The sequence below is a fragment of the Coturnix japonica genome, chromosome 5 (assembly GCF_001577835.2).
Source record: "Coturnix japonica isolate 7356 chromosome 5, Coturnix japonica 2.1, whole genome shotgun sequence".
Taxonomy (NCBI): domain Eukaryota; kingdom Metazoa; phylum Chordata; class Aves; order Galliformes; family Phasianidae; genus Coturnix; species Coturnix japonica.
Window position 1 is genome coordinate 19,842,148 of NC_029520.1, and position 124,799 is coordinate 19,966,946.

Below are 124,799 nucleotides of genomic sequence, written 5' to 3' on the forward strand. Positions count from 1 at the left end.
GAAGTGGCGCTGTTCAGGGCCATGTTAATTTTGAGGAATCTGGCACTGTGACAGGAATGACACTTGTACAAGCTCTCAGAAGTTGCTTTTGCATAGTTTCTTTCCTGGTTGTCACTAGGTGAGGTTCCCAGCCTACACAGAGGGAAAGGCGTTCTCATGACAGCCTCACATTGCCAGCAGGAAGGTCCTAAGGACAGCTCGTGGCATGGCAGACCACCTGGCCACGTTGTAATCTGGCTGAATTGCACAGGATGTGAGCTGCCCTACATCACATCTGACCCCAGCAGAGATGGGCACCAAGAAGGGCCTATGCATCCTCATGGCCCCAAGGAGAGGGAAGGGAAAGGGTGGACAAAACTGTGGCCCAAAGGAAAAACTGAGGAGCCTTGCTGTAAATGCCAAACTGCATTTTGAAATGTTTCATTTCCACTCCAGACTTGCACCCCTGTGCTGTTCAGAAAAGATTCCCAGTTTTGTGTAGCTACTGAAATTCTGTCTGTAAGCATGTGCTCGTTTGAGGAGACAAATGCATTACCACCATAACCGAGTTCTGTACATTTCTCTGGCTTATGGGCTCAGATCTGTCATTTCATTTGAGATTCAAGTGAGTGTGCTTTTGGGTGAAGGCTTCAAAACAAAACTGGCTTTTTCCTCCAGGTGCCCTTAAGATTCTGATCCTGGAACAGAAATCTCAGGTTGTGCTCAGTCACTTCTATATCAAATATAAATAACATTGCCCACCTAATGAATCAGAAAGAGCAAAGATCCTAACTCTGACTCACCCATGCCTGGGATGAATCTAAGCACTGAGCTTCTGGATATTTCTCCAGGATTTACAGTTCCTGCCTATGGGTTGTGTGTTAGCAGGAGACACTGTTGTTAGGAATTCTATCACTTTTCTTCTTTTTCATTCATTCTTTCATTCATTCATTCATTTATAGCCTTTAAGCAGCTCAGTTCTTGATCTCGTGTGAGATAAATAGATTTCAAAATGACAAAAATATGCTTTATGTGCAAAAGTGGGTCTAGTGGGTAAGTCAGATTTCTTCACTATTGTATCACAGGAAAACTGAAAAAATGAATGAATCAAAGGAAAGGGAAAGTGAGCAGTGATGCTTTTAAAAGAGAAAACAGATCACTTATGTCAGTGGATTGGGAAGTTTGGTGACTTTTATTTGCCTGGAGGTTAGGAACCTAACTTTAAGTGCCTATGTTCAAGCATTTTGCCCGGGGTGCTTTGGGAATATTCATGGCTCTTTTGGCTCCATATGGTGTCAGAGGACTAATTTACGTTGGATTGCACCTCTGGAGAATGCCCGGAGGTTAGGTCCGGTTTCTTGACCTTTGTCAGCCTCACAGCTCTGAGGAGCACAATCCATCTGGGAACAGAAAGTAATCCTTGACTTTTTTTTCTGTGCTTTGAACTTCCATGAGTTTCTAAACTGAGTCTGCTTTCCAGTTGGAACTGGATGAATTTAATGTTATTTCCAACTCAACCCATTCTACAATTCTATGACTTTGGAGCATCCTAGCGTCCTCTGTTAATGAAGAGAGAAATGCAACCACTCCTGTATGTGTAGTTACTGCCATACAGCCTTGCATGTGAGTCCTGGAGAGGCAAATTTGGAATCATTTTAAAATGATTTTTGGTTTTGCCTTAGAATTACTTTTACATTTTAGTCTATCCATATGGTGTGTGATATGTCTCGAGGCTTTTTTGCATGCCAGCACAGGTAGGCTTTGTGTTGCTTTCCAGGCCTAAGAAATGGCCAAGAGGTTGTGTAGAAGCAGCCAGTGAAATTTCTCCAGGCAGGATCTACAGTGGATTTTCCAGTGCTATTTGTGAGCGTGGATGATTGCCCTCCTCTCAGAACAGCTGCAATTTCAGATGGAGGGAAATACTTTCTAATAATTTAACTCGGTAAATACAGCTTTTATAATTGAAAGCTATGGCGTAGATATCTACCTGAAAATTATGTTCACCATGGGTCCACCATTATATAGGCCAATTCATCATTAAAGGAAGGAACTAAAGAAAAGCAAGCATCAGTGGTTGGTGACTGTGAGCAGTCAGAGCATAGTGTAAGAAAGCAATGTTTGTAATTAAGGTGCCAGCCCCCACAGCTGGGGAAAGACTCCAAATAGCATTAGTAAAATCTCATTTCACACAACGCAGAGAAAACTGCTGGTGATGGAGAAGAAAATACAGTTGAAGCCTAGGCTCACTTTGTCCTTTTCAAGCTATCAATAACACAAGTCCTGGTCCTCACTGGGTCAGTATAACTTACACTGGATATATTGACCATGTCAGACAACCAGATTTACTCCTGGCTAAAATTAACAATTTGGATCCACTCATTTCATTGAGTGTACCTGGCTTTGGAAGTGACCGAGATTTCATATCACATCTCTAAATCCTTCATACACATCCCTGTATGTGCTCATTGCAGTGGATCTGCCTTTCAGAAATTCCAGTGATTCAGTTCATCCAGTCCTCTCGCAAGACCAAAATACCTTAACCTTGTCAGACATGGAAGGGGGGAATGCAAAGCTTGTAGTAAATCTCATGGCAGTAAGTGAAAGGCAGCTGTGCCATAGCCTCTGCTTCCTCCAGTCTCCATCCTAAAGAACAGCATAAGATCACACTTCATGCTGAAGTGACAGTTTGCTGAGCAATTTGTTTTAGCTGTGGCAAGTCCTTGGTTAGGATGGTGGTGGAAATTAGAACTGGTGGGAACAGTCACCAGTCAGGGAAAACCTAAATTCTATCAAACCTGGAAAAGCCCAGAGTCTGACAACAGTTTGAAAATGCTTTCATCTGTACCTGAGTGCTGGTAGAGCTTTTGCAATGAGCTCTGAGGACACAAAGGAGAAAAATCAGAAGCACTGGATCTGAAATAGATGTTTGCTGATTGGAAACTGAAACTGTTGGCTAAGACAGTCTGGTCAGCCTGCTTAAATAGGTGGTCAGGCTGAATTGCCATGTACCTTCTGGCTTTAAAATCTTGGAGTCTATAAACATGGAATAGAAAATGGTGTATGAATTATTTCAAAAACGCATCATAAAATTAATTATCCTTGAAGCAGAGTGATACTCTGCATATCTTATCTGCCACAGTCTAATTAGATTACTTGCATAAGAAACTGAGCAGTAAAATGGCACAGGCAAGCAGGGCCTAGCATTTCACAGAACTAGATGCATTCAGAAGGATTCTACAGCTAGAGTCAAGCACTCAGATTATAATGCTGGTGTAACTTTTGCTGAGCTTAAGAACAACTCCAGCTCCAACAAAATCCAGCATGTTGGCTTTTGTTTGCAACAACGAAAGAGACTGCTTTGAGCCCACTAGTCCATTTTCTGTAACAAGTGCCAGCTGGCTCCAGTCAGATTTCCCTTGCCTGGGATTGGTTCTGTTTTCTCTGATTACCTTCATGCCCTTAAAGAAATCACTCTGGGGAGGTATTTTCTGCTTTGTCTCCCAAAGCAGATTCTCATGCCGTAGTTCTCCCTTCACCTCTTGTGCCCTTCTGGTCAGTGTGCTCTCCCTCCTCCTTCCTTACACTCTGTGAACTCGTCATGGTGTATTCCCCCCTCTTCTGTCCTTGAAGTCAGTTAGTCCAGGTAAAGTATTATGTTTCAGCTTGCCCACTGTTCTCTGACATACTGTTATGAGCTGCTGTGAGGTCTATTCTCTTTTTAAAACCATGAAATAATTTTCCTGATGAAAAATGTTTGATTTAAGAGACTTCCAAAATCCAGACCCAGGCACAACATTTACTTCATTTCCTGGGCAGGTTTCAAGGTAAAGATCAGGTATTAAATCTTAATCTAAATCTTAATCTCTCTAAGAGTTGATGAGAAAATAATGCTAAGAAAACACTGCTCCTTAGTGGTAACATAGAGGAAAGGTGCAGGGAGTCCTTTCTTTTTAACTTCTGCAAATGCAATACCTCTAATTATTTTATCCAAAATAAATACAGTACTTGCTGACCATCAAGCCTATCTACAGGCTGCAGTCATTGCCCAGCCCTGAGGCCCTTCTGAGCTCCCCAGCTGAAGCAAGGCCATTGTTGAACTCCTCCAGGTCAATGGGCTCCTACCTGGCCAATATCAGTCAGCTCATGGCCATAAAGGCCCCAAAAACCATGCATGTGTGAGGAAGGGGGTGAACGAGGAGCAGCCTCTGCTGGCATTCCCTCACTGATTCCAAAGCTACCAGAGCAGGGCACACTGACTGCCTGTTCATGGCTCATGCTTTGCTCTGCATAGATGAAGTACGCCTTCAGTGCTTCTGAAATCTCCTGGGGCTAAGCCAGACAGCATCAAGGATCTCCACCATGCAGCATGTAAAAAGCAGCCCTAAGCCTCTCTGATAAATTGCCCCTGAGAGGACACAGGAGAGCTGAGCCATAAAACATGGTTAACTTCTTTCTTTTCAAGGAGGTACTGGCTCACATTTGTCAGTGGGAAGGCAGCCTCCCAAAGCCCAGCTGGGTGGTTTCCCTTTTCTGCAGATTTCTTTAGCACATGAGTATTTTTTAACCACTATCATCAGTGTTGAGCAAATGACAGATCTGCTGGAGTACTTTGCAGACAGCTTTGATTCACTCAGGTCCCAGCTCGGTTTCCCTGAGTCATAATTGCTGGGGACAGAAAACACCATTTCCTCCATCTGTCAGGCACAGAAGGGCCTCTTTTCCACTCAAGGATATATTTTTCCAACATTTTATTCCCCTGTCTTATAAGCCCTAAGTGAGGAGGCTGTCCCTGTTTCGCTGTGCTGTGCTACCAGCACTTTGGACATGTTTAGTTTGGACCAACCCTAACATATCTTACTTGGGAGAAGTTCCTGAACCACATGTACCCCTTCAGCCAATGCTTCCCTCACCAGCTAAAGTGCTAGCACCTCTAAGTGGTATCTCATCAATTCTTTTGCACCAAGTACGCTTTCAAGATGACTGCTGACTCTGGTATAAAAAGGCCAGGAGAGTAATATCCTTCACCTCTTCCAGAAAATGTTTCTTCTGTGTCCCACGTCTATTCCAGGGAAGATGAGGATCAGCAGACTTATTCTGTAGGTGAGAAAGCTGTTGCGTAAGGACAGACAGCAGAATAATTTTTGTGAAAGCACACAGCCACGGCCAAAAGCAGACCTTGCAGTTCTTTGGCTGTGCTCTGTCCTTCCAGTTCCTCCCCAGTCCTCATGGACCTGCTCATCCCTTGTGCTAGGCCACAATACTCTTCTATTAGCTTGGACTGTGATGAATGGTGCTGATCTCTGGTGCTAACTTTGCCCATGTCACACACAAATTTGTCCCAGTACCAAGCCTGCTGTTTGCACAGGCCATTCATTAGGGATAAGTAGAGCTGGGAGCAATGAATGCGACTAATTGCATATAATTATAGATCCCAATTCTCTTCTTATGCTGTATGAGTGTATCTGTTTATAGGGCAATTACACAGTAAATAGGATGCAATTAGAGTGATCTATGCTGAAGGGCTGTACTTGTGTCTCTGAGTGCTGAACTGGATGGTCTCCAAATGGGAATGCCATTGCCCTTCACTGGATTTCCTCCAGAATCAAGATCTTGTCATGTTCTTCAGCTTCAGCCTGGACCTTTCAAGGTGATTTTCACAACTTTTTGTTGTTTTGCCACCCCTGCCCCAAACAGGTGTATCAGTAAAGCACTGTCTCCACTAAGTTTTCTCATCTCCCAGTTTTACTTTTCCTGATCTTTCTTTTCTTTAGGTTTAGCACACATTCTGCTTGGAAATGTGTCATGGCTTGAAGTCAGGGTCCTGCTAATACAGGATTTTTATGTAAACCTGCCTAGGTGCTGAGTGACTTGCTGATGCCAGGTTTTCATGCTCTTCCCTGTGCAAAATTAGTTTGCAGATCTTGGTATGGACAGAAAAATCTGTTGCATGCAGCTGCAATTACAGCAACACTCTGAGAAGATTAGAAGATGCTTTGCTCTCCTGTTCCTGCTTGCTAGAATGGAAGAGGTCATCTATTTTTAAAGTACTTGGCAGAGGGTATGTAAACTGGTTGGAGCTCCTGAACTTCACTATGAATGCCAGGTAATAAGCATAGAGCTGGCAGAGAGTACTGAGGATGAAGCATTCCCTGTGCTGTGTTTTGTCTCTGTTCAGTGCAAAAACAAATCTTCAGTTCCCTTAGTTGTCAATCCAGAACTTTTTACCAAAACTAATATCTGAAGTAGTACAGTTGATGGTAGGACAATAAAAGTCTCTGTTAATAATAGCTGCACAAACATTGCTTCAGGCCCTCTACATCATTTACCTACAAGTTTCTCACATCCGATCTACAGAGGTTACTCAGGCACGATGTTTAATACAACCTTATCTTTGTTTAGGGAAAAAGGGAAAACCTGAATTCAGGCTGGACCTTGGATGCATTGGAATAATTTGTCAAGTGAAGTCAGTGAAGACACCCTGGCTGTAGCTGAGATTGGAGCAGCTGTTGTGCAGTCAGATGCATTTTTGTTTTCTACCTTGATGTTTTAACGTACGAATCAGTGCCTCCATTTTAGTTTCTACCACAGAAGAAAAACTGCTGACAAATCAGCAACACTGAGATTTGGAAAACCACCCAAGAGAGAAAATTTTTAGAGATAGATTTCAGTATTTCTCTGCCACAGGCCACTTGTTTCACAGAGAGGTTTCAGAATTGCTCAGTGCAGTCTGTTTGGGGCCTACTTGGCATAGGCAGTTATGTCATAGCCCACAGGAAGTGGCTGTGCAGTACCCTGTAAGAACCCTTGAATCAAATGAGCCCAGGAGGTTGCTCAAAGGAAAAATCAGAAGCTAAAAGGCCTTCAAGCAGACCCATCCTTCACCTTCAAGCAGCTCTCATGTCTTCTCACTGGAATAGGCACCGGGGCTGTGCCATGCGCACCTCTCCATGTTGAACTTGTGAAGACTTCCATCTTTCCATCTCTCCCAGCTGGAACTTGGGAAGAAGAGAAGCCTTGAGGTTGCTTGCCTTGGCAATGCTGTCAGACTGGTCTGCTTTTGCTCTGGTGATAAAGTAAAACAAAAATGCTTAGTGGGACACCAACAGTCACAGGAAAATTCAGGACTGAGAGAAAAGAGTTTTTCTGTGGGATGTGTAAGCGGTCTCCATGTCCACTAGAAAATGTATCTGAGAGATGGATCTCTGTCCAAGCCCACTTAAAACTCAGAGATCAGTTTCTAACTTAGGTCACAGCTGGGGACATCAGCCACTTCACCTCTGGAAAAGGGCAGTAATGATGCATAACACCTAGCAGGCAAAAATTCAACATTTGATCATGTATGTGTAGGAGCTTGAGCTGGACAAGACCATGTAGTTTAATTGGCTCAAGCAATTCCACTCAGCTTCTGGGGATGAAAAATAGATGTTTTCTTTCAGTAGGCTTCAGCTCTGTGCATAGATAATTGCTTAACAGTAATGTGCCCTGTTTAGGGATGTTTCTCTGCCTCCCCAGTGATTGCGTTCTGATGGAGCAGTAAAAGAGCCTGGCTTGCATAGGCAGATGGGAAAAATAACCCTGATGTATTAAGAGAATCACAGCAGCTTGATGTACTGTGTAGCCCTGCCACAGAGCCTACAGGGGGGAAGACTTGATTTGTTTACTGTGGGGGAACAAACAGAACAAAAGGATGTGAAATTAAGAGGTCACTAGGGCATCAGAATGGTACTTACAAAAGGCCTTGTCAGACTAGCTAGAGACTGAAGTGTTAAAAACAAACTGTAACTCACACTGAACTGCATAGCCTCTGCATTAAACACCCCAAATCTCTTTGACTTCAGAGAGGTCAGAATGTTACTCTTCATATGTCAGGACTGATTTTTTTGGAATTGCTTCAAAGCAACTTCTGAAATGAAAGTATTACACAATCAGAGGCTTTATAGTAGCTGTACATACTTGTACAGAATCCTTCATGAGTTTGTTCCTACCACATTCACAGCCATGAGATGGGCTGCTCCCTATGTACCTGTCATTTCTAAATTGAGGGGATCAAAACGCATTAGTGACTCTAGATGCAATGTAAGCCTGATATTTGAACATTTGAAAACCCAGCACTACTTCGAAATTCTATGAGCTCTGAACCACTGTGCTGTAGTGACCTCGGTATGTGCACAAGCCCAACCTGAGTCAAGTCTGGCACAGCAGATTGTCATCTTAATTGATGACCTTCTCAGCCTGTTCTGTCCCGTTCCCCTTTGAGACAGGCTTGTTGATATCTATCCACCTACTTCAGATGGCTCAGCATGTCTGGAAACTTCTACCACAAAACCTGCCATCTCAATCGAAACTGCCTGACATAAAGAGATTACCTGTGAAACTGCTTTTTTTGGCAACTAAATGGCAAACCACTTCTTGCCTGACTGAAAGATGACGCCTCACTTTCCTCGGGGAAGATGTCTTTCTTTTATAAGCTCTTGATAATCCTTCACAGATTTGCATAGATGGAGAGGGGAAGAAAAGTCATGAAATACTGTCTTAGCCAAGAAAATGAGTAAACCTTACAAAAGAGAGTAAGATAGGGTTCAAAGATGGACATTAATGGGGGGTCCTGTGCAGCTTTTGTCAATGTGTATTCAAGAATAGAGAATGCATTACTGCTACAAGTTATACCATTTTTTCCTTGAAGCTCTCTTGACTGGATTTTTTCTACCCCCAATTCTGTAGAACTTTTTCTCCTCGAGGAATTTTTTCAATCACCATAAAGGGACCCTGAAGAAACCAGCCTTCTTGTCCCATCTGTTGTGTCCATCCTGTCACAATTTTAGTGTTCCAAGCACTCATCCTCTATCGCAGCAATGCCTTCTCTCTTGCTTCAGAGACAGCAAACCATTATCTGATCAAAACAAATGTCACATCTCATCAGGACTGTGAACAGCAACCTAGAAATGAAAGGATTTATTGCTTGTGCCTGGCAGCAATACTTTCAGTCCTGGTGTGTATTTCAAATGTGCCCAGATACGTAAGTGAGCAGGGCAGGCCACAGCAGACAAGAGCAGTGAAAAGCTGCAGTCTCTCTGAGATGACTTTTTCCTCTGAGTGAATTCCCTACCCTGGCTTTCCAGATCACTTTTATTTCCCATGAATATTTGAAGAAAGCACATGAAGAAAAGCATCCATAAAGAAAATGTCAGGCCTTGTTTTTTCCAGGGCACATTCTCACAGCTATCCCAAAATATTGGAGGGCGGGGGGGGGGGGGGGCAAAGCCATGTTGAGAGATGTGGGTATCATGCTTTCCTGGGAAGAAAAACAGTTGTATACCCACATTCCCACAGTGCAAGTATTTGAAAGTCATGAGTCTGCACAGTTACAGACTGTCTGTGGTGGGATTGTCCATGCTGATGTGTTCACAGGACCCATTTGGAGAGCATTTAAAAAAAAAAGGAAAAAATAAATATATGATCTTTGGTGTTTCATAGGTTCAAAAGGAAATAAAATCCTGCTAGAAAATGGCTCTCTTAGAGATGAGTTTGGGTTTTTTGTGCTAAGAGGTCAGAAAAATACATAAGAATATCTCGGTTTTGGATAGATCTTTCAGTTGGCCTAAAAACAGCAGACTGTAAACCAATATTATAGTGGAAAATGCTTATAACCACGAGATACGGAAGAATATTGCATGAATATAATGAGTAGCCTAGCGTGAATGAGGAACAGCGACAGGCATTTTATATCACCTTTGCTTTGTTAAGCTAAGTGGAATCTAGGTGATGGACAAACACTGGAGGTGAGAGACAGAGATGAGTCAGGACTTTCCATGAGAAAAAGGTCAAACAAGCCAGATTGCTGGCAAGTATCAGTAGACATACTTTTTACATTACTTAGGCTAAGGTAAGAAGGTAGGAACATTTTCAGCTCATCTGAGGTTCAGTATTTTGTATTATTGATTAAGATTATAAAAACTGTGTCTTGCATCAAGTCTGAGTTCCTCTGATATTGCACCCACCTTCCTGAACAGGTCCTTGTCTGTAGTAGCTGAACCCTTCCTACAACCTAACCTCTGATCTAAAATGAGGGAAGGATTGCTTCTTACCAAGCAAACCATACTACTCCCCTGAATTTATATTTACTTTTAATTACTTTTACATTTCCTTCTTGTTTTCATTCTGTAGCCATAACATCTCCATGAACAGCACATGCACTGCCAGTATGATACACCAAGTTCATCACTGTCTGCTCCTAATGGCATGGCCAGATCAGCAGGTTATCTTCTACTTGCCTGTTCCTGTGAAAGTCAGCCCTTTTGGGGATGGTTTACTTCAGCAGCTTTCCAGACCACATCTGCAGGTTAACACACCACTCCCATTGAGTGTCACCTTCTTGGAGGTAGGTGTTTCTAGACCCTTGAGCCTGTGATGAGCAAATCTATAATTGTGCAAATGTGGCTGCCTGTCAGACACAGATAATGAGATTTTTATTTCTATGTCTGCATGAGGAACCATAGGAAACTTCTACATAAGAAATATCCTGCATTTTGTGGGCTAGCTTGTGTTCCTACTGCCTTCAAAATGTTTGTGGTAGCTTCCCAAAGGGTGATTCTGTACCCAGAGCAGTTATGTCTGCAGATTAGAGCTGAAAGTTAATTACGCATAATAAAGTTGTTGGAGGGAAGAACTCTGTACTCTGTCCTTTTGGCATTAGGCAGTTACCACCCAGCTCATTTCAGAGCTTTATGTTTCTTTCATTTAGCACTGCCTGGCTGATTTCTCCTCACATGGAGCATCACATACCACCCAGCATTCACCTTTAGCTCCTTTTGATCCCTACCTTCAATAAATATTTAGATTCTGGAAGAACTTTATACTCTGTGCACTTAATCTTTTAAAATCATGTCACTGTTAGAATGCCCCTCCCATGAAGTGCTGGTGGCAAAGTGCCTTATCTCCTCTGAAAGCTTTTTTGACTCCCAGCTGTACTCTCTCTTGTGTTTTTAGCCAGGCTTTCAAAATGAAATACAAACAACCAGCTGCTAGATATTTATGTGGAACATTAGCCTTGCAATTAAAGGGAGAGAAAAAGAAAGCTCTACTTCGGGGTCCTTCAGAGTTTCATTATAGCCTGTTCTGCTCCATTACTACATTTCTTTGGAAAGTGAGCTGCATTAGGGGGCCCAGCTGCAAGCAGGTCCTATTGATCACCATCTGCCTAAGGAATTATCCACACTTAGCCGAATGAATAAAATCACAGCGAAGGTTACAAGTGACATCCCAGCCCCATCTTCTCTTTGGCCACATAAGTGTGTGAAAAGAGGTCCCTGGCTAGAGGTGCAGCAGAGCAATTACCTTGTGATAAGTGTATTTGCTGTGGTGCTGCAGCAGCAGCTGAGGGATCAGGAATGAACATGTCCCCATGGTGTGTATTCTGATTTCAGAGAGAGCAACTGGGACAGAGAACTAATGCCTTGCTCTACACTTGGTCAGGGAGAGCTGGGGAGGAAAGAGGGGTAGCAGAAAGGCTCAGCCTGGTGCTGTGCATCTGGTGTGCAGAAGGGATTCTCCTATCTCTCACCAAAGGATGCTTGGGCAGCCCTGAGGCTGGCAGGAGTTCCTGGCATCCAGCTAGTCAGAAATGAAAATATCATGTTTCCTTGGGACAGAAGATCTGAGAGCCTGTTGTGAGTGGAGAAGGGGAGCCAATGCAAAGCTGAGAGTGAGGAGGGAAATGTTTTCTTTGCAGCCTTTCAAAGCATTCCATCACCAAAAACCTGTGTTGCTCCTGCAGTAGCTTTTATTTTTCCCATTTCACAGAGAAGGAAAATCATTAAGATTGGAAAAGATCTCTAAGATAATCTAGTACAACCATTCAGCTACTATCAGTACTGTCCACTAAATCCTGTCCCTAAGTACCACATGTACACGTTTCTTAAACACCTCCAGGGATGGTGGGTGACTTCGCCGCCACCTCCTCGGGCAGCCCATTCCAATGCCTCATCACTGTTTCTGAGAAGAAATTTTCCTAATATCCAACCTGAACCCCCATGGTGCAACTTGAGGCCATTACCTCTCATCCTATTAAAATGAATGACAAAAGAAATGGCATAGAAGCAGGCAGGGTGAAAAAGAAGTTTCCTGGTTTCTATTTCAAGTGCTACTTCTGGCCATTTGTGTGACCTCCAGACTAGACACTTATACTAATCAATAGTACTTCTGTCCAAAACAGGAGCTAATAAAGAGATGCACTTGAAGGGAAATCATGAATATTCCCTTCACTCTGTTTAAGGCATTGCTTTTTTAGTTTTGTACAGCTCTGTATATATAAAAATAATTTGATTATTACAAATTTATGCTTTGTAAGCAGAGTTCACTAGGCAAATCAATGCAGCTGGCAGTTCCTCACCTGCTGTCAGGGACTGAGATCCTGAATGGGCTGCTATCTGCCCACACAAAAGCATAGAGGGTGTCAGGATTCCGAGAGCTTTGCTACCTGCCAGATTTAATTAAAATCAGCTTCCACACATTGTGATGCTTCCATGCCCATGGTCTACCAGTCACTTAGCTGGGGCACAAGTGCAAAGGCCCCAAAGCAGACTTCAGGGGAAAGCTGAGTTTTTAGCAAGTGTGTTTCAGGGCAGAAATTGTTCAGTTTGGATTCCTTTTGCTTTCTTTCAGAGCCATTATCTCCAATTTGTGTGTGGAAAGCAAGGCTTCTAATTATACACTGCAGCAAGTGCATTTTTTATAAATAGCACCAATTGTTCTGCAGGGACATTTGAATCTGAATCAGCTCCTCTTCATTTTTGCAGTCTCTGTCTCCCATGTGCAAAGATACTTTTTACTAAGGAAACTCAAGTGGATCATGTGTGACACAAAGGCTGAGGAACTAGAATGGAATTTGGAAGTCTGGAATCTGCTACAGGACGTGATGGTTTCATCTGCTGTGTGAGCAGAAGCCACCTCTCTTCTCTGTCATCCCCTTGTCCCTGGTGCAAAGCTCTCTGAGTGAGAGTTATTCTTGCTACAGCATCCAGCCTCACTATACATGGAAACATCACTGTAATAAGGGGTAGAAGGATAAGAGGTAGAAGCATAAGGGAAAACAGGTCTAGCCAGGTCTAGTCTGTGAGATATTTCAAGGCTGGATGAGGAAAATCTTCAAACTTATATTTTGTGTTAGCATCTTCCCTGACTGCTATCTTCATCTGTTTTATCTTACTACATACTCAGCTCTCCTGTGCTTTCTGTAGAAAAGCCTCATGGCCTCACACAGGGAAGAGGGGTTCTGAACAGCCACCAGATTGCACATAGATTGTTAGCAGAGATCTTAATGTCCTCATAGGTCCCTCTTAGCCACTGCCTATAGGCAAACAGCCTGACTGCATCCTGTTGCTACATGAAGGTACTGTGTTGTGGAAAGAAAATGATGTCTCAGCTATGTTTGAAGGAGCCATAGACATATGGTTTCACAGCATGGACTGCTGTCATCCTGACAGAAGGCTTTCCTTCTTCTCTCATCTTCTTTGTCCACTACAGCCCTCTGACCAGCAACTGGCTGTCAGGTAGTGCCCATCCCTACAGCTGGTGGCACAGGTGGGACTTGCTGATACCTAGCTATGTGTTTACAGAAGAGGCACATGTTTGGAGCCAGGAGTTGGACATAATGACCCTTATAGGTTCCTTCCAATTCAGGATATTTGATGATTCTATGTCAGAGAGAGTACTCGCCTGGGCAAAGGTCATGCCACTTCACTCCAGAAGGTCCCCTGCCATGGCTCTCCAGAGCACTGTCATTGCCATAAAGCCAACCCATCTCTGGTGCTGCCTGGAGTTTAATCATGTTGGAGGCTGTGTTTATATGGCAGTGAATATGTCAGGGAGATGAAATCTCAAGTGTGCTCTATGAGAGCGATTCACAGGCTGCTCAGTTTATAAACACATCTCAGCCAGGAGCATGTGTTTAACTGCTTGCTGTACTGTAATACCCAGGGCTTCCTGCATTATCCACTTGCCCTAGCATTAGATCTGCCACCTTCTCAAAACACTCATCTCATGAAGTGAATTTCCTTTCTACGTTTATCTTTTTATGCAATTAATATTTCCTCAGCAAATCACAAATCAGTCTGCTCCTCAATATCTAAAGCAATTAATGAGCCCCAGCTGGCAGCCACGGCTGAATGAGTCACTCTGCTGGAGGAAAAGATATTGCTGTTGCATATTGTCTCCTGTCATCTGCTGATTAAAAGTACTTGTCTGTTGTTCCCAGGACAAAGCTGGATCCCCAGACCTGGCTGACCCTATGTCACTTGATTAGTATGTCACAGGTTTGTTTCAGTGCATTACTCCATTCTCCTCCTCTTGTGCCCTGCCACAGCCAGCTTTTCTGAATGAGGTCAAAAAGTCCTCTTTTGAACTGTCTGCAATGATGCCTTGCTATTTTCCCTAGCTGACAGAGGTAATATGTAAGTTTTTATACTGTACGAACAGTTGAAGAGCCTTTCTGCATTAGGCCTTTAAAAAAATGAATTGAAAAACATTGAATTTCTTTTGTTGCCATTTACCAGGTGGATCCTACATGAAGTTGCTTTGAGTTCCCTTTGATCTTTCTAACTTAAAGAGACAGCTTTGTCATCAGCGTATTGTTTGGTATTCCTGTTCATTTACTGTCTTTCCAAACAGCAGGAATATGATTTGTAATGAGACATCTGAAGGAAGTGAAGGCTCCTGGATTAGCTCAGGAGAGCAGCTGTGTATATAATTCAGAAGATCTGCAAGAAGCAGACCAGCAGAGTTTATGCTGGTATCAAGAGCAAGGAGGACAGACAGGCCAATACATTATGGTTGCTGATGTGTGGAACAGATAGAAGTCCTGGAGATAAAGATGGAGATGGGAACTTTAACTGACACAAAAAGCATCCACAGCAGGGAGCATGCGGCACGGTCAGGGACCAAGAGAGGAGACTAAGCGTGGTTGGAGAACTTGTGGAGAAACACTGTGTAGGTATTAGGAAAGCTGGGAGAAGGAAAGCCAGACAAAAGAATAGATTTCTTGGATGATAATTTTGTTGGGAAACAGAGGAATATCTAGAACTAGGGAATTTAACAAGGAAGTAACAAAAATAAACCAAAATCCTGACTCAGTTTCATCTGATTTTTACAAGGATCTCCAAAATAAAAGTGGAAGAAAAAATGCACATAAGAAGAGTAAGAAGAGGTAGCAGTGAACAGGTGTAGTGGAAATGCTAAGTCATGGCCTGATTGAGCACCTGGTGGGAAGGCAGGGCCAACCCAGGGGAGCTTAGGTGAATGCAGTGCATTAGAGCAACTGAAAAGGGTAGAGAGGATCCACCCCTTCCCAGATCTCATTTAAGTGTTTGCAGTGGAGGTGAAGGTATCTTGCTGGAGGTCTCTGCATTCCTGAGGTCTTCTAAGTGTAAGCAGTTGTTTTTTTTGTTTTGTTTTGTGTTTTTGGTTTTTTTTCCCTTTGTTTTTGTGTCCACGGCTACTGCTTTTGGGCTTATTCTCACTTGGTGTAGACTAGGATTTTGCTGCCCTGCTATTATTGCTGTGTTTTCTGTTGCATTATAGCAATGTATCCTCATGGTCTTCTGAGTAAAACCATTACCAGATGGAGCTTTGGTTTCAGTCATGGGAAAATCTAAGTCTACTTGTGTTGCTTTTAGTCCAAAACTGTTAGCCATGCTTTCAGGCAGCAAGTGAAAAAATTCCCCTGGATAGTTTATAGATTATTTTTCCACATGGAATTAGTGGTGAACCTGGTGATATATGGTTCCTTTCATTGTGGAAATTTGGTGGGTCATCTCCTTTGCTATACCAAGGCGGGGTGCTCATGAGGCCTTGTAGTACCATTCCCCAGCTGTATTTATGAATGCATTTGTGTTGGTGAGACTCAGCCCGTGCATTAACTTCCTGATTTCCTCAGCTCTGAAGAAGATCCAGCAGAATAATACAGGCTTCTATTTCCCATGTGGCCCTTCCAGTTAATGTTTCTTCTGAGAGGGGTGGGTCAGCCCGCCATTATTATTTATTAACATCATCTTCATGCTAGATCTGCATTTTTGACCTACATTTTGCTCAAGTAAAACCTTCATGGAAGGAGAATTTTGCCTGGAGTAAGGGCTTTAAGTTTAGGTCTATTAATTATTAATTGCTGTATTTATTTATTAAAAGCCACCGGTGAAATGGGAATATGGGAATATCCTTCCTCATGAACTCATTCTCTCTCCTGGTTTCATCTGGCTTTGCACTCATTCTTCCTCAAAGAAACAAGTCAAGAAATGTGTGTATTTGTGGAGGGAGAGGGTCAGATTTTTTGGCAGGCAGGTCAGGATACAGCCACATTTATTTTCTCACATGCTGCTTTGTAGAACAACAAGCTGGCAGATAGAATGAAATATTAGCTTCATTTCCTGCGGATTTGAGGGGGGAAAAAAACATCCAGGGATGGAAGAGGGTGGGCTTAGAACAACAAAGACCAAAGCTACAGAGGCTCTGCCAAGGAAAACTTTTCACTGCAATGATTTAATCATTTGGAAGATGCTGTAGAAGACAGCTTTCCATTGAGTGCTCACTCCTATGTTCATCTGATTATTTAAGATTTGGAGGATACCTGTGCCAGTCAGTGATATTCTTGGGTCTTCTCAGTAGCTGCTGCCTCCAGTGTGCTTTGTTTCCTGTTAACCCAGAAAAGTGGGAGTTGAAAACCTGGTGTTCTGATACAGGTCTTTGCCACCATGTTTTAACTCAAAGGCAGATGGTTAAAACATGGACGTTGCACACAGCTCTCATCTCTGAGAGTAACAGCACTCTGGCTGAATTTTCTTTTCAGACTGTTTTGCCTCTATGCGTCACAGTTTGTGCCTGTGGATATGTAGCTGGTCAGTACACATTTGTTTCTTTCTCTGATTGTAGTCTTGAAACTTCAAAACTGGAGAATAATAACTAGCAGAAAGTGAGCACTGTATCTCATGCCTCTGGTGACAACTTCCAGGTGAATAATAACTCATCCTTGGTATAATGGCTCTTTAAGAGCTTCTGGATACTTCCACCACATCATGCTTGAAGATAGAATGGCTTGTGTTTGTATTTTTTTTTGTGGCTGGTTTTGGGTTTAGTTATTTTTTTCCTTGTTTAGTTGGTTTTGCTTCTCTTTTCTCTTTTGGTCTCCAGGGACTAGGAAGAAGACAAAGTTATCAGTGCCCATGAGGTAAGTGCCCTGTTTCCTAGCCTGCCCTTCAGAAAGAGAGGCAGATTGCTGGGTTAAGGGCCAACACAGACTAACATCTATTAAATTGCAATTGTTGGAAGCCAATGGAAAAATTATCTATCTGCCCCAGGGAAAGCCTACTGCATTGATGTACAATCTTCCTATTTCAGGGAGTGAGAATTAAACATCCCTAGTAGGGCCCTTCTGGGCCATTTCCCTGAGAAAAGACAAGATACAGATTCTCTCTTCTAGTATGTTGTTGTTTTTGTATATATACTTTTTCAGTCTTACTGAAATTTGGCTTCCCAACTTATCCCTGTGATTCTATCTCAGCACATGCTCAGAGTCCATATGCTGGTTCCTGAATCTTTCTTGCCTGTACTTCCCAGCTGGAGTGCTGTTGATGTCAGCCAGAGATTCTCTGGACCTGCTTGCTTGTGTGCAATACCATAAGATCCCACAGAAGAAGCAAGAAATTTCCCTGTAGCTGGAGGAAGGTGCATTCTGTTATTTCTTGGATGAACCAAGGCTGCAGTTCTCAGTGTTAGCTAGGAACATAGCCATGTCTCTCTTGTGTAACAGCTTAAATATAGATGAATCTCCTGTGCTTCTTTGAACCCCTCAAGACAGATCTCAAAACAATGAGTCATCAAAAGGCTGTCCATATTTCCAACAAGATCTGTTGTCCCGAGACTGTTCCAGGTTAGGAAAAGATGCTTTGTTTCTACCTCTTGTTTCAGCTGCATAAGAGATCTAACACACGGTGTTAAGTGCAGCTTTCTAGTCTGTCTGGGCTGCTTCCATATATCCTTACTGCCCTTGAAAGCAGGTCTCACCATATAAAGGCAGATTTCCCTCTGCTGCTGAGAAGGGGCCACCCAACAGTCTGGCTCCCCCTCGTGTTCCTTTAAAGCCTTCAAGAAGGGCCCATTTCCCCCTGTTTTCAATGCAGTGCTTCGTAGCTTTCCACCAATATTCTGCTGAGGACTCCAAATTTTTTCAGCCACCTGGGCAGGCAGGTAGCATCGCAGAAAATTTAGGCAAAGCCTTGGCTCAGTTTTCCTGTTCTTCCTTCCCTGGGTCCCATGGAAGCAGCCTGTGGACTTTCCTGGGTCTCTAAACCAGAGGCAGAATGCTAAGCTAGCAGATGCTGCTCTGCTCCTATTTTAGCAAAGCTTATCAAAAAAGCTTCTCTAAGCCTCTGTTCCTCAGAGAGCAGAGAACTGTAAAGGCCAAAACTTGTTTCCATTTTAATCAGATCATAATTCCAGTAGGTGCCTGTGAAGCAGAAAAGAGCGGCTCTCTTCTTATTATAGTGAGCTGAATAATTCAGATACCTTCTCTAGGCTTCCTCCTCTCTTCCAAGGTAATAATCGTCCCACATTCTAGTGCTGCAACAAAACCAGCCACCCAGGACTTCAGTGTGCTCACTAGGCTTCGTACTGACAGGAGGAGAAAATGCAGGAAAGATATTTTTTTTATTTAATTGCTGGAACATGAGTCCTGGGACATCACTGCATGTCTCTGGTTCCCTCATAGGCTGAGCAGCACCGATCCTACATGTATGGGTATGTGCTTGTAGGGAAGCACAGGGGGAGGACGTTTATGCAGCCCAAGCCTGGGGATCTGGCCTAAATGTGAGAAATCTTGCTGCTGTTTCCCTGTGGTTTTGGTCATATCAGTTTTTCAATGATATGGTTGTGACTTATTCCTCCACATTCCCATCTTGTGCCGATAGGCATGGCTGGGTGGTTCAGCCAAGCAAGCAGAAGTTCCTGTGCCATCAGATTATACCATTTATATATTAGATACAAGCAGAACCAGAGTAAATTTGTAGTGGGCATACACACTGCAGTCCTTACCCAACAGTGTAAAACCAGGCAGTGCCTACAAGTTAAAGTAATTATGAGGAAAGTTTCCCACAAACAAACCTTCCCTACAGATTACAAAAGCTACCATAGTTTTTCAGTAGCTAAAAATATTTGCTCTTTGAAAAATATCTAAATTGAGGAGAGCTCTGCAGACATACAGTTAGAATAATGAGTGTACAGGCTGCCTGTGAGTGCTTCTGCAAGGGAGCCCCAAAGGGAAGAAGAGGAGGCTGTACTGGGAGCTGGAAGGAGCACTGGCATATCTATGACTCAACACTATTGAGACGGATAATGTGATAAAAATGTTCTGAGAACAAAGGAAATCCTGAAATTGTTATATATCTTTTATCATACGGAGTTATCTTCCAAAATATCTAATATTGCTGCAGTGGGGGAAAAAAAAAAGTCAGCAGTACCCACTAAATCTCTATCCTCAGTTTTCTTACAGAAACTAGGTGGCATATTAGATCCTATGAGATTAATGAATGATTTTATTTTATGTTAACAAGAAAAGTTGCTGAATATCATTTCCTAGCATTAAATATTCCTAAGTTAGGATAATCAGATAATGCACAAGAGGTTTCTAAAAGCTCCCTGAAGATTTCTCTGGAGAGTTAATGCCAATTTTGAATAAGATTTGGGAAAGAGGGCTGTAAACTTTGTTAGCACCTGTAAAGCATGAACAGGACAACAAAAGCACCTGTAAATCTGCTAACCAAAAACAAATTCTAAGCAAAGCAATGAGCAATACAACACAGGATGTGGTGACTACAAAATTAACTAGTGGGATTTTCAGAACATGCACTCAGAATAATGCTGATACCAAAACAAGCACCACCAGGGTGCAGGTGATGGGGAATATTTGCACAGGTGAACTTTGTTACAGTGGTAGAGGGAAGGCTGCACTCAGGAAAATGTTATTCTGAGCAGTACTGTGGGAACACAGACTCTGACAGGGCAACAGTTATGGGCTGCCGAGGGCAGCTAAGGCCAGAGGGAAAATGTAGACTTTGATACACAGATGTGGTCCTGCCTAGCAGGTGCCCTGGTTGGATCATCCTACACACAACTGTGCGACATGCTGGCCAGGCATGTACTCAGTGGGCAATACAGACAAATAAAAAGCCAACAAGTTTTCTGCAAGGGCAGATGTTCCAAAAAGCTCTCCTAGTTTTTGAGTTGTGCCTGGGTGCTGGATTTCAGTAAGGCAGATCTTCCCAAATGCTGTACGACTGAGCACTGGGAGGGCAGGCTGCGTCCCAGGAAGGGCACAGGTATGGTGAACATATGGGCCTTGTTTTCTCTATCAACTGGCAAAGCTTGCACTTTGTGTTTCTGGGTAACAGGGATTCTGGCACTGGGGTCATGCATGAGGACATGAGAAGGAAGATGATCCTTCTATTTTTTCCATGATTCTGGGAGCAGCTTCAGCTAATGGAGGAGGACCTGGGCACTTGAAAAGGGTGCACGTAGTGGTGCAATAATGCATTTGTGCAGAGGAGAGGAAACCCCAAGTTACTCAGACATGGGGAATTGTGTGAGGAAATCGTCTGTGAGCATTTGTGTGTGGGGAACTGGGAAAGACATATTGCTCTCCTTCGGGTGTTTGAACACCTGCTATTTCTTTCAGTACTTGCTCATTTAGAGCTTTTTCCCTGCTTCCTCCTGGGCATGAAGGCTGACTTATCTACTCACTGCATCGTTTTCTCCAGGCAGGCAGGTAAACAGAGGCCCCGGGAAAAAGCTTTGTCAGCTTTTGACAGGAAGATGAAATGCAGGCAGTTACCAAACCTAAAGCAGCAGTGGTGCCCAATGAATCTCAGCAAAAAACACAAGACCTTTGCTACCAGGGACTGTAGGAGAGCGAGAAATGCTTCCCACTTAGCTGTGACAGCTGATCTGAGTCCCAGGGAGCTGCAGCTCAGTAAGCCATGCTGTTCCTTATTCTCTTGTCCAACACACCTGCTGCAGCAGCTGAAGATTCTGATAGTGCAGTGGGGACATACTTGGACTGTGCAGTTCCTCCATGAACTTGCAATTATAATCAGGCTTATGCTGTGCTCACATGTGAAGGGCACTAAGAAGGGGAAGACATCACTCAGGGCTTTCATGGTGTTCATTGGTAGCCCTTAGGGTCAGATCACGGCTCCTTTGAGCGTGCAAAGGTCAGCTGGTTGCTCAGAAAGTGAGTGTGAATGATACCATGGGGATAGTGCCAGAACAGCCTGCATCTTGAGTATTTATTTGATTCAGCCTTTCTAGGTGGCCCAGACACACAAAAACCTGTAGAACCTGGATTTCCAAGAAGTAGCTTTGCAAGAAAGCCCCTGCAGTAGTTTCAGTATTCAGATGAAGATCTCCCCTGCCCCTTGCTGGAGAAACTGTGTAACAACAGAACTCTGAACAAAGTCTGGTCGTGCAGAAAATCATAGAACCATAGAAAGGTTTGGGTTGGAAGGGACCTTAAAGCCAATCCAGTTCCAAACCCCTGTCGTGGGCAGTGCTGCCACCCATCTTATGAGTCTGCCCAGGAACCCAGCCTACCTGTCCTTGTATGCCTACAGGGATGGGGGACTCACAGCTTTATGGGCAATTGTGTCTCACTGCTCTCTCAGAGAAAAATTTGCACCTGACATGTAATGTAAATCTCTCCTCCTTTAGCTTAAAGAGTATTATGGATGGTAGATAATCATAATAGTAATAATAATCATAATATTAATAATAATCATAATAGTAGAGCCAAGACCATTATATACGGATCAGTATCTCCGTATATAAAGGGATCTTCGGAAACTCATTTCCTGGAGTAAAAAATATCAAAGAAAACCATACAACTTAAAATGTAAGCTAACACAGACCTACCCCATCTGGGCTGATGAAACACAATGCAAATTCTCATATTTTTAAAATGAGAAGAAGCACTTCAGAAACCCATGATATACAGGAAGTCACAGGAAATGATCGTAAGAGTTTTGGCATAGAAATTATTGTGTTGTGATGTAAAAGTACAGTATGTAAAAGCTGAGGGCTCTCTGCTTGGCTGGTGGCTGGTCCTAGTGCTGTGACTGCAGCATGGGTGCATCCATGCTGAGGCTGCCTGCTTGAAGATAGCTCTATTTGCTCTGAAATATCCTAATATCCTTTAATATTCATCTTTAAAAACTATATATTTAGCAAACATGATTGTGGTTGCTTGCTATTTAATGTGTTCCTAATGGAGAATAAAGTGAGTGGACTCATCTTTTAACATTTCATTTCCTCCTTTCTGCTTTGCCTCTCGGTAGTGATAGTAACCAAGCAGCCCAGAGGGAATTGGTAATGAAATTGCTAAAGCAGCCCTAAACAAAATCATTTTTAATCTCGGTCTGTAAAAACAAATGCCTAATTTTCTGACGTCCTTTGTTTTAATTTTTAATCTTCCAAATTAAGAAATGTATGTAGCCTCAAATTTCTGACAACCAAAAGGGAGGAACTTTACTCTCAAAAGGAATCTCTGTGTTCCATGAGAAACTCTCATATTCTCTAGTTCTATCTAATAATAATAATAATAAATCAATAAAGAAATACAGAATGAAAAACTGTCTGGAAGATGTCTGTCAAGCAGGAAACTGGAAAGGAGAAAACATGGTTGGAAATGGCTCTGCAAACCAGCCAGAAACAAAGGAAATAAACAAGAAGGAAATGCTTGGGAATGGACAGAAATGTTTCCCACAGGGGTTGTCCTATGCTCAGCATATTATCCACAAGAGAGGGAGATACTTTTCTGAACTGCAGTGTAACACACTCTAGAGCTTCCTCTGGCAGCACATGACTGAATCTCACCTACAGACCCCGAGTTCTTCACCAACTCCATCCCAGGCACATAGCAATGGAAACTACAAGATGACTACATCTACCTTTTGCAGAAGCCAAAACTAGGCTGGACATTTTGTTTTTAAACTCTCAAACCAGTCCTCCCAATCCAGTTTGAAACACACCTGAAAGATGAAGCTCGTGCTCTGAGAAAAGGAGTGTTAAGAAAACAAGATAAATCTTCAAGTGTTTTCTGAAAGTTCTTGCAGTGCAGCTCCTAGAGGTCTATGGAAATATGATTTTCAGCTCAGTGGGACATTAATGGAGCTCTACCTCTTAAAAAGGATCTGTACTGTCAGTGCTCTTGCTTCAGAGAAAGTCAGTTTTGTGCTTTAAAACACCAGTTGTCATAGTCATTAATATTACCAGTACTAATGTACAATATATAGACTGTAAGAAGCTCCCAGTGCTGCACCTGCAAATAACAAATAGAAGATGGTTCTCGCCCCAATCTCACTGCAGGAGTTCTGGGAGCATGGAGGGATCAGACAAAACACAACCAACAGCCACTCAGACAGAACCAGCTTTAAAGCAACAGCACTTGAAGTACAAAAAGGCAGTTGCCTTTTAGTTACTTCTGGCTTGGGAATCTTGAAATATTTTGTGTATCAGCTCGGGCTTTCTGCCACCTCCCAGTCAGAGGACAAGAAAGCACTATTTTTAAAATGAAAGCTGAGAAAGCTGTGTCATCAGATGCTTTAAGGAAAATACCAAGTGTCACGCGTGCGGGTAAAAGCATAGTTCTGTGCCACTGTTGTTTTTGTGGTTTTCAGATCCAGAGCTTAATAGAAAATCAAAGCTGTTTTCCCTTTCCATTCTTCAGTGCCTTAGATAAGGGCAACGCGCTGCCCTTTAAGCAAACGCGCTTTAAAAAGCAATTTGATTATCTTCATTGTGCAATTATCAGCAGCTGAGTTCAGCAAAAATCAGAGGTTTATAATTATATCCAATTTTCCACTCATTACAGACAATAAGATCTGGACGGTCATTTTCCTTTTTGTTTGTAATTAGTTTCTACTTACAATTATCTTCAGACTGTAAAGCATTAGAACTGTATGAAATAGTTGGAAATTACTTATTCATATACATATTTTTTTTTCTCGAGGACTTCACACCAAAGGATTTATTTGACGTAGACAAATGCTTCCTTTAAATAAAACTTTAATTCAAAGCTAAATTTGATCTACACATCTCCTGTTTGGACGAGAGAATCCTGAGGTTTATAGATCATGTTCTCATGATGTAGTGCCAGTAACATAATACACTCGGGCAGCAGTGAGAGGTGGAGGCTCTGCCTGCAAAAGTTTGCTGGAACAATTTGCATTAGTACTCTGGTCATCCAGTGAATTAATTCCTTTCATAAAGTAGCTCGTTAGTGATAACATACAATAGATAACTGTGGCATAGACTGCCTATAACATGCTGTCTTAATAATGGGAGTGCAACACTCCTGCCACCTCCCAGTAAAATGAGGTATTAATAAATGCTGTGTGCAGGAAGCATTGGATGGCTGCATGTCTCACCTGTGAGAGCTTCTTGAGCAGTGCTGTTCTCTTCCAATACAGTTAGAGCAGAGTTCTCAGCCTCTGCTGTAAAGAATGCATAGGGGACGCAGAGAAGTTGATGTAGATGTAGAACACAATGTGAGATGTATGACAAGAGCAATGACAGCATCACACAAACTGTGCCCCTTGGTTAATAAAGGTACCGCGACAGATAAAATCCTGGTGATGAACTGCTAAATATCCCAAGGAGAGAATGCAGCAGTGCATGGAGTTACTCTGTACCACAGAAGGTGCCATGGAGCTGAAAGCATTTGCAGATCTCCTCTCAATGGTGTGTTGGTTCCATGGCAGGAGTACTCATGTCCCACCACTTGGCATGCAGCTCAAGGGAAGCCAGTGCAGATTCTGCAAAAAGAAACCCCCTGGAGCAGGAATAAACTGCACATCACCATTACAGAAACCTGGTAACAGTGCCAGTGACACACAATAGTATGATTTATATTGAAAATGCACCCATTAGGTGGATGAAGAGCTGGTTTTCTTTCAGCTCTTAAAATGTAATTGCCAGTGGAGAACCCCCAGCAAATAGAGATGGACTTTCAAAGAGGAGTATTTATATCTAACATATTCAGCATTTTAACCAGCGACCAGAAAGTTAAATATGAAATTACTGCTGTTAAAATTCACAAGTGTCACAGAGATTAGCAAGCTGGGAAGAGGCAGTGTCATGCTATCTGATCTGGGAGCGCTTGATTTAACAAGCACGGGCCCATTCACAAAAAGGGGTCTTGAGGGAAATGGCAATGCCACGGGTGTGGGGAGAGCCCATCCCCATGGGGTAGTGGCCAGCCCTTGGGCAATGGGCTCTGAAGAGTATGAAAGGATAGATAGTTCATTGGGAGCACGCAGAGTAATGACATGACACAATGCTGAGCTGATCTGAAAGCAAAGAATAAACAAGCCATTCGTACCCATATGTATTTCAGGGTAGGTAGACCCTAACTGTACTTCAAAGGGGGCGCTGGAAAACTGAGGAGAGTTCATAGCAACTCAGTAGTTCACAGCTCTGGGGCTGGGCAGAGCAGGAAGTCCTACAGCCAACACTGCCCATGGTGGGCATGCAAATACGAGGCCAATCTCAGGTTCCAGCTGTGTGGCAGAAGTCCTGCAGGGACCAGATTAGAGAAAAAGTTGGATAGGTCACATTCCCCAGACTGGACTCTTGCCCACCAGCCTCTTGCTTTGCTACTGAACTCAGAAGTGTTTTGTGGCCTTCTAGTGGCCTGTTCATCAGGCTTAACCCAGTGACATCCATGCAACCTTGGAGAGCACTGCATTGCCAACACATCTGCCTGTAATGGTGAAAGGCTTGTACATCAAGATGAGAAAAAGTACGAAGTTCCTTCAGCCCACAGCATCACTAGCTCTGACAGCCACTAGAGCACAGTTGTTGGCAAGCTGGATTCCGTGTCATCCACTTCTGCACACGGTATTTTTAATGCCATTGGCCAAAAGCTCAGTGTTGGTAAAGGAACCCTTTTGTCTCTCTGGGAGAGCATCCAGCAGTTCATGGAGGAACAGATCTGACAGTCTAACACTGGAAAATCGACACCTTGTTACCTCATTCCTAACTGGCAGTTCCTTCTTTAACATTATTTTCTGCAAGTGCAGCAACAGCTGAAGGGGGATGGCTGTGCTGGTGGACTGAGGCTGAATATGATCAATGGCAGCAAGGAGTGCCCAAGCACCCGAAGGAAAGATTAATCCTCCAGCTTCTAAATGAGGGAGGAGGTGATTTGCTGAAGAAGGGGTGCCTTTCTGAGCCAAAAGGGTGATACTTTTGTAAAGATATGGCAAGTTTGCACTACATTCCTTGTGTGATGAGCTTCTCAAAGGAAAAGGCACAAAAACACCTCTACTGGGTTTTTATTGCCTGACTATTAAACATATGGGGCTCACATTAAGACAACGGGTCTCCCTCCCAATTGCCCATGTTTGCAAAGAGACATAATAGCTGTTATTTATATTATACTTAAATATTTCTTTGTAAATGAAAGCTTTATGCCTACCCTTGAGCCTGCTCTTACAGCCCCAGACTGCAGCAGCTACAACAAAACTATTACTTCAAATTAACTTGGCGTTCAGCACGCGTTTGTATTACTTCCACAATTTTTATTGTGTTTTTAATTATTACTTTTTCTCACAGTTCATTCATCAATCATATTTACAAGCCCATTGTCGGACCGGCTGCCAGCGGAGTGAAGTTCTCACACATTTCAGCACACAGAAACTGCAAACCAGGGCAGCTCTGCTCGGATCTCTAATATTTCTGAGGAGCCGGAAGGTGCTGACAGCTCATGGTACGCCTGTCCCAGGCAAGTGCAAGTGCCTTGACGTCCATCTATCTGCGGTTACTGCTGAGGGGTACAATTACAGAGCAGATTTACCCTCTGCGAAGGAATCCTCCCTGGAGAGGTTAGAAACGGGGAATAAACAGCACGCTGCAGCTGGGGGTCTGGAAAACAAGCTTCAGAATAATCACCCAAGCAGTCTTTTTAAGAGAGCTTCTGCCACCACTGAGCCTCCCGTGACAGCAGCAGGAGCAGCTCAGGGGTAGCAGACGTGGGCCTCGGTTTTGCTTTGTGCATTGCTGTTCCATACCCTCACTTATTTTTTCCTTCAAGCGTGAACCTCAGGATGGAGGATATTAGGAAAGAATGTTACTCCTTGGGATTTCGGAGGAGGGTGTTTCTCAGGGCTGCAGAAGGAAGCAGCTCCGAGCACCCAAGCCGGCACATTGTCACCGCAGCCCTGCTTGCATCCAAGCCCATTGTCAACCAAAGGAACTTGAAAATTACGGCCATTTATCTACCCCCTTCCTTACCCCCCACCGTGCCTCTCTTGGCAGGGCAGCTAAGCAGTTCGCATTGTTTCAAACTTAATACTTGCAGATGGTTTTATTTAGAATTTGTTTTATTGGTGAGACATGCTTCCTCTGTTGATTAAATTACGCCTACTTTTTGTCAGTCAGCACGCTGCCCCCGGCCTCATGGCAGAGCTGGGGGCAGAGCTCGAGGCACGGCTCGGTGTGGCATTGCCGTCTGATGGGCTGCTTTATGGGGCGGTGGGCTGAAAGCAGCGAAGCTCTGCGAGCACGGAACCTCGCGTTCCCCACGGGACGCGACGACACCGGGGCTCGGGGGCACCCACCGCCCGCCGGGGGCCGCTCAGACTCGGCTCCCCGCGGCTCCCGCAGCCCGGCCCGGCGGCAGGTGCTAGAGGTGGCCGCTGCGGGAGGGCGGCGCGGGGCCAGCGCGGGGCAGCCCCTCCGAGCCGGGCCGGGCCAAGTCCCTGAGCCGCGGGCTCCCCCCGCGCCCTGCCCGGGAGCCGCTTCAGTCCTTAAAAGCCCCCCCCCCCCTCCCGAGCCCCTGCCCGCCCGGGGCGGCTACAGATCGCCGCCGGCTCCGCACGGGACTCGCAGGCTCCGGAGCAGGAGGTGGGAAGCGGGGACGGTCTGGATTTCGCTGGTGTTGTTTTTCTGCTTTGTGCGGGTTTTGTGGCCGTTTTTGTTTTTTTCCCTCCCTCCTCCCGCTTCCCCGCGGGCGCCAGCACCGGGCGGGCAGCTGCAGGAAGGCGGGAGCGCGGCGGCCCCGGGGAGCCCCAGCGGGCCGGGCCGGGCGGGCCGGCGGCGCCTCCCCCCGGTTCGGGGGGTCCCCGGGCTCGGCCCCCGAACGCCCCTCTCTTCCGTTCTCCATGTCATTTCCTGTGCTAATAAGATGGTGGTCACGGCCGGGAGGGAGGGAGCCGCCGCCGCCTCCGCCGAGCCCGGCCCGGCCCCGGGACCCGTCCTCGCCTGCGACTAGCGAGCGGGGCCGGCGGGGCGGCGGGGAGGCAGCGCGCAGCCAGCCGGGCCCCCCCAGGGCGGAGCGGGCCCCCGGACGCCGAGGCGGGCCCCCCGCGCCCGCAGCGCCGAGGTGAGTCAGCCCCGCTGGTAGCCAAGGTGGCCACGAAAATGGCTGCGGAGAACGGGCGGGGGAGGTGGGGGGGAAGGAAGGAGGCGGCGAAGGGGCCGGGCGGCACGAGGGCCCCGCCCGGGGGTCGCGCCGGAGGGCTGCGGGAACGGGGTGCCCGCGGCGCCCCGCCGTCCGGTTGCGCCCCTCTCCCCCTCGCCCTTCCCCGGCGGGAGGCGCCCGGCCCTGCCCCGCCACTCCCCGCCGCTCCGCTCCGCTCCCACCCGCACCGCGGCGGCTGCTGCGCCCGCCCTCCCCCCGCGGCGGAGAGCGGGGCCCGCGAGTGACGGAGCCGGCGGCCAATGGACGGCGGGGGCGGGGCGGGGCGGCGCGGGGCGCTCCCCGGGGGCGCGGGAGCCGGGGCCCGGCTGGGTCGGGCGGAGCGACCCGCGGGTGGGGCTGGAAGTTGTTCGCGGCTCGACTCGGCTCGGCGCGGGGCAGGGGCAGGGCTGGAAGTTTGAGGACCGCTTCCAGCCCCGGTCGTGCGCGTCGGGCGCGGGAGTGCTGCATGCGGCCAGCTCCTGCCGCACGCCCTGGCTGCGTTCTGTGCTTGCGGAAAATCCGTCTGCCCTGTCTTTAACAGCGCGCTTGTTTGCCCGGATCCCGCGCGGTGGGAAGTGGAAAAGTTGACATTGCGCTGCCCGCCCCAACTAGTGTGTTTAGTCGCGTGAAAAACCTGGTCGGAGCCGCGCCGGTGTTTCAAGCACTCTGTTTCAGCTGATAAGTGTTTTTTACATCTCCGTGAACGCTCCATAAGCAGCCGATGTTTGGAGCCACAAGGAAACCCACGTCTCCTCCTCCGCGAGTCCCTGAGGGGATTCCAGCTCTGCTCCCCCTTGCAGATCCCCAGCTGTGTACACACAGCCTTGCTGGTGCCCGTGGGCAAAGCTGTTGGCTTGGCACTGCTTCCTCTTCCCCACAATTAATGTCTTTCTGTAGCACCAGGAAATACAGAGCACGCAAGGCCAGCCCAGGCGTTGCTTTTTGTGCTGCAGGTAGCAAGGCATAGCTTCAGGTGCACTGTGCTGAGCAGCCTGTTTGTTATCCCTGGGACTCAGCTCCCAGCAAGGCCACCTGGGCAAGGTTTCAAACCCCTAAATTTCCCCTTGTGCAATGGCAAGTTCTATAAGCAATGAAAGTGGAAAGGGAAATGACTATTTAAGCTTTCTAAAGCCTTGTGTATAAACCTGACAATAGAAATGCATCCCTGATGAGGACAGTGCATTCTTATTGTTGAGTGCAGATTGTAATCAGAGAGGGAAGTACTGAGATGGTGTGTGTCTGCTCCTTGCAGGGAATGCTGCAATCAGAGATACCGCATCGGGGCAGCCCATCTTGCTGCAGAAGGGCTGTGCTGGCCGAGCAGGCTGGGGCTGGCTGGGCTTGCAGGCAGGGGATTCGAGGTAGAAGCAGGAGATGCTGGAGTTCAACCTGGCACACCAAGTGCAAAGCACAGCACTTTACTGAGCCAGCTTGTGAGGAATTCCTTCTCATTGTGAGCTTTGCTGGTTGCTGGTAGGAATAACTTGCTCTTAAAATGCTTCCTTGGCCACTGGAACATGCCTTCGGTTCGTGGCATCTGAACTACATCTTTGAAGTGGCTGTTGCTGATGTGATGCTGGCGTTGGTGTGAAGGTTTGCATGAAGAAACTAAAAGTTGTTCTGAAGACAAAATGATTGGGGTTTTTGGTTGATAACTGAGTAATAACACTGACATTCAAAGTGAAGAGAGAGGCTGCTAGAGCTTGGTTTGGGGATTCAGGGCTGAGTAACTGAGAGGCAATGACTTGTTCTCTACGGTGAGAAAGTTGGTGGATGTTTCTGACACTTCCTTAGCCTTGAGAATGCATATCTGTGACCTACAAAGAACAAATTTTCATTAGAAAGCCAAAACAAGTGAAGAATTGTCTTTATTCCTCAATTTGGGTTGCAGCTTTCTGCCGTTCTAAGAGATGTGCAGTCAGTTTTCTTCTTTTTGGCCCACACCTGGGTAGGCTGGAAGTGCATCCTTACTGCAGTTTGGAGCTCTCTGAGCACGGGTCCCTCTGTTCCCAGGGCTGAGGTGAGGCAGGGCCATACTGGTGGGGGGCAGCCAGCACGTGCTGCTGCTGAGTGAAGCCTGGGGCTCTTTGAGGAGTCCCTCCTGTCCTTTCTCTGACTTCTGCACTATTTCACGAAGTCAGATGCCTCTTAAGCCTTTGCAGTTATATTTCCTGGTTGGTGCTGTGCTTGTGAGAGGAATAGTCCACATCCCCGGGAGCTGTTGTTCAAAGGGCTCCTCTGCCCACAGCACAGGGAGGCAGCGCTCCAGCCTTTCACGCTCGGAACAGCTTCTCTGTAGTCAGAAGGTAAAAACATTATACGTATAATTTAAGGTTTAAGGTGCAGTCTGCAGGAACTGGCAGCCTCCAGAGAGGGATCAGTAATGCATACTGCAGAGCAGCATTTCAGCGCAATCCCTTGGTCACAAACAGCCATCAATAAGGGGCCCATCAGAAGGGTATTACAAGCAAAGTCATCCCATTTGAGCACACTGACAGACATTTTCATTTCTCTGCCCCCTTCCTTCTCTCCTCCATAGGCTTTGGCTCTTCAGCCAGGGTAGTTCTACATCTATCATTTGCACAGGAAAAGCTAGTTTGTTAGTGGACAAAGCTCACCATGTCTTGTGCATTGGTAGTTGTTTTTCCCCTGAGAAATACATTTTAGGAACTTGCATGATACTAAGAGTTGTTGGTGAAGGAGTTCAGGCTGGTGCAATGTTAGCATAGAGGATCAATTTCAGAAGAGATATAGGTGTCTTGGGCTGAGGCTGATGGAGAATGGATTTCCAGACTTTGGTGCATCTGTCAGAAGCCAGGTCCTATGGTGCTGCAGGAAGGGTTCACCAATGGAGGGACAAAAATAAGCAGTGATAAGGCTGAGCTCCTCTATGCTGCCAGCAGCATCCTGCCTTGCTCCAGGAGCCCACGTGCATGCAGGTCCCAGGTGAGCCCTGCCCAACCCTCCTGAGTGCAAGCTGGAGTGCTGTGGGTGTGTGGCGTGTGCTGGCACCCAGTGACCTCTGTTTTAATATGTATCATATTGAAGGCCAGTAATTGGAGCCAGTGTTGGTCAGGGACATCAGCTGTTTCCAGGCTTGAAACATTGTCCAGTGCATTCCCTCTCAGTACAATGAGGCTTTATTTTGAAAATGTGTTGTATAAACTATGTATTAATAAGCTGGGTGGACTTATATGCAGCCCTGCAACTGGAAAGCTGAACAGATGGGTTGTATGTACCGTCATCCTTGAAGGGCATCCTGATTTTGCCTGGCGTTACCTTTTCTCTCCTGGCACAATGCTCTTTACACTTTTCATTCAGATAACCCTTGGCATCCCCGTGTCGCTGTACTTCAGGGTCTCTGGTAGGTTTTTGTTCCTGTGTTTCTTCCTTCCAAAACTGCTGGAGATGACTTCATGTGGTCTGCTGTTTTCCTTAAATTGGAGACATGTTGTTTGGAAAGACTAACACAGATGTTAAAAATGCCGCAGTTTGCAGGGTCCAGTCTTCTCATCCATCCAGTGGAAATTAATGAAAACACTTGGAAACCATCTGAAGGAAAAACCAGTACTGATGACAAACTTTTGTGAACAATAAAATACATTCTGGAGTTGTCATGTACTCGTCTAGGCATGCAGTGTTTGTTTTTGGGTTTTCTGAGCCCATAATGAGGTCAGTCAGTTTCTGAAGAATAGGAACTTCTTGGTTACTGATTTTTATTATTTTTTTTTTTTTTTAAATTCCCTTTATGATTGCACAGAAAGGTTTCATATGTATGGCATATAGGTAAATGGCTCTGTTCTTCAACAAATCTCTTCTAAGCCAAGCAGAGAAGGACTGTTTGATGGGGTACGGCAGGACCTGGCTTCTTGCAGAGCCTTGCCAGCCAGCACTGCATTGCCATTGCAATGACGGCACCTCCAGAAAGGTGGATCCGCTTACTGCATGCATCCCCTAGATGTGTTGAGAGCTGGCACCAACTAAATCAGATGCTAACGTGCTCCTCAGCTCTGATGGACTTAGCTGTCAGTTCTGTTTCTCTTTAACCATAGTCTCATTCTGCAGTCCGGTGTTGAAATGTTGCCCTTGAGCTCTCTTGAGGTAGTCAGTGAATTTTTGTAGCCTCCTTGACTTGCATGCACAAAGTCACTGCAGTGTGCTCCCTCTTCTTCTTGGCCTGGAATTGAACGACTTCTTCTGTGCTTCCACTAAACCAGCGTTTTAGAAATGCCTTCAGTGTAAAGGATTAGCTGTTTCTGTGCAACCCAACACCTTTACGTCGAAGACGCACTTGATGGGGGTGTTGAAGGGGTGGACCAGAGGTACTTAGCCCCTACTGGAAAGTTTTTTGCTGCATTAGGATGTGTGGGGGCTGAACACCCCTCTCTGTATGGAAGGGAATGTGCGGATCGAGTGATGGTGGTGGTGAATTCAGCACACGGATATCTGATTTCTTGGCAGATCTGACACTGGGAGTATCTGGACTGCTGCCTGCACCAAGGAAAGGGGTCGGGGTGACCCATGCTTGGCCAGTGCTTGTCCAAGCCGTGTAATATGAGCCCCTAACCTGCAGACAGATTTACCAGCCCTGAATAATGTCTGTTGTGCTGTGAGATCTTATCTCCCTAATAGCCTGCGAGAGGGTACAAACGAGAAGAAATAAATATGGCTCTTGCTTTTGCTTTCCCTGCCTTTGTAGAACAGTTGATTTGCTCTCATTCTGCCTGCTGTGTTCCTTAGTGCTTTTCAGAGGCTGAGCTAGTTTGTTGGAATTTTAGGAACAGTTGAAAGTATGATTTACTCTGACTTTTACATTTTCCACCCACATAACTTGGGGTGTAGGAGGAGGAAGGTAGAATCTGTAGGAAGAAAGGAGCCACTTGCTGTGTCCTGTAACTCAGGTGGTGCAAAAGTCCGATGACAGACACAGAGGAGCTACTGTGTGATGTCGTTCAACAGAAATGAACAGGTACCAACTGAACAAACAATACCAAGTTTCTGTGTTGTTGCATCTGTACCCATAGGTCCCAGAGAATGGCCATTCTCATTGCAGTCAGGACTGCTTGCCTAGAAGGGTTGACGTGCTCTGCTGCAGAGGCTTTGACAGCTGATACCTGAAGCCTGAAGTTGGGGTGCTGGGATGGGGCCAGCCTGAAAGCCCTGGGGCCTGATGGGAGGCTGAGGGTGTCTCACCTGCCTTCAGGTTATTTAACTGAGGGTGTGTTTTGTAGGTAATGCCAGCTGCTCAAAAAACCCAATATCATGTGGCCATATTAAAGATGAAATTGTGGTTTGTGCTTTCATGTGACAAAATTCGGAAGCAGTTTCTTTAAAATCAGTAGTCTATACAAAGACAGAGCTGTTGTTGGTATCGCTGCTGTGTCTGTTCCTGGCTTTGTGCAGGGAAAGGGCACTCTGGTGAAGCGCGCTGAACTTTTGGACTTGGTCGGGCGGTTTGAATTTCGTGCATTGCTTGGCCACGTGTGTGCAAGCCTTTCTGTGCTGCCTGTCTGCCCCATCCACCACCACAAAACATTCACCAGCAGGAGGAAAAAAAAGAAAAAGCAGTACTGCAGGTAGCAGGGGAAAAAGAAACCCTTGAACTAAAAGTGTTGAGTGAAGGTCTGTGTGACTGTAAGGTGCATACACTCTACAGAGGGGATAGTTCAGACACTAAGGAAATATATGTGAGGCTGATCGCTGGCCTGATGCCAGCCACTGAAGGGCACCGGAGGCTAAAATGCCAGGCAGTGCTGGTAGTGCTGGCACTTCAGCCCGTGACGGTTGGGTTGCACGAATTATCTCTCTGCCTTCCAGCTAATTTTATCCTGTTGATTTTTCATGAATCATTTCCCATCTCTGTGGGTTAGAAATTAAAGTGGAAGTATGCTAGCCAGAATAGCCACATCTGCTATTTAGAAAGCAGCGTCTGGGGTTTGCTTCCTGCCCGCCCCCACACCTTCCCTTCCCTTTCCCTGTTTACCTCCACCAATGTTAAATGCATTGAGGCCAGTGTTAGCTGGCCCATGTAGGGCATGGGCTAGCTGGAGCAGCTGGCCTCCAGTGGGGCCCCAGGCTGGCAGGGCCTGGCAGAGTGGCTTAGGTTTCCTCTGTGTGCCTTGTGGAATGTTATGGACCTCTTCTAAGGGTCTATTCCCTCTCCCAGCCTAGAGCTGTGGCCTCACTTCAAACTTCCTATCTTTCCGCAGGCAAGAATAGTAGAAGATATCTGAGCACGTTCCTCTGAAGCAAAGAAAGTACTAGATTAATGAGAGGGTCTTTGGAGCTTGTTGATGTTCATTTTTTGTCTCTCTTCACATATCACAGAAAGTCCAAGAGGCTGAAAGAGTGATCTTGTTGAGACAGTCCTGAAAATAGCCACGTGGATGGGCAAGGAAATGATGGCTTGGATGGTATGCCATCGGGCCAGGGTAAGCGTAGAGCGATATGTGCTTGAGACTCAGTGTTATGGAAAGTGTTTTATACTCCTCAAACGGAATTTTGTTCTTTATGAAGCTTACTGTTGGTTTAAAGAAATTTACGTGGATGTGATATACTTAGATTTTACATAAGGCAGTTAACTCAGTGCATGAAAACCCAAGTAATAGCTAACGTTGGAGTAAGCCAGTGAAATACAAGTGGCTTAGGAGCTAAAGGTAGTGACTGATAGGGAGTCAGCATCCAATATGTAAACTGAAGTGGCAGTATAAACAGTGAGGAGGGTGAAGGATGCTCTGAGGATGCTTTGAGCTAAAGGACAGAATTAGAGTGCAAATAAATCAGCTGTGTGTGGATTAAGATGAGTGTAGAAAGTGGTTTTTCACCTCTGAAAGATCAAGTCTCTGGCATTGCCGTGCTAGATGAGGGGAGCATATAATCGAGCTATTTTAAGCTGGGGCTTGATCACTACAGAAGAGTCTCTGCATTATGATATGCAGAGCTGCATTTTTAAAGAAGTAGGCTTGGTGACCCTTTCCCTTCAAATGAGGGCAAGAGAGAAGCCAGTTCTGTTTGACACCTATTCCATGATGTAGAAGAAAGTGTGACTCACCACTGGTGAAATGTGTAGCTGAAATATGTTTGGTGATCTGGAACTATTTACAGGGGCAGAACAGCTATGCAATTAGTTTTGGTAGGTGGCCTTGCTGAGATAACTCCACTTGTCTGTTTGAAAATGGTTTTATGAACTTGGAGAGGGGTGACCTGAACCTGATCTGTGAATCTGTCACTTACAAGAATGGGTCAGAACGGGCAGGCAGCTCACCAAAGCTTTCTGTACCAGGTTCTAGCAGAAAAAGACTGCCATGAGTGTGGACATGCTGATAGGGATGTAATAATGAGTAGGGTCAAGGAGAAGGTTTTATGTCTGTAGTCTTCCTGTTTATTTCAGATTCAGCCTTACATCAGTGTGGCTTTCTGATGCCAGCATCTTAAAATAATGTAGGGCAAATTGGAACAGTGACACAGAAGATCACCTTGCTGGAAAGCTGCGAAGGTTCTGAACAGGGATATATCCAAGGCTCAGTTCTGTATGTTTTTGTTCAACACCACTATCACCATCAAAACACCTTTAAGTAGTGCCTTAAGGAACAACACTTATGTCTGTCACTTGATGGAGTTCTTGTTCTGCCCTCGGGTAGAAAAATGCTGGTGGAATGGCATCTTGTTTTAGTACTGAATTTTTGTTCCTGTTTAACTTCGTGCATGTAGGTGTGTATTTATGTTGGGGAAGCCAAAGGCAAAGGAGTGCAACTGGCAGTCCTGACCAAAGATGGTGAGGTTTCTTACAGCCATTAACTCCAAAAGTAATTCTGTCCATTTGCTTAAAGCAGCCCCTTGTTTCACTGAGTGCTTCAGTCAATTCCAGAAGGCTGCAGGGCACTTTAAAATAACTGCTGACTGGTGCCCAAAACTAAAGAGATTCATGCATAACTTGTCAGCGACAGCAATTAGCAATTGAAATGAAATGCTCTTGGCTTCACTTCCCCTTCCTTGCTAGACTGGGAGATTTTTGTATAGGCTTTATAGGCTAAAGGTAAGGGCATGTGACTTGCAAGGGATCAGTCAGGTTGACCTAATTCTCTCTTCTGCCTTTAAACTATGAATCTGGGCGATCTGTGCTGAGATCCAAATACCAAAAATGATAAGTTTCCAGTTTAAGAGAATTGTTTTCAATGTCTTTTAAAAACCGCAAGTCTCTTGCAAATTCTTCCAGTTGCAGTAGCAGCTGTCTTTGCTCCACAGCACACTGAGCTGTTTCAGAGGCTTGGTTTGCATGGGAGCTTTACTTCGTCAAGCATCCTGCTGTGCAAATATATCCTTACTCAACACTTAATGTATAGAAATTGCACCAAGTCATCCAGTTTGCAGAGCCTTCTGTTGATCCATAATGCTTCGTGCTCCTGGATCAGCAGAGGGCAAATGCTGTGGACTGACTGGAATATAGAATTTGATGTCAAATCCTTTAAATTCAGCAGTGTGTTTTCCACCTTGACTAGAAGTCACCATGAGTTCAATAAGACAAACTAATTTATCCTAATTTGGGGATTAGCTCAGAAGTACTTTTCTGTCTTCCTCCTCTGAAACAGGTCTATCCTGAGGAAGATGGTGACAGGTTTCAATGGTGTGTTTTGCTAACAGACCATGGAAAAACAAGAGTGATAAATTATCTTGCATCTATTTGAAACAAATGAAGGAGATAGAAATTTCCATGTTCTTTGGCTTCCTGCAATGGGAACGACACTGGGAAATCGATGTCATGGCACCCAAATGCTGTTATCTCATTTGCTGGTCTTGAGCTGGTCATTGAAACCTCTGACAACTCACAGCATTCCCTGCTGTAAAACAGATTAAGTCCCATGGTTTTAAAGGTTGTTCTCAAAACTTCTTCAGAAAACTCTAGCAAAATTGGTGGTGCTTCCAGTATTCTTGTAGTCCTTGTCTTATTCTGTGTTTTGACAATTCAAAACTGAAAGAAAATGTCTTATGCTTTTGTTGAGTTCACGGCTACTGATTGTAGTGGAATAATTGGTAACGATTAAGCCATGTCCTGTTTGCAGGCCACACTGCTCAAGTCCAGCATTGCCTGTGCCCTGTAATTTGTATTAGTGAAGTTTGAATTTGTGAGTGCCCCAGCCTACATCCCACCACACAAGGATGCATTCAGCCGTGCTTTGCAGCTGTTATGGAAGAGCCCAGTACTCATCAGCTGACATTGTAGCAAGCAGGGGGCAGGCCACTAGTGTGTCACTGTTTGGGACGCAGGGCAGCTTCACCCAGAGGAGCATTGTACTTTGACAGAGGGATGTTAAGCCAAGGCATCATAGTGCAGGGTTAGGCTCTCTGTGGAAGGTCCTCTTCCGAACAGTCTGCTTCTCACAGTTACTCAGTGGGATCTCCTGAGGTGTGTTGGCGGTGCCATGGGCTGTATGGCCAGCTGATACTTTATTAAGTGGCCTGAAAGGGTTGGCATGGCCAAGGACCTCGGTAAGTGAGTGCATCTTGAGGAAAACTGTCTCCACAGGTTGTTGGTGGCTGTTGGGGGGCAGCTCAGAGCCTTGAATGTGGCGCTTTATTCCCCGCCTTGGCTTATCAGTAGCTGAGTGTTCTGGATTACTATTTCTGGTAATAATATGCAACTAGAGAAAAAAGTGTGAAATAAAGTTCATCTTAATGCATGGGCCTGCACTTTGAAATATTATACAAGCTGTGCAAAATGTTAGAAGAAGAGGCAATGACCTCTAGAAGGCCGGCAGTGAGAAATAGAAGGAATGAGCTGTGCAGTGAGGAGGGGATGGATTCCTATATGGCTATTTCACATGCAAGAATGTCCAAATCTGGGAAACGTGCCAGTAAAATGTAAAATTAAAGCTCTGTTTTGGAGCCTGATCCAGGCAGATAAGAGTCTGTGGCTGTTAACTAATAACTACAAGAGGGGCAGTGATAAAGACGGCATTCTTGAGGACAGGAATTTACAGGTTTGTTCATGCCAGAACCCATTTGGATTTTTTTTCTTTCTTTTTTTTTTTTTTTTCCACGCATTTCACATCTCAGATGGGCTGGTGTTTACTGTTTCCTTTATTGTTGGGGAGATGATAATGCCCAGGCAGATCTTTAAGTGTGTTGTGTAACAATGTTACAGGTTGTTGTTTACTTAGTAATAAGAATGGGAGAGGCAGTGTGACACTGTAGGTGCGTTACAACATTACAGGCTGTTGTATACTTTGTAATGAGAATGGGAGACTGTGTGGCACTGTCTGCGCCCATTGGGATTTGCAGCAGCCACGCTGGTGTCCGGGGCCTTCAGATGGTTGTTGTGCCTCCTACCATGATTGCCTTTCTTGTCCAGAGGAGCTGCTGTTGTGTGCAGACAGCACCTGAATCCTCACAGCATCCCTCTGACTTAGGGACTGACTTCCCTAACACACTGCTGGGACGTTGCAGTAGGCTGTGTGCATGCTGGCATCGGGAGGGCTGAGTGTCTTGGTAGCTGCAGGGACATGTGTGTCCTGGGAATGCCTTCAGCAGCTAACCAAAGCAGTCCACTCTGCTTGTGCTTACATGCTGCTTCTCTGTTATCTGAAGTCTCCAAAGGAACTTCATCTTTAAGTATAAAAACATAGCTAAAAAATAAATAATCAGTGCTCAAATAATGAAGTACAGGAAGGATGTGAAATGTGTGGAGTGTGCCTTAGAAACTTGTAGTTGTGGAAAACTAGGGGGAAAGGGCAAGCAAGAAGAAACAGTGGGCAGTAAAATTAAGAAAAATTAACAACAGTTTTACATGCACCAGGAACTAGAAGAGTCCTAAATGCAGGGTCGTCTACAGGCACCTGGAACTGAAGAAATGGGGAATATTTTTTCCCTCGAGGAATAGTATTGTCATCCGATTAAGTCAGCCAGTTACAGCAGCAGTGCAGTGCTCTCTGTTGTAACAGTAGCTTGGGAAATAACTAAACAACAGCTACTAAAGCAGAACATTTTTAAGTTATCTGTTTTGTCTAGCTTGAATTAAGAGATGTTAAAATGCTGGCTGAGCAGCTCTCTGTGGGCCAGAAATACTGAAAACATTTTCTTTTAAATATATATATTCATAATGAGTTAGACTGAAAAAAATGTTCTGTGCGAGCGATGAAGTCATAAATAGGTAAGCTAATACTAAGTTTACTCTGGCCAAACTGGGATATTAGGTTACCTTCTATCTGATGCGGGCTTCCTGTTGTTGGAGTGAGGCACCTGTAAAACAATATAATAATGCTAGGGATTTGGTTTGGTTGAAGGGCACATCAATTATAATGCTTTATCTGTACAGAAAATAAGTATTTTCAGATGTAGTGGGATTTTTTTTTTTTAATTTATTTTTTGGTGACATTGCTGTGGTTTGGATTGATAAAGGTAAACATGTTGGTATGCCTTAAGTCTTTAGTGCATGGGAATTGTACCACAATAAGCAGCCAGGATGATGTAATGTGTCACACTGCATGAGTGAAAACCTGACCAAATGAAAGGTTGCAGGATGACAATGAGAACCACGCTTGTCCAGGTGTATCTCTATCAGTGACTACTAGGATTCATTTATCAACAAGTTTATCAGTGTCCTGGAGAAAAACACAGAGTTAATTTTGATGATCTTTGTGGTCAACACAAAGTCTGGGAGAATCACAGGTGATGAAAACAAACAAGTTAGCAACAGGCCTGGGATCTTACATTTGCTGGATAAGAAAACAGCAGGCTAGGTGAACCTATGTTTAGTGGGACACCCAGGAAAGGGGTTGTTGCCTGGCAGCTTTGCAGGATCAAGGACTCCTGGAGCTGTGAGGTGTTTTGCCAGATATAAAATCCCAGCTGTGCACAATGGTCAGAAAGTAAATGCAGAACTTGGATGCAAATGTGTAGATCTTGATCAGGGGGTGGTGTCTCAGTGCAAGGTACTGCTTCAGCCTGTGCAGGAACATGGCTGTCAGGAATGTAACTGATAAGTTGGAGTGACTTCAGGGAGGACCATGAGAATGAAGGGCTGGGAAGTATGCTGTACAGTGGAATGGGAACCTGCGTTTATGAAACCAAGACTAGATATTTTATTTCTTTTTTCCTCCTGCTCATCTTGGAGGTGTGCTGTAGTTGAACCAGGAACTGTCTCCAGGAAGTGCCCCAGCCTGCGTTGCACAGGAGGTCAGCCTGCACAGCCCTGGTGTCCCTCTTGCTTCATAAAGCAGGAATCCCTCAAGGAAGAGGAAGCCATTGTCTGCTCACAGGGACATATGTCTGCAGCTCTTCCTACTGAAGAGCCTTGGGCTTTGTGAGCATTTAAGTTCCAGATGCCCTGTCCTCCAAGCTTTTATTTCGGCAGCATTCTCTGCAGATTGTCTGCACCACTGCCAGCATATTCCTCTCCTGTGCCAGCACAGGCCCCACAGCTACCAGCTGTGGGGCAGCATCCATTTCTTTTTGTTCTTTAAGCAGCACCCCACACACATACATGCAGCTGCTGCCCTTTTTTTTTCTCCTGAGCTGCTTTTCTGCAGACTTCTCAGGAAGTTTGTTGCTTCTCTTAGAGGAAAGCCAGTAGCCTCTGCATGTAGCTCCAGTAGAGACAGGACCAGAAGGCTTTGTTCTTGCTCTGGGGAACGCAGGTGAGGGGCTTACCCTTCTGAAATGCTGAGACACCCCACCACTTTTCCTCTGACTGTGTATAGTAATTTGAAAAGAAAATGTTATCTTGTGTTGGACATCATGAAACACAGTCTCTTAAAGCGTGCATGTTTGTATCTATTTGCTTGCACTTACCTTGAGGCTCTGCTTTCAGAGTGCTGTATGAACATTAACTGGTGCTTCCTAAGTATGCATGTGATAAAGGTCTTTCAGACAGTGGGTTGGCATGTGAGAAGTTGGGCTGGAAAAATTAATCATTTATTCCCCTAGCACAAAGAAGGGCTGCAAAGGCTGGGAGTAGACTTCCTTCTTCTTGTAAACAGTGTGCAAGTGCAAACCAGATTTCCACAGTACTCAGTCCTCCACAAGCGTGTGCAGCATAAGAGAATTCCTATCTTCAAGGATTTGTGGCCTGTGAACATGATTTTTAAGGGTATCCAGTCAAGTCATAATGAAGATGAGCTCTTCCACTGATTTTCTTGACAGAAGCTGGCAGCTCAGCTGCTGCAGCCTCTCTTTCAGGTGCTGTGAATGTGCAGCAAAAGGGGAAAAAGGGGGTCATGGGGTCTGGGGAGCAGCTGCAAAGCTGTTCAATTTGGTATTAGGCCTCAGAACAGCCAGCTTATGTGCTTTGGATAAGATCTTAAGATGAATGGAATGAAGAGACAAGCAGCTCTTACTCAGCCTCGTTTCTTGTCTTGAGCTGTGATGCTCTGATTTGTACAATAAAATCTTAGCTAAACTAATTCTGAGTTATTATCGCTTTCCACATCAATATTTTCTTCTCAGTAGCACCCTGTAGTAAGAAGTGTGGGGTGTTAACAATTTGAAGCTTTCTGCCTTACGTAATTAAGAGGTTCCTGGCTCTTGTGGAGGGTTAAGGGAAAAGCATTTTCACTGCAGCACCCTGTGCTCTACAAGAGTGATGGTGATCACTCAGCTTTATTCATTGCAAGGGATGGGAAGGCTGAGAACGTGACCTGTGCAGTCACTTTAGGGTCTTGCAGTAGGCTGTTACCTACCTGTCAGAGGTATCCGGAGCACACTGAAAGCTCCATCTTCATATGTGAAAACTTGGTCTGCTCACAAAAGAAGACCGGCATATGTTAGATTTGCAGACAGGGTCTGGTTCACGTTGCCGTTTGTATTTCTCCTTGGCAATCTGTCTGCAAAGGCTTGTTCTGAAATAATCATGCTCAGTGTTTCAGTAACACAACCTATCCATAAGTCTTAAATTCCACATGTACCTTTTCTGTGGAGCATACTTTGCATTCCCTGTGCCTCAGGTTCCTCTGTAGTGTTTCACGTTCTTTGCCTGATGTGCAACTGATCTGCTGTTTTCTTCTCATGGTAGAAAGGAGTTTACACCTACTTTTGTGTGATGATGCCCTGGCATTGTCCTGATGGCTGTTCTTGGTGCTGTGGGGAGGCCTGCTGGTTGGATCCTCATCTGAAGGGGGAGGGTTGTGATTTCCTGGATGCTCACGTTTCTCCTTCCTTTCTTCCTTTTTCAGAACATGAGTGAAAACTTGAAGGACTGTTTGAACCAGACCCAGGCTTCCTTAGGAGAGATGGTGACAATAAAAACAGAGGCCTGCTCTCCACACCGGGACCAGGAGTATGGACAACCTTGGTAGGCAGCTGAGCTTTAGTCAGATGCACTCTTTCCTCTTCTCTCATCATCCATACTTGAACCTCACAGAGTTGCTAAAACTCTCACTAGTGAGATTTTCCTTGAGGTATTTGGCAGAGATGACACCCTTTCATGTGCTAGGCATGTCTGCTGCATGCTCTAGTTCACATCCAGCCTTGTAGTGCTGGCTTGTGTGGAGAACCATGCCTTGCCTTTGGCCAACACATTCCGGGGCTTTAGTAGAGCAAAGCAACCTTTCTGCTGGTGGGAATTTTCTCTGCATGTATCTAATGGGTGGGTGGGCTAGCTGCATGTTATGCATGGAGGTGTTCTAGCTGAAGCCACAAAATCCTGTAGGCTCTAGCCAGAAGGTATCTCAAATATTGTCTTTTGGCAGCGTGGGTTACAATTTGAATCATTTCTCTGCTGCAGGTATGAGGACTGAGTTGTTCAGCCCCCATGGCCCCATTTTCTCTGTTCTTCTGTTTGTTTTCCCAGGTTTTAGTTGGTTAAAGTTGTCTTTCTGTTGTTTTCCTCCCCAGCTCTGGAAGGCCTGATCCACAGTCCATGGATGTGGAGCCCAAGAAACTGAAAGGGAAACGGGATTTGATCATGACCAAGAGTTTCCAGCAAGTGGATTTCTGGTGTAAGTGTACTGTTAGTGAGAGAACAGTAGTACCTCTGTTTGTATGGAGCTCAGGCTTCCCTAACTGGCAGCCTGTTGTCCTGGGGCAGGAAGCAGGGAAAGTAAAAGCCGGGGACAAATGTGCCTACTCTCTGAAGAAGATGCATTTGATTAGGAATGCCATCTCCTGTCTCCAAAGCAGGATGAAGGACATAACATGAGGGTATTTCTCTTCAGTGACACTGGTTTTCCTTCCCATTGGGTGTGTGACCAGCAAGTCTCCCTGTTCTGACTTTGCAGACAGTGAGTGGGTTTCACTGTACATGAAGCCATCAGTGGTAAATCAGCATTCACCGCTGGTGCTTGCGTGAGGGGAGAGAGAGGCTTTTTTGTTAGAGCGTGCAGGTTTGGGATGGACAGGTATGAGCTGGGGCAGAGCGGTTGCTGAGAGGCATGTGATGAGACAAGTTGCAAGACTACATGGTGATGGGGATTTCAGCTCTACCTGCCACTGTGGTCTTGGCTGAGCTGGGGATAGAATAGGAGGGTGAGGTGAGCTGACCTCAGCACCACGTGTTGTTCGAGCCAGAGTGGGTGTCACATCTACCCAACCTAACCCCTGCTCCCCTCCCTCCCACAGTCTGTGAGTCCTGCCAAGAATACTTTGTGGATGAGTGCCCCAACCACGGCCCCCCTGTGTTCGTCTCTGACACACCAGTGCCTGTTGGCATCCCTGACCGGGCAGCACTGACCATCCCGCCTGGCATAGAGGTGGTGAAAGAGCCCAGTGGGGAGAACGACGTGCGCTGTATGAACGAGGTGATCCCCAAAGGTCATATCTTCGGGCCATACGAGGGGCAGATCTCTAGCCAGGACAAGTCTGCAGGATTCTTCTCGTGGCTGGTGAGTGAGCAGTCTCCCTAAGGAAATTACTTTTCAGCCCAGAGCTGGCACTTAGTGGGTCATGGAGCCAGAACTTAGCCATCTTCCTCCTTCCCTGAAGCTCTTATGCTGACCCATGTGGTTGATAGGCAAAGATTGACCTGCCATAATGATTAGCTTCAGGGTATAGATAAGCAAAAGAAGATCAGATGTCATGACACCAGCTACAGAAAGCAGAGCTTGCTTCTTTTCTCCCTCTTGCCATTCTCTTCCATCCCCACTCAGTCTCTAAGCTTTGTCCAGCACAACCTCCACTCTGATCATCACTTTGAAAAGAATAGATGCAGCTCTTCCAATCCATCAGGAACTGATCTACATGTACCAGATATTGTCTTTTTTCACTCTACTACCACAGACTTCTGTTAGCCTGTGAGGCTGACATATCACAGATATCTCTAGAGACAGAGTCATCAACAAGTACTAATTATTGTTAGAAATAAGGTGTGGGACTTGAATTCTAGGTGGGGAAAAAAAAGAGAGCTTCTAGTATGAAATACTGCTCACACTCTTCTGTCTATAAAATGAGTGTGTGTATCAGCTCTGGCATGTAGGGGAGGTTCATCTTATGTATCTGGGGACTTAGCCATTTTGTCAGCTGCGTCCATAGTGCCATGTTACAGGTATTTGTAATGGGAAGAAGTCTCTTAGTTCAGAGTGGCTTCCACGCAAATATCCAGTGCAGCAGTCTGCAGGACTGGGCAAGTTTAGATTCATTGATTCAACTGCCATGCATTGTTTCATGATCTGAATTGAGGCTGGAAGCAGAGCCAATCTGGAAGTCAAAGTCTGCCTTCTGTCAGAACCAGCCAGTTCATATGCTGCATCTGTTCTGTCCTGCAGATAGTTGACAAGAACAACCGCTACAAATCCATTGATGGGACAGATGAAACCAAAGCAAACTGGATGAGGTGAGTCCAGCTCTCTTCTTTCTACCCTTCTGGGGCTTTGTGTTCCAGAGAGGCCATCAAACACTCCTTGTTTTGTGTGACAGAAAAACAAACCTGAACAACAGATACTTCCACAGAGATTTTGCTCACATTCTTTCAGTGTTTGCTGTGTTGAGAACCCCTTCCGAGCCAGTTTCAATGACAGGAACTAAAACAAGGATGTGTATAGAGGATGGCTGTTTTCTGGAACGAGGACAAATGATAAAGAAAAGCCTGTTTATCCACCTTTAGAAATGCTGGCCGATCTCACGCCTTTTTTTCTTTTTTTTTTTTTTCTTTTTTCTTTTTTTTTTTTCTTTATGTTCAGAAATTTGAAAAATGCTTTGCATGATCCCCAAAGTAATTTGTTCTGTTTGGGGTTTTTGTCCTTTCCTGTTTGACAGACATAGAAAGATGTGCTTTTTTTCCCCAATCTGAGTTTCACTTGAAACAGCTGTCTGTGATGACTGTCATTAGTAGTATCAGCTCTGCTGTGTTATGAGAAACATGGTGTGAGTTGCTGCAGCTCCTAATGCAGGGACTGTGAGTGTGCTTGCGCTCCCTCTGCTGGCCCAGGGACTTGAGAAAGCAGGACCCAAATAAGAGTATTGAACCAGGAGTGCAGCTGGCTCTGGTTTGTTGACTGAAGTGGTAAGAGAAAACGTCTGCAAAACAACGCAGTGCTTCAAATATCCGCATATGTAGGTCATTTCTGCAGCCTCTTGAGGCACAGTCAAAGCTCTGAAGTGTCCTTGTGCAGGACTCCTTGTGAGTCACCGGACTGGGACATCATTGCATACTGTGGCAAGTCCCACATTTGGACCAATCCTGCTTTCAGGCATTGAATTTTGGAGGTAGCTGTTGTCAAGAAGGCTTTATTTATTTATTTTTTTAAAAGATGAAGTTAGTGTTGAAGTTAACTGTTTTTTTGGCCCAGATGTCTCAGAATTTCAATTGTCAAGTCACTAGAGGCACAAAATACAGACAGATGCAAGACCAATGTAGCTGATGAAAGCTGGTTGTATCAACTCTTGCTCCATTTGAGTCTGTGCACTGATAGCAGCTGTTTTAACAGGTATGCTTGTGAGGTTTAGCAGATCTCATTCTTATGTAAGTATTCCAGTAGTTGTGGCAGTTTACTACTGGATGGGAGAAACCCTTAGTCCTATGCTGAAACTGGAGTTGTCGCTCCAAAAAGAAGCAGCTGTGCAGGGGACAATTAGGTAAGGGGACAACGTGTATATTGAATTAAATAATTAACTTAGAAATCTGTTGGATTTTTCTTTTATTATATCTCTTCTTTATGTGGGCTGGAAGACAGTGAAACTGGGAGGAAACAATCTTGGAAAGCAAAACTTGTATGATTAACTGTTCTTTCTAGTACCGCTGACATCAGTTTGATATCTGGATTTATATGGGCTCTACTCATGGTCCCAGCACCAAAGAACAGAATGTTCTCATTTAAACATGTATTTGCCATGATTACATCTAAAGATGAGTATGATCTGGACTATTTTTTTACAGCCTTGAAAAGCAAGGAAGTTGAAACTGTGAAAAGGGTAGGGGGAGTTAAGAGGGTGTTTGCAGCTCTTCCAGGGAAGTATGTCTTGGAGGGCATGTGCAGGCTATACCAACCTTACTGATCTTCCTGGTTTTACTCTTGAAAAATGTTTCAAATAGCAGTATTACTTGGAGTCTGACTGACAGTACATGTGAAGATACCAGTCTTCAATAATCACTGCTTTTGTACATAACCAGCTTTCAAATAGAGATGCCCACGATATCCTGTGCGAAGACATTATGTGTCACAGAGATTACCCACAGAAATTGTACTTGCAGGACGCTGTAGACAGCGCTCTTTTTGTTTTTCAGATGATGCTCTTTGCCATCACTCACAGATGGAGTGCTTTGCAAAGCAGATCTACTCACCCTCTGGGTAGGTGGGTATGGCATGGGGAGGGGAGCTTGGTCTGACTCCTCTTCTTGTAGATCTGGCTATTGTTTTTGTTGTTTGACTGCCACATCTGAGTCCATTTTCATGTTCCCTCTGAGAACAATTTGTACATCACAGCACTTGCTGTTTTAAGTTTACCCAGGGCAGTGGAAGGAAGGAAGGAGTACAAAGCATAGCAGATGGCATGGCAATGGTAACATCCTCTTGCCCTTTCCCTCCTTAGTCAATCAGTCGAGAAGCTCCTGATGCTGAGAGCATGTTCTCTTAATCTGGCCACTGGCACCAGAATAATGCTTTGTCTAGTGTAAAGCACTGCTGTTTCTACTACTGTACAAAACTTCATGGCTTTGAACTGCAGGGATGTGTGTAAACCTCCTCCTCTGTTGTTTTGTTTCTGGGGACTCAATGACCGAACACCACAAATCATGGTGACACTCAGATGAAATTGTTGCTTTCTTGGACACAAACCACCAACTGTTGCTCCTGGTTGCTTCTGAGGAAGTTCTGTTACTTGGTTTATGGGTATATTACTTAAATAAATAAATCTGACCAGAAACTGAAAGACACTAAGAAAGAAAATCCAGGAAACTCTCCCACCCTGTATTTGTATCACTTTGCCTGGATTGAGGTGCAGGATAAGGAAGCATCTGCAAACTGGTAGTGCCTAAACAACTTGCTGGAGTGCTGTGCCTCGTGTGGAGTTTCCAGGCTGATTTTGGTATATATAGTCTCTCCTTTCTTACATGTGACTATCTCAGTTCTCAGGTTTCTGGCACAGCTCAAATTCATCCTCTCCCTCAGCCCCTGTGAAAAGGTTAGTGCAAGATTTCTTCATCTCTTTGTCCTTTGCCTTCCTCTTGGTCTCCTTCTCCCTCCAATCACAGTGACAAAAAAGGCCATGGGGTACAAGATCGTTTTGTGTATCTTCCTCTATCCTCCTTATAATGGAGACATGTGCATGTTGATCTACATTGAATAATAGATCTTGGAAGGGATCTCTGTAAATTAGCCTGCTCAAAATAGGACCGACTTGGGTCAATAGGTTCTTAAGCAATGAGCTGCTCTATTGATTTTACAAGACCTCTTCAAAAATAATTATTTTGTGTACATATGCATACTTATAGATATTAGGATCACTGTCTGTCTGTGTGTTCAGGAAAAGCCACCAGTCTATACATGAGTCATTTTGTTGAGCTTCGTATACTGGTCTCTGTTAATTTTTCCACTTGATAGAAGGTTCTTAAGTGCTAGAGACTGAAAGCTATGCAGTGCAAATGGATACTGAAGTGCTGCAGCATATAATCACTGTAGATTTCTTTTCCCAGGGCTCTGAAGAAATTACATGCTTGCTTCTTAGAGGCAAAGAAAAGTAGAGCTGTTTAATGTTTTTGTAGAGTGATCAAGTGCCCACTGTTGTAGTTTATGACTTCACTTTTGGTTTGTTAGTTGTAGTCTTGCACTTCCAGATTGACCTGGCTTAAGTTGTAAATTCATAGCCATACTGCTGGGCCTCCTCTGAAGCCTGGTAAAACCCACTCAACATCCCCATCGAGGTGCCTGCAGCTAACAGTGACTGTTTCATGTGATAACTTGCATGCTAGGGGAAGTGCATGAAGGGACAAAGATCACTGAGAGAAAGCAGTAAAACTGTCTGCGTTTTTAGGAGGAGGAGGTTAATATTCCCACTGGGAAGCTAACATTAATTGAATTCATGATTAAAAGTGGCCGGATCTCTTTATGTGGCTAGTGTACTATTGCAGTACTTGCGTAGTCTTAAATAGTTTTGACCAAAGTCCTCTTGGAGCAAATGAGAGGAAGCCCTGAAATCTGAAAGCTGAGTCTGCCCCAGGTTGTGCTGAATGTGCCTGATGAGATAACTCTGTCTGGGAAGGGCAAAAAGGGGTGAAAATGCCCCATTGGTGCAGCTGTGTTGATGACAGCAGCCATGGATTCTGCAGGGCAGAGAGAGCACGGATTTCCTAATCTCATTAGAAGGGTCTGAGCAACTCCAGAGTGAATTATGTTTTGCAGGCTTTTCTCTACCAAGGGACATTTTACAAAATATCGTTACTCCTTTTCACTTGAGGAGCTTTTCACTGGGGTCTTGTTTCTATGCATGAAGTGTTTAGTAGTTCTATGGGTACTTGCAGCATGAAGGAGAAACAAGGATGATGGCTGACAGGAGCTGCTTTGCCTTTCTGTAAGCTTTTCTTAGTCTGCAGTCCAGAAGTGTGCCTTTCATTTCTGCTGAGCCATGGCAGTGCTGAAAGGCAGGAGGTTCCAGCAGGGCCATCACCAGCGTGGAATGAGTAAGAAAACAGCAGAGGCCTTTGGCTTGTACTAACTTTTCAGAAAGTATTTTGAGGTTGCTAAAGTCTCTCTGTGAGATGACATGGAGCCAGGATTTTAGGATTAAGTCTAATTTCTTGGAAGAGGAAGTCCCGAGCTATCCTAGTGGGATTTTTTTTTTCCCTAAGATGACAATAATACTAACGACAGCTTCATTGCTTTCACTTAATTTAGGACCAAAAAGAGAAAGCATATGGGGAAGCAGATAGATATTCCATCTCACGGTGATGCTTCAGAGCAGCACTAAGGTTGTTAGGTGTCCAAACTCTTAAGATGTTTTCTTTCTACCGTGTTACATTTTGGTATCCTTTCTAAACATTAGTTTTCTAGGTTTGCAGTAACAACTTTTGGGAGTGATTTTTGTTAACACTGAAGTGTTCTACCTCAAATTTGTTGTGTTCTCAACCAGAAGTCCGTGCTGACACAGATTTCATTTTAAAATTCTTCCTTTTAAAATTCCTAGAACTGTATCACGTGAACACTGAAAAAGTTGACCTCATTAAAAAGAAGTCATACTTGCTTTTAACTGTTTGAAGACATGAAAAAACAGTCTTTCTAAAGCACATTTTGACCTCTTATTTTGCTCTGCCGGTGTTCAGATAAAGGCAGGTGTTAGGATTTCTCCATGGCCCAGCTTGTCTGTGGCTGCCTGATCTCTCCAGTGCTGCATTGCTTATTTATACACAGGTTTTCATTGCCCAAGCCGTGGTTTACTCCTCTGTCTGTAATCCCATTTGTTTATATATAGAACAACATATTCACGTGGTATGTTCTCCTTCCATAGGGAGTAGATCTGCTCTTCCCCCTTACTGACCCCAATGAAAAGCAATATTTAGGACTAAAACTTTGGTTTTTTGTTTGTTTTTTTTTTCTTCTCAATGGCCTTAGGCTACACATTGTTCTCTTAAAGCAGTAGAAGCTAGGCACGGGCTCCTGTCAGCAGCAATGGCAGCAAAGCCTGGCCAAGAAAAGCAAGTGGGTGGCCTCATTCCTTTTGAGAACAATAGGAAATGGCAACCATTTCTGGTAAAATAAATGGTCGCTCTGAAGCAAACAAATGTTGGAAGCTCAGTACCTGGTGCTGAAGAAGAGACTTTTCTTTAGGAAGAACAAAGGACAGAAATTGCCCATGGAACTGCTTAAGATCTCTTTACCCTGGGGAAAAAAATAAATAAATAAATAAATCTAATTTAGTGTAGCCTCTGCATGAGATTCTATGAGTTTTAATAGAGAGGGTGATGTAAGCTTGCCTTGTGTGTTCTGCCAGGCAGAACAGTAAGGTACATTTCAAACCTTTATATTTCCTCAGGAGCCTGTTTTCAAGCAATGTCACCTTAGCAGCTAATTCATGAATTCAATTGAAAGTCTTCTTGCTTTTTTTTTTTTCTTTTTTCTGTACACAAACTGCAGAAGCTGATAATGAAGCAGTACTGAAATCCTCATACTTATGCTACAGCATCAGGCTAAATGTAAAACTGCATTATAACTGTAAAGCTAGGAAGGCTCTTTCACACTGGTCTCGCTTGGTATTTGTTTTTTGTTGTTTGTTTTTTTTTTTAAAGCTTGAAAGTTGCTTCTTAAAAACAAAGTGGCTACCTTTTCGTGGTACGATTGAGAGAAAACTGAGGTTGTTACAGGTGAGGGGGTAGCTTGATCCCACCAAACTCCTCTGCCCAAGTGCAACACTGGTCAAGTTGTTGGATGGAGGGGGATGCTTTGTGCTGATTTCCTTTTATCCAATTGTGCTTTGTGGGGTGTTCAACTCAAGGAACATGGCTGAACGAAAGAGGAAGCCCAAGTTTTCCAAAGAAGAATTGGACATTCTGGTCACTGAGGTGACCCGAAATGAAGCTATGCTGTTTGGGAGGCAGACAGTGCGTCTGTCTCATGCTGACAGGGACAAGATCTGGGAAGACATAGCCAGACAGATCACATCAGTCAGCCAGGTCCCCAGGTCTGTAAAAGACATTAAACACAGATGGGACGACATGAAGAGAAGGACCAAGGACAAACTGGCATTCATGCAGAGATCCCTTTCTAGCCCCAGCAGCAAGGGGCGGCCCTCGGCCATCGTACTGACCGCCCATGAGAGAGCTATTGAGTCAACGCTGCATTCATCACACCATGTGCACAGCTTCCGGAGAGCGGATCTGGATGTGGTTGACAGCCCGTCAACAAGCTGTAAGTATTACTGCCTTAACACCTCTTTGTCTTATGCTTGCCTTTCTCAGTTTGACGCTGGAAGAGCACTGTGTGTTTTGTGAGGTGCTGGGTTGCCCGTCAAGCCAGGTCGTGCTGCAGTGTTTTGTTTCAAGGCAGTCCTGCCTTCTCTGGTGATTATGGGGTGATGAGATGGATTGAAGGAAAGTTGAGATCATCCTTATCTGATTATCTAGTCCTTTTTCATTCTGTCTTCTAAGGGTAGATAATGGATTCCACTTTCTTAACAGATCATAAGCCTGATCTAGTCCTACAAGACAGAGAACAACAGTAGATGAAGAACAACTGCCTCCAGTCTGTGAAGGAGTATTTGTGAAGGATTAGGATTTCTTCATCTTGCATGTATCACATTAAAATAGCAATGCTCTCAAGCTGTGAGCCCTTGCCTACCACTAGTGGATCACTGCATGGTGACTGTCTTTCAGAAGGGCTCCTGGGGGTAGCTCAGTGATCCTCAACAGTTGTGCTATGAAGTCAGGCCAGTAATGGTTTCTTGCTAGCAGTCTGAAGGCTCAGTGCAAGTACTATTGGAAAAAGTAGATGATAGTGGCTCCCTTCTCAACATTTCTTTTAAGAAACTACTGACCCTGCTTTCTGAGTTAATCTTTTTGCACCACAACTCTTGGATACCTTCCGGTGTTGAACCCCAAACTGGTTTTTGAGTCTTTCCCCAGATGCATACTTATGTTTTCCTTGTCTGGAAGTGGAACTTCTTGGTCTGTGAGCTTTTAGGGATACACAGGAGAGAAGGAAGGGATAGCTTGTTGGAAATAATTTAACTAATACTTGACGGATGGCACTGTCCTACCACATTAGATCTTAACTTATATCTGACATAACAATATTAGTAGGAAAGTAAGGACAAAATCTTTTATCTGATGTAACAGTGCTAGTAGGAATGCAAGGAGAAAAATCTTTCAAGTAGTGACAAGTGGTACGTGGTCATTCTTTACATTTATCTTGGAAGCCAGTTGCTCTGTTTCAGAGGTAAAATTAATATTCCTTGAGCAAGCAGGTAGAGTGCAGTTGTAACAAGAGAAATGACATCTTTTCTTATGCTTGGCATGGTTGCTCACACAAACTGACAAATCACTAGATATTTATCAGTCTAATAAGAAATTTTCAGTGCTATTTTGCTTTGGTTTTTGTTTTTCTTCTATGCCTGCCTGTGTGGTTACCTTGCTCAGAGGTGGCAAGCCACATTGCAGTACAGACTTTGTGAGCAGTGAGTTCTGTGTCTATGTCTTTCTTGGTGATGAGGATGTAAGAAATAGTATGGGTGCAGCAATTCTGCATAAGGAACAAAATGTGTCAGGGATGTTTTGGAGCTGGACTAATGGCCAAGAACCTTTGTCCCTCCAAAAAAATTGGAGTGTTCTAGCTAGTTGTGGTTTTGGGGAAAGTGAGTCATTGCTACTGTCTGAAATTGACTTATCTTCTAGTTATGAGTAATGTTATTTGCAGGATACCATGGCAGCTTGGATTCCTTCTCTGTTGGCTGAGTTCACCTGCTCTTCAGGCCTCTGTAATGAGGCTTGTTAACCAGCTGCTAACATTGCAGCAAGTGCACGTTGACTTACTCACCATGAGCTACAGGCTGCAGGGGTGGGGGAAGACTTTTTTTCATGTTTTTTGTAATATCTTGAAACAGAAGTCAGAGTTGTGGGGGATTTCGCATTAATGATTCCTGATTCCTCTTTTGTTTAAGCTGATGAAGAGGAGGAGATGCCAGGAACTTCTCAGGAGCACCACTCCTCATCGCTGCAGAGGGCCAGTGTAGAAATCAGTCATCTCTCCAGGCCCTCCTTCCTCCACACCTCTTCCTCGTCGGAGCACTCAGAAGCTATCAGCCAAAGGCAGGAACTGCACCGTCCCTCACCGCGCACCTCCTCATCCTGCAGATCCCCACGTCCCCGGACAAGGAGCCCGCCTCTCTCCAGCTTTGATCGCCAGCTTCTTCATTCCCACCTGCAACAAACAGACCTGTTCAGGCAGTTCTGCCAGGAGCTGGTGGCTATTCAAAGGGACATGGCAGAAAGCATGCATGTCATTGGTCAGAAGATGACTGACCTCACCAGCCAGGTTGGCCAAATGTGCCAGACCCTATCAGAAATCCGTGATGGAGTCCAGAGTTTTCATAGGATGCAGAGCCCTAGTGTCAAGTGGGGGCCTATTCTGCAAGCAGCTTGCTCAAAACCACCCCCTGAGCCCGGTGCAGAGTGTAACCAACTGCCTCCAAAACAGACCACTCCTGCACGGACTACCAGATCACGAAAGAGAAAACACAATATTTAGTCTGCTTCATATAAAGTAAAGAAGGTTTCCCTGTCCAGAGTTGCTGCATGCTCTCATGGCCTCTCCAAGTATATTCAGACTATGCGGGGAAGGTTAGCAGCCAAACCCAACCCATCTGTCCCTCTGCTAACGTCTAACAAAGCACTGTGAATTACAGCAGCTGAGTAATATGGCTGTCCCTCTGCACTGACAAAGAGGAATCTCAGGCCTTACAGAGCTTGGGATGTAGGGCATCTTCCTATTCATAGAAACTAGAAGATTTAACTATTTTCCCCATGCTTTAAGTGCTTTATAAGCTAAGAGATGGATGCAGTAGGAATCATTATCTCTTACTGTGCCTGCAAATCATTATTTACTGAGACAGTGTCCTAGAGAACTCGCTTTGTTATCAACCTACAGATTGACCCTACTACTGATTTCCCATCATCTTCCTGCAAATTACCATATGCACAGTGTGGAGTCTTAACTAATAGGTGCATCCTTTACAGCTCTAAAGATTTCTTGCTCATTATTTTTATCTTGTGCTCAGTAATAATGGGCAATTCAGGGCTTACTTGTGACTCTTAGGCATAGGTGTGGGAAAAGGTATGTAAAAGCAGAGCATGTGCAAGGAAGGGAAGCAAGCACAATGCAGCAAGATCTTTCTGCCATCAGAATGACAAGAGAGGAGATCCAAGCTCTTCATGGCATTAGACTGCTGAGAAGGGCTGATCTGGTATGTGCCTGCATGCTGTAGTACCACATGCATTTAAATAAGAGTTTAATCTTTTTCTCCTCCAGTCTACGTGAAACTTACATCTCCTTTCACAGCTGAAGTTAAAATGAGATTATTTCGTATGTGATGGCTCTTAAACACAATTATATCATATTATTTTCTTTTGTGTTGTAATCTTCAGTTTTGAACCACCTCTCTCTCCATAGTATCTAAGAGACTGCCTAGAAATAAGGGAAGAGACAGGGCTTCTGCCCTTGAGAACAGTTTGTTTGTGTCACTGTGACTCTGACTTCAATACAATTGCTTTGGACTTGCTTAGTATTATTTGGGATGGAATCTGTGCTATAGTCTCCTATTGTGAAAAGTTTACATCTAAATTCCAAGCTATATAGTATAAGATCTTGAACGTGTTATCTTAGTACTGCTTCCTACTCCCATACATATGCAAGAAAGAACAGTTAAAACATTTTAGTTCTTTACTCCTGTGTGATGTTTCCATGTACAATTCCAATTCTGAAAATAGGCTTTAATAATGTCACCTCAGGTGGAGGTAATGTATTTGGCAGCTCTTTTTACAGCATGACTGTTCCCTGCTTGATTTGCACATCTGCACCTACTGTGCTGCCCCATCTCTGAATATGTCTGGGTTATTATCATGTCATGCCCCAGCAGGGAAGAGCATTGAGGTGGTACCTGCACGCAATTAGCACACCACTCTGGGCTGTCCTATTGTGGGTACAGATGGATTGCAGAAAACTATTCAAATCAATGTGAGTGCCCAGCATCGTTCCACATGTGAGCTATAGGCTTGACCAAAAAGCTGTATAAATTTCAGCAGGAACTGAACATAGACAGCACAGAGTAGGAGAAGGGTGTCATATGTGTTCTTGGAGGATCTTCTTCATCAATCTGTTTGGCCTGTCCTTTGAAAACATAGTGCACTAGCTTCTCCGGTGACTGTATGTCTCCTGCGTCAGACATTCCTGATGTGCTTTTTCTTTTTTTCTCGTTAGCTGTTCTGTAGTTCTAACTCAAGAAATTTATTTTTAGTGGTGTGGTAAAAGGCCTTTGTTCAAGGAAGCAGAGCTCTAGTTAAGAGAGAACCTTCCTTTCTTCTGAAGAGTGGCCCACTTTGGTTTTGTACAGAGGAAGCTCCTTGTAGTGCTTACCTTCCTGAGAGGACATCCTTTTACTTCTCTTGTACTGTTTGTATTCTGCAAACATGGCCTCTTAAAGGAAATGTTGGGGAAAATGCTAGAAGTGGATTTCATAATATGAATCACAGAGAACTGAAAAATGGTGATATGTTTTAAAGGCTTTCTGAGTCATTACAGTGCTGCTGCTATATATCAGAGATAATATTTTATATTTTTATAATATTTGGTCCCTTCTGATGTTCTCCCATGGATATACTTGATGCGATTAGCTCCTTTGATGTTGTCTGAGGGTGCGGGGGAAGTTCCTTCCATGCAGGAACCCTCAGGTCAGCAGAGGAGGAGGCTCCCTGCAGTGCTGAGCTCTTGGGGAGTTAGGAATGCTGTTGGTATCATTGCTGCCATCAGTTTGCCTGTGCAAAAGGCTTTAGAGAGAGAATGTGTAGTCCTGGCACAGGAACTGCAGTTGTCAGTACAGCCCCCCACAGGGGGAAATTGTAGATTGTTCTCCCACAGTTTCCTCTATGAACTGTTGCAAATTGGCCCAGATCTGGGGATTTCTTGCCTGTCCTGTGTAGACCCCTCAGTGGAGTGGCTTTTCTGTACTGGCTCACTAAGGATACTTACTCTTGTACACAGTATGTTAACTGGCTGTTGAAGTAAGTGCTCGTGTCAAAGCAAACTACTGTGCTCAACCCACTATCCTCATGTCTTGTCCATGCTAAAAAATTCTCAAAGTATTTTTGTTACGATTACAATAAATATATAACACTTTTAACAGAGCTGCTGTTGAGTCATTTGTCTCTCTCAGCAAATTTTTGTCTCAACATGCATCAGGTCACTCTGGATTGTACCCGTCACAGGTGATGAATCTCTTCAGGAGTGCTCAGCATCAGAAGGCCAAGGTGAGTGTGGTGTTGATGGCACTCCATAGGCCTCAAGCAGTATTGCTGCAGCACCTCCCATTGCAGAGATGCTTCTCACATCCATTTTGGAAAGGCATGTGGCCTTTTCCTGGTGGTATTCTGTGCTGGCAGGATGTCAGCAGAGGGAAGGGGAAGGCATACTGCAAATCCTGGGGAGAGGGTTAGAGGCCTGAGCCCCTGGCTGTGGGGGTCTCCCTTTGTTCCTCACCATCTCTCCTGGTTGCTGAGGCTGGGGGAAAATGTACCCTGTCAGCTAGAAAACACTTGGATAGTTGTTTTTTTAAAGTGTGCACACTGGACTAACCCAAAATTTGGTAAATTGGTTTCCTGAGAGAGCTGTGGTTTAGAAAAGAATGATGAGCTGGAAAGGCTGCAGGAAGAGTGGTCCTGCAGAGCAAGGAGCTGTGGGGTTGGTCCAAGCCTTGCAGCAGCAAGCAGGAGCTTATAGCTGCTGTCCTTTGGTACCAGAACTGTCACACGGCCTGTCCTGAGCAGCCTGGACAGAGTCTGCATTGCTCTCAAGCCTTGACATGAGCTTGGTCCATCCCAGTACTGGGAGGTCTGTGCCTAAGGACAGACAAAATGGCAGTTTTTGTCTGAGTTGGCAGCTCCGGGTAGCAGGGCCTGCCACAGTGGTGGTCCCATCTTGGCTTCTGCAGGGGTTGGGGGCTCTTATGACACTCTCTGTCCTGGAGGTGCCTTGCCTCTCTCAGATGTCTGAACTAAGGTGGCTTCTTGCCTCTGTGCTATGAGCTTTGGGCTGGGGCTCTCCTCAGGAGGCAGTTCATGTCCCTGCCTTGCTGAGCAGGCTCTGAGTTTTAGATGGCTCCCTATGGCCAAAAGAATGCTCCTGCCTCAAACCCATGATGTGCAGCAGCCCTGTGCAGCACGTTAGTCTGAAAGTGGCATATAGATTTGTCACAGTCCTTCCTAACCTGTGTAATTTGTGCCTGTAGGGCTAACAAGTCAGGGCTGGACAGCGTTGGCAGGAAAAATGTTCTTTTATGTGGATGATCTCATCCACGTTCACATTACCTCCGGAAAGCATTGCAGATACAAACCTTTCTTTCTCAAAACCATCTCCTAGCTGCCAGCAGCGCTGAAGAAATGCAGTAAAGGCCAGATTATTCAGCAGCTGTCAGCTAAGGGCTCTTTCCTGGTGAGGTTTCCAAGTTCCAGTGGCTATCGGGCAGGAGGCTAGAGCACATGGCTGGGTGATGTGCTGCTAGCAGGCAGTGGGGACTGCAGGGCATGGGCAGCAGAGGGATGTGGAACAGCTGCAAGATCTCTCCTTGGCTGTCACTAGAAAGCAGCATGGCATTTTGCTGGTACTGGGGGGAGCGTCTTTGAGAATCACCTGTGCTGCAGAGCATCAGACTGATGTTGGCAAATGGCCGCATCTCAAAAGTGCTGTGGTAGGGCCGTCTGAATGCCCAGCACAGCTTTAGCAGGGCAGTGAATAATGGCAGAAGTGTTAGCCTGGCACAGCAGCTGAGCACCATCGTAGAACCTCCTTCCCAGCCCACTGCTCCAATCCCTTCTCAAATGCACAAACTGGAGGTCTAAGGTTTATTTGGTTTTGTGATTTTTTTATTTTGTTTTTTTTTTAAAAAAGTGTTAATAAAAGTCAGTGTTTGGCCTTTTTTGGCAACGCCTGTGCTGGCTGCTTAAATAGCTGCTGAAGATTGCAGAGCATCCTGGTAACAAACATGGGAAAAATACAGCTGAATGCAGGCACGTGCACAGTTGCTTGGCATTAAAATTGGAACTGCTTGAACTGTGGGCAGTCTGACACACTGCCAGTGTGTTTTCTGTGTTTTGTGGGAAGTTTGAGTGAGCTTGTGACCTTACGTGTTAGTGTGATCTCATGCACAAGGGCAAGTGCCTTTATCCGTGCATGCTTGTGGCCAGAAAAGGAGAGAGCATTCGGGGAGAAATTGACAGCTTCCTTAAGCCAGAGAAATACTCGTGAGCCATAAGCAATTTTTTGGTCAAGAACTAGTGGCAGCATGGTGCTCACCTCCATTAGTGTCACTGCAGCTGGAAGTGCTAAATAAATGAGGCAAGTGGCATAAGACAGGAAGCAGTTTTCAGCTGTGAACCAGTCAGATCTGCTCTGAGGTCTTCTAGTCCCAGGCAATTGTTATCAGTCTGTGAGTGGCAGCAGCTGAAGCCATTATTACCAAGCCTTTTCGTGTCTGCTGACAAGAAAACAAGGAGTGAAAGGGTGAATAATATGGTCCTGCTTGTAGATGTTTGTCTTATCAATGTGCACAGAAGAAAAGTTGGTTGGAGTGGTGAATTGTTGTGTTTCTGTTGTGCTGAAACTTTGCTGACATAAATCAGGAAAACAAATCCCATGCTCAGAAAGCGATCTTTTTGTCAGCACTGCTGGGAGATCCTGCAGTGCAGTGTTGTGTTTCAGGCAGTTAGGATTTCTCCAGATTTGCGGGGCTGAATGTCCAAGTGCAAAACCTTCCAGTACTGACACCTTCATTTCCTTTTGGACTGTCAGTGAATACCCCTATGCACACTGAATGTGTATCTCTCTCTGAGCATCTCAGTTTTGCTTGTCCAAGAGGAGAGAAGCAAGGAAATACAGACTCTCTTAGAAATGAAGATGATGCATGGGGAAGAGACTGGCAGAATCCTGCCATATTCAGGATGTCCCCAAGAACAAGGGAGGCCTGGGATGTGAAGTGATGGTGGAGAATCCAGAAGTCCTTGCTTTTATCACTAGGCAAAGAAGCTTCTGCCACTGAGAAACTGTACCTCTATGACTGGCAGATACTCCTTCAGGTTGGATGTACGTTGTTGTAGTCCCTTTCCCAGCAGAAATGGACTCACTGGTTTGGTGTTCCCTGGGTGTCCATGCTTGTTGTCGTGTACCTCTGGCAGTTTGCACACCATTACTTATAACTTCATGCTTTCCAGTTTGGCTGTGTTGATGGCTATTTCTTCAGGTCATTCTGGTCTCATCGTGGTTATCATCCCACTGCAAGGGGGGCTGTAGGAGAGAAGTTTGTGCTTCATGCCTGCCCTGTCACCCTACCCTCAGGTACGTGATCATATCCCGGGAGGAGAGGGAGCAGAACCTGATGGCCTTCCAGCACAGTGAGAGGATTTACTTCCGTGCCTGTCGTGACATCCGGCCTGGGGAGAAGTTGCGGGTCTGGTACAGTGAGGATTACATGAAGCGGCTGCATAGTATGTCCCAGGAGACCATCAACAGAAATCTCACAACAGGTGAGTCCCCCTCTTTCTGCCCTCTCCCCAGTCTTTGTTGCCCATCACCCTCATTGTACCAAGTGTAGTGGGTGAAATAGGTGATGCCCAGCCTGTGCAAGGAGACTTGCGTTTCTACAAGCAGCTCATGTCTTGGCAAGAGCCTCCAGTTCTGCAATGTATGGGGGTACAAGAAGAATGATGTTAACACCATCTTGGAGTTCATGAAATAATTATGTATGTTGTGTCATGTTGTGTTGTATCGTGTTGTTTTGTATCGTCTTTGTGCTGCTAGAGCCTGATACGGTGCCCAGGGAGCACAGAGCTCCTCCATCACAAGACTCTGTGACCTGAGAATTGCCAAGCTGGTGATCCCATGGCACTGGGTTTTTCTTTGACCATGATGCTTTCTCTGGCTCTTGTGAGGAAACTCTGGCTGGTTTTGTGTGTATGCGTAAGAGAGATTTCCTTGGTATGTTTGTATGTTCATTTTCCTGGCTTAATTTATCTCCTCTTTCTTCAGAAAGATATTGTGGGATCAGCGCGACATCAGCTAGAGACTCCTTAGTCTCACAACCTTAGAGTGCTTGTACAAAGTACAGGAGGCTTTGTACTTGTCAGCTTTATTCTTCCCTGGATGAAAATCATTATCTTATCTTAGCAATAGTCATGCTGGAACAAACCCAGCGGTCCTTTAGGTCAATGTAATGTGAGCAACACAGGAAGCTTTAGAGGAAGGCAAAAATTCTTAATGCATCTGTTCATCTGTACAATGCCGAGACCTGAAGTTAATTTAAGGGCATTTCTTTCCAGGCCTTGCCACAGAGCAGCAGGGCCTCAGAGGGGCAGCCACACTAAATATAACTTTCTAATTAAGAGTCCCATGTATATTATTACACTGCTGCGGTTGCTGCCTTGACTTGGTAAAAGGTGTCTCCTCGTTAAGCATGGGGTGGACGAGTTGTCCTGAAAAAGCTGGTTGTCCTCCATCACCTTGGAGTTCTTATGCACTTGCAGCGCTACATCTTGATGGCTGTTCTTGGGCAATTCCCACATCTGAATTAACACTGGTGTGAATGCGTGTTTTCATGTTAATCATCTTATAAATCACTGAGTGGTTAGGTACACATCTCATGCGGATGTTAGTTGTCCAGATGACTTAATACTGTCTGAAAGTACTGCAGAAGACTGGCTGTGTCCTCAGAGAAGCTGTGTTGCAGCCATAGTGTAGAGGGGCAGAAGCAAGCATCCTGTCCTACCGCATTTGCCTTTAGTCAGTTTGTCATGGTGCTGTTGTTTGTGTGAACTGAAGTGATAATTCACAGTCTGCTCAGCTGCTATGAGTATGTAGAGATCTGCCTCTGGGCCCCTGTGGACCCACCATATTCTACCACACGCTCAAGTGGAAGCCCAAGTGGCTGAAGAGACCCTCTTGGAAACCTCTGACATCTCCATGAGCTTATCTTGCGGCCAGCTGTGCTCTGTGATGCATTTGCTAAAGGAGCGCAGAGGTGTTCTTCAAAGCGAGCATGACGTGCTAGGCTGGAGAAGCATTGCAGCCACGGCCAGGCAGGCACTTGGAGGTGATCAGAGAAAGGCATAAAAATCTGTATGTCTTCTTTCTGTTTAAAAGACTCTAAATTCCCTGCTGGTGAGCCTGTCAAGTGAAGTGGCAAGCTCTACTAACTTAAAAAAAAAAAAAAAGTAGCATGGTCCCCAGGTTCTGTTTCTGTTAGTAGTTTCTGAGCCACCTCATTAATGGAGTTGAGAACTGTAATACAAGGAATTGTTGTGTGTTTTCTAGCTTTCTCGTAGGGCCAAATCGTTAGGTTGGCTAGGGGAAGAAATCACAGAAAAAGAAGAAGGATCCATTCTCTAAATCCCTTCCAGTAGTTGTTACAGTCCCTAATAGGGGAAATGTTAGGACAGAGACCCAAAGCTCTGTCCATAGAAAATCTTCAACAGGGCGTGTTGCAAACCAGATCTGTTGTTACGAATTCACACAAGAAATGGTTGGGGTTCCCAGCTGGCGTCGAAACCCAGTACATAACCCTGCCATCCAGGCCAGCACTTTTTACGGTGCCTTACTCTAACTGTTTTGAGTCTTGCATCTTTTCTGCATTCTTAGAATTGCTCTTCTTAGAGGGGAGTGGTAGCTTTTGCTCCATAACTCTTATGAAAGCATGAATATTCTTTAAAAGCATACAAAAGCAAATACAGCATAAAGCAGCGTCTTGTTTGGGAAGCCATCAATGCTTGAAGTTATTTACAAGATAGAAGAATGATGGAAATTGAACCAAACCTATCGTCTTTTGAATTTCCAGGTAAGGAAATATGGCTATTCCCTTTATTTTAAGGAATTAATAATTTGTATGAGGTTGCTTTTATTATTTTTTTTTTTAAATCACTGAATGGCCATGCTCTTAGACTTTGCTGGCACAAGCTAAATGCCCAATCCTTGGAAGGCATACACCTGTTATAGCTCAGTTGACATTGTATACCTTGGGATTTAAATGTGCAAGTTATTTTTACTCCTTTGCCTTTGCATTTCTGGAGCAGCCTCCAAACTGAAGGAGAGTAATATGGTTTGCAATCTTTGTGCTGTGGCATGCACTGATGCTGGGGTTCTCGTGAAACAGTCTGAATCTCTTGCTGCACTGCATTTGATACCTTTTACCAAGTCAAAACAGGCACAGGTCTTCCAGCCAGCCAAAGTGGCACTGGGCTCTGGGTGTTAGGTTCCACTGTGATTACTGTGTAGGCTCCTTCCAGCGCAGATTGGTTATACCACTACGTTAAATAAGCTGCCTATAGTTTCTCTTCTCTTTAAAGTGTGTGGGTCCTATTCTGCTGTGGCTACCCAGGACTGTCTCTGTTTTTGCAGACATGCCCATTAGTAGGGCTATTTCTCTTGCGAGCCTCGGTTTCCACTGTTGTTTCAATTCCCTGGCTTGTAACACAACCTACAGATCTGCGGGGATTCAGTCTGCCTTTTTGTTCTTTTTTATTCATTTGAGTTTTAGATTGAAAGATGCTGGTTGGTTCCCAGTGATAATCCCCACCCCTCATTTTCCTTTCTAGGAGACAAAAAGCTACAGAAGGAAAAGTCAGAAAAGAATGCAGATAATCAAGAAGACACAAGGGGTCCACTCCACTTCACCACATTGAAGCAAGGGAAGAGCCCCTACAAGCGCAGCTATGATGAGGGGGAAACCCACCCCCAAACAAAGAAAAAAAAGATTGACCTCATCTTCAAAGATGTCCTGGAGGCTTCTTTGGAGTCTGCCAAATTTGAAGAGAAACAGTTAGCAACAAGTACACCGCTTTCCACAAGAGCAACATCTAAATACCAGGCTGAAGAGATCTTTGAGAGGTGTGGCAATGCCATGCAGCACGGCTCCCTAAACCTCAGCAGAAACCGAAGCGAAGAGGAGTGGAAGGCCGCTCATGGTTCCTCTTTCAATTCTGCCAAAGAAGTGGGAGTCCTTGAAGATGAGGAAGAAGAGCCTCTGTCTCTGAAAGCAGACAGCCCTACCGAGCTGTCACTGGCTTCTGCAGAAGGCAACTCCCACGAAATTCCTACCACCTCCTTCTGCCCGAATTGCATCCGGTTGAAGAAGAAAATCCGAGAGCTACAGGCTGAGTTAGACATGCTGAGATCTGGGAAATTACCCGAGCCACCTGTGCTACCACCACAGGTATCTGAGCTCCAAGAGTTCTCAGACCCCACAGGTAAGCCTTGCCAAGTATCAGCATTCTCCAAACCCTGCCTAAGGAAAGTATTGAGATGCCTGTGTGCGGTGTACCCATCTAAAGCATTTTGCTCTGAGTATTCAGGTGAACAAATGTTTCCATAGGAGGTTCATTGTCAGGTTTTGTGAACGAATGGGACAGCTGACGTTGTGGGCACTGTGGAAGACTGGGAAGTATGGGAAAGACTCTGTACGACAACTTGCTCTATTTGTTGCCGTTGTAATCAATCATGCACTGCCAATAAAAAAGACATTCCATTGCAGACAGTTTGTTTGCTGTATCTTTGATGCATTCTTTTTCAGCGGAATCCCATCCACAGTGTCTTACATGCTACCAGGAAACAGTGCTTGAAAGTCTGAATTGACTCAGTGGTTAACACTGGAATGTGTGCTCTTTGTGTACGAAATGATGTCCTGCTGTGTTCCTCATTGGAAGGCACTCTGTTTTCTCCACTGCCTTAACACAAACACGTGTCCCTTTCTGAAGATGTTTCATTTCTTCCAGGAACATGCTATTGAGCAGCAGGAGCCTTCACCAAGGGAACATTTGGGTCACACCATGCATTGTGCAAATAGTCAGGATGTAATATAATTTCTTCCTGTCTGTTGTGGCATGTTGGAGACTAAGTTCATAAGGAGATACATTGATAAATGTTTTCTTCAAAGCTGTTATTCAAATTCTAACTGTTGTGGTTGTGGGCAGAGTGTGGCCAGCTTGTCAGGCAGCATTCTACCATCACTTGTAGGGTGTTTCTCTAATTTAGAGTCTTGGTAAATGCCTTATTATACCTTTTTTTTTTCCTTTTTTTTTTTTTTCTTCCAGCTTCAGAAAGTATCATCTCTGTTCCCACCATCATGGAGGATGATGACCAGGAGGTGGATTCTGCTGATGAATCAGTTTCCAATGAAATGATTGCTGCTACAGATGAGCCTTCCAAGATGTCTTCTGCGACGGGACGGAGGATACGTCGGTTTAAGCAAGAGTGGCTTAAGAAGTTCTGGTTTCTGCGGTACTCCCCGACATTGAATGAAATGTGGTGCCATGTCTGTAGGCAATACACAGTGCAATCCTCTCGGACTTCAGCTTTCATCATTGGCTCGAAGCAGTTCAAGATACACACAATAAAACTTCACAGCCAGAGCAACCTCCACAAGAAGTGCCTGCAGCTTTACAAGCTCAGAATGCACCCAGAGAAGACAGAAGAGATGTGCCGAAATATGACTTTGCTCTTCAATACAGCCTACCACTTGGCACTGGAGGGCAGGCCCTATTATGACTTTCGGCCTCTGGCAGAACTATTGAGAAAGTGTGAACTCAAGGTAGTAGATCAATACATGAATGAAGGTGACTGCCAAATCTTAATCCACCATATTGCCCGGGCTCTTCGGGAGGACCTTGTTGAACGCATCCGACAGTCTCCCTTCCTCAGCATCATTCTGGATGGGCAGAGTGATGATGTGCTTGCTGACACAGTTGCAGTGTATGTGCAGTACACAAGCAGTGATGGGCCTCCAGCAACTGAATTCCTGTCTCTTCAGGAACTGGGCTTTTCTACAACAGACAGTTACCTCCAAGCATTAGACAGGGCCTTTTCCAGCCTGGGAATTCGATTGCAGGATGAGAAGCCAACTATTGGCTTGGGTGTTGATGGTGCTAACATTACCGCCAGCCTGAGAGCAAACTTGTTCATGACAATCAGAAAGACTTTGCCATGGCTTCTCTGCTTGCCCTTTATGGTACACAGACCCCATCTGGAGATTTTGGATGCAATCAGTGGGAAAGAACTGCCATGCCTGGAGGAGCTGGAAAACAATCTGAAACAGCTGCTCAGTTTCTATCGTTACTCTCCCCGACTCATGTGCGAGTTGAGGGTCACTGCTTCCACCTTGTGTGAGGAGACTGAGTTCTTGGGTGACATTCGAGCAGTGAAATGGATCATTGGGGAGCAGAATGTGCTCAACGCTCTCATCAAGGATTACCTTGAGGTTGTGGCCCATCTCAAGGATGTCAGCGGCCAGACCCAAAGGGCAGATGCTTCTGCGATTGCCTTGGCCCTCCTGCAGTTCCTGATGGACTACCAGTCAATTAAACTTATCTACTTCCTGCTGGATGTGATTGCTGTACTTTCACGTCTTGCCTATGTCTTCCAAGGGGAGTACCTTCTTGTGTCGCAAGTGGATGATAAAATAGAGGAAGCTATTCAGGAGATCAGTCGGCTAGCAGACTCACCAGGGGAGTACCTGCAGGAATTTGAGGAAAACTTCCGTGAAAGCTTTAATGGTATTGCTGTGAAAAACCTACGGGTGGCTGAAGCCAAATTCCAGTCAATCAGAGAAAAGATCTGCCAGAAGACCCAGGTGATCCTAGCCCAAAGGTTCGATTCTCGTAGCCGGACATTTGTGAAAGCCTGTCAGGTATTTGACCTTGCAGCTTGGCCCAGAAGCACTGATGAGCTCATGAGCTATGGGAAGGAGGATATGGTACAAATATTTGAACACCTGGAGACAGTCCCATCTTTTTCCAGAGAGGTTTGCAGAGAGGGAATGGACACCCAAGGGAGTTTGCTGATGGAGTGGCGAGAACTCAAGGTGGATTATTATACCAAAAATGGTTTTAAAGACTTACTCAGTCACATTTGTAAATACAAACAGAGATTCCCTCTCTTAAATAAAATAGTTCAGATCCTCAAAGTCCTTCCCACCTCATCGGCCTGCTGTGAGAAGGGGCGCAATGCCCTGCAGAGAGTGCGCAAAAATAACCGCTCTCGGCTCACACTGGAGCAGCTCAGTGACCTGTTGACGATTGCTGTCAATGGGCCGCCCATTGCCAACTTTGATTGCAAGCGGGCACTAGATAGTTGGTTCGAGGAAAAGTCGGGCAACAGTTATGCGCTGTCAGCTGAAATGCTGAGCAGGATGTCATCTCTCGATCAGAAGCCGATGTTGCAGAGTGTGGACCATGGCTCTGAGTTTTACCCCGATATTTAGGAAGGAATGTCTCAGATCTGAAAGCTGTTGAATATTTTTTTTTTAATCTATACTCTAAACTTTGATATATTATATAAAGTATATATATATATTATATATATTAAGGAAAAACCCACACTGAAAATTTTAAAAATAAGACGATGTGCGTCTGATAGAAGCTAAGCAGAATTTTAAAGATTGAGACAATGTTTAGAAATTTACTGGTGTCTCCGACCATGGCAGCTGCAGTGTAGGTGGCAACATTTCATTCTTTAGAAGCATGTGCTGGGGCCATACTCTACATGTTCAAACCTAACAATCTATAAGCTAGATGACGGGTCTTTGTTGGCCTTCTCCTCCCGGCGGTTTCCTTTATATGTGTGTTGTCGGTTTGTTGGGTTGGGTTTTGTGTTTTTTGTTGTTTTCAGTTTCAATCTCTGCCTCTCTTTTCGTAGTTCAGTTCAGTTATTGAGCCATTTGAACCTTTTGTTGACGACCGTCAGATTTCTGATTTTCGACAGAGCATCCTGTGTGTTTATGCTGTCCCTGGATCTTCCAGCTCCATCTGGTTCTCTCTGTTGGAGTGGAAGCTTTCTGCACTCACAGAGACTTCTGGGATTCTGGAAAGGCTGGGGCCGGGATTTTGGTTTTTTTCTGATTCAGAAACAGATGCCTCCACTAAACTGTGATACCCCTTTCTCAGTTCTCCCTACTTTTGAGCTGTAGAGTAATACTTGGCTTTCAGCTCCTTTTATGATAACCGTAGTACCAGTTTATCATACGTATATTATAACATGATGTCATGTGCAGACTATAAAATAGCAAAATAGAGAAGGCAGGGGGAAATTTTTGCATTTATATTTTTATATTGTAGGAAATAAATATATATATATATATATACACACACACAACTATTCATACAAAACCAGGGCTGCTGTGGAAGCTAGACAGCCAATGAGTCAAAAGCCATCTCTGGGCAGAGATTCAAAGGCTTAAAAAAATTATATTCTTTAAATTTACGTTATTTATACTATGTCTTTATAATCCTAGACCGTTGTGGGGGTTTTGTTCTGTTTTGTTTTGTTTGGAATAACTGAAAGAAAAACCTGCTGCAGTTTGGTGGCAGGGGCTATCAATGCAAGATTATCTTGGATTATAAACATGTGATGATGTCCTGTAAAGATTCACGTATTCTCTTGTGACCAAGGTAACATGTTCCACAGCACAGCAGACTGATGACAGCAGGAAGAAGGGATGCTCTGCTTCTTCCTGTGAAATATTTCTTCCTTTCTTGAAGGAATGCAGAGTCCAGCCAAAATGTGAATAGGGGACTTGCACCTTCTATCACAGAGGAGATTGTTCTGTGGGCTTGGGGTTCTTTGTTGTTTTATTCTTTTAAAGTAAATGAGCTCCACATGTTCACACAGTATCACTACTTCAGGTTAGAAAAGCAAAAAAAAAAAAAAAAAAAAAAAAAAAAAAAAAAAGAGAGAGGAAAAAAAAGAAAAAAATAGAAAAAAAAATAGAAAAAAAAAATAGAAAAAGAAAGAAACTAACAAGGTGCAAAAACTCCACAGATGCTAGTGCCTTGCCCCGCTGATGTGGCATGGACAGCACCAACCTGACCAGACCATCATGGGAGTGAGAAGCTGTTGTTCAGAAGGTCTCTGAGCTGACAAGTTCTTACTTCCCAGAGGGATGAGCTTTGTGCCAAGCTGTGTTGTTTGGAAACATGATGGTGGTATCAGCAACACTGAACCTGTCCTTTCTCCTGTTACCCCCCTGCCCTTGGTCTTGGTGCTAAGATATCTCTAGAACCATTGCTGCTAGTTGATAGCTTTTCATTTATATAAATATATATATATATATATATATAATATTATTTTATTTTTTAAACTTTTTCATTTGTTTTCAATGGAGATGTAGCATGTTTGGAACCGATCTCTCTCGGAGTCACTTTCACTGCCAGGGTTCACACACTGTCTTCCCCAGGAAAACACGCACTTCTACCTAGATCTCACCTCCCACTAACCCATTTGAACTCAGTAGACCTGCACAATGGACACCAGTGTGCAGCAAAGCCACTGCAAACCATATCAGCTCTCAGACTCATGGACACGGCTCACCTGGTGTTTGTCAGAGCTTTGGAAATGCTTCCCCTCTATCCCTGTGTAGAGGAGGAAAGGTGGAGCCTGCTTAGAGCACTCACAGGGCAAACCCTTCCGTCCTCTGCCCTGGCTTGGCCCCAAAGCAGTTGAAGAGGGGCAGAGCAGCCCCTGCAAGGCCAGTGGGTTGCGATCTGTAGCACTTACTCACTTTCCCCCATGCTGTACCTCAGATAGCACGTGCTGCCCATCTCTGGCTCATTGGGACAGTTGGAGCAAACGTGCCAGGGCCCCTGGTTTGCCTCCTGTAGCCTTCAGGCATGTTGCAAGCAAGGCCAGGGCATTAAGCCTAGGTATCAATATGCAACACCTAGTGAGCAAAAAATTATTTCATTTGCATAAACTGTTTTAATTACTTTTTTTTTTTTTTTTTTTTTTTTTTTTTGTCCTGCCTTTCCTGATAAGTTATGTGATCAAATTGACCCATTTATCTAAAGGAGCAAGAGTTAAGCTGGAAACCCTCTGGCACAGTGAGCAAGGCAGCTCTTTGTGTGGTCACAGCACAGGGATCTCTGTGCACAAGATGTCTGTGGCTCTGCTGATGGTGCTGCCTTAAAGCTGCCAGAGCTGTTTCCTTCCAGGGAGCTGGCAGGTCCTCCCATTAGATACGCTTTGAGGAGATGTAAAAAGCAAAAAGCGAGTCCCTGTAGAAGAATTGCTGCTTCATGAGCCTCTGGCCCAGAGATGAGCGAGGTAAACTTGGATGTTTAGAGACAGGCAGATGGGGAAAAATACTGCTCAAGTGTGCACAGATGCATGGGAAACTGGGGCAGAGGGAGTAAAAATAACAAGAAGAGACTTTCTGTAAGCTGCACTGGGTGCTAGGGAGGCTGGCAAGGCAATTTCCCTCCTCCCCTGTTTTTTAATTTACTTCTTTGCTCAACTCTGTACCTCTTTGTAGGGGAGAAAAGGAAATGATCTGCCTTTCTGTTAGTGGCACTGAAAGCTCCTTGGAACATGGCTTTTTTCATGGAGGCCATCAAATGGCCTGGCCTATGTGAGGGAAGGAGCACTTGGCAACAGTGTCCAGGAACCTCAGTAAGCAGGGGCAACATCCCAGTGCTTGTTCTGAGCCACCTAAACCACCTGCGTGCAGCCTCTGAGCACTTCTGCTTTTTTGCTGCTGGGCAGAAAATGGTGCCCTGCCTTGATCAGCAAGGTAAAAGCCACCAGGGACTTGTTGAGAAATGATTCCTGTTGTTTGTCTCTCCTTGTTGGTTGCTTTGCAAATCCCATTCCCATCAGTGACATCTTTCTCCCAGGTACTTATTCCCAGTAGCAGTGGGTGGCTTTTTCTCCAGCAGAAAAAGGGAAAGCACTTGTTTCTTTTGCGATAACTCTGCATGCAATTGCGAGCAGCAGTGTCCACGGGAAGAGCATTTTCCCATGACTGGACATTGCAGATAGCTGTGAACAGCAAAGGTCAGAGATCCTTTGCATTGGTTATTGGGGGAAATGAGTGCTCGGTGCTGCAGCAATAATGCAAACAATTCCCCATCATCCCCCATCAGAAAATAGACGCAGCCTTTGTACTAGACAAGCACAGGTGCTTTGCAAGCTTTCCCTCCAGGTTTATCCGCCTATCTCAGATCTGTAGCTATTACTCACATGGATAGTCCTGTGGATGGAAACGTGACTGCCGGCACGAGCAAGGCTGCGGGAGGGGGAGAGGAATAACAATGCAAAGCGCCCTCGGCTTTTCGGTGCCCTGTCTGGCCAGCCTTGCCTGAGAGCAGGTGCTTTTTGGTGCTCTGTGTGCAGCCAGCTCCGGGCTGTGAGGCAGGGAGGGTACCTGGAGGGCAGAGAGAGGCCGACCCAAGTGGGAGGTCGCGGTACTTCAGCTTTAATCAGTGCCTTCCTGCTGCTCTGAACAGAGGGGAAGCTGTTTTGTATGTGTTGCTCACAGTTTCATGAGCAGTTGCAGTAGCAGAGAGAAGGTTTTGTTTTTCTCAGATGAAGTCTTTATCTTCTCCTCCCCTTCCTAGCTAGGGCATCTGACTGTGAATAATACGCACTTCTCCAGACCCCAGAGCTTTTATTTCTGGCCTGTGGGCTTTTGGGTTGCCAATTTCCCCTACCCACTTCTTGCTCAGGCTCCTTGACTCTTACCGCCTGCTGCAAAGCAGAACCCATGAAGCACATGCAGACGTGTCCTTCTGCAGGGCTCGTCGATGGCTGGAGCAGCCAGCACCCTCCGGCCACAAGACCGAACTCAACAGGGATAATCTTTATGAAACAAGAGACCAAAGCTCTTCCTATACCAGCAGCAGCATGCGGGAGCCGCAGGATGAGTGGCAGAGGACAGGGTACCCACGTGTCTTCTGCGCTGGGGCTTGTGCTGACCCTGGCTGTGTCCCCCGTGCCGGTTGAGCTCTTGCTGATAGGAATTCTGAGTCATGATTGAGGCTCCATCTATCTCTTTCTCATAGCACAAACTCAACCAGGTGGCCCACAGGGTCTTCGGTGTCCCCTTTCCTTCTTATCTTATCCGTATTGCTGTTTGTTTGACCAATGGGTAAAACAACCAAAACAGGCTTGCAAATAAGCAGCAACATGCTCTGCTTTTGCAGATTCCCCTCTCAGCCCTGTCAAAAGAGGTCTTAAAAGCAGAGAAATGGTACGTTGCTCCCCCAGCCATTGTATTCAATGCAGTAACGCCTATGCAATTCCTGTCTCCCTTGGAGACATGTATGATGTGTGTGCATGTAAGCTAGTGTATGTATACAGTACATATGCATACCGTCTATATATTGTATATACGCACATCCCAGTACATATACACACCATACAAAAGATAAAATCACACGCTTATATATCTATAAATAAAATCCTATATATTTATATATTTCTATGTTTTCAATAGATATAAAGATATAATATAGAGATGATAGAATCAACCAACCTTGTGTAAGGCTGGCCCTGTGTTCTGGCACAAGGCATGTAACACTGAAGACGTTGGACTTTGGGGTGGTTTTAGCCATACACTGAGGCCTACATTTACGTGTACAGCACTCTGCAGGGGGAAGCTTAGCTGCAGTTAGGGCAGTGGGTCCCCTGTTGGCATGTTAACCAAGTGCTTGATAAGGTTTGTCTAATGGGAATGTCTCAGTGTGGGAACACGCTCAAGTATCCTTGTCTTCTGAGTAAGCCTTTGTAAGGTCCAGCGTGCTCACAGCTGGACAGACACATATCCCACCCTCATATGCACTTTTCTGTCTCTGCACGGATGTGGTTGGCAGCTCAGCATACCCGTGCTGCAAAAATGTGGCTCTGCTTTTCCCATCCTCCATCGCTAGCACAGCACGGAACAACCATGTGTTTGTGCCCTGTTTCGCATGTGGCTGTCGGTCAGAAGCACAGCGATGGAGCTGGAATAGGGCAAGGAAAGCCAATGCTTTATGCATGAGGGACGGTTACAGGATCAGAGCTGGCAGGGCACTCTGCTGAGCCCAAGCAGCCAATACAAAGTGGCCGTGGCACGTCAGCCATGCTGTGTCCATGCACCTCTCCTCAGAGGCCCGGCCACATGGTGGGCTGCTACAAAGACAGGCTGCTGCTGGGCTGGCAGGCACTGGCGGGGCCTGGCAGCCCCTCACTGCTCTCTCCGTTGTCATTTTCACCTTCTTCTGGGAGGAGGGTGGGCGTTATCCTGACCGTTGGTTACACTGGTATCGCATTGTGCGAGCTCCCCCAAACTCCACACCCCCAGGCTTCTTGCCTCCACACAACTGGTAATCCACCTCAGCCGTGTCCCGCCTCAGCTGCGGGCAGCTCCCGGCCCCGTTCTTCACCAACCTCATGGAGGGTCTCCTCTCCCCAGCCCCCTCCTCCAGATGCCACTGACACTCATGCAGGCCTGGCAAGCGGGCACACTGCTGCCAGGCCACGGACTCTGATGCACTGCACCTCACGTCAAATAAGCTCGCTGTGCCAGGTAGGGGAATGCATCTCCAATGCTGTAATGTCCCAGATGCTATGGGAGGGCTGCAAAGCTTTCTGCCAATGTGGGGTCCTCACCCAACTGTTGACGAGATGTGTTTCTCTTTCTTGCTTCCAGAAAGCAGAAAGTTTTGTCCCAGACCTCTCTGTACCCCCACCCAAGCACAGCCCTGCTGAACTGTTTCAAGCTGTCTCTCACTCACCCACCATACACACACACACACACACACACAATGAGAGAAAAATATCTAGAAGTCTATTACTACATATGTATTAATATGTTAATATCACTCTTTTGGAGAACATTAAAATGTTATTACTTTACAGACTATGCTTTATAGTACCTGTGTGAAAGGACCTAGGACACTGGATACGAATAGAGCTATGTTGATATATCATAGTATGTACACGAGAACTTCCTTTTGTCATATTATCCTTGTAATGTAAAATGATTGTTAATAAAAACAAACAAAAAAAAAAACCAAAAAACCAACAACATTTAAATCGATCTAGTTGGGTTGCTAATTCTTTATATTATGATTGGAGGCTAACTTAAAGATCTGGATGGATCTGCAGTTTTCCAGTTGATCCTGAAAATGGATACCCATGGATAACCAGTGTTATGTGATATAGGAAAGTTATTTAGCCTGCTGGCAATCTTCCCTCTTTTAGTTTGAAGCCATTCTCCCTTGTCCTATCACTATCAATCCAGGTAAAATGTCTATTCCCTTCCTGCTTCTAAGCTTCCTTCTAGTACTGGAAGATGGCAGTGAGGTCTCCAGCAGCTATGTATGGTATAAAGGCTTGGTTCTGCTTTGAGGATTTAAACTGGTGATTTGCTGTGCCCACTCATGTTTGCTCAGTTCACAACACATTGGTGCTGGGCAATTTGCTGGTACCAGATGAAAGTAAATGCAAATTCTGGCCTTGGAGGAGGTTTGGGCTAAGGGGACTCATAAGCTGAGGAGAGAGGTGGGCCTTGGGTGAAAGCACGCACTCAAGGGTATAAATGGTTTTTGGAGGACAGTTGTGCATTGGTTTCGGAACTGAATTCCCCACAGTTCAGCCAAAAACAATGAGAGCCACAGGGACTGGAAGCAAGAGGCAGTTTCCAGACTCAGAAATTAAAATAGCCAAAAATTAGTGTTCATTTATAAAAGGTTTTTTTTAGTGGACACCTTGAAGTTATGGAGCAATTACAAATAATGTGCCATTTCCTGGCAGCTTTCACTGCAGTGATTAAAGTCTGTTTCTGAGCAGTAAGTAAACCCAGCAAAACCTGGCATCACCCAGGGCTTAGATCCAGCTCAGCAGGCACAGGGTTTGCTGGGCACTCCAAAGCCATTGATGGAAAACTCATCCTTGGAGTTTCATCTTTGCTCATCAATCAGTAGCATACAAGGCAGGACAGTGCTTTGTCTTCAGCAGGTCAACAGTGCGTGAAGAGTAGGATTAGCAATCAAAATCCATTGCTGATTTGTTATTAGCTTCCATTTTTTTGTGCTGCAGACACCTGACCACTGCTGTTGGCAGTGACTGCCTCCTTGCTGATAGCTTCAAACCAAGGACTTAAAAGCAAGAGTCCTTCACTCAAAGTGCACAGTCTGAGTCACTGTGAGGAAGGGAAGCCCACACAAATTTATCTGATCTAGGACTAAGTTTGCCCTTCATTTTTAGGACCACTAATTCTCATGTCAATATGAGTGAAAAGGAAATTGAAAAATTCCTCTGTGATGGTTGTCATAGCACTAACGCCTGGCATGCTCTTCCCCAGCTCTGCTGGTGTCCTGGACATGCTCCATGGGGATGGCTGTGGTTACAGGCTGGCACTCAGAACTTAGTTTAGCAAAAAAACAAAGGTGTTGTCCCTTCCTGGAAGTGGCAGGTCTGTGGGGAAAACGGGCTGTGGTGGAGGGCTGGCCCCATGGCAGCTCAGGGCAGCAGGCACAGAGAAACGTTGACTGCTGCAGGCAGAACTGCAGCCATATGAACACAGCCACAGCTCGTTTAAAGGGTCTCTAAAAATATCCGGCAATCAAAGGCTCCCGCAGAACAGCATCTGTGCTAACTAGGCTTCTCAGCTCTCTGAAGTCCCTCGTTTGAAGTTGTTTTGATCCAAGGGAAAAAACAAGTTTGTTGTCTGTGCTGCTGTCAGCCTTCGCTGTTTCTGGGGGGATGGTGCAGGGCAGGCAAGTAGTGTGGGGGACATGGTGGGCACAGGAGGTGCAGCCCTCTCTGTGGGGCCGGCAGCAGCCCACGCACCTCCACCCCCCCCTGCCCCCTCCCAGACTCACTTTTTGGCTTCTCTTGTGCTTGAACATTGACTGTGGTGGTTGACAGAGTGCCCCCAAACTGTCAGTGAGGTAAATATCTCCCATTTCTGCCCCCAGTTTCTTTTTCTCTTACTTTTATGTACAGCTTTTGATCTCTGTGCCTTGTTAGGAAACAGTGATGGTATTAGGTCAGCTAAGCAGGAATTTTCTCATAGGTACACGGTTTGCAGAGTATCATCAGCATTCCCTTGAAAGTACAAAGACCAGCAACAAGACTAAATCCAAATTCACTTCTTAGCTTGTTTTCAGAGATGATGCCAGTATCTGGAAGGAAGCTGGTTGCCAGATCCCATTCCCTAACCTCTTTGCAGCTGCAGGAAAACCTTTATAGCTTTGCTTAGTTACCACCCTGCTGAAAGCCAACAGCTTTCCTGTGTTTGGCCGGAACAGGACACCCCTCCTGGCTGCTCCCTTCTCACCACACACCCAGCCCTTGGTGGACCGCACACAGGACTTGCTGTTGCCTCATTGCAGTGTTTTGCCCCTCAGCTTGTGAGCTTCAGCACAGGGGCCTTACCCTGCAGTAAACAAACAGACACAATGCGCACACAGTTTGGAATTATTTACTTGTGGTGATTTACATTTTGTGCTCTAACAGTAGACACAAAGACTGAATCTCATGCTCTGTTTGTGCTTTGGACTGTGCATACAATATCATCTTGACAAACAATATCTGCTCTGTGCAATACACACATTTGGACGCTGAAGGACTGAGTAAGCAGAAAAGCCTTCTCATGCTGGAAGGCCATGAAGCACTATTTCACTTTGCTACTGTTGTGCAGTTTGATATTACCAACAGAAGAAACAATATAGTGTCTAGTATTAGTTTTTGCTCATCATGCTTATCATTCAGCAAATGAACTAAATTTATCTTGAGATTTAGTTACACTTGAGAATTCATAAAAGGTACTGCCAAAGTTCTGCCCTTCAGTCCCACCAAACTTTAAACTGACCTCCTAAGGAGTGTAGTCCAAGGCACCTTGGCTCCCAGATTTAACTAAATGTCATTGTGCTTATCTCAAGCCCTGCTATTGATATCATTTTTAGACCGTTTCCCACCACATTGCTCTTTGTGCCTCCTGTGCTTGCCAGCGATGGGCAGCTGGACTATAATGCGTAGTATGCAACTTTCAACCTTCCTGCTGCAGAGGGGGGAAATCGCTGCACAATTTGCCTTTTCAAGTGGGCATTACAGGAATCAGGTAAGTAATGTGACTTACAGTTTCCTGCATGCCATTTGGTGGGGATCATGTCCAGAATCAGATTCACAGACATCAGGAAAATGCGGACAAACTTCAGGCTGCATTTGTAAAGCTCAAACTGCAAACTCCTCCTTTCTGATAACAAATGTATCTCGGGACACACAGTACTGATGACAAATCCTTGCAAAATTCAAAGTGCTTTTGTTCAGAATGTTGAAAGCAGAATAACGCCTGGGAGAAGAGTTGAACCTGAAAGTATTCCCAGCCTTATCCCAGACTTGTTGAAGTGAATTTTCCATTAACTTCCAATGTGTTTCCTGTTTGCAAAGTGAACATGGTTTCCATCAGCATTCAAGTATACTTGGGACAAGAACTGAAGGAAATACTTTGTCCATTTACAGGACAACTGCAACCACTGCCCCTTATAACTGGAGAAAATGCCAAGGGTAGTAATGACAATGGGTTGACAGTTGGACTAGATGAACTTAGTGGTCTTTTCCAATATTAGTGATTTTATGATTCTGTGTTTTAGGGACTATCAGTTATCTGTGTGCTTTTTTAATCTTTCCTACAGTAGCACAAATTCCTAAGGGTATTTTTTGTTATTGTTTTTGATGGTGGTAGTGTTTTTTGGTTTTGTTTTTTTATCTCCACAGCTTGTTTGCTTCCAGCCTTAACATTTCTTCATATTAATGGGTTAATAGCAGGCAGAAGGATCAGTGCAACCACTGAATTGCCACTGGGGAATCTACTGACCTGGCTTCTTGGTCAAACACATTACTTAAGAACATTAATTGTCATAACCTATTGTCACCTGTTATAGAATCATAGAATCATTAAGGCTGGGAAAGACCACTATGATCACCTAGTTCAAACATGTGATGACACAGGGAATTTCCAGATACTTTTTTGTTTATATATATAATATGCTGCCATTTCACACAGTAGCTCTACAGTTCATCTGCTCAGGCCAATTTAGTTCCTACAGCCATGGGGTGCTGGGGCTCGGGGCATTCAAGCACTGCCTGATACAGGCAGTTTCATGGCATAACGGCAGGGCACTGAACAGGAGCAGGAATTTGACGACAAACAGCTCCTATTAACAAAGTTCAAAAGGGCCAGGGTTGGGCGTCCCTGCCCCTCCAGTACCACACGTACGCAACATTCCTTCTGCTCATGGGAGCCAGCACCCTTAACTGCACTGCCTTTCAGTCCCTAGAACAGCTCCTGCCTCATTAAATCAACACCTGGCAGCCTCTTAAGACTAAGCTGAATGCAAAAAGCATTCTTCCCAGGCTAAAATGCCAGACAGTAAAAAAGATCCAGTCAGGAGAGATGCATACATTTGTTCTCTGTTTCAATTGCATACAGCAAAGGAAGGAACAACACCAGCCTTTAACTCTGATGACACCACTTTTGCCTTAAGACTATTTTGTGGTTAAGTGTCTACACATATCTTTCTCTTCTATAAAAGAGGACATTATATTTTTCACAGGAAAATCAGATTTCAAGGGGCTATTTCTTAGGTGCTGTAGGATTGTTATCTAATTACAGGGTGTGCCAAAATCACCAGGGGCAGAGGCAGATAATGCTGTTTACAATCAGTCACCAAGATGTTATAAAAGGTTCATTAAAATAAGCAGGAGGCAGAACTGGAGAAATCTCTTGGCAGCAAGACAAATATTTGGCCCTTCAGGCTTTTCATTGCCAGCCAAATAGCATCATACCATGAAGTTGTTCTTCTTATCATTATACTAAAAGGAAGAAAGAATTGCATCGATGCCAGGAACTATAGGAAGAACAGGCCAACATGACAACAAATGTTGCACTTAAATGGAAATAATTATTCCAAACCTATAGGCATATCTACAGACAACAGAAGACAGAACAGAGAAACTACTGAGAATTTGCTATCAACTAAGTTTCTGCTATGTTTACTTTAATCACAGAATCCTACAGCTCTTTCTTAATAAAACAAAAATCCATAAAACAAAGTCATTTTTCTTTTTTTCTAATTAAACCTCCCCTAGCCAGTGGAGCAGTAGCAGAGATTAAACCATTCCTTATAAGATTCTGTAGCTTATTTATTCATTCACTTATTTAATTTTCTGTCTGCTTGTTTGTTTGTTTGTTTGTTTGGTCAAAGTTGTTTTTATCTCTTTCTTCAATGCGATCAAGTAACTCGCTGCTACGCCACCCAGTAATGAGAGTAGCAATGTAAAGATAGTTTTCTTCACTGTTCATTGACCTTGTTGATCTGTTCAGAGTCACACAGCCTCTGAGAGTGGAAAGGACCTCTGGAGAACACCTTGTCCAGTCCCATCTCTGTTCAAAGCAGTATAAACTACAGTAGATGTCTACATCTACTACACAATGTCCAGTCAGGTTTCAGGGGTCTCCAAGGACCAATAACTTCTCTTGGAAACTTGATCCACTGTTTAATCATCTTCTCTCTCTCAGTCTCTCTCTCTCTCTCTCTCTCTTTCTGTCTGAATTTTTCTCTCACATTTACTTACAATTATATGTATTGTGATTTGTGCCCATTTCCTCTTATGTTGTCACCAGACACTACTGAGAAGAGCCTGTCTCTTCTTTTTTCCTCTTCCAGATCAGGTTCTTATACACATTGAGCCTTCTCTTCTCCAGACTAGATGGTGTCAGGTCTCAGCTTCTCCTCATACAAAAGATGCTTATCTCCTGTAATCATCTGCATGGCCCTTTGCTGCACTTGTTCATGTAAATCCAAATCTTTCTCACCTTGGAAGCCAAGAGCGGGACACAGCACTTCAGGTCTGTCCTCACCAGTGCTGGGTAGAATCACCCCTACTGAGCTGCTGGCAATGGCTTTCATAATGCAACCCAAGGCACTGTTGCACTTCTTTGATGCAAAAGTACACTGCTGGTTTATGTTTGACTTGGCTTCTACCAGGGCCCCAAGTTCTTTGCAAAACTGCTTCCCAGGTGGTTTTCCCCGGCCCTGTGGTGTTGCATGGTGTTGTTCCTCCTCAGCTGCAGGACTTTACCTTTCATTTTATTGAACATTCTTGTCAGTCCATTTCTCCAGCCTGTTCACATCCTTCTGAAAAGTAGCACAAGAAATTTGTGTATCAACAGCTACACTCAGTTTTGTATCCTCTGCAAACTTGTTTAAGGTGTGCTCTGTCCTGTCATTCAGGTCATTAATGAAGATGTTAAACAGAGTTGGCCCCAATACCACCACAGTCACTACTAGTGAGTGGCTTCCAGCTGAACTTCACTCCTCTGTTCACAAACTTCTGTGCTTGACACTAAAGCCAATTTTCAGAGACTGGTTCTGGTTGTTTCCCCTTTCACTGCAGGGTGTTAGCCTTCACCTGACAACTTACTAGACTTGTTTGGCTAAATCAGCAAAATGGAATGTATTCAAGATAAAGCCCAGTTTAATATTTTGAATTAAACAGGGAATCATACTAACCCTACAAAAATTGAAGTTCTCAGAGTATTTCAGTGCTACAAAACATATGATCCCGTTTTCAGACTTTTGGATGTCTTGTTCCCATACAAGTCCTCAAAGCTGTGTCTACTACTTGAAATAAAGCAGCAGAACAATCTGTGCTTATGTGATTGTAACATAATTGCTGGCAGTGCCAGCTTTTCAGTCCATCCAGACACAAAAAGAACAGTAAACAGTAACATTTAAGCCACATCAGATCTTGAAAGTGCACACAAAAAAAGCAAGCTCTAGAGAGTATGTCTGGTCGGTGAATTCCTTCTGTCTGGAAGTGATGAAATACATGACCGTTCTGAAGGGTTTTCTTCAAGTAATGCAGGTATGAGAATTGGGTGTGATAGTTAACTTCAAACCAAGACCATCAATCAAATGCTAAGGTATGAAGGGATCCCACTTCTTTTGTATAGATACTTCCTGGAATACAATTACTGTATTTGAAACTTTTTCAGATCAGAAATTCCCAAACAGAATGTCAGTAAGCAGAAGGATTTGGTCCATGTTTTTGGAAGTAATATCAGTAATAACTTGCTGTCCATGTTTAGGGTCTTCATGGGTGATGTAGAGGATTCTGAAACTTTCATGCTTTCAACAGTTTTCATGAACCCTAAAGCTAAGGTATCAAACACTCTAATAAACAAAAGTGAAGAAAAATATTTGACTTCTTGTTTGGCAGTGTTTGCTTCAAAGACTACACTGGGTGACAGTATGGCTGTCTCTCCTCTTCCTCTGTTCCTTCTGTACTTCTAGATATCCGTCTAATGCACATTCATCTATGCTTCCACCTAGCTTCTCTCTCTTCCATACTACTGCTTTGGGTCAGAAGTCAGCATTAATTTTGTGATCTTCATTTCTTACAATCTTACAAAGCATTATGAAAAACAGTGACTGGCAAAATGATTGCTGCATATTATGGAGCCAGCCTTCACCACTGAGCTTGGGTGAAAGTGCCAGATGCCAAAGAACAGCTGAGATTTCTGTGATCCCTCTAATCCCCTCAGCTTCTCTGCAGAAACTGGGAACTCAAAGAAACGACAGTGGGCAGGCTAACAAAAGTGATTCAAATCACCCAGACAGCCAGGCCCTTTGTTTAAGAGAACCACTTGGTAGGGTGAGCCATTGTCCTCTAAGTACATTTTCCAGACAGTTTCCTTTGGCAATCAGAGCGGGTGGCCTGAGAAGAATGCTGTGCTGGGCCACTTGGTGGATGGGAGAGTGGAAGGTGAAATGCAGCTTATTTCCCCACGCTCAGAGGCTTGGTGGAAATCTGGTTGGCAGTAGTCATAGCATGCCTACATGTGGAGTTGATGCCACATGGCTATCTGTCTTCTGGGGTTCCTCAGCATTTCTTCCCAGTGGTTCCTCTCTGTGCCTGTGACATGCAAACCCAGGCTGCACTTGCCGAGCACTTGGCTTTGCCCAGCACCATCCTGGCTCAGCATTTCCAGCTCCACACTAGAGGCACGCAGCAGCTCTTGAGGCACCTCAAACATGATCATCTCATTCCAGACAGGGTTGATCTTGTGCTTTGCACGTTTGGTCTGCTTCTTCTTCAGCTTTAAGGACTGGTGCCTCAGGGTCACCTTGACAGAAACATCTACAAAGAAATCAGGGAGACTGTATTAATGAACATTTAATGAAATGAATGCAAGAGAACTTTAACTATTGACAACAGGCTGTGTAAGAGAATATGAGCAACATTGATCTTGGGGTTTTTTAGCTTTCCCTTTTTAAAAATTGTTCAAATCTCATTAGCTTTCGAAATCAACTGTTTGGAGTATTTTGTTTTTTGTGGGTTTTTTTTTTTCTGGCAAACACCATACTTTCCACTTTCTTTCTAGATTTACTTCATAGAAGAAATATTAATCTCAGTTTTTCTTGCTATCCCACTCACCATTTCCAAGAAGATCTTTCAGCTGCTTGGAATGGAGATTTTTAGCCTTAATAATCACCACAAGCAGGCGGTTTGCAGCTGGCAGATAGCTGATAGAGAGCAGAACTTCTCCATGGCCTGTAGATGGCTCCTGGAAATTGAGATGTATAAAGAGTTAATTTTGTGTGCAATCTAAGTCTAACATTAGGAAAACTAAATAACACAAGGGGATGAATTTAAGGTCATAGACTGACCAAACTGTCTCCCTGTCTCAGTACAGGAGACTTTTCCAGTTAAACTGGATCAGAACAAACCAGGCAACATATTCAAGAGACCTCATTTACTGGGACCAGAACACTTTGACTGCTCCTTTCTTTTGCTACTGGAAAGCAACTGAGGGAAACTTAGGTTAAATGTTAGGATGAAATTCTTTCTTCAAAGTGTGGTGAAGCACTGGCAGGGGCTGTCCAGTGAAACTGTGGATGCCCCTTCCCTGGATGTGGATGGGGCCCTGGGCAGCCTGAGCTGGTGGGTGACAGCACTGCCCATGGCAAGGGGTTGGAATTGAGCGGGTTTTGAGGTCCCTTCCAACTCAGGCCTTTCTATGATTCTATGTACTGTTTCCTAACAGCTATTTCCAGTGGAATATTTAATCAGACAAGAATTTGGGGCTGAACTCTGTGTAAGTATTCCATCATTTTGTGACAGACTATCTAGCTGTACTTGGTTTATGTCCCCTACTTCAATTACTGCTCTTTTTAATCATTCATCACTCCTGTGAGGGGTCTCTGACCAGACATGGTCCCAGGTCCCCACTGCTTAATTGTCAGGCTGGGAAAGAGTAGGTGATGCCTTGGCTTGTGCCACCCAGCTACCTTGGAGCTGGTGTTGAACCTTCTTTGTTAACCTTATCTGGTGATAAAAAAAAACAACAAACAGCCAACCTAAAACCCTCATCAGCTCAGCACAGTGCTCTACACTTCCTCTCTTCCAGCCTCCCTGCAGCCTGTGAACAGCTATCCCTGTTGCCCAGTGGGATTATCTTTGGGGCAGATGCTCTGTAAAATCAAGCATTCACTTCACGGGGCCACATGTATTTTAGTTTTGGATTATTTGATTCCTTTCTTCCCATTAGCAATTGTCCTCTTATCCTCCTGGCCTTTATTCCCCTCTCTCATTTGTACTGTACAAATATCCCTGAAGGCAGAAAAAGAGGGAAACGACCTCCTGCCAGATGAGCTTGCCTTGGAAAGCAGCACCTCTGCCATGCTAGGAAGGCAATGTTGAGGGGCGAGAGGGATGTAAGTTACTCTCCGTAAGTGCAAGATTGTGACAGAAATCTGTTTTAGTGTAAGGTTAATGATCCAGAAGAGACACAGAAACCAATGCCAATTCAATAGACTCCCTTTGGACTCCTTAGTGTGATCTAAAAGCTTTAGGACAGACTGCCCTCCTCTAGGCCATTTCTGTGCTCTCCACTTGCAGTTCTAAGTGAGCCATAAATATTTCAAATTATGTTTTCACCGGGTTACTTTCTACAGGCAAGGACAAGCCTTCCATATGCTCCCTGTGAGGTGATTGACTCTCCAGAAAGCTTGGCTGTCATCACTGTCTGGTTTGAATGACTTATTTGTTGTGCACAACTCAGGTGGGAGGCTATTAGCAAGGAAGCCTGAAATTCAATCTCAGATCAGTCCGAGTAAATCTTCCTTCATGCACTCAGGTAGCAACAAAGGGCTTGTATATGTTTCACTTAAATAAATCCTGCCCTAAATGCAAGTGCATCTTAAGAAAGAAACAAAAAAAGAGGCAGATTTAAATGGCTGTGTGTCCCTGACAAATACAAATATCATCTTAATACAAGACCATAATTTTGGCAAATTATGAACTGCTTTTGTTTACATATCCACCCTGTATATCACAAAGCCTCACTGTAGCTTTTGGCTAGAAGCTGGTAACTGTAGCTCCATGCATAGCAAATGCTGTAGAGGATGAGAAGCTGGGTGCAGCAGCAGGCTGTAAATGCACATACACTCACGTGCAGATGTACTCATTGTGCACACACACCACATGTTCTGCTTATGTCTTTTTATCTTCTAATATTCTGATCGAGTTCTTGACCACCCTGTAACCACATGAAACCAAAACCGTAATGGTTGGTTTCTGCTGGAGATTTGCGTGACGAGACTGAGCCAGAGGTTCTTTTCCTTCTCCCTCTTTCTGTGGACTGAGGATAACAGGCATCACGGGGTCAGTGGTGAGTTACTGTGCAGGGCACCGTGAAATCACAAAAGGAAAGGTGCTATGTAAGCGACCACTATCATCACTGCCATTAGCAAAGCAGTGGGAGGGAAGGAAGACAAGATAAGGACATCAGACTGCAATATCTGTGATTTGCATTGCCCACAGCACTCTGTGAATTCCTGAATACTAATTACATTACCTGGTTAGCTGCAAGCTCCCCTCTGAGCTCTTTCCCTTGTGTGGGAGAATTACCAAGAGTACAGGAATGAAATTTCTGCAGCTCATGGCTTTTCAAGGAAATGTCAGACTTTAAACAAAGCCCCACTAACTTTGTTTCTGGATGGATGCTGTCAAAAATAGCTGCTCTTTTTTTGATCAGCTCTTCCTCACTGCCTCCTGCTCTGGTTCTGAATGAATGATTCAGGATCTGTATAGAAGCTGTCTGTGCAAGGGTTGGCTCTCTCAGGTCCCAGATGACGCAAATTCAGCTTTCACTGCACATCCTCAGCTCAAACTGGGGCAGTACAGTTCAGCGGTATGGTTAGCGTTAACCTTGCACTGTCAGCCTGCTTGAGAAATGAGTGTTGTCCTGTTTCTATGTATACGTGGAGTACCCTGTATGCCAGGACTCTGCCAGGTATACATGAGTGAAAACCAACCATCTCTGTGAACTTGTCGCTAATGGAGTATTGTTTACAGAGTGGATACTGCAGTAGATGGGGGGAGAATGGAGGGCTCTATTTATTATGGTTCAAGGATTTAAGTAACTATGACTCACATGAGAATAATTTATTTTAGTCCTCCATTTTTTTTCAGCAGCAAAAGTTGCCAGATCTTCTGCCCTTCTCTCAGCCAGAGATCTTTCTTTAGTATGAAGTAGGCTGCTATCAGATGCCTTACCCACACCCAGCTCTGCAGAGGAGGCATAACGTAGCAGCTGAACTTTTGCTACCACAGTCCCTACATTGTTTACACACAGAAACGCACGTAACTTCCAGACATAGGCTTTGAATTGCAGATATCAGTGTTAGATTATCATGTAATTGAGAGAGGAGGAAAGGGAGGTTTAACACATCTTAAATTCCGGGAGCTGTAGATGAAAGGGATGGGCTGATGGGCTTTTGATTGCTTTCTGAAGCGGTTAGGTCAACACAGAGTTCTAGTACATCACCTTTGCAGTCACACATTGCCTCTCCAGACCTGGGTCCAGATGCAACAAGCCACCCACCTACGGACATGCAGCTGTATTGGAAAAAGGCTTCTCTTGTGCACACAATAACTAGAGCCTCTGGACTAGTGATACAGACTGAGTCCGTACCTTCTCTGGGGTCTTTAGTCTTTCCCATTGGGCCATCCCGAATTCCTCCATGTTAGCAAGGCTCAGTTTGAGTTCCCCCACAATGCTGTGTCTGGAGAACTTGTCGCAGTTTCTCAAGGTGAGAGTCAGAGTCCCCTCTTGCATCTCCTCCTCAGTTAACGGGAACCGCAGGGCCTCCTCCCAGAGGGTGTGAAGCACCTTCTTTTTCAGCTCTGTCTGGGCTTCAGTCATGCCAGATTTGCTCACTAGTGTGCCCAGTATGTAGCAATGGCAGCCAGCATCTTGGTCAATGCTCATTTTGCCATGCATAGCTGGAAAGGAAAGATTGACTGTAAATACCTTTCACAAAGGATAGTCCTGAAGAAGTCCAAGTAGGGTATCATCAGTAACAGATTACTGCCCCTTACCTTCCAGAAGGGCCACACGCAGCTCAGCTTTTTGTTGATCGTATGTGAGGGAATAGCGCAGTTCAGGGACCTGGTTACAGCTGGCTGCCCGCTCGGGCTTCAAGTGCTCTGTGACACACACATCCTTTACCACACCTGGAACTGAAATAACCTCATTAGCAAGGAAGTCTTTACCTTCCAGGAAGAACAAATCCACCTTGTCTTGACTCAATTAATCTAAATCTCTTACTATTCCTGCACTTTACTTTATATGCAGGAATATCATTTCTGTTCCTCCTTCTTCCCTCATCATATCTCCTTCTTGCTGCCTTCTCACACTTCCAGTTCCTTCCACAGCACCCAGACAAGTTTCCTGCTCCCTCCACCATGTGTTCTGAGGTGCTTCACCTTTACTCTTTCACCTTATGCTGAAGCCAAGGTGCCTAAACTATTTGCTTGTTACCGTATTGTTTTATATAAATCTTTTATGCATGTTGTTGTATTACACATTTGTATTTTTTAATGAGAATTTGAGTCTGCTTTAGAGCTACCACACAACTGTATTAATGCAAGCCTATATAACCTTTTTTAAAATTTATTTTAACACTGCAGTATTTTTCACACAGAAAGCCAATATGACATCTATCCCAATAGCAACTGACCATGTTGAGGATAGTGAGCTTGGGAAGGTGTGAGGCAGTTTCTCCGTGTACAGTTTTGAAGCTGTGTACACATTTATACTGAAATAAAGTAAGAGACAAGACTAAAAGGGAAGCCACATCTTTCTGTCGTCAAAATCTTTCATCTGCAAGGTCATTTCTGACTCACATAGAAAATAATAGAGCAGCTGGTGGGAAAACAGGGCCAACCTAGGGGAGCTCAGCTGCAAGCAATACTCCTGAGTGACCGGAAGGAGTGGAGCCAGGATCCACCCCTTTACAGAACTCTTTTAAGGGCTGGCAGTGGAAACAAGGATGGTTTACTGGAGACTTGCCTACCTGAGGTCTTCTAAAGGTAAGTAGGTTTTCTTTTTTTTCCTATTTCTCCATCTACAGTTGTTATGTTTGGGATTGACCTGATTTGCTGCACTGTTATTGTACTTTTCATCACACTGTAGCACTATACCATGGTACTCCTTAGTTTTCTGTACTTGCAGGTGTTAAGTGGAGGGGCTTTAAGTGATTTTTTTTTTTTTTTTATATGACATTCTTCCTCCCGTAAGGACAAAAATACATACACAGGTAATATAATTAAAAAGAGCTCTTTCAAAAACAACGACAACAACAACAACAAAAACAATAAAAAACATTATGACAGGTAGCATTGTGTCTCTGGCAAATTGTCAGGAAGTTTTCATTAGTATGGTAACATAGTACCCATAAGAGTCAATTATGTTGCTTAAAATGACTACTATGGAGGTGAAAATCATTATGGAAGCAACCCAGATGTATATAATTAGCATTACATTTTCTCTTAGCCTCCAGGAATTTTATGTTCTGGGCTTTGGCATGCTACTTTTTGGGCTGGCTGAGAAACAAGAATGCTGTATGGCCAAAAAAAAAAAAAAAAAGTGGTGTCAGCCTATAGTTTCGCTTCACATTACAGCAAACCAAGAACATCTCATGGGACTGGTGGAATGAAGAGGCAGAGAAAATGAAGTATAAACTTGAACTCATTCCACCGATGTCCCTGATAAGGGCTGTTGCTGGACAGCTAACAGGGTTTCTAGAGGAGCAGTACCGCTTAGTTTTGACCAAGTATTCCACCCATATTGTGGCATCAGCTCTTGGTAAAGATTCACACTGAATATATGCTTTTCAATGTAAAACATGCTTCCTGAGATCCAGGTCCTCTATTGACAACCAAGTAGTTAGGTAAAAAGAATACAATCTGTTGTAATTATGGATTTGTTACTTAAATTTCCCGATGTGCTCCATGATTACTTAATATTTACACATGCATTTAAAAAAAGAGCTCACAGTACTCATGATGGGGGAGTGAAAAGCACCCAATGTCTTCATTTCCTCATTTATTACTCTAACTATAATCATATAATGTTCAAAAGTTTTAAAGATCTACACTCTGAATAGAAATCTTTCTTCTGATAGTCTGAAGACCAAATGTTCCTACCGTTTTGAGGGAGAACAAACAATTCTTCATTGACTTGTATCTTCATCCTGTTCTCATCCAAAACAGCGTGTTTTACAGTGGCTGGTTCTTCTGTTGTCTTCAAGGAGTATTGCGTGTAGTTAACTATTTCAGGTGAAGTTACAACAGGCTTGGGGCCATAAATGTTAGGAAACTTCAGGAGAGCTCGAGGCTGGACTGGCTCTGCAGTTTTCTTAATGTTGAACTGAAAATGTAAGACAGTATTTATTATTTTTCACTTATTCTTCTTAATCTCCCTCTGCCAAGTGAGCTGATACAAAGGGAGATAAGATGGTGTCCCTGGTCATTCTTGCTGCCATTGTTTCTTGGGTTAGGGAAACCACTGCCTCCCTGTGTGTCGAGAGATTTTCTTGCCAAATCTGTTGGTTGTCTAGTTGGTGTGTGTGTCTTTTTGCCTAAGAGTTTACCATTACCTCTGTTTTATACAGCATTTCAAGTAAACTTGTAGAAAGCATTAGGAAGGCAAAGGCATGGCTCTCACATAGCACGTGTAGCAATCATGTTGAACGAGACATGCTTTAGCAGACCAGCCCTGCAATAGCATGCCAAAAATAGCAGAGTTGGTGGCCCTACCATTCTCTGGAATTATTTGTTGGCTCCGAGGACCAGAGTTCTACCTGATCTTAGAAATATGTTACTCCTTTATTATATGGGGACTGACGTTTTGTTTGAGATTGTTCTTATAACTTTATTCATCTGATGATGCTGAACATGGCAACAGGAGACCTTGAAAAATGCTGTAATGCCTTGGCAGACTAGGCAAAGGTTGACATAAAGGATTATATTCTCTCCTAGCAATGAAAAATATTTTAGTGGAATACAACAGTCATCTTTTCTTCATATCTCATGAAAGGCTCCCATGTACTCACAATTGGAATTGTTCCTGATTCATTTATATTTGGCTTCATCAACAGGAAAGAACAAAAGCTGACTAGCAGATGAGTCTGACCCTCTCATCAGATTTTGCTAATATTTCCAAAGCATGAAAAAGTGGAAGTAAGGCTGCCATCTTGTTTGATTACTGTGCACTGGGATTCTTCCCAACCCCACTGCCTGCTAACTTATTCTATGTCAGTGTAGAATGGAGGTGAGCCCAGAATTATTTGTAATGGTAATTAAAGTTTTTCATTAGTGTCATTGTTTTCTATTAATAAAGAATGTAGATGGTGCCCTGGAGCATTTGTCTGTGTTGGGAGTTTGTGGTCCCAATTTGTACATCTTGAGCTATTCCTCAAGAAGTAGTGCTGAAGAAAGAGAACAGTCTTGGTCTCTAGATCTTGAGTCAGTACTCTGCTTTTGGAGATCATAGCACTGCAGTTACATGGATTTTTGCAGTGACAAAGAGCTAATTAGGTTCCTCAATCTATCTTAAGGCAGCTGGTACACTGATATTTAGGAAATCCACTATGTAACAGCGTTTTCTCTTACCTAATTTTAAGGACACTGAAACAGGAGTGAGCTGAAAAAGAAATGCATCACTGTATGCAGATAACCACCTAGCGTTCAGCAAGTTTAGGCATTATGTAAGTCATATAGTGCTGGTTTATAATAATGATGTAGCGAGATTCCCTCTTTTAGAGAAGTAAGGCTCATCAGTCCTAAAATACACAGGAAGTTTGAAGTAACTTATCAAAATTCTTCATATCTAAGACCAACAAAAATATGTTAGGAACTAGTAGACAATAGCTTGAAGAAACAGGATGTTTTTGTTCTGCAACTCTAAACTCTCAAAGCATGTGTTATGGCAACCAGTGCCTACTCTTTCTCTTTTGACCCCACTGTATGAGGCTGCTGTTCTAGCAATTGACCACCACAACAGCAAGCCATGGGCATCTCACATGTAAAACACTTTGGAATCCTTTGGGATGGGGAAAAATACCATGTGAACTTGTTGTATTGTTAGTGTAGTCTCTTCCTCCACTTGCTATAAGGAAGACGCTTAGCCAGGAAATCCATCAGCATTCAGCAACTAAGAGCTCCACTGGGTCTAAATATTCTTCTAGCATGTCTGCTCAGTAGAATTAAAGATGAGAGACATGTGAGCACAGTGGGACTAGCCCACCAACCTCTTCCAACTGTTCATTGTTTTTGCTGACAGATTTGTTCCCTAGTGTTGTCTGCTAAGCTACTTGCAGAGCTGTGCTCTATGGAAGTTCTCTTTGCAGCAGCAATATCTTAAATACAGAACAAACCATATAGTTCTGCATAACGTGTGCGAATTAGCCAGGAGGCTTCAGCTGACCCTTCTTGGTCTGTGGTATTGACATTCAGCCAATGCATCAGATTGCTGCCACTGCTGGATGTGTTTATGCTTTTTAACCTGCACCTTTTGCTGATACTTTGCACATCTACAGCAGTTAGTAATAGTTCTGTAGATATATCTTTTTGTTTGAACTCTTCCTTCTCAAGTATGCAGGCACGTCCATGGGGAGCCTCTATCTATAGCATATACAAGCATCAGTGGCATGGGAAATGTGCCAAGTAAACAAAATGCAGACTTGTTTAATCTTTCTATTGTCATCTCTGTTTATCAGAATCAGTGGCCCTGATAAGCTCCAGTAATTAAGTATGCCAAACACTGGCTAGGACATACAGCACTAAGGCTGTATAATAAAGCTAATGCAGTTGGAAAGAAGTCCCAACAGGACAATTTATAAACATAGATGCAGAGGATGTAACTAAGGCACAAGCTCAGAATTCAATTTGAGATTTATTCCTTCAAGGAAAGAAGGCTAATTCTGATTCAGTGAAAGCACAGGAGAATGCACGTGCCTGGCAACAAAACTATTTAAATTGGGAAGAATTGTTAAAGATACAGAATATACAAACTATGAACATTTTGCTCTTTCTGTAACAGAATGTTCATTTGGCTGCTGTACTTTGTCCAGATTTATTAAAGAAAATAAGAAGGTCTATAATGCTAAAAACATTAAGTCATTTGGGTAAGAGTTATTCACTGAGAATAGGCTGAGTAATTTGGTCAAACACTGGATTATGTTGTGGCAAAACCTGATATGTGTAGAAATGTTGTGGGGACTATAACCCATGAAGTACTGGGGTCTTAATTGTATTTGGGGGCATGGTTGGACTTGATAACTTAGTGTTATTTCAGTCATGCAAAAAGGGTAACACCTTGAAGGACAGGCTCCAGTGTTTATTAATGCTTTCCCAAAGTGTTTCACAAAAGGCTGTCTAAATTTGAGAGGTTTTTGAGAGGAAAAAACCAACAACAAATCTTTTGTACAAAGAGACTGGGGGGGGTGGGGGTGGGGGAAAGCTATGCAAAGTGATGATGACTGTCAAAAATCCACACTTCTCACTCACTTTAACAGTGAATTTGGAAGATCTCAACATTATTGCATACCCTTTTATACAGAAGTTGTATGGGTTAGGCAAGAAAGGAGACTGATAGTTCTGTCAAATCTTTTGCAAGGAGGGCAGAGAGCAGCTGAAATTCATCCTAGGAGAATGCAAGCCAATATTAGAAGGTGCTGACCACACTTGTGGAAAAATGGTCAGAATTAACAGCAATCTCTGGAGAAGTCCTAAGCTTGGTGCAGATGTTCATTCAGTCATGGTCAGTGGAGTCTCCTCCCATCCTCCAGCAATCAGAACCTATTGTGATGCTATTCTGCATCATATGTTACACTACAATTCATATAGATATGGTCATCTTTCCTCAGAATAATCTGCAACAGGAGCATGAGTGAAGCTCTTCTTTATTGAGATCTGAAGAGTAATACCCAGAGAAAGACTAAATATACAATTATACACGTTACAGAGGAGATCAGGTAGGACTCCTGCTACTATCTTTAGTACAAAAATAATAAGCAGTTCAGGTAATTAAAAGGTAAATGAAGGCTTTTATACAGAGGATCACCAGCCTTTGGACTTGGTTTCTGTGGCATAACATTTGGCTGAACAGTCAGGTGGGAGTGATATGGGCTTAGGAACATATAAGCTTCAAGAGCAACAGCCAACAGGTAATACTTTCAGAGACATACAGGTTGCTATAGCTCATGCTGATGGCAATGAGCATAAAATAAACCAAATCAAACAATTCCCTTTGAAGGAGAGATTCCCTTTAATAAATGTACTAGAAGGGTCCTGTAATTCCTGTTGCTTTCTATTGCACTGGTCTCAGGACTAAATAAGGGGATGTTCTGGATTCTAACAAGAAAGAAGGATTGTGCAGGGATGCCTGGCATTACCAGTATTTCACACTGCTTTTACAATGAGTAACAAAGCAATCCTTAGCATGCTGAGATTGTCCGGTCATCACAACACAGATTCTCACTATCATTTTTATTATCACTTCAATGCCTGGTTTTAACTTCACCAATAATTAATCCCCCCTGTTAGAGGGGCAGAGAGACAAAGAGGGATGATTTTAACAAGAAAATCAGCTGTTGAGAGGGAACTATCCTGCAGGAACCACAAGACACTATGAACAGAGCTAGGTAAATAGCTGATACAGGAGATCCTGGCAGGAGTCTTGTCTTTGTAATGCTGTGTGCCACCTGGTAAAGTCCAGTCTTCTGTTATCAGGAAATGATTTCCCTTGACCAGACTGACAGCTGAGCAGCATTTCCAGACCTCCTCCCCTGTTTTTACCATTAGCAGCTTTCTCTCTCTATCTGCTGCTCTGATAATTGTGTGTCACCCAGCTCCTATCTCTGTTCCCCTCAGTCCTCCTCCCATTAACGTGATATTATATTCTGAACACAGTAAGCAAATAAATAGGCAGCATAAAATACATGCTGAACAGCTTAATAGAGAAGTTGCATTCTACCCCCACACCTTCTCCCCCAGCATTTAAAGAAAAAAAAAAAAAATCATAGAGTGAGAGATAGTGTCTTACTTGCTGGGCTGGCTGAAGCACACTGGGCTTAGCATTTTCTGTGTCCTCGTCTTGGTCCTTTTCTGAGAGTTCTTTCCCAGGTTGCTTGCATTTGCAGAAGCAGGTGAGACCACAGAGGGCAAGGATGCTAGTTGCAGTCCCTAAGGTAGCCCCAAGGGCAATAATTGGGGCAGACAAAACCATTGTCCTGAGCTGCACAGGAACAAAAAGCAATGAAAACCTGTGACTCCTTCTCCTCCCTGGGAGAACAGCTGTTTTACATCCACTCCGATTTCTAGCCTGGCTTCATTCTCCTTGGAAGTCTGAAAACAATTCTCTAGTGCAGCAAGGAAAAGGGACCAATCTAGAGACAGAGATAAATCATTCCACCTTTGCTAGGCAACAAGATTCCCTTTCTATCCTGCTAATGATGTTTCTGCTCCAGGTCAGGTGGAGGAAATAGTGCTTGTGGTGGCTGTAATATCCATATAGCTGCAAACAGGCAGTTTTCATTGAAGCCTGTTCTCCATCTCCACTGGGAAAAGTCTGATGTGTGATAAAGAGGAAAGACGTCAGCAGAAGGGGCTGGGCCTTGCTAGCTAACTCAGAGAAAGAGCATCCAAATATTTGATCAGCTCTCCAGCTGTCTTTCTGACGGCTAGCCTGCTCATTTGCTCAAGAGGTTGAGGTTTTTCTATTTTAACATAAATATAGTGATTGTCAAAAGCACTCCCCTGGTTATGATATGCATGAGAGTGCTATAGTCAGAACGAAGCCTGTGTCAGGCAAAACTTCACCTTTCTTCGAAGGGTGGGGGAATGAACACCTGCAAGAGTTAAACACTGTCTCACACATCATATCCTTCCCCCTCTGAGTGCAGGTCTGCCCCTTTCAGAGCTTCTTTCTCCAGCATTAGTGCAGAACAACATTTCTGTCCAAAAGACAGCAGAAAATCCTATCAAACAAGGCTCACTAATACATATGCGTTTTCCTCTGGAGAGAATGAGAGAGCAAACAGCATATGCTGAGTATTAGTCATACTGCTTACTACACCAGTGTCAGGCAGTGAGCCAATGAACAGAGTGAAAGAACTCACTTGAATAGACCTGAAGGGCCACACACTTCTCTCAGACTTGCTTTGACTCATTTATTTTTTTTCCTTCTTTCTCAGACTGCTCAAGTTGGGGAAGAGGAAAATCAATTCAATTTCCAAGTGTGTTTCATGTGGCACGAATAACCATTTCCTGGGGTACTTTACAAGGTACTTTACTTTTACCCAGCAGCCTGAAGATGGTTCTGATTCTGGGTCAGTATATAACTGGGCCGGAGTGAAACTAGTAAGCAAGATTCCAAATGTTCCTTAAATGGGTCTGGAAAAAGTAGCCGGTTCTATTTTCTTTGTCTCTCTGTTTTTGAATACAGCTTCAGTCTGTGGATCAGGAAAAAGAGTAAACTCTATACATAGAACTGTTTAGAATGTATATGTATATACACACTTTTCGTAGCTCAAGTTTAGACTTTTTTTTTTAAACTTATTTGGTTCTTTTACTCATTAATCACGACCACTCACTCACCTTTATTCAATCATAGATGACATGTTCACCTTCCTCTCACAAACCTTCCCTTGCACGTCCAACTCACAGTGGTAAAGTCTTCTCTTTAACACTGCATATTCTATCATCTTGCTCCCTGCTTGCTCAATGGGCTTGTCCAGATACAAGCTTTGACCCTTGCTTTCCAACTCCTTTGGTTCCTTTCAAGAAGAGGGTCATGATATACTCCTTATTCAGAGACAATTCTCTGCTATATTGCTGAGCCCATGGAAACAGACCTTACCAGCTCTGCCCACAGAAGGAAAACCTAGAGTTGTCTTCTGCCTATGCGAGAGCATAAAAGAGCAGTCTGGGTCACTGGCATATCTCAGTAGTGGGAAGAACACCACATCCAGTAGTCTGATAAACACTTCATTTGCTTCTTAGTCTTCCTGGCTGAGGAGCTTCTAATGCCTTGAACAGCATCCTCATGCTTTACTCAGCTGAGCTGATCTTTATGTGACAGTGGCAGACTTTTGTAATATTTTTTTACTTGCCAAATATGTGCAAGTACATCATTCACCCAAAGTTGAAGCGTTACATTGTAATTAGAGTGACAAAAGGGCTTATATTGAAGTTGAAGAATTTCAGGTTGGATATTAGGAAAATTTTCTTCTCAGGAAGAGAGGTGAGATGGTGTAGGTTGCACAGGGAGGCAGTGGAGTCATTCTCCCTGGACATGTTTGGAAAAGGTGTAGATGTGGCACTGAGGGACAGACATGGTCTAGAGCAGTAACAGGCGTGGGCTGATGGTTGGACTGGATAATCTTACTGGTCTTTCCAGCCTTAATGATTCTATGATTCTGTGAATTTGCCATGTTGTCAGGGTCTTTCATGACTGCTGGAAGGAGGTAGGAGAAGGGAGAATCTGTGAGAGAACAAAAAGGACAGGATGCAGTGTTTATAATGTCTTTGGTTTCCTCTACGGAATGGGTGCTTTCTAAAGGTGCTAATGAAATCTGAGACAGCTAAACCAGAGGTCCCTGATGTTTGGAAATCATACAGAAAGGAAGAATACATTGTTAAGGGTAGAATACGCTGGCAGAGATCTGGAGTGGAGAAGGCATCCAGCCCATCCATGAGATGCAATTTTCATGTGTTTGTTACAAGCTGTTCTGAGAATTACATAAAAAACTGCTTACAACAGGCTGTGGAAAGAAGGGCAGATAAAAATTGTCTGCAAGAAATAGTTTAATAATATATATCTTCAAGATGTTTTCTAGTGGCTCGTACATGAAGATTAAGTTTCCATTGCCAGAAATTATATGTACTGTGAAATGTAAAATGTACAGAAGATGCTATATTTTAATAATAACAGCAATGTAGCAACCATTTGCTGCCTTTCCTGGCTATTGCTAGGAAAACAAAACTCCTGCTAAGCATGGAATATTAGCAGTATCTGATCTTTTACAAGCAGCAGGCCAAAGACTGCAGGATTTTCTGGGTGTACTGATGCATATAACTGGTACAGATATATAATTCAGTTAGCTTTGGCACAACCAGTCACTGCATATGTCTGTAAAGGTTGCTTATTTTCAGCACATCCTGTTCTTAAAAAAAAAAAAAAAAAAAAAAAAAAGTGGGCCATCAACATAATTCAGAGGCAGGTTTTCACTTGCTACTTGTTTCAGTACCAAATAATACAATCTCTCCTTTTTGTTTTAGGCAGTTATAAGCTAAAAGGAGGCCAGGGTAACAAACTTACTTTCTGAACAGTCACATTGAAGTGGTGCAGAACCACGTGTATTTTATTTATTTATTTATTTTGTCTGTTGTATCTACCTTTGGTAAGAGACTTGCCAATGTCAAAAGATGAAAGCCTGTATTTGCAAGCTAAACATTATGAGCTGGTTCAGACCTTAAAACATATTTTACAGTCTCTCTAACCATGTATTTTCTAGTACAGGAATACATGTAAGAATGACAGAGCATATACATGATTATAAGATGAATTCCAGCATACAACACATTTCTACTTCTATGATTTGCACTGTCTAGATTTATTAATACCACCAAGGAGATGTAAGACAAGGGAAAATAAGTGTGCACCTTGAACAGTAGTCTGCATCTTTATAGGTAAAGCGAAGAAAGACATGGGTTTTGTTAACAGAGCCATCATTCCTTTGGGCACTGAAGGAATGCAGTAGGAGTGGTGGGTCCCACCTTCTACCCTGAGCACTACAGCATTTCCACTGTTCTCTTTGCTGTCAGTTCTGGGATCATGCTGTGGGACTGATAGTTTCATTGTTGATTTTTACAACCTAATATAATTTCCAGAACCAAGTGAGAGGTAAGTTGCCTAAGGACAACATCAGTGCTGTAGGTCTGCTCAAGAGTCTGAGTTTCTGTGCTGACATTACATTGGATGAAAACACAACTGATTTCCTTAGGCTGAAAATAATGCTAACATCAGAGAAAAAAATGAAGCTGAATGTACCTTGTCCCCTTCAGTTGTTAACTGTCTCCTCAGCATGATTTTCAGCTTCTGATACTTCAGGATATGAATGTTCGGTGATGACAAAATGTAAGATATTGGCCAATCTGTGATGCTTATACTTTCTTCTTTGATATTTTTCCACTGATATTTTGGGGTTTTCTGTCCATCAGCTCTGTGAAAGAGGCTTTCTGTGAATGAAGAATTATTAGTACAAATCACATGGAGAATTAGAAGGGCTTTTATACTCCCTGGTGGCAGTTCATGCCTTACCACACACACACACACACACACACACACACACACACACACACACACACACACAAAATCTCCTTAATGCAATTGCCAACAATTAAAATAAGGAGGTCAGTGGTTTGCAGCTTTTATTCTATCAGTAGAAGACACAAAGTGAACTCCCGGGATCCTTCCCTGTCACAAGGGGAAACTCACATACATCTGAATGAAAGATGATGGTTGCAGACATTTTTCCCTGAGTCAACCCACTCTGTCAGGGCTGGTATTTGGCAGAAATACTCTGATTCTTACTGAGGCATTTCAACAGGCAGAAGTGTGAGTTAAACAGGAAAGAGAAATGCTCATACCAGCAAAATTAGCCTGAAGGTTTAAGCTAATGTTTTCTCTTGTGTTGACTTGTTATGAGAATCTGAAATCCAGTGCTATGGAAATTGGACTGTTTGAAAGGGGTGATGGTCTAAAATAGCTTGCTAGCTAATAGCAAGTTGTTTGTGCCATCCACACATAGGTACTGAGATAGTCATTTGATGGCGAAGGACCATCTATGGCTATCATGCATTTCATCTGAAAACGAAGCACAGCAAAACCAAAAGTGAAGGTAAAAGACTTATGCTTAAGATGACTATATCCCCCTCCTCAAGTTTTTGTACGCTGTGCCATCGGGTTATAAGAGATTTAAGAAAGGGATTTTGTCTTCTGGTGAAGTATTTGTAAATACTTCACCAGATGGTGAAATATTGCAGACAACTGAAAGAATCTTTAGCAGTCCCAATAAGAAAAAGCAGTTGTCTCAACATTATTATAAGAAAAAAAAAAAAAAAAAATGTGAGAAGAATGTGGGCTTTGCCTATCCATCACTGTCGCTGAAGCAGACCTATACATACTAGTCAAGTAAATGAAAGTATTAAGACAAGAACAAAGAATTATTTTCTGAACAGGAGACAAACAGTGCTCAGCCTCAAGAAAAGTGAGCTTCAAGCTGTGGCGCTTCAGCTGGTGTAAATGGGTACAGTGCTCTAAGTGGTTTCCATCATCAGTATCCACTGTAAATCTGGCTGTGGTACAGGACTTGTGTCCCCTGTGGCATCATAAGATGCATACTTGGGAAGCAGAGTCTCAAATCCTGCAATACTGTCTTAATTATAAAACTAAATGGTATCAGATAGCCTGGCACATGCTCTCTGTATTCAATGCTAATGAAATAAGAAAGTTCAAAAACAAAACTGTAAAAGCAAACACCATCAAGTAGTGTGATCCATAGGAGATAAAATGGAAAAACTGAGCAGAATTTGGAAGGGTGTGAAATACCTGAGTTTGGCACTGGTGGGACTGCTGTGGAACAACACTGCACCCCGCTCTTTGGTACACAGCACAAACTCACTGGGCAGTTTGGAAGGAGATCATGAAAGAGGTATATGGATGGTAGAGGTTCAGGGGGCAGTGAATTAGAATGTGACTCAAGGTCAGTGAAAAGGCTAAGGGTTTGCTCAGCCAAAATACCTAAGTCTTTTATAATAGAGGTTCTCTTTCAGGCAAAGTGTTAACAAGATCTAGTGGCTGGAAGCTGATGGCAGACAAACTCAGGCTAGAAACATGCTGCAGATTTCTAACAGTGGGCATGAATTCCTTGAGAAATGTTTCTAAGGAATTGTGGAGGGCTCTCCATGCTGGACAGTTTTGAAATGGAGGCTGATGATGTGCAACTTGCTTTTAAAGGAACTATTTTCATTCAATAAGGAGTTAATGGCGAGCTTGGATGTGGCCTGGGACAACCTGATCTAGTGCTCAATTTAGTGGCTGGCAACCCTGCCCACAGCAGGGGACTGGAACTAGATAATCTTTGAGGTCCCTTCCAACACAGGCTGTTCTATGATTAAACTGAAGAAGATGAATGGTATGCGAGTGGTACAGAGGGTTGGACCAGAGGACCACAGTGAGTCCCCATTACCAAACTGCACTGTGGAAGCAGTTTGCATTGCTGAGCTATCAGAGAATAAATTAGAAAATAATTTTTTACATCCTTCTAGAGACCACTGAAGTCAAGGATGTAGCTAACTCACTGTCATGAAAGCTTCTTAGTTTCTGATGTGTCCAAAAGACACAAGCCACAAACCATTCTTGCCTTCTCTGTTGTTCCATGCTCACATCACACCACAAAGCCCAGCACTAAAACAAGGTCTGTGCTTCTTCAGGTGTAAGGCTTTAGCGTGAGATCTTAGTGTCTTAGTAATAATGGTCCTGCAGGAAAATGATATCTCCAGCTCAGATTAGAGCTGTATGAATAAAAGAAATCCAAATCACTGCCAGTGCAGCTGAAGGATGCAGTTCAGGAAACTGGCACATGCAAGCTTATGTTTGAGTCCTGTTAACAGCTGAGACTTAAGCAAATGAGCAATTGTTTTCCTACATGGGGAGGGTACCCTGCTGAGAGTAGATAAGTGAGCCAAACATTCAGCTTCTCTGTCAAATTCTTTTAACTCGCTATTGAAAACCTAGGAGAACAGGAATGCAAGGAACACTTTTGTGCCCAACTTTCTCTATTTCATCTAAGAATTGGATCTGTCTGGTTGGAGAAGCAGAGCTCATTTTTACACATATATCTCCTCTGCAAGTGTAAATGTTTATTTTTTTTCTGCTATATAATTTTTAATAATCACAGGAGATTTGAAAATCCTGTGGTGTCAAAACACTGAATTATACATTAAGTGTATTTGCAATAAAATGCTGCCTCCTAGAGGCAACAATATTTGTTTTACTCTTTCTTCTTAGAGTTGTTTTTGGTTTTTTTTACAGTACAGTTTTGGTTTTTATGGTTCCATTGCTATAATGGGTATTTTGAAGAGAGAAGCATTGGGTTTTTGTACTGTCAGCTAAAATGAGGTCTCTAGCTGTGTTAAGATCCCAAAGCCATGAAATGGATGTTGGCTATAAACTTAGTTCTATCCAATTCTATTTTGGAGTTGCCTTTAAATCTTTACATGCAGGATAAGCTATTTTGAGTGATCTCTGGATAATTTTCTGATTAAATTTTGTAAATGAATCCGTGTTACATACTGAAAGAAGTTGTCTTATATGCTCCCTTCCCTCTCAGTGAAGAAACTAATGAAGAAAAATAAGTTTCCAAATATAAGCTGATCTTGCTGTTTATGCAGCTGAAAATATACACAATCTTTAGGTACATCATTCTTGTTTCCTGTATACCCAACCTGATACCTTGTGGCCTGACTTACTGAAAAGCTGGGCATTCACATCTGCAGCAAAACACCATGGGAGCCATGCCTGAGGTTGCTGATTTTTATTTTTATTTTATTTTTTTTACGATCTTTAAACTGATTCTTATTCTGAAATCTCTTTGCCAAAACAGAAGGCAAGGCTGCATGTGTTTTGCTGTTCACAGGGCTGTGTTTAGCCAGTGTATCAAAGTGCACAAAGTTATTTGCCATCGCTTGAGTCAGCAGTGCACTGCCCCTTCCCCATGCCCATGGTTTCAACCCAGATGGTTCCAACCACACAACGCTGTTTGATTGTTGTGAGCAATGGATGCGTGGTCAGGGCTGGGCCATGCCACTCAGCAGGGCAGAGCCCCTGCCATGATGGTGCAGGGCAGGGGATGGCTGCAGGACAGGCTGGACCAGACCATGTGCTGCCCAGGGACTGTGGGTTGGATGTGCTTGGTTTAGAGATTAAATTCCAACTTTCCTTGTAAAAGTTACAGAGAAGATTCAGGAAGGATTCAGATTCAAATCACAGGTTAAATATTGCACGTGCTTCCCTATTCTTATGTGCTTTTCCAGGCAGCTGCTTTGGGTCCCTGTCAGGGAGAGGAGAATGAATCTAAGGCCTGTGGTCTAATCCTGGGTGGTTATTATAGGAGGAACCACCTGTTGTACGAATCTGGTTTTTCTTATATTTTTTAGGTAAAACCCTGAAAAAAATAGGCTCTATTCCATGAATGTGTATTTGAATCAGTGACTCATGCAAAGTGACAGTTTGGCATCAATAATTGACCCCTTGTTCTATCTTTCCATATTTCCATTTTGGTCAAAATTTCATCTCGTTTCCTCTGTCTGTCAGAAAGGCATTGGTGAGAAGTCACACTAGACAGACTGTGAGCCAGTCTCTCTCTGGTCATTTAGCATATTGGGGTGTTTTGCTGGGCATTCGTATCAGTAGAAGCTGTTAGTACCTCAGATGTGGTAGTACATATTTCTAAATGGTGAATCAGTTTGCAGTATTTTTTGTAGTATTAATATCAAGAGCACCACAGGAACTGTTTTCCCTATGGCAAGGTTGCTTGATCCTGCTCATTGACTTAGAGACAGAAAGAAAACCAGGAAAATGTTGTAGATAAGAGAGACTCTCAGTTTCTAGGGCTGGAGTTCAAAAATGATGTTTCTTTTCATGTTCTCCTCTAGAGGTTGTGTGTGACCCTTAAGTTTTCTTCTGTTTTTGGAATGTTTTCTATAACACTTCTGCTATATGAATTTCAGTCAACTCTTCAATAAAAATGGTTGGTACACAAAATCACATACCCAGACATTCCAGTCAAGAAACAAACAGATCTTACCAACGCTTTCTACAAAAATAACCTTTTTAGAAAACAGCTTACAGCTGTCAGAATAGCTGTCTTCTACCAAGATGACTGACAATGAGTTAAGTGTAAAGAGTGGCATGAGTCCATTTTTTTTTATGATATCCTTTTTGTTGCACCACTGAGACCCACCTGATCTCTGTGTCTTCCTTTGAAATAGTTGCAACTGGGAATTGTTTGTGTTGTTTGCAGAAATATATGTTGTTTTGAAGTTTTCAAATCGAGATCACAGGGCAGATCTGTCTTTGTCCCAGTCAAGTTTATCAGGTAATTGTTAGTCAGAATCAATGTTGTCCTGTGTGAAATAGAGCAATAAGTCTTTCACACTTCACACTCCAACCAACACCATTATTGACAGCCTTGCAGACAGTTCTAATCTAAATGATCTTGAACCAGCTTCAGGATTTACCCACTTCCACTGTGGTGAAAAACACAAGAGCCTGCCTGTGGTTGCCCCAGAAAGCTGTATTTTTTTCTCCATGCAGCTTTCAATCTCCAGATTAGAAATGGCAGAACCTTCTTCTAAAACGCAGCTGAAAAAGTAACATTCAAATTTGAGAGAATGTCTCCTGTGAGTACTCCTTTCAGTTAGCTCTGGGCAATTGTTTCCTTCGTTTTCCCAACTGTCCAAATTATCCTTCATGGAACTGTTGTTTCAGCAGTGGATTCCCTGGCTTGCAGCCTTGTGTTCCTGACTGCTGCTTGTTCTCTCTGAAAACTCAGTTTTTCAGCACTGAAACTGCAAATTTGGTCAGAGGCTTCTTGATGGATAAAGCAGGAGGAAATCTGATGGAGATATGGCAAAGAGTAAAGCCCCTACTGCATATACCCTTCCTTGGTTATTTCCACGCTGGAATCCACATTCTCTAATCCATTGTTTTGCTCTGCTTTGCCATCTCATTCTTACTCTTTCTCTTGGACACATTTGTGACCTCTGAAAATCAGTTATACTCCTCCTCTACCCTCATAAATCCTCTCTCACCTTTTCGCTCTTTCATTTTTTCATTTTTATGTCTTATTCTCTTGCCCTTACAGAATGCGAATCTGTTATTTATTAAGACAGAAGTCTGTTTCATCTATACCTTATTTGCATTTGAGCCATTCCCTCTGTTTTGTCTTCTTACAATGTGCAGTCTCACATTGACATTGATGTCTTCTCCTCATGGAGCTCATATGAGTTTAGGTTTAACATATAGTCATAAAGAAAATCCTGCTTTTCCCATCCAAGTTACCTTCATCATCCACGTCAGTAACATACCAAGGTCTCTCTCATCACCAAAAGATCTCCCCCATGCCACATACGTGTCATATGAGTTTACATCTTCTTGGATAATGCCAGCCTCTTCTTACTGTCCATATAAGACTAACATCTCCAAGGTTCCAATTCCACTATGAATATTTTGTGGCACTATTGGATTTTAATTTGGGACTGAAGCTATGTCTTAGGAGTACAAGGCTGTTACAACAAAGTTAAACTTTTGCCTTTTACCTGAATTGTGGCAAAACATGTGAATTCAGTGTCAAAATTTCTGCTCAAAGTTGAGACACATTTGGTACCAGACAGTAAGAGGAAAAGGTCAGCTACTTGTCTGTAGCACAGGAACAGTTGTGTAATCTTAAACAGTTGCGTGGCAAGGTAGATTGAAGAGGCTTCTCTCTACAGGTTCTTTTCCCAGTTTGGCTATACATATAACATATAAACCACACTATAGGATTCAGGGGCTGCTTCTTTATTTGAAAGAACAGCGTAGGTAATCAGTCTCAAAATCTTTTTAAGCCATGGTGAAATAAATCATTCTCCTGGATACTTCATTTAATTGGGTAAAAAGATTGACTTGATCACATGATACGTGTTTTTTTCCTATTTGCATTTTATTTTTTTAATTAGTTCTTTAGTTACTTCATCACAAAACCAAGAACTGTAGCAGTGTGATGGTTCTTCCTCAAACCTCAAGTTATCAGATTTGCAGTGGTTCAAGGGTAGTAAAAATTCATTTAATGGCAGGCAACAGAAGCTGCCTCTAAGGTCCTCATAAATTCTTGGAGAAATGAACACTGGTTTAAAGTTTACTGTCAACTGATGGTTCCAATGTTAATATTTAATTACTTTCTCTTTTTAAAACAAGACCAGGAGGTTGAACTTTAACTTTCCCTGGAGTACATTTCTGGGGATCCAGATAAAGTCAGATGCGGAGGAAGTGTCCAAACTCACCTGCCCAGAAGGCATGAGAGAAACGACAAATTGCCCTTCCAGGAGAGGAAGCAAAGCTATAAGCTTACCTGGTAAATGGGAGTAATTCCTGGGGAGGCTCACGTTGCAAAAAGAATCTGCATTCAAAAAAACCACAGTAAGACTGAAAATGACACCTCAAGATTATTACTGAAACATTCAAAAATCCTGGAGAGAGGATAGTCAGGAAGCCAGCAAGTGAAAACTGAGTGAAAGTATTAAGACAGATGGTACAAGCAGTCTTCCTGCTGAGGTAAAAAGCAAAACAAAATAAATCAGGGAAGTGCAGCTAGCTGATGCAGATGCTCATGCATTTGTTTCTGAGTGAGAGATAATGAGTAGGGTTACTGATGGACTCAGTCAGAAATATCTATGCACTGTAAGGCAGAGATTTGTGCTTTTCACTGATGGCACACATTGTCTGCTCCCATGCACTCGTCTGAGAAGCAGGCATGAGATGATGTCTCAATTCCCATATTTAAGACATCAAAGATATGTTTACAACAGTAACTTTCACGGCACAGTTAGTGAGATTGAAACCTATCAGCTTGTAAGAAAATTCCCTTTTTCAGTGGAGATGAACCCAAGCAAAGAAGCTGGCTGGCATTGCACAACCCATCACAAGGACACCCAGGCAGGACACTTTCCCAGTGAGCAGCTTGGGCTGCACTGTGTGATGGCAGCGTCCCTGCAGAGACCAAAGATAACCCCAGGCAACGCTCCAACAGCTCTCACCTTACCCCATCACAAGGATTCCTTTGCAATCAGCCTGACATTGTTCTGCAGGCTGGAAACATTGTTCTGCAAAACCTTTGATCTGTCCATTCCTCACCTCAGGGCAGCAGACAAATCAGATCTCTTCTCTTGATAAAAGAAAGGAATTTGTTTGGATTTTTATTTTATTTTATTTTATTTTATTTTTTTCCCAGGACAAACAGAAGTTCATTACTAGAGTGGTTCAAATTAAAGTTCCAGTTTCATCACCTCCATTCGCCTTCCCCACCTTAAATAATCTTTGGATCATATATTATGTTTAGTTTAATTGCTGAATTACGCTATGCTAGATTTTACCTTGAAATGTTATTTTGAAATGAAAACCGATTTTACTCATGCATTATTTTAGAAGTTATGATGCTTTGAGGTTTTTCAGTTTGCTTCTTACAGAATTTTTTTCCTAACTGCACGTTTTTGAAAAAAAAAAAGCGTTTTTCTTCATTATCCCTTGTTTTCTGACTAATAGAGAATTGGCAAGCAAAAGTTCATCATTTGGGTTTAAACCTTGGCAGAGGAGTACTGCTAAGGCCAGGATTGTGAATGGAGCTGGTCATTGATATTATGGAGTGTGCAGACAATGCACAATTAAGAGCTTCTGCAGGCGGTGTTAGCAAGAACATGGAACTCCCTCGAAAACTGGAAGCATGACAGAAAGTGGAATAGGAAATGAGTTGAAGGACTGCAGGTTCTACTTTCTGGTAGGTGGGATCTGAGGAAGGAGTATGGAGAGGGACATGAAGTACAGCTACATATTTTGATTCAACAAGTATGTTCTTGGGTGTGGGAAAACAGCTTCTAAGTGCACTTTGTCTTATCTGGAGTTGACTTTTATGACACTTGTCAGTCTTCTTCTGGACAAGGACTTGGTGTCTCTGTGCTGGCTACCTATGAAACCCTCAGAAACTTCAATACCAGCAAAGTTCTGTACTGGCAGATGTCAACTGAACCAAAATTATTTACCCCTGACCGTTGCATTACCAAAAGGGCCTCAGCAATTTGGAAGGAATTTAAAGACTATCAAATGTGAGTGCAGAACAAGAAGATTTGAAAAAAGGTCAGAAAATCCTGTAAGCAAACGTAGAAAAACTTTGTGTGAGAACTGATTTATGGTTGAAAAGTATCACAGCTGAAAGATAATAAAGATACCAAAGAAAAGGAAGCTAATTCTGTGTGGTAGAGTGTTATGATAGCTAGCAGTAGTGAGAAAGAAATTAAAAGGCATGAAGTAGAAGAGCTGCACAGGAGCAGTCTTCCTGACCAAAGGGTTTGGGTTCAGAACAAATGAGCCCAGAGCTGCGCTGAAACTGGAATTACTGTTCCAAAAAAATGAGTCAAAATACTGAGATATCCCACAACAGACATTCCTGAAAAATGATACTGAGCCATTCTGCCTAAAATAATATATTTTTGGTTAAGACTTGTCACTAACCCTGAACTGTAGGTGTAATTGTGTGGTGTTTATTTACATGAAGCCAATATCCTTCAGTGAAATCACGCAGATAACTTTGTGATCATAGGTTTATGTGTTGTAAACCATAGCATTGCTCCAGTGGTTGCTTTTGTTAAAGTCACATGGCTTAAAATCTTTAAGACTTTTCAGTATTTTACCATGAATTGAGTAAGATAGGTACAGTGTAACTTCCATAAGCTGCAAAACTGTATATTTTTAAATCGACATATGTCCAACCTATATCAATGCAACAATTTTCTTGTTTTGTATTTTCCTGCATTTTACTACATAGCATTTAGTAGCTAGTTGTTATACTGCAGTAATAGATGTCTTATTTCTTTTTTGTAACTAGTTCTTGGTGGTTTATGTTATTTTCTAGGTGCTGTTTATGATGAAGCACATCACAGAGAATAACAATTGTATAGCTCGTATGTCTAAAGGATATATGACTGAACAAAATCTGAAGGGTGTCTACAGAAGAGCCTGTAACTTCTGTACACCTGCTGTTTTGATTTTGGTTATCTATAGTTTAGAGTGAACTCTCACGTGCAACAATTTTTATTTTTTTTTTTATCTCTATATTGGTCAGGTCTTTTCTTGCTGATGTATACAGACTTCTGCAGGTCTGCATTTGTCTTTCAGGAGTAAATAACTCCAAGTTGGTTAGTGTTCTCTCAGGAGTAGTACTCTTTTTTGCTGATGGATGTCTTATAGGTAATGGTGCAGCTCAAGTAACCCTTGCTATATTACTGTTGGTTTTGGACACCTGCCGATCATTTTTCTCAGGTACAAAGTATCATAGAAACAGAATGGCTGAGGTTGAAGCAATCCTTAAAGATCATCTAGTCCCAAACCTTTGGGTTTGGTGGTTAGGTCCTGGAACAGGCTGCCCAATGAGGTTGTGGATGCCCCGTCCTTGGAGGTGTTCAAGACCAGGTTGGACAGGGCCCTGGGCAACCTGATCTAGTAAAGGTGTATGTTTGGTGGCCCTGCTAGGCAGGGGGGTTGGAACTACATGATCCTTGAGGTCCCTTCCAACCCGGGTAATTCTGTGATTCTGTGGTATGGCTGCCACCCACCAGCTCAGGCTGCCCAGGGTCCCATCAACCCTAGCTTTGAACGCCTCCAGGGATGGAGCGTCCTCAGCTCTCTGGACAGCATGTGCTGGTGCCTCAGTACCCTCTGAATAAAACATTTCTTCCTGACATCTGATCTAATTATCCTCTCTTTTAGTTTAAAGCTATTCGCCCTTGTCCTGACCCTTCTGTCCACCAGAAATTGAGACACATGAACAGGGGAACTCAAATCCAGGCAAAATTTCCCATATGCAAGGACAGACTCCTCTTTTTTAAGTCCTACATTGGCTCCTAAAGGATCAAAGACTGTCTGGCATCTTTTCCGCCAGAGGTACTAGCCTTTTGGAAAACAGTAGAACTATGTATTATTTTTTGCAATATCTTGACAGATTAAATTTTCTTTGGCTGTTGATAATTCCTTCCACATGAATACTTCATTTATGAAAACGTCCAAATCCAAAACACATGGACAAATGGAAGCTGATAGGATCTCCAGGATGGTCAGCAGGTACAATGTGTCAGTCACCATTTGCCCTTGCTCTGTTGTGCGTGCCTTGCCAGTCGTAGCATTTACATCCACATTCTTGATCGTAACCAGCAATCTCCTTCGTCATCACTGGTGTTAGCATATGGAAAAGGTGGCATGCAGCAATCCGTCTTACAAAGTGCTTTATATGTCAGCGTTAACACATCCAGCACAGCAGCACGTGCAGTATCCCTCTCGTCAGTCCCATTCCCTCACTCCCTCCTGAGTGCAGGCAGTTAATTAATCAGTCACTTGGGAGGTTGTAGCATTTTCCCAGCAACAAGCTACAAAGATGCTAAGTTTGCTGATCTTCCCAAGTTTAACCCCTTGTTTTATTCCCTCAGTATCTCTGATCTCTCCTTTTGTTCATGGACTGGTTTTCCCTGAGGGTAGTCTGACCTTTACTTTTCTTTCCCCCCCCTAAATACTAATGCAAGAGAGCAGATTATACACAAGTCCCATTCTCTGGTGGTTTTGGTTTTTTGATACTCTTTGGCATAATAAGGTATCTGGAATCAAGGACATCCACTTTGCCCCAGGATTGAGGGAGATGCCTGGGGAACTACACCAGAACCACAGACCAAATCAGCACAACTTTGCTTCAGTGCAAGGAAGATTTTCATCACTATCCTGCCCAAATACAAAGAAAGGCATTTAGCATTGCTTAGTGCAAATATTTATGCACACAGAGGGACACAAAGACTGCCCATGTCGGCTCGATTAGCATGCTGACTGTGCCTGCTTAATCTTTGCTCTTTCACAGCAACAAGGGACGTGCGCTGCACTGCTTCTGGCATCCAGGGCATACTGAACTGCAGCCAGAGAGGCAACAAGCAGTATTCTGCTGTGCTGCCTCCCTGTGGGGTAATAATAGTTTATCCCTGGGTTTTGTCCGCTCAGACTCCTAAAATAGACGATGGTGTGTGACTGTGAACTTTCATCAATTACTATTACACCTAATAGTAATCCCTGACAATGTGATTCAAGTGACAATTCCCTGTGACTCCAACCTTCGACTGGGTTTCATCTTATGGAAAACAGGTGGAAAGCTCTTTCCTACCGTGCTACTTGTTGGCTCTTTCTTGGTTCATTCACCAACATAGGTAACTCCTTCTCCATGCATGGAAAATGTACCCTGACCCAAAACAAGGGTGTATCAATGAGCAAATAATTCCCCAGGTACAGCACCTTCAGCAAGTATTTCACCAAGCTTTGCTTCAATAATGAGGCCATGACAAGATACTGCTGTGACAAGAGACCTCCTCCAAGCATTTACTAGGAGGTCTGCTTTATGATTTCTACATGCAGTTCTGGAGAAGTAAACTCAGTAAGTGGTGATCTGTTAATCATTCTGTAGACGGGAGAATGGAAAACACTGCTTATGCTGCTCAGGATATTTGCTCAGGGAAGATGTAGTCATGACCTCACTGAATAGTGATTTTTCACATGTTCCAAAGTAACACAGCCTTCCCCTAAAAAGTCACCCACCATTTGAAATCCAACCAATGCAGTACTCTGAAAAGCTCTCCATATGCAAGGGCTTCTCAGGTGGTATTAGTCAAATTGAGTACTTAAAGAAATATTCTCCAAGAAACATAAAAAATGCATGGTAGCACAGCATGAGGTTGATCCAGGTTCAGAGAGCAGTATGGAGACAGGGATGCTATAGATCACAGTGACAGCAGCGGTGCAGCACTGGGAGATGCCCTGGGGCTAAACTGGTTGTTGAGGCTACAAAAGAAATTTACTTCCTGCTTGGATCCCCATTGGCTAGGGATGATATTTTGAGCCCTGTAAGGGCAGGCTCTGCTGGTATATCTAGCAGCAGCACTCCTGAACTGATTGTGATTAGGGCAAGCACTGAAGGTCTGTCAGGGCTGGAGAATGGATCTGAAAATGCTCCTAATCTTCACTGCATTTCTGCTTCCTGCTGTACTGGGCTTCCCCATTCAGGTGAGAGAAGTTCTAGGCAGCCCTGCTCTTTCCTTCACTTGACTTGCTCTTCCTGAAGTTAAGCTTTGGAGACACATTTTGATAAATTTCTGACAAGCAAAATACTAGAAATATAATAAGATGTGAAGTTAATCTAGTTCTTTTGTTATGTTTTTGGGTTTTTGGGTTTTTTTTTTGTTTTTTATCTGATTTTGGTGTTATAGTTGCTGCCCTCATCAGCAAAGGAAAATTAACATATTTTACCTATTGATTTTGCAGGACAACTATGAAAACAGCACAGCAAGTAAGTAGGATTTCTACTGATTTTAAAGACAAGTGTTAATTCTTAGCTTCGTATCAAATAAATTTCATAACAGCCATTTTGTGTTTTGGTCGTTGTCTGATGCAATTGATGCTTTTTTGGTGATAACTTAACATGTACTATTTTTACAAGCTTAAAGTGTAACTCAAGTCATTATACTGACAGGAACAAACATGCCACTAATCTGCATGTATTAGGGATCTAGTGAGAAGATGGTTTTCTTTTTGCCTACTTACTAAGGTTTATATTTTGAAGTGAGTTATTATTACCAAGTGTATGGCTTCCCATTGTCTTCATGGGACGAACAAACAAACAACAGCTGAAATAAGGATAAATTAAGATATGTTTAAAGCAAAGCTTCCACAGGGTAGGAAAAGTTTAGGCTGTCCCATCTCAATGGTTCTAGCATTAGTGCCAGACAGAAGGATCTGCCTGGGTGCAGCAGAACAAAATATATGAAGGAAGAAGACCTGTGCTGCTCTTCCTTAGTGGGGAACAGAGAAAAGGTGAGATCTGTGCTGTGAAGAGAACAGCATGTCCTGCAGGTGCCATTCTTTGCAGTGAAGTAGGATTTGAAATGAGTGACAGGTTGTGTTGTGCTGTGGTTGGTTCTGTGGTTACACATAACTGTAGTACTGTGAGCTGCTTGGCTGAAATATGGGGCTGGCAAAGAGGCCACAGGAAAGAGGAAAAAAAAAAGCCACAGTGGTGAAAGTATCTGCATGTCATCAGTGTTGTGCATGTTGTGGTAGACGAAACTGTTGACAAATTGATTTCACTGATAGCAGTTGAAAGTTCTGAGTCAGAGAAGACTCAGAGCTGTGTGTCTGAGCGCTTCCTTCTGTATTCATCAGCTGCAGCGGATTGAACAGAAGCTTTGACTTCACTGTGTCAAAGCACATAAAAATGGAGAAAGTGTCAGAAGGGTATAGAAGTATGTAAATTTAAATTTCATCAGTGTGCGGTAAATACAGTTGAACACATAAGACCAATTTGATGGTGAGTGAAAGCTGCAGAGCACATAATTGCACTAACTTTCTTGTTCCTAATTTACTTCTGGGCTGAATGCAGATGACGTCCAACAGATGTTCTTTACACTTACTTTCTGGATGTTGTTTGTTAGGTTAATTTAGATGTGATTTCAAACACTTGAAAATTCAATTTTAATGCTGAATTTTGATATCTTACCTTTAAATTGAGCACTCAGCTATTCATTCACCTCCTTGCCTGCCTTGGTGCAACCGTAAAAGAAAGGGACATCAGGTGTCAGAGAAAGCTTTGCATTATACTGTGCCAGAAAACAAATAGTACTGGCTTAACAGCTTCTGTCAATTTGCAAAATAGAATGGGATCATTGCAGATTTCCAGAGAAGGTCAATGGAAATAAACCTGTAGGTGGACCTCAATAGCAGCAAGAAACTGTCAGGTGTGGGGGTGATATGTAGTGACATACTCAGAAGAAGGAAGTGGCTAATGAAAACTGACCAAAGCTTCTTCTGAGATGTTGCTTATGGCATGGGAGGAAAAGGATGTAAATTTACTGTTTAGCAAGTTTGGAACCAATGGAGAGACATGCTTGCTGGAACTCCAAGTTGCAATGTTGCTGGGCCAAGTATTAATTGACCATTGTTCATACTTCTTGTGCCTTTTGAGACATCTTTCAGTATTTGTACTGCAGAGTAAACTTGAACTGTATCATTTCAAAATCTGCATAATATCAGGTTTTAACTTGATCAGACACATGGTAGAGGCCTTCTGTGTTGTCTCACTTGAGCTTTAGAAAGGTGTCCTAGATTTTATGAGCCTAGGAATCTGAAGTGTAATTTCCACTGACTTTGACTAGTCAACCAATGCTTCTTGTGTGCATGAATTCTGAAACTGGTCGGTTCAACTCAAAATTTGCTTTCCTGAAGAATTTTTTAGACACCACTGACCTCTTTAATGGGAACATTAATATAATAAACAGAAGTCATCATAGTGGAGTTTCTTCAGAATGCCTCTGAAGGCATTCTAAAAAGGCAGATTGAAAATTTTCTGGCTACTTAGATCAATGGAAGCTGTGAAAAAGGAAAGGTGCTACAAGGTGTGATGGACATTGATATCCTTTGTATCTTCTTTTGAAAACACATGGTCAGAAAGTCAAGCAACATGGATGGGCTTAGAAATATGCAAACTGTTTGCATGAGTGTGGTGTTGGATGAGATAAAAATAGTAGATACTAGAAAGACTTGTGGCATATCCATCATACTTAAGAACAGGTCAAGCAAACTGTGGTCAAGAGTAACATAGATAAAACTGCTCCTGCCCTAGGGTAACTAGACAAACTGGATGACCTTCAGAGAATCTTTCAATTTCTGTACTTTTACAATGCTGTAACAAAGAAGTTTTTGCTCAGAAATCTATATGTCAAATTTTCCTCTCCTTGCTGTCATTTAGAAACTGATTTTTAGCAGAAATCAAAAGATGCTACACTAGAAAAATGTCTTAGAAATAAGGATGGTTCCAAGTTACTGTCAGATACTTACTGAAGTCAGGATTATTTGTCTAACACTAGCTGATAGCCTTTATTCAATTTCATAATTTTGTCCTTTGGCTCTCTGAAACCAGAGAGGACTGCAAAGCTGTTATCCTGCAACTTTTCCAGTGAAATCTGGGTTTTTCCTCCAAGTTTCCTCTGTCACTTTCTACTATGAAGGTGATAAAATGCTTTGCTGATTTCTTAGGTGGTAAATAATCATGATTCTGTTCTTCTAGGACTTTTCATAGCTGTTTGTCTAAATCTCAGTTTAATTTCTGGGGATATATTTAGCAGTTAGTGCACTCCCTTACCCCTTCAAGTACGGGCACCTGCCAAAGGCATTCTGATGTCTGAGGAGCCTATATTATTGAAGTTGCATTCAGAATCTAATTTGTCCCTTTTTCTTGTCTTTTTTCTTTCTTTCTTTTTGCAGCAACAGAATCTACTCAGGTAAGGACAGCTAAATCAGCTCCCTTGTTCACTTTGTTGTCCAGTGTTGACTTCAAGACTCACCTACTCCATCCATATCTCCATCTGAGCAGGAATGTTTTCCAGATAAAAAGTACAAAAGTGCTCAGTTTCCTCCCCTGTCCCATTCACTGCTTCACAATACCCAAATACAGACAAAATCCCATGAAGATTTTGCCTCCTCTGGAATCACAGAGAAAACTCAAACATGCTTTTAATTTTTGCAAGACAATGGAAGCATGGCAATTTGTTTTGCTAACAACATGACTTCCCCCCAAGCTAGGCAATGACCCTACAATCCCCTACAGGCAGTAGATGCTATGGCCTATCATCAGAAATATGGGAAGATATTGTGGGGATTTCATCAGGGAATTCACCAATTCTTGCGCTCTTTCTAGCTGGGAGATGAATTAAGCTAGATGCTCTGAAACATACTACATGCTTTAAAATGCATTTCATGACTCTCCACATTTCTTTATGATATCTATATATGAAAAAAAAATAAAAATAAAATAAAATTAAAAAAAAACAACAAAGAAAAATATCTACCACAACATGGTAGTACTTATCTTACCCATGATACAATACCTAAAAGTTCAAAGCTGCAGTGGTGCTTAAAACAGTAGCCCTTGTGTTCCTTTGCATCTTACTTGTTTGTTTGTTTTTAATATTTATGTAATAGTATCAGTTGTGATATAAAACTAATATATTGTCCTTGTAGGTTACTACAGAAGAGAATGTATACGGTACGTATTATTACATCTGTATGTAAGTAGTTGCTAGAGTACACCAGTTTTTAACTACCCAGTTACTATAGCAAATAGCACATGCTTAACGCAAGTTAATCTCAGGGAAGGAATTTTGAGTAAATGCACTCACCAGAGTATTTCATGCAAAGCAGAGTCTTCTGGTTGCAACCAACTTTTTGGCTTAGCTAAAAATCTGTTAATTTTGCTAAAAATGGCTCTGCATAGATAATGACTTAAGTAACTTCTGAAGGTAGCAGCAGCCACAGAGAGCATCTGCCAGTGCTGTTTCTTGATGTCAAGACTCAAAGAAAGGCACTCAGACTCAGCTGATTTTATTCACTGCAGAGCCAAGAAGTTCCTGATGCTGAGCTTATGCAGGGACCACAGTCTCATTTATGAAATAGGAATTCAGTTCTGATTTCATTGATTTCAAGGCTTTTTTAAGAAGAGTATATCCAGCAGTAAGGAGCAGGACTATTCTCCATCCATATTTATCCTGATATGTTAGTGGGTTGTGTGTGGAGTGTGCCTGCAGGACAGCTGTGCTTACTCAGTGAAAGGAGGAAGATATAGACAAGAAGAATTGCCAGCTAGCCTCCTATGTAGGGTAAAACAGGCTTAAGAAGTGCCAGAGAACAAGTATTTGAAATACAATGACTAAATAACAAAGTACAGAGAAAGACTGAAAGGAAATGGCTCTTGGTACTAGATTAAGGCAAAAACAGACAAAGCTGTTGAGAGGTTCACAAGACTATGTCACTGGAAAGATATACTATACATAACTGAACACTGTGACATATACATAGGCTCAGTGAGTTTCAGTGCACCATGGTAACCAGAAGCAGAGTAAGGGGAGTTCCTGGAAACTCATCAGGCTAAAAACCAGGATTCAGATTTCCTTTGAGAATTAGAGAGTGATACTCTGTATTTTCTACACAGACTCTCCATCGCCAACAGAGACAGACTCTGAAGATGACGTTATTTTTAACAGAATTTTGGAAGTTAACAAAGGTAATGCCATCAAAGTTCTGCTTTTACAAGGCCTTTCTGCTGATCTGGGGTGGGGGGGTAATAGGGAGGTACAGTGTTTTAGCACAGTCAATGCAAACATTTTTTCTGTCTTACACATACATACATAAGAAACCCCCAGAGACTGCTCAAAGGCAACACCTTGTCTGGGTTATCTGCTGAAGTCCTATGGTACCTCAAATGTCTTGTCAATATTGAAGATGATAAAAGGTGTGAAAGCAACTGAGCTATGCAAGCAGCTTCTTCAGCTTTAGCCCTCAACATCCTGGTCTTTCTATAGACACAGAGTGAGAAGTTGGATAATTGGATGTTCTGTTATTTAACTGCCTGACTGTGAGCATTACTTGCATTCAGTCCTCGTATAGCTTTGCAGTACAGACTTCTATGTAAGCAATGGTCAATTCCAGGCCTCCTGTTCCAGATATTCTGCACCCTCATTCTTATTCACCACTTTCTATCCACTTTGCTTTTTCATATTTTTTGGGAGGGGAAATTGTCTTGAAACTTTACTGCTACCTGTAGAAATAGACACAAACCTTTATACAGGTTTCTTTCCTTTCTTTCCTTCCTACAGTTTTCTACAGATATCATTCCTTTCAGTTTGATCCTCCACACTCTTGCCTTCCTGTATTTCCTTACTGATCCCTCTGCCTTTGTACAGAACACTTCTCAGGTGTTCAATGATATTTACTCAGTGTAACATGGTGAGTATCAAAGTACAGCATTTCTCTCACTATTTGAGCTACTTTCAATCCTTCACTGTTTTGCCTGAAATCCTTCCCAACAGAGTTGGAGATTCCCACCTGTACTCTTAGCTAAGAACAGTATAGCAAAGGTAGGGAAGCAGATAATGTCCATCTAGCTAAATAGTCCGCTTACTTCCCATGCTGAGCAGGAGCAGATGCTTGGGGAAAAATATGAAGGAGTGCAAGTGGAATGATACTTTTCCAAATAAGCCCTCATCAGCTCCCAGCAATCTATGGCTCAGGTATTTCCATCCCTTCTTTTTCACCACAGACAGCTCTCGGTACTTGCAAGAAGGTGACATAGTTCCTCGAAGGAGCCGCAGTGCCTTCAACTGTCGCAATTGCTATTGGCCTCAGTCCATGGATGGGATTGTTCGTATTCCCTATGTCTTGGATCCTACTTATGGTGAGTATAAATTTTATTACTTTCTTTTTCTACTTTTTTTAAAAAATTGATTTTATCCAATAAGCTTCAGATAGAAACCTACTTCCAGTGGCTGCACAAACAGTAAATGCAACCTATTCTAAGGATTTATTTCTGCTATGCAAGTACAGATTAATGTAAATTACAAAAAAATCAACAGATCAAATTTCCTTGAGCAGTTGTCATCCACAATGTTTTGAGGCAATCTCTTATGGACAACATTGACCACATTCTCTAATAGTACCTCCAGAACGCCTGCCTTTATAAGATTCATGATCTTTGCAATGTGGTTTAAATGGCCTAATTTTTATCAGCAAAATATCTTCCTACATCTGCCTCCAAATGAACAAACAGAAGTTCTAACAACAATTAAAACCAAGAAGTTAACAATAAAATGTTCCCACTTGAATCCTTTTTGACACTAATCTGCATGAGGACAATCTCATGCTAGGGTAACAAATTAAATAAATTACTGAGCAAGAAAGAGGCTATTCTAATGCTTATATCTCTCATCGACCCTGTTTTTGTGTACCCATGATATTTTAATAGCACTTGTTATTGTTGGGTCACCCCCCCAACCTGCCAAATTAACCTTTTCTTATCCAGAGGAGAACCACGTAAGAGGGATTCTTGAAGCCATGGCAGAATTTGAAACGTTGACTTGTATTAATTTTGTGAAGCGCAAGACAGAACGTGACTACCTCATCATTAGATCAGCTGATGGGTGAGTTAAAAGATAAATGAGCAAGTTAGTTCTACAAAGCTTTCTGATTCTTCACTGTTCCCATTGTGTGTGACCTTAAAGAGAAAAAAGGCATGGATTTAGAGAAGAATTTTTACATTTTTCAACAGTGCCAGGTATCCTGCAAGTTCAAGGACACAACTGTTACATTAGTGACTCAGAAGTGACTGATTGTGTATATATAAAATCTTTAAAAACTTTATATATATATAAAGCCAATATTTAACAGGTTATAACAGTAGTCCTTATTTGCGCAGGCAAGATCAACTGTGACTTAACAAAAAAAGAGTTCTCTGAATCAGAGTTAGGGTCAGAATTTGATCCTGTGAGAGAACTGTTCAACATATGCCAGCTTTGAAGTGCTGTTCATAGCTCCAGTTCTGATACAGGATTCAGTCATTTGGACAAAAATGTTTTTTTACCTAGGCAGTTAAAATTACTATGTATATAAAACTAGCATGCAGGAGCCTCTTTGCTAATGAATGTCTTCCAGGAGGCCTTAGCAATGACCGTAAATAGTTGACATTTTCTACATCATGGCCAGTTTTGCCTTTTTGTTGACACTATCCCAGGGGGCAGAATGCAATCCTTCCACTCCCACATCACACAAGGCAAGGTTCATGCAAAGTAAAGTTCTCTGCACTGTCTCTTTGCCTGTCTGACAAAAAAAAAAATCCTGTAATTCTTCTGCTGGTGTTTAATCTCAGATGCTGGTCCAACTATGGAAAAGTAGGAGGTGGACAGACGGTATCTGTGATGAAAGGAGGCTGCATGTGGAAGGGAATTATTCAGCATGAACTGGACCACGCTCTGGGGTTTTTGCATGAACATTCTCGAAGTGACAGGGACAAATATGTAAAGATCATGTGGGAGTACATCAGCCCAGGTAAGTACTTTTGACTTCCTCTATATGGGCTAGATATATCATCCTGTTCCCACCTCTTCCTTTTCCCTGGAGTGAATAAGAAGCATACACTAAATACAGTATCTTATATTACAGCTGACAGACCAGACTTCAGGAAATTTGAGAACTCCAACAATCTAGGTCTTCCCTATGACTATTCTTCAGTAATGCACTATGGCCCGTAAGTAGCAGTATGGCATTATTTTTGTTGGAACTCAAATCTTGCATTAGAATTCTCATAACACTCCCCCAACTAATAGGACACTGTGAGTCAATTCAGTCCTGCCATTTCTCAAGATTAAATCATTATCCTTTAGTTTTCTTTATGTAGTCATTCACAGATGAGCTTGGGGGTAAAGAAAGGCATCAGCTTACTGATGGACACCTTAATCAAACCTAATTGGATAGCAGAGCCATAGCAACAAACAAGGCAGAAGCTTCAGAAGCTCCCTTTGCCATTTGAAAAAAGAAGGGTTAGACAGCTAAGAAAACTGCCTGCTAGCCATCAGTCACAGACAGGTGTGTGAGGGAGAACTGTCATTTCATTTCCCTCTGATTCATACAATTGCTATTTTCCCTGTAAGGGATATAGATTGTGCTATTAAATCCTGAAAAATGCTGTTTTGTTTGAAGAAAAAAAAATTCTTTTTTTTGGTTTTGTTTTGTTTTTGCAGGCACACATTCACTAATACCACTGGAAAAGCAACAATTGTACCGGTTCCTGATGGATCAGTACATATTGGACAGAGACTGGGGCTGAGCAACTTGGATGTGGCCAAAATCAACAAGCTTTACAATTGCAGTAAGTTCCTCAGAGCTGTCCTTTCACCTGAGGATACTCAGCTCTTTGAAGGAGGTGTATGAGTAGTCTGCAGTGGCAGCAGTTCATCCTAAAATACTATGGGGTTACTCCCTAAATTTATGGTACACATATGGTCACTGTGGGAGAGAATGCAAAGGTCAAGCTGGAGGAATACTGTGATTAGTAAGATGCTATTTTCTACCTCAAAGATAAATCAAACACATTCACTATTGCAATGTTGTAGCACTGACTTAACTGCACATCTGGTTGTAAGCTTCATGGAGTCGTTGGGTTTGTTAGGACTCAAGAAACAGCTAAAAACTCCACAAAAAAAAAAGATATCACTGTCTTTCATTGCAGTTTCTACTTTAGACCTGAGTCAAACTTAAAGAGCTTTAGCTCCTCTGAACTAAAACAGTTTCATATCTTGTGTAGCTTCTAGCCTAATAGTTTTCAAATGTTTAAGCTATCATTCTAAATGTGTATGTATTTTCCACTCCTTAATTTTACCTTGTGCTTGAAGTAATTCTCCTATACAATCAGAGAAGTGTGAACACAAGTGAATATTATTCCTTACACAGAAGAAAACCCAAGTCCTCCTCCTAAGCTTAGAACTCAAGTAATGTGGAGTTTTCCTAATTCTTCTAACACAACATTACTTCCTTGTTCCTGTGGAAAACCATGTGATCAAAAACAGCAAAATGAAACCTCTGACATTCTTTAAAGAGGTGTAGAAAGGATACTTCATCCTAAGATCCCTTGCTACACTGTGGAGCTCATCAGTAAAAATTATCACTTTTTCCCATGAGACTTCACTTCTCATTTTGATACAGATGCTTATGCGTTATAAATAAATTAGGATATGATTTTTCATTTTAATCAAGATGTACTGATACCTTGAAACAAATGCTGCCTCATTTTGAAGATACTGTCATTTTAAATGAGTGGAAATTTTGGCAAGTCTGGCGCTGAGATAAATGTTTCTCCCTCAGGTCGTTGCAGCACTATTATTGATGCAGCGTTTGGCTCACTGAAATCTGCCAACTACCCTAGAAACTATTCAGATAACACCAACTGTGTCTGGCTTATCCGAACGCGATCCAGAAAGGTAATCATAAGTTAATGGTCTCTGTATATGACTGAACTTATGTCTTCCTTTATAAAGCATTTTGCTTTTTTTTCCCTGCATATCAGTTGCCATATGACATTTATTTTTGTAAGAGAGATTTCAAACTAGTCTCTGCTTTTCATGTCCTTAAGCCAGGTATGGGAAAAACAACTGCAGAGTTGTGATTTTGGAAAACCTCCATGCATTGGGCTTCAGGTTTGCAAAATCAAGACAAAGCAGTCTGAGCATGGCAGCATTCAGTCACAGGCTCATTAGATCTGAATCCTGCATCTTCAGGGGATGAGAGGCAAGTAGGGGCAAAATCAGTTCCAGTTTGGGTCTGACTGCAGCTTGGAATCTGTCTCATTTAGAGGACATTCAAACAACAAAGTCACATATGCATGTATGAAAGGCTTGTTTTTGATTGCCTTCCAGATTTCCCTGCACTTTCGTGACTTTGACCTGAGGAGAACCAGAGGCTGCCAGGGTGATTATGTTAAAGTTTATGATGGATCCAGCAAGTATTCTCCAGTTTTAATGAACAAAACCTGTGGATCGCAGATACCCACTGATGTAGTTTCTTCTAGCAGTCTTATGCTCATAGAGTTTGTCACAGATGGTGCTGATACAGCTTCTGGTTTCCAAGCCACCTTTACTTCTGGTAGGTCTGAGAACATGGAAAATGCCAGAGAAAAACGAACAAACAAACAAACAAACAAAAACCTCTGTCAAATCAATAGGCATTCTGTCTCCCTCTTTGCTTGTGTTTTGGGAAAACAGTGAGGAAATGATGTCTACAGGAGCCATCATTTCCTGCTTTGCTTTTGACCTTATGGTTCAGTACTACTGATACCATTAATTCATCCAGGAGGATGGGGCCGTGCTCACAGTAAATTGTCAGCCAAGTGGTTTCCAGATTCCACAATTTGCCTTGTCTTTCAGATACACACTGTTCCAAAGCATGCAACATTAAGGGTATGATCACTTTAAAATTACTTACAGTGTTACTAGCACAGTAGAATGAGAATAAATCACAACATAGAATTTAATTACATTGCGCTTCTGAAAAAGATGCAATTTTTAATCAAGCTGTTCTGAGGGCAAGAAAGATTCATGGTGAACCAAGTCACTCAGCCCTAAAGCAAGAAGAGAGGCAGTATTTCCATGGAAAGGATCCATGGAATTTATCCACCTGAAATGCATTATTTTCAGTCCCATCTAATTAATAACTACAGCCATAACTATACAATTCAGTTGCCACAGGCTGTCACATTAGTATGTGTCAGCTGGAATAAAGAAATGTCACCGTGCATCTCCATAGCCAGCAGCAAACTATACATTCAGTAATGCAGCTTGGCTTCATTAGCTGAAGGAAAGCTCAGCAAACTCGTGACCTTGCATTTGTCATGGGCTAAGAACATGCATACAAAGAAACACAGTAAATTAGGTGTATACCCAAACTTGAACAGCAAAATTGCCTGTGTAGTATCTATTCCTGTCAATTGTAGCTATGGAAGGAAAGAAAACCAAGAAAAATCCTCACACCACTTTTATGTATCATAAAATGACCTGGGTGGAAAAGGACCATAATGATCATCTAGTTTCAACCCACTTGCTATGTGCAGGGTATTGTGAGCTAAAAAATGATCTCAGTTTTTGGATAAAATGTGATTTAACTTTTATATAATTTAGAGATTCTACAGTTTGTTCGGAGTGCTTTGAAAGCTAAATACTCTTTCATTTCACTTACAGCAAGGATGCAAAGAAGATTTAACACCCGCAACTGATGTAATGGAGAAGAATCTATTCTGTGAATATTGAAATTATGGATTTCCAACTCTGCTCCTATCTTGGCTTGGATCAGTATGCAATTTAATTCTATTAAGAATCAAATTCTTCATCTTCTTGGGAAAGTTTTTTCCCCAAGCCATATAAATGTATGAATTCTGTATATCCCAGTATATTACCCCTTTTGTCTGCACAATTAATTTATTACCTCTTTCTATTTAACAATTTAATTAAAAGCTTCATAGAAAAAAAAGCTGTTTCCATTTCTATTTTCTGATCCGTCAAACCATGTACCATGTCAGTGTTATCTTACTTGTCAGACACCTTCATTCAACCACACTGTTGCACACTCTTAAATGCATCACTGATTTCATCATGAGTTTAGGCATTTGGCTGGAGAGAAGATCTCCAGCTTTACAAACACACTTTTTGTTCTTCACAATCTTCAGCATGAAAGAAGGTTTTAGTTACCGCCTCTTTTCCCAGCCTAATCTTCAAGCTTCCAAAAATGATATTTTTCTTAAATGATCCCGTTATATCCTTAAATCACAAGCATGGACATGATGAAGTTGTTGCCATAAGGGACTGGTACATCCTTTTGTACAGTTCTGGTAGGCTAAAGGGAGCTTCTTTATTCACAAGTCAGTTTTCAGTCCGCAGACACATTTAAGCTCACAGGACAAGAGGTGGGCTATACATTGCTGCCAGAGCTCATGCACATCATCAGTTCTTCAATAAATAATTCTTCTTTGAGGCAAGAAACTAAACATCTCTTTTCTGATTACTCAAGGCAGACACTGGACTGTAAGATTAACTGAGCCCCTGGAAAGCTCATTTCCTAGAATTTGCTTGTAATCACACTTTCAAAATTGCATTCTCTTGATTGAGAAATGCCTGTAATTTTCTAGCAGATCTGAGAGCAAAATACACTAATATTTCACTCGTAAAATTGGCAGTGTTAAAATATGGCGAACCCTATTTAATACTGGTAAGTTTAGGTCTGAAAAACAAATTTTCCCTTTTCTTCCTTTGTAACACTGTGTTTCTGCAGAAGTACATGCCTAGAAGAGAACAATGGGAAATCAATTTGAACCACAGAGTGAAATTTATACAGCAAATTACTCTTTTTTTTTCTTTTGTTATGGGAAGCAAAAAGCCTGAATTTGCAAGAGTACTTGCAATACTTGATGAGGAATCAGTCACTTCTTTAAAACTAGAGAAGCGTTCATTGCATTGAACATCATCCACAGTAACTACTGGCCGTGTAAAAGGCTCTGAAAACAGTTATTCTGATTTTGCTTTAGAACAGGTGCTTCTTCAGCAATTGCGACACAGGTTCAGTTTCTAGTTGTTCCAGTTATTCTTAGCATTCAAGTGTTGCAATCAACACAGGAAATAAGGAGTAGTCCTTCTGAACTACTGTAAAAAATGTGGTTCTAGAGAAAAACATTTAACAGCTATGCTTCCTGAGCCCCTGTGAAACAAAATGGAGGAAATGCTGCATAACCTACTGCTGGGTTAGTGAGGACAAATTGTATTAATTTTTTTATAAATAATGAGGGCTATCTGTATGAATCTTCTGAGATATGGAATTGTTATCTATGGGACTGTAGTCTTCTAGAAGTCTGTATGAGGCTCTATGCTTTTTTTGTTCTTGTTGTTTTTCACAGTGACATATTTATATATAGCTTTACAGATTTTTTTTCATGGTTTGAATGGGATCTGGCAATAAACTTCTGAGAAAAGAATACCAGAAAAGAGAACATCTGCTTAAAGAAATCCTCATACACATTTTTACTTCTTCCAAGTAAAAACACACACTTACTTGTTTATTAGCTTTTATGCAAGCTTTATGGAGCAAAATCTTTTTCTGCTGTCAGTAATGGCCTCCACCTTCACTGAGCATGGACGTTTATAACTTGTGAGCTGGTAGCATGTTATTTACTCCTCCAGATTTAATGGTGGTGGAATTTCAATGGCTTTCAAAGGGGTCTGGCTCATTTGTGGAGGTATTCACCATCAGGAAGCAAATATGTGTTCTTAAGTTTTATGGACACAACAATATAGTCCCCAGGGTTCCTGGAAGAAGTTCAGAATATTTGTCTCATACTTAACCCTAATTTGCAGATAGAAACTATCTTGTTCAGAAGGGTAACTCCATCAGTCACTACATAGCACTAAGAGGTACTGCATGGCCCTCCTAATTTCTAGTTTTGTGGTACTGATTCAGAGAAAGAAGCTGATGATGCAGTTCTTGCCACTAATCAAAGCTAATTCGGGCACGTGGAAGCCTCCACATACGCAATACCCACCAGGGATGGAGAATATCTCTTTTAGGACACCAGTTCTTCTTCCAAACTATATCCATAGCAATCCAGCCAGGCCAGTCTTCGCGTAGAGATTCTTAACAGAAATACAAAGATTGGTAGGAATGCTGCAGGGATGGAAATGCGCACGTGTGAGAAAGCCTGAAAGAAGCAGCAGAACAAGGGTTACAAGAACAGCCTGTATTGATAACAAGGGACACCATTCCCATGACGCTACTCCCATGACATTGCGCCTAGGAGGATCATGGAGGAATGCATTGTTTCCAGCATCACCACAGGGCCTATCCTCTGTTCAGACAAAAGCACAGACTTGCCAGAGGAAGATCCCACACCCTTATGGAAGCAGACTTGCAGCTACTAAATGTACAATTCTTTTTCCTGTTACCACAGCAGGAAAAAAGGCAAATCCTTCCAGTAGTTATAAACAGCCTTATTTGGATAGTATTGAGTCTTCTGTAAGGAGGTATAAAGCTGTAACTCCTGTGTTAATTTCATTAGGCACTATGCAGACATGGGACAACTGTACTGGTCCCTTGAAGATCTTTGTAAATTTAGCATCTAGAAACATTGTTTGACCAAGAAGGGCTCCAACAACAACAACAACCTACAAATCACAGCTGAAAACTGTTGTATCAGGATAAATTGCATGTTTATCTACAACTGCCTGGAGCAAACATGAGAAAAATCGTGCGCTGCCCTATTTTAAATATTCATTAGTATTAAATTTACTACTTAAATAGTAAATTTAAGTACTGCAATACTGCATATAGTGCAAAGGCTATAACGACTCTCCGAGGACGCCCTGCCGGCTCGTGCAGACCGTTAGCCTCCCTCACAGCGCCGCGCGGGGGCAGCAGTGAGCTTGGCTCTCTCAGGCAGACGGAGCTTCCATGTAAAACTTGAATTTCTTATTTAAATCATTACATTACAAACTGATTTATTATCCCGGTGTGAACTTTTAAAGCCGTTTTGGAAATCCAATCTGAATAGTGCTGGTTAGAGCAGTGTAGCAATCACGCTCCACTTGTCCTGAAGGAGTTGTGCCACTCATGTTTCTCCTCAGACCAGTTCTGCTCAGCCCCATCAAACTTCTTGCTGCTCCTGCTGCTTCAGTTGCTCTTGCTAATACAGTCAGCAATCACAGAATGTGTGGCTTTTGGCAGGATTCTTTGATGGAAGATATCTCAAGAGGTAAGATATATATATTAAATACATTTATTCTTGGTGATTATAGCTGGGACACACAGAACA

At 43.3% G+C, this 124,799-nt stretch overlaps 3 protein-coding genes across 10 annotated transcripts; 2 read left to right on the top strand and 1 right to left on the bottom strand.

Moving 5' to 3' along the window:
• The first annotated feature begins 27,822 nt into the window (after positions 1 to 27,822).
• On the top strand, positions 27,823 to 73,417 carry PRDM11 (PR/SET domain 11). 7 transcript variants are annotated; one of them, XM_015864486.2, is made up of 8 exons: positions 27,823 to 27,915; positions 42,637 to 42,755; positions 43,298 to 43,401; positions 44,021 to 44,283; positions 45,163 to 45,230; positions 59,920 to 60,107; positions 63,168 to 63,818; positions 64,662 to 73,417. In XM_015864486.2, the coding sequence occupies exons 2-8, from the start codon at positions 42,640 to 42,642 to the stop codon at positions 66,824 to 66,826; spliced, it is 3,555 nt and encodes a 1,184-aa protein (XP_015719972.1). In that variant the 5' UTR covers positions 27,823 to 27,915; positions 42,637 to 42,639; the 3' UTR covers positions 66,827 to 73,417. The 7 variants fall into 7 exon arrangements, with proteins under 7 accessions (XP_015719972.1, XP_015719971.1, XP_032301072.1 ...); XM_015864485.2 differs by lacking the exon at positions 27,823 to 27,915 and adding an exon at positions 28,288 to 28,393; XM_032445181.1 differs by lacking the exons at positions 27,823 to 27,915; positions 63,168 to 63,818 and adding an exon at positions 28,288 to 28,393.
• Positions 73,418 to 75,789: 2,372 nt separating this feature from the next.
• Positions 75,790 to 93,342, bottom strand: SYT13 (synaptotagmin 13). Of its 2 annotated transcripts, none has more exons than XM_015864558.2 (6): positions 92,783 to 93,342; positions 87,883 to 88,105; positions 85,774 to 85,908; positions 85,367 to 85,677; positions 81,826 to 81,955; positions 75,790 to 81,528 (listed from the first exon to the last, which is right to left on the bottom strand). In XM_015864558.2, the coding sequence occupies exons 1-6, from the start codon at positions 92,963 to 92,965 to the stop codon at positions 81,224 to 81,226; spliced, it is 1,287 nt and encodes a 428-aa protein (XP_015720044.1). In that variant the 5' UTR covers positions 92,966 to 93,342; the 3' UTR covers positions 75,790 to 81,223. The 2 variants fall into 2 exon arrangements, with proteins under 2 accessions (XP_015720044.1, XP_015720043.1); XM_015864557.2 differs by having other exon boundaries at positions 85,774 to 85,914.
• A 13,942-nt stretch (positions 93,343 to 107,284) lies between these two features.
• On the top strand, positions 107,285 to 121,466 carry LOC107314850 (astacin-like metalloendopeptidase). Its single transcript, XM_015864579.2, has 13 exons — positions 107,285 to 109,642; positions 109,901 to 109,925; positions 112,895 to 112,911; positions 113,651 to 113,675; positions 114,618 to 114,689; positions 115,725 to 115,859; positions 116,484 to 116,601; positions 117,327 to 117,505; positions 117,620 to 117,704; positions 118,198 to 118,325; positions 119,318 to 119,433; positions 119,869 to 120,094; positions 121,186 to 121,466. The coding sequence occupies exons 1-13, from the start codon at positions 109,574 to 109,576 to the stop codon at positions 121,218 to 121,220; spliced, it is 1,230 nt and encodes a 409-aa protein (XP_015720065.1). The 5' UTR covers positions 107,285 to 109,573; the 3' UTR covers positions 121,221 to 121,466.
• Positions 121,467 to 124,799: the final 3,333 nt, after the last annotated feature.

What these genes read in the sequence shown, in the direction of transcription:
- SYT13 (XM_015864557.2), bottom strand. Translation starts at nt 92,965, where the DNA reads ATGGTTTTGTCTGCCCCAATTATTGCCCTTGGGGCTACCTTAGGGACT. An exon ending in GTTTGTTCTCCCTCAAAACG is followed by an intron (nt 85,915 to 87,882) that starts GTAGGAACATTT and finishes AGGTTATTTCAG; the next exon opens with TTCCAGGTGTGGTAAAGGAT. An exon ending in GAAAGATCTTCTTGGAAATG is followed by an intron (nt 81,529 to 81,825) that starts GTGAGTGGGATA and finishes ATTTCTTTGTAG; the next exon opens with ATGTTTCTGTCAAGGTGACC.
- LOC107314850 (XM_015864579.2), top strand. Translation starts at nt 109,574, where the DNA reads ATGGATCTGAAAATGCTCCTAATCTTCACTGCATTTCTGCTTCCTGCT. An exon ending in TACAGAAGAGAATGTATACG is followed by an intron (nt 113,676 to 114,617) that starts GTACGTATTATT and finishes TTTTCTACACAG; the next exon opens with ACTCTCCATCGCCAACAGAG. An exon ending in CCAAGCCACCTTTACTTCTG is followed by an intron (nt 120,095 to 121,185) that starts GTAGGTCTGAGA and finishes TTTCACTTACAG; the next exon opens with CAAGGATGCAAAGAAGATTT.
- PRDM11 (XM_015864486.2), top strand. Translation starts at nt 42,640, where the DNA reads ATGAGTGAAAACTTGAAGGACTGTTTGAACCAGACCCAGGCTTCCTTA. An exon ending in CAGGATTCTTCTCGTGGCTG is followed by an intron (nt 44,284 to 45,162) that starts GTGAGTGAGCAG and finishes TCTGTCCTGCAG; the next exon opens with ATAGTTGACAAGAACAACCG. An exon ending in ACCAAAGCAAACTGGATGAG is followed by an intron (nt 45,231 to 59,919) that starts GTGAGTCCAGCT and finishes CCCTACCCTCAG; the next exon opens with GTACGTGATCATATCCCGGG.